At 40.5% G+C, this 135,899-nt stretch overlaps 1 protein-coding gene across 7 annotated transcripts; it reads right to left on the bottom strand.

Annotated features, from left to right (window-relative positions):
* Nucleotides 1–30,085: 30,085 nt before the first annotated feature.
* Nucleotides 30,086–123,487, bottom strand: akap11 (A kinase (PRKA) anchor protein 11). 7 transcript variants are annotated; one of them, XM_059967808.1, is made up of 13 exons: nucleotides 123,397–123,466; nucleotides 111,635–111,755; nucleotides 102,695–102,805; nucleotides 101,753–101,890; nucleotides 90,046–90,102; nucleotides 88,327–88,461; nucleotides 81,529–81,775; nucleotides 71,082–75,906; nucleotides 51,058–51,216; nucleotides 44,686–44,769; nucleotides 39,685–39,731; nucleotides 37,011–37,171; nucleotides 30,086–33,699 (listed from the first exon to the last, which is right to left on the bottom strand). In XM_059967808.1, exons 7-13 carry the CDS (start codon nucleotides 81,761–81,763, stop codon nucleotides 33,544–33,546), a joined length of 5,667 nt encoding a protein of 1,888 aa, XP_059823791.1. In that variant the 5' UTR covers nucleotides 81,764–81,775; nucleotides 88,327–88,461; nucleotides 90,046–90,102; nucleotides 101,753–101,890; nucleotides 102,695–102,805; nucleotides 111,635–111,755; nucleotides 123,397–123,466; the 3' UTR covers nucleotides 30,086–33,543. The 7 variants fall into 7 exon arrangements, with proteins under 7 accessions (XP_059823791.1, XP_059823792.1, XP_059823787.1 ...); XM_059967809.1 differs by having other exon boundaries at nucleotides 101,753–101,887; XM_059967804.1 differs by lacking the exon at nucleotides 101,753–101,890 and having other exon boundaries at nucleotides 111,635–111,758; nucleotides 123,397–123,487.
* Between the last annotated feature and the right edge of the window lie 12,412 nt (nucleotides 123,488–135,899).

Genomic DNA, 135,899 nt, shown 5'->3' with positions numbered 1-135,899 from the left:
TTCTGTTATTTTGACCAACCTTACTGATAAGGTCCGTCATTTGGAGTCTACACAGAAAGTGCAGCTGACAAAGTTAATTAACCGGCATACAGATTTATGTCCAGATGTCCCAAGGTGATGCACGGTTGCAGTACATGATGTTATTGTCACTTCAGCCCAGCCCATTAAATAACATCCATATAGAATGAATTTAGAAAAGAGCAAATTGGTGGAAAGGGAAATTGAACATATGCTAGTTGCAGGTATCATTAGGCGATCTACCTTGGACTGGGTGTCCCCGTGTGTGATTGTTCCGAAACCCGATGGTAGTGTGAGGTTTTGTACTGATTACAGGAAAGTAAATGCCATCACAAAGACTGATGCTTCCTATTCTGAGGGTAGATGATTGCATTGATAGAGTTGGAAAGGCTAGGTACATCATGAAAATTGACTTGCTGAAGGGATATCGGTGTGTTCCATTAACTGACAGGGCTAGAGAAATTTCAGCATTTGTCACACCGTCAGGGTTGTATGAGTATAATGTTTTGCCTTTTGATGAAAAGTGCTCCAGGGACATTCCAAAGGATGATCGACTCGGTAATTAGAGGTTTAGAAAACACGGGCTTATATCAATGACTTAGTGGTCTGGAGTGACACATGGGAAGAGCACATTGCGGCTGTGGAGAAGCTGTTTAAATGGCTGTCTGAAGCCAATCTAACAGTGAAACTCGCCAAAAGTGAGTTCAGCCACACTACTGTCACGTATCTGGGGTATGTGGTAGGTCAGGGGTAGCTGATAAATTTCAGGCTATTTCTGAAGTCCCCGTTCCGACTGACAAGAAAGCTCTGAGAAGGTTTCTAGGAATGGTAGGGTATTACCGGAAGTTTTGTAAAAACTTTGCAGATATCGCTCTTCCTCTTCCTCTTGAGAAAGAGTGAGAAATTTGTATGAAGTAACCCTTGCCAGGAAGTCTTTGAGAGGCTGAAAACTATATTGTGTTACCATCCTGTGCTAAAAGCACCCGACTTTTCAAAACCCTTCTCTCTCACAACGGATGCTAGTGACGAGGCTGCCAGGGCAGTATTGCTACAGAAAGATTGAACACCCAGTGGCTTATTTCTCCAGAAAATTTATTCCACTGTGGAGAAAGAATTACTCTCATTGATTCTGGCTTTACAGCATTTTGAAGTTTATGTTTGCCTGCACAGAAGCCACTAATAGTCTACACTGACCATTAGTGTTTCTGACTAATATGAAATATAAGGACAGAAGGTTGCTGAATCGGAGTCTGATATTACAGGAATATGACCTCAAAATAAAACATATAAAAGGTACTGACAATGTGATTGCGGATTGTTTATCTAGATGTTAAATTTGAAATTATATCTGTTTTACTCTGTTAATTAATGACTACCTATATATTGTGTTAGACAGACAGACAGACATACTTTATTGATCCTGAGGGAAATTGGGTTTCGTTACAGCTGCACCAACTAAGAATAGTGAAGAAATATAGCAATATAAAACCATAAATAATTAAATAATAGTAAGTTAATCATGCCAAGTGGAAATAAGTCCAGGACCAGCCTATTGGCTCAGGGTGTCTGACAGTCCGAGGGAGGAGTTGTAAAGTTTGATGGCCACAGGCAGGAATGACTTCCTATGACGCTCAGTGTTACACCTCAGTGGAATGAGTCTCTGGCTGAGTGTACTCCTGTGCCTAACCAGTACATGGAGCGGATGGGAGTCATTGTCCAAGATGGCATGCAACTTGGACAGCATCCTCTTTTCAGACACCACCGTCAGAGAGTCCAGTTCCACACCCACAACATCACTGGCCTTACGAATTAGTTTGTTGATTCTGTTGGTGTCTGCTAACCTCAGCCTGCTGCCCCAGCACACAACAGCAAACATGATAGCACTGGCCACCACAGACTCGTAGAACATCCTCAGCATCGTCCGGCAGATGTTAAAGGACCTCAGTCTCCTCAGGAAATAGAGACGGCTCTGACCCTTCTTGTAGACAGCCTCAGTGTTCTTTGACCAGTCCAGTTTATTGTCCATTCGTATCCCCAGGTATTTGTAATCCTCCACCATGTCCACACTGACCCCTTGGATGGAAACAGGGGTCACCGGTGCCTTAGCCCTCCTCAGGTCCACCACCAGCTCCTTAGTCTTTTTCACATTAACTTAGACTCTGTAATGTACATTTGCCTTTAAATTTTTACCCCCCATAAAAATTTCCTAAAAGGGAGGGAGTGTGATGAGCAAACCGAGTTTGTTATGGGGTCCAGAAATGACCCTATGAACTGTGCTGCTATTGGCGGGGGGGGGGGGGGGGGTGGCGTCCAGCGCAGATGTGAGAGAGAGAGAGAGGGAGACAAGATTTAATGTTATGGTTCCTTAGCTGATTGTTTACCTTTTCTCCAAGGACATTTTTACATGCTTGTTAAGATTCCTGCAGAGACAGCAGGAAGGAGCTGGTTGATGGACAGCTGGTGTCCAGCATGTGGAGATAAAAAGCAGGTCTACTAAGACACAGGCAGACACACCACGGGACACTAAACGAGTTTTGTGCACCCATGTGAAAATGGGAGGTTTCAAGGGTCGATTCAGGGAATCGATCAGTCACTCACAGTGTGTAAAGGTGCGACCGGTGTGGAACTGTTTGTGTGTCCACCCTCGCCTGGGTGACAGGTCCACCACTGAAGAACAGTCGTACGTGGTATGGTCATAGTTGGTGACCACAACAGGAAGACTACGGGAAGATTGACAGCAATGGCATCACCTCTCTCTCTCTCTCCAACAATACTCAAACAACCACCTCGATCTGAACTGAACTGAACTGAACTCTGCATCATATCGTAAGACTGTATCCATTTACCCCTAACTCTGAAAGAGCCTCGTTTTGGTTCCTATTTCCACACTTCTGTATATATACAAAATTGCTAACCTGTTTCATATATTTGCATTTTATAGTACTGTATTGCTTAGTTTACTAATAAAAACTATTAGTTTACAGTAATACCCGACTCCAAACTGTTTTTCATTTCTGCTGGTTGTTAACCCAGCCACGGGGTATGTGACAGTGAAAATCCCAGAAGATCGGCAGTTTTTAAGATAACCACCCGCCTGCCACCCACATTCACTTAGACCACATTTCTTCGCCAGTCTGATGTTTGGTCTGAACAACAATGGATCCTCTTGACTATATCTGCATGCTTTTATGAATTGAGTTGCTGCTCTATGATTGGCTGATTAGATACTTACATTAACAAGCAGGTGTACAGGATACATACTGTGTGTTTATGTATGTATTGGGACACATGGGACCAGCAAGTTTTGAATCAAATAAGCAGGTGACCCAATTAGCCAAAACTTTGTGGAAATAATAATAAAGTATAAAGAAAGACAAGCACCATTTAACTAAGAAACAAATTATGTATTTAAGTGAAATACAGAACAAATTAGAGCACTACCAATAATAGTACAGTACAAACTGTTGTTGCAGGAAAGCAGCAATCTTTGTCAGGGACCCCCACCACTAGGTGATGCCCTCTTCTCACTGCTGCCATCAGGAAGAAGGTACAGGAGCTTCAGGACTCACACCACCAGGTTCAGGAATAGTTATTGCCCCTCAACCATCAGGCTTTTGAACCGAAGAGGATAACTTCCCTCAATTTCACTTGCCCCATTGTTGAAATGTCCCCACAATCTATGGACTCACTTTCAAGGACTCTTCATCTCGCGTTCTCGATATTTATTGTTTGTTTATTATTATTTCTAGTGGGAGTATTAAAGGACATTTTCAACCTCTCACTGCTACAGGCGGAAGTTCCCACTTGCTTCAAAAAGGCAACAATTATACCAGTGCCTAAGAAGAATAATGTGGGCTGCTTTAATGACAACCGCCCGGTAGCACTCACATTGACAGTGATGAAATGCTTTAAGAGGTTGGTTATGACTAGACTGAACACCTCCCTCAGCAAGGACCTGGACCCATTGCAATTTGCCTATCACCACAATAGGTCAACGGCAGACAAAATCTCAATGGCTCTCCACACAACTTTAGACCACCTGGACAACACAAGCGCCAATGTCAGGATGCTGTTCATCAACTATAGCTCAACATTTAATACTATCATTCCCACCATCCTGATTGAGAAATTGAAGAACCTGGGCCTCTGTACCTCCCTCTGTAATTGGATCCTTGGCTTTCTAACCAGAAGACTACAGTCTGTGTGGATTGGTGATAACATATCCCCCTCACTGCTGATCAATACTGGCGCAATTCAGGGGTGTGTGCTTAGCCCACTGCTCTATGTACACATAACTGTGTGGCTAAGCGTAGCTCAAATGCCATCTATAAATTTGCTGATGATACAACAGTTGTTGGTAGAATCTCAGATGGTGACGAAAGGGTGTACAGGAATGAGATATGCCAACTAGTGGAGTGGTTTCACAGCAACAACTTGGCACTCAACATCAGTACGATGAAAGAGTTGATTGTGGACTTCAGGAAAAGTAAGATGAGGGAACACATACCAATCCTCATAGAGGGATCAGAAATGGAGAGAGTGAGCAGCTTCAAATTCCAGGGCATCAAGATCTCTGAGGACCTAACCTGGTCCTAACATATCGATGGAGTTATAAAGAAGGCAAGACAGCAGCTATACTTTATTAGGAGCTTGAAGAGATTTGGCATGTCAACAAATACACTCAGAAACTTACAAACCCCATTTCCAGAAAAGTTGGGATATTTTCTAAAATGCAATAAAAACAAAAATCTGTGATATGTTAATTCACGTGAACCTTTATTTAACTGACAAAAGTACAAAGAAAAGATTTTCAATAGTTTTACTGACCAACTTAATTATATTTTGTAAATATACACAAATTTAGAATTTGATGGCTGCAACACACTCAACACAAGTTGGGACAGAGGCATGTTTACCATTGTGTTACATCACCTTTCCTTTTAATAACACTTTTTAATCATTTTGGAACTGAGGATACTAATTGTAGTAGATTTGCAATTGGAAATTTTGTCCATTCTTGCTTGACGTAAGACTTCAGCTGCTCAAAAGTCTGTGGTCTCCGTTGTCTGATTCTCTTCATGATGCGCCATACATTTTCAATAGGAGATAGATCTGGACTGGCAGCAGGCCAGTCAAGCACACGCACTCTGTGTCTACAAAGCCACGCTGTTGTAGCCCGTACAGAATGTGGTCTGGTATTGTCCTGCTGAAATAAGCATGGACGTCTTGGGAAGAGACGTCGCCTTGATGGCAACATATGTCTCTCTAAAATCCTAATATACGCCTCAGAGTCAATGTTACCTTCACATACATGCAACTCACCCATGTCGTGGGCACTGATGCACCCCCATACCATTACAGATGCTGGCTTTTGCACCTTTCGCTGGTAACAATCAGGATGGTCGTTTTCATCTTTGGTTCGGAGAACTCGACGCCCATTTTTTCTGAAAACTAGCTGAAATATGGACTCATCTGACCACGGCACACGGTTCCACAGTCTTTCCATCTGAGATGAGCTCAGGCCCAGAGAACTCGCCAGCGTTTCTGCATAGAGTTGATGTATGGCTTCCTCCTTGCATAATACAGTTTCAAGTTGCATTTCTGGATGCAGCGACAGACTGTGTTAAGTGACAATGGTTTTCTGAAGTACTCCCGAGCCCAGGTGGCTATAATTGTCACAGTAACATGACAGTTTCTAGGTGGTGCCGCCTGAGGGCTCGAAGATCACGCGCATTCAACAGTGGTTTCCAACCTTGCCCTTTACGCACTGAGATGACTCTGAATTCTCTGAATCTTTTCATAATATTATGTACTGTAGATGTTGAAAGACCTAATTTCTCTGCAGTCTTGCATTGGGAAATGTTCCTTTTGAACTGACTAACAATTCTCTCACGAATTTTGGCACAAAGGAGTGACCCATGACCCATCCTTGCTTGCAAAGACTGAGCCTTTGATGGACGCTACTTTTATACCCAGTCATGATACCTCACCTGCTACCAATTAGCCTGCTTACTGTGGAGTCTTCCAAACCGGTGTTACTTGAATATTCTGTGCACTTTTCAATCTTATTTTAACTCTGTCCCAACTTTTGTTGAGTGTGTTGCAGCCATCAAATTCTAAATTTGTGTATATTTACAAAATACAATTAAGTTGGTCAGTAAAACTATTGAAAATCTTTTCTTTGTACTTTTGTCAGTTAAATAAAGGTTCACTTGAATTAACATATCACAGATTTTTGTTTTTATTGCATTTTGGAAAATATCCCAACTTTTCTGGAAATGGGGTTTGTATATAATTGTACCGTGGAGAGCATTCTGACAGATTTCATCACTGTCTGGTATGGAGGGACTACTGCACAGGACCAAAAGAAGCTGCAGAAGGTTGTAAATCTAGTCAGCTCCATCTTGGGTACTCATCTACAACATCTTTAGGGAGCAGTGTCTCAGATAGGCAGTGTCCATTATTAAGGACCTCCTGCACCCTGGGTATGCTCTTTTCTCACTGTTACCATCAGGTAGGAGGTACAGAAGCCTGAAGGCACACACTCAGTGATTCAGGAAAAGCTTCTTCCCCTCTGCCATCTAAATCCTAAATGGACTTAGAAGCTTTGGACACTATCTCACTTCATTAAAAAACATACGGCATTTCTGTTTTAGCACATTTTTTAAGTCTATTCAACATACATAATTGATTTACTTGTTTATTTATTACTATTATTTTTATCTTATTATTGTTTCTCTCTGCTAGATTATGAACTGCATTGAACTGCTGCTGCTAAGTTAACAAATTTCACATCACATGCTGGTGATAATAAACCTGATTCTACTTTTTGTACTTGCATAGTTGGTGTCTTTTGCAAACCAGTTGACTGTCCAAGTTGGTGCGGTATTTCACTGATCCTATTATGGTTATTATTCTGTTACGGTTATTACTCTATTGTGGATTTATTGAGTATGTCTGCAAGAAAATTATTCTCAGATTTGTATATGGTGACATATATGTACTTTGATAATAAATTTACCCTGAACTTCAATAGTGATTGATGAGGAATTCATCCAGTGTATGCTGCTGTGTTCTTTTGATTGACAGTAAATGAACAAAATCGGCTCAGAACCTAGTGCAGATAATGGACTGCTGTCTTACAATACTTTCAGTGATCGCATCTTCCAAATCTTCATCTTCATTCAAGATAATTGTCAATATCTTCAAACTCTTCTCAGTTCTTACCTTGTTGAAGTAATAAAATTTTTTCACTTTCACTTCTGGCCGTTTCTGGCATCCCCAAGCCTGAATGCTTGAAACCACAACAAGCAAAACAGTTCAAAATTGTCTTACTGATCACTTCTCGCCAACTATCAGTGACAAAGATCACTGCTTTTTGAACACAAGCACATAACTGACATTTTTAAAAAATATTTGCTCTAAGCATGCCATTGTGTCTAAAGGCCACACAAGTGTACATGACTAACGCTAGTTAGAAACTGCCCAGCAACAGGCTCCTGTCCTGTTAAAAGCTATCCCATATAAGCGGCTGCTCTGGTTACCCAGTGCAATGGCACAATAAACTGGAATCCAGTGTGTGTGTGTGTGTGTGTGTGTGTGTGTGTGTGTGTGTGTGTGTGTGTATATATATACACATGTATGTACACACATACAGACACAATCTCTATGACTTCCTCCAGTCACTTTAAAGTCTTCAGTGCAGTGACTCCATTCCATGTGACCACCTGGTTCCAGACTTCCCCATTTTCCACTTGAAAATTTTTCAAGTTATGATCTTACCTTGACCACATACCTTGTGATTTCCTCTCCACTTAATCAGGCCATGGCCATGTGGCATTTATTCAACAAAAAAGTATTATCTCGTACATTTTCTCTCCCTCCAAATGGAAATTTCCATAGCTACATCAAGATTTCGTCCTTTCATATAATCATTTTGCAATCTGCTTTTGTATCTCTCTGTGCTCAACTAAGTTGCTTAAACAGTTTTCCTGCTTTCAATCCTTTTCTTTGTCACAAACTTTTGATAGTACTTATTGCTTCCATAAACAGATCTACATATATACATCATAATGATGACCAGCTTCATGCTACTGCTTGCCAGCTGTTCTCTAACAGTCATCATGGGTCTTCGGTGGGAATACACCAGCGCCACGTAGAAGGCTTGGTTTCTTTGAAAATCAAGGGGAAAAGCAGCAGATTGTGGGAACCTGAAATAAAAACTGCAAATGCTGGAAACTCTTCAATCAGCTTGTGAAGAAAGAGAAGTAAACCCTTCATCAAGACATGAAAAGGGAAATAAAATTATAATCTACCTTTATCTCCGCCTTTTCCTGCTCATTCACAGTTTTCCAAGCATGTATAATTCAGATACCAATGTTCAGATATGTTCATTTCAGCAGGTTTGTCTATTTTGCACAGAGTGGACCGGGTTTCCTGAATGGTTGGTCCAATTGCCACATTCATGGGCCACCAATGATTCCAATCACTGACTCAAAATTTTTAAGAACTAATGGGAACATTGGCTTGCACTTTATATGAGTTTCTTGCTGCGTGGTTAAGTGCTATGGAAAGAGAAAGGGTTTAAATACAACACATAGGGATCAGGTTGCCTTGTAAGCAGTTCATTTACACCATACTCACCAAGTAGGTGTTTCATTATTACCAACTCATGGCTGGTTAGTAGAGGGCATTAAATTGTTAAACACAGTCCTGCCCCATGAGAGAATTTTTTAAAAAGATGTGATGAAATGAGAGGCTGACAGCTACTTGATACCAACCACGAGTGGGAGCAGCCACCGCACAATCTGTTTGTGGAGGTACTTTTACCTGACCTGGATATTGCGACCTATTTCTGCACACTAACGCTGATTGTAGCAGAACAACACCTCCTGATGTCTATCAGCTTTGGCAACATGTCTCAAACCAGTCACATCAGATGTATCTGTGCTATTGTCTCGTTGGTCCTACTCCATGGTTCACTGTTCTCATTGGTATCACTTGGTCTGTTCATCAATTATCTCACAGTTCATTTTTTCTTGGCATTTCCATGCATCCATTTTGTCAGGGCAACCCACAGTGGCTCAGAGCTGCTACTTCACAGCACCAATGGGCCCAGCTTTGATCAGGTGCTGTCAGTATGTCCTGTCTGTGGCTTTGGTTGCCTCACACATCCCAAAGCTGAGTGGGTTGGTAGGTCACTTACCTGCATCTAGAGCACAGTGAAGGTCCTCCATCTCTGGCAGTGTTCAGGACTCCCTTCATCATGTCAGTAGCTTCTTCTCCGTTTTAACTGCTGTCACTCATGCAAGTCCCAAGAGGAGACTCAGGAATACCCTCACACTCAGACATGGAATAGTTTCCATAATAGTTTTGTTTTACCAGTCAGGGTTGTTAGCCCTGAGCTGAAACCCTACTCCTGTAGGCCTGGTGGACCACTCTTACTCTGACCTCTACCCTTTCACCTGTTGGTATATGTAATCCAACCAAGAGCCAAAACATCAAGCCCTGAGTCCAGCCAACATAGCAACACGTACAACACACTGGAGGAACTCAGCAGGTCAGGCAGCATCCGTGGAAACGAGCAGTCAACACTTCGTGAGTCCTGACGAAGGGTCTCGGCCCGAAACATTGACTGCTTGTTTCCACGGATGCTGCCCGACCTGCTGAGTTCCTCCAGCTTGTTGTATGCATTGCTTTGACCCCAGCATCTGCAGTGTACTTTGTGTTTCCAGTCAACATAGCTCTCCGGGTCATTGAGGCACACCAACTTGCAAACCACCACAAGGTTGTGTTCTTCTTGGAAGGGTAGGTCACATGGCCACTGTAAATTTCCCTAGTGTGTAGGTGTGTGCTAGAATCTGGGCAGTGTAGATGACAATGTATTCGGCAAACACATTGGGATTAGTGTTGGATTGGTCAGTGGGTTGAGGGATTGTTTGTGTGCTGTATCTCCCTATGACACGATGACCTTGCGGCTGCAAATACTCTGGTTCAGGGAGATGGATGGAACTGGAGATGAAGTGATGGAGGAACTTGTGATGGTCCTGAAGATGAAGGCTTCACTCTTCCCAGCATTGGAGGAAATTTTCTCTCCTCCTGCAGTGGATATCAGGGAAGACGTGACAAGAAAATTATGAGATTGGGAAGAGTTGTGGTGGTGAGGTAGAGCTGGTGTGATCAGATCACAAGTGGAAATAGAAACCTTGTTGTCACCTTATGTTGCTATGCAGAGAACAGCACTAATGAGACCTAGGATGAGCCTGAGGACAGAAGCTGAGATCATGGAGTAAAGTAAGATTAATTGACAAGATGGCGATGCTTAGGCCATGGCTGGACAGACAGGAATGGAACCTATGAGGTCACATCCAGACAACCAACAGCGGAAAACAGTTGAAAGGAGAGAGATAGTGTGATCAACCACACCAAATCTTGGAAATGACAAAGGCCATGGTAATGAGATTTCTAACAAGGAATCTTAAAAATTCTTATCCACACATAAGCCATAAATATGAAAATCCTTAGCCGAGTTGTACAGTCAAGCACAGAAGTGGGCCCTGTGGCCCAGCACTTCCATTTTTTCACCTTTACACTTACAGGTCTTCCCTCAGCTTGTACACAACTTATGTACAGCGTGTACGTGTAAACAAGTGTTTGGACAACCGGTGGGAAGGATTTACTGGCTAATGTCTGGCTGCAGGAATCTTCTGCCGAGTGTGATTGCCAGCCTGCAAGCTGTCTGGTTTGCAAACAGTTCACAGGAAGAGAAGCCTGCTGGTAACCTGCTCTAGGTCCATGTCCTCTGTGCCTTGCCTGACCCTGTCTAAGTGTATGTCAAATTTCCTCTTAAACGTAGTGACCAAATCTGATTCTATCACCACCCCTAGTAATATTACAGGTGTCAACCACTCTCTACATGACATAAAACTTACCCCTCAGATCCTTATAAAAATCCTTCCTTTCACCTTCAACTATGCCCTCTTGTTTATGACACCCCTACCATAGGATCATGCAGGATACTTCAGGAGTCTTACAAGCCACCCTTAAAATTAAGTGATACATGAAATTTACCAGTGGTAGGGGAGGGTTGTAACACTGAGTGAGTAACAACACCAGAATTGCTGGACATAATCGGCAGGTCAGACAGCAAGTGTGGAGAGAGAAAAACAGAGTTCAAGCTTCAGGTGAACAACCCTTTGGAAAAGGGTCTGGTGAGAGTCTTTGGCTTGAAACATTATTTTTGTTTCTCTTTTCTCACCACAGATGCTGCCTGACCAGCTGAGTGTTTCTACTGTATTCCATTCTTACTCCTGACCCTCTGATTTTATTTTAGTTTTTCACAGGAGGGGAGAGTCTGGCTCAGAGGTTAACAGATCATAGCAACTGAGTGTTATTTTGGTAAATTAGATGCCTTTATGTGGAGTACAAATGCACAATTTGCACGTTTGACAATGTTGCACTTGAGTCTTCCATGCATGTGTTGTACCAGTACAGAATCAGGTGTACAATCACTGTCATTTGTTCTTTTCCAGCAGAGACACAAAATTACTATAAACTATAAATTATATATATAGTGTATTGCAAAAGTGAGGTAGAATTAACAGGTTCAAGGACTATTCAGAAATTAGTAGTGGAAAATGTATTGGAAATTATTCTAAGGTGCCAAATATATAAGTATTTGGACAGATAGGGACTAAATGGGGGTAGTCAACATTGCTTTGTGTGTGGTAGAGTTTTACAAGAAGGTACCAAAATGTTAAAAAGGGCAAAGCAGAGGATGTTGTCTACATGGATTTTAACAAGGTGTTTGAAAAGGTCTTACCTGGGAGGTTGGTCAAGAAAGTTCAGTTGCTTGGCATTCAGGATGAGGTAGTAAATTGTTTTCCACATTGGCTTCATGGGAGAAGCCAGAGAGTGGTAGTAGAGGGTTGCCTCTCTGACTGGAGGCCTGTGACTAGTGGAGTTCCACAGGGATCAGTGCTGGGTCTATTGTTGTTTGTCATCTATATCAATGATCTGGATGATCTGGATATAGTAAACTGGATCAGCAAATTTGCAGATTACACCGAGACTGGAGAGTGTAGTAGATGAGGAAGACTAACAAAGCTTTCAATGGGATCTGGACCAGCTGGGAAAGTGGGCTGAAAAACGGCAGGTGGAATTTAATGCAGACCAGTGTGATGCGCTGCAACTTGGGAAGACAAACCAGGGAATAAAGGGTTTGCACAATGAGTGCTAGGGCACAGAGGAGTGCAGTAGAAGAGAAAGATCTGGGAACACAGGTCCATAATTGCTTGAAACTGGTGTCACAGGTAGATAGGGCTGTAAAGAGAGCTTTTGTACATAGGCCTTCATAGGATTGGGCCGAGCCAGCAGGGATTTACCAAGGGCAGATCATGCTTGACTAATCAATTGGAGTTTTTCGAGGATGTAACCAGGAAGTTAGACAAGGGAGATCCAGTGGATGTAGTGTACCTCAATTTTCAGAAGGCATTTGATAAGGTCCCACATAGGAGATTGGTGGGTAAAATCAGAGCTCATGGCATTGGGGGGAAGACATTGACATGGATAGAAAACTGGTTGGCAGATAGAAAGCAAAGGGTAGCGGTGAATGGGTGTTTCTCAGAATGGCGGGTGGTGACTAGTGGGGTGCCACAGGGCTTGGTATTGGGACCACAGCTGTTCACGATTTACATCAATGATTTAGATGAAGGCATTGAAATAACATCAGCAAGTTTGCTGATGATACTAAGCTGGGTGGCAGTGTGACATGTGATGAGGATGTTAGGAGAATTCAGGGTGACTTGGATAGGCTGAGTGAGTGGGCAGATACTTGGCAGATGATGTTTAATGTGAATAAGTGTGAGGTTATCCACTTTGGGAGTAAGAACAGGAAGGCAGATTATTATCTGAACGGTGTAGAGTTAGGTAAGGGAGAAATACAAAGAGATCTAGGAGTACTTATTCATCAGTCACTGAAGGTGAATGAGCAAGTGCAGCAGGCAGTGAAGAAGGCTAATGCAATGTTGGCCTTTATTACAAAGGGAATTGAGTACAAAAGCAAGGAAATTCTTTTGCATTTGTACAGGGCCCTGGTGAGACCACACCTGGAGTATTGTGTACAGTTTTGGTCTCCAGGGTTAAGGAAGGACATCTTGGCTGTAGAGGAAGTGTAGCGTAGATTCACAAGGTTAATTCCTGGGATGTCCGTACTGTCTTAAGCAGAGAGGTTAGAGAGACTGGGCTTGTACATGTTAGAATTAAGGAGATTGAGAGGGGATTTGATTGCAATTTATAAGATTATTAAGGGATTGGACAAGATAGAGGCAGGAAATATGTTCCAGATGCTGGGAGAGTCCAGTACCAGAGGGCATGGTTTGAGAATAAGGGGTAGGTCATTTAGGACAGAGTTAAGGAAAAACTTCTTCTCCCAGAGAGTTGTGGGGGTCTGGAATGCACTGCCTCAGAAGGCAGTGGAGGCCAATTCTCTGGATGCTTTCAAGAAGGAGCTAGATAGGTATCTTATGGATAGGGGAATCAAGGGATATGGGGACAAGGCAGGAACCGGGTATTGATAGTAGATGATCAGCCATGATCTCAGAATGGCGGTGCAGGCTCGAAGGGCCGAATGGTCTACTTCTGCACCTATTGTCTGTTGTCTATCAAAGTACTAAGTACAGTAGTTGCGATATTCTGTTGAAGTTGTACAAGATGTTGGTGAGGTCTAATTTGGAGTATTGTGTGCAGTTTGAGTCACCTACCAACAGGAAAGATATCAATAAGATCGAAGCGTGCAAAGAAAAGTTACAAGATGTTGCCAAGGTTCGAGGACCAGAGTTAGAGGGAAAGGTTGGCAGGTTGGGACTTTATTCCCTGGAGCTCAGGAGAATGAGGGGAGATTTGACAGAATTATGAGGGGTATAGATAGGGTTATAGATAGGGTAATGCAAGTAGGCTTTTATCCACTGAAGTTGAATGAGACTAGAACAAGAGGTCATGGGTTAAAGGTGAAAAGGGAAGCTGTTAAGGGCAACATGAGGAGGAGCCTCTTCACTCAGAGGGTGGTGAAATCAGGGAACAAGCTGCAAGCAGAAGCAATGAATGTGGGTTTGATTTTAACTTTAAAGAGAAATTTTGAAAGACATGGATGGCAGGGGCACGGAGGGCTATGGTCCAGGTGCAGGTGATTGGGTCTAGGTGGTTTAATAGTTCAGCATGGATTAGATGGGCCAAAGGGCCTGTTTCTGTGCTGTAGTATTCTATGACTTGATTTGCAAGTGTGAGTCTTCAGGTTCCTATACCTCCTCCCTAATGGTAATAATGAGAAGAGGACATATCCTCGATGATGAATGCTGCCTTCTTGAGGCATCGCCATTTGAAGTTGTCTGGGCTTGTGGGGAGGGTTGTGCCCGTGATAGAACTGGCTGAGTCAACAACTCTCTGCCCCCTCTTGCGTTGGAGCCTCCGTACTAGCATATGATACAACCAATCCAAATACTCTCCATTGTAAATCGACAGGAATTCGCTAGTCTTTGTGACGTACCAAATCTCCCCAAGCTCCCAGTGAAGTAGAGCTGTTGCAGTGCTTTTTTCATGATGGCAGTAACATGTTTGTTTCAGGATAGATCTTCCATGTTGACTCCTAGGAATTTAACCACTGACTCCTCAATGAGGACTGGATTGTGTTCCCGACTTGCCTTTTCTGCAGTCCTCAGTCAATCCTTTGGTCTTGCTAACACTCAGTGCAAGGCTGTTGTCGTGACACCACTCAACTAGCCAATCTATCTCTGTTCTGTGCACCTCCCCATCACTACCTGAGATTCTGCCAGCAACAGTGGGCCATCTGTGAACTTATAGACTGTTTGAGATATGCCTAGCCACAGTGGAGACAGTAAAATGAGAGGGGTAAGCACACATCCGTGAAGTGAGCTGGTGTTGCTACAAGGCCGTGAGCTGAATGTACAGAGCATGTCTGCCATGTAACACACTCTTTTTGAGGCTGCTCAGCTTTATCTCTTCAGGAAACTGTGTGGCAGGGCATTTGATGAGAAGTTGCTTCTACTTGAGGTCAATGGCATTGCAGGTGATGATAGAACAGGGAAAGCAATTACTGGTGAGCACCCAGCTCATTTTACCATCAGTGTCATAGACTCATACAGCAGAGAAGCAGCCCCTTTGGTCCAACATGCTCATGACAAACAAGATGCCCATCTAAGCTTGTCCCATTTTCCTGCTTTTGGCACATATCCCTCTAAACCTTCCCTATCCATGTACCTGTCCAAATGCCGTTTCAACAACATCCTCTGGCAGCTCATTCTATATAGATACAACACCCTGCATGAGGAACTTACCCCTCAGCTTCCTCCACTTCCCTTATACCTCTGCCTTCTAGTTCTTAATTCTCTTTCCAAGGGAAAAAAACTGTTGATGATTTTATATATCTCTACAAGGTCATCAGTTGGCCTCCTACACTCCAAAGAATGAACTCCTTGTCAGGAAATGAAACTCCTAGCCTTCCTGACCTCTTCCGATAATTCAAGCCATTCTCATAAATCTTCTTTACATGCTTTCCACCTTAATGAAGAGCATCTTGAGCAGATGGTTTCCTGCTCATGGCGAAGAATAACTTCCTGTAGGTGAGTGTACTCTACTGGGTCAATTGAAGTTTCAATCATCCTGTTTGGAAATGCAAAGGACACTTGACCCAGATGCAGAGCTGTGGAGAAAACTTAGTGCCAAGCAATAACTTTAATAATCAACTGCAAAATAACAAGCCACGAGGAGCTCCAAATTCATAAGACTATAAGATATAGGAGCAGAATTAGTCCATTTGGCCCATTAAGTCTGTTCAGCCATTTCATCCTGGCTGATCCATTTACCCGCAGCTCCAATCTCCTGTATCCCTTCATGCCCTGGCAAATCAAGAATCTATCAACTTCTGCCTTAACTATATATAAAGACTTGGCCTCCCCAGCTGCCCATGGCAATGAATTCCACAGATTTGCCACTCTCTGACTAAGAAATTTCTCCATATCTCATTTCTAAGGGGACTGAAACTGCTCAAATATTCCAAGTGAGGCCTCACCAGTGCTTTATAAAGTCTCAACAATATATCCTTGCTTTTATATTCTAGTCCTCTTGAAATGAGTGCTAGCATCACATTTGTCTTCCTCACCACAAATTCAACCTGCAAATTAACCTTTAGGGAATCCTGTGCAAGGACTCCCAACTCCCCTTGCACCTCAGATTTTTGTATTTTCTTTCCATTTAAAAAATTGTCAACCCTTTCATTTCTTCTACCAAAGTGCATGACCATACACTTCCTGACACTATATTTCACCTGCAGCTTCTTTGCCCATTCGCTTAATCTATCTAGGTCCTTCCTTAGTCTCTCTACTTCCTCAAAACTACCTGTCGCTCCACCTATCTTCATATCATCTGCAAATTTTGCAACAAAGCCATCAATTCCATCATCCAGATCACTGACATATAGTGTAAAAAGAATCAGTCCCAACACCAACCCCTGTGGAAAACCAAAAGTCACCAGCAGCCAATCAGAAAAGGCTCCTTCTATTTCCACTCTTTTTCTCCTGTGCCAATCAGCCACTGCTTTCTCCCTGCTAGAATATTTCCCATAATACCATGGGCTCATAGCTTGTTAAGCAGCCTCATGTGTGGCACCTTGATAAAGGGTTTCTGAAATCCCAGTACACAACATCAGCTGATTCTCCTTTGTCTACCCTGCTTGTTATTTCCTCAAATAATTCCAATAGATTTGTCAGGTAAGATTTTCCCTTGAGGAAACCATGCCTACTAAGGCCTAATTTTTGGCATGTGCCTCAAAGTACCCTGAAACCACATCCTTAACATCAGTTGACTCTAACATTTTCCCAACCACTGAGGGCAGACTAACCAGCCTACAATTCCCCTTCTTTTGTCTCACTCCATTCTTGAAGAGTGGAGTGACACTGTGGAATGGAGTGGAAACAGAAGAGAACAGTTACTTAATACAACAAGGTAACAAAGCAACTGAGGGCTAGGAGCAACAGGTTGAGGATGGTAGGTCCAAATGGAAGAACAAGGTTTGTGGATGAGTGCTGGGTTTAAATAGGCTGCAGGAGATGAGTAGTAAGCAAGTGGGACATGGCTCCTGTTAGCTGGGCGAAGCCTGCACATGCTGGCCTGACATTCTTAGCAACACCAACCTCTTCCTAGAACTCAAGCCATTTTCATAAATGTTTGCATTCTTTCCAGCTTAATTATCTTTTCTACAACAGGGTGACCAAAAGTGTACACAATACTGTAGGTGTGACCTCACAAATGCCCTGTACAACTGCAATACATGGGGGTCCCAGTGATGGTTTTTCTAGAGGTAACTGTGAAGAGGTAGAGGCGACACAGAATGTTGGAGAACAGCAAGGAAGAAGAAAAAGAGCTTATGCCCATGGACTTTATCTCCCAAGAGGCGATACAAGCTATACCCCCACTCCCATCCCCATCTCCCAGGAGCACCGCCCTTCCAGAAGCTAAGGCTTTTAATAGTGAAAGAAATGGTTGTGCTCTCGTAGACCCTCATTGCACCCATCCCTGGACTGCCCCAGCAGCAAAGGCCAAGTTCACTGTTATCCTGAGCACCCAACCTTTGGATCGTTCCAGTTGGCAGAAATAGATCTACCCCTAAAACAGTCTGAGTTTCACAGGATCATTGTTTCATACAGCACAGAAATGGAACCATCGCGTCCTTGTTCCTAGCTGCCCACACTAGGTCCTTATCCTCTGGTTTGCCTTCTGGTGTCTGTCTAATTGCTTTTTCAATGTGTTGATTGTATTACCACGGCCCAGTGGCACAACTAGTACAACTACTGTTTCACAGAACCCGTGACCAGATTGTATCCTGACCTCTGTGCTGTGTGTGTAGAGTTTGCATGTCCTCTCTGTGGCTTCATGAGTTTCCTCCAGTTACTTCAGTTTCCTCTCACATCCCAAAATTGGGCAGGTTGGTAGGCTATCTGCCTGTTCCTATGCTGCACTGTGATCTGCTCTGTGTGGATATCAGTCCTGTTGTGGTCCTTTAGAGCAGAAGAAATCCGTGAACATGTCCTCCAAGGAGCTGGATGATGGGTCCGGAGAGCTCCTCATCTCCAGCCTTGCCTTGCCTGCTCTTCAGCAATAGGATTCTCACCCAAAGCTGAGACTTTAGCTTCCCTCTGTATCCCACACACTGTCTAGTACTGAGCTTGCACTTGTTAGAGACTGTTAGACACGGGGCACCCTTGAGGAGATATGAGAGTCCCCACAAATGAGAACTAAAACAGAGGTAACTGCATGAATACACATCTTTGACAGGCATAGTACCATCTATCAGGGCAGTGGTAAAAGAAAGCTGTTTGGATGTGGATTCCCAACAAAGGGATGTGAATCAACACTCACAAAATGTGAGAGGAACTTAGCAGGCCAGGCAGCATCTATGGAAAATGTAAACGCTGGACGTTTCAGGCTGAGACCCTTCAGCAGGACTAGACCTTCTTTCTTCTTTTTCTTTCCGGCCCTGATGAAGGGTCTCGGCCCAAAATGTCGACTGCTCACTCTTTTCCATAGATGCTACTTGACCTGTCAGTTCCTCCAGCACTTTGTGAGTGTTGCTTTGGATTTCCAGCATCTGCAGATTTTCTTGGGAAAGGGATGTGAATATACAGATGTGCTATTGTCACTTGAAAAGCACACGCATTGTGAACACATAATTCTATGGAGCTGCATGTTCACACTCAAAATGTTGAAACTGTTTTCTTTGTGCTATGTGTATAAAACCTTAACAACACACACAAAATGCTGGTAGAACACAGCAGGCTAGGCAGCAACTATAGGGAGAAGCGCTGTCAGGACGAAGGGTCTCATCCCGAAACGTCAACAGCGCTTCTCCCTATAGATGCTGCCTAGCCTGCTGTGTTCCATTAGCATTTTGTGTGTGTTGTTTGAATTTCCAGCATCTGCAGATTTCCTCCTGTTTGCTGTATAAAACCTTTATGTATTTTGTGTTCCGTGAGATTCAGAGATGAGTGACACGGTAGTATAGAGGTTAGCGTAATGCCAGTGATCTGGGCTCAATTCTGTTTGATGTTTGTATGTTGTCCCCACGACTGCATGGGTTTACTCCAGGTGCTCTGATTTCCTTCCATGTTCCAAAAACGAAGATTAAATGGTTTCGTGGGTGTATCAGGGCAGTTGTCTTGTTAGGCTTGAAGGGCCTGTTACTCTGCTGTATCTCAAAATAAAATTTTTAAAATGCCCAATTGTTGTGCTTAATATAGAGACCTTTCTCATCTAGAGCATGTGGGTTCCGTGTACCATTACATCGCCCATGACTTCAACAGTCTGTGGAGTGTGTACTTTTGAGTGTAACATAACATTATTAGATTCATTCAAGCAACAACCACAGGATTATGTCTAATGTTCTCTCCGAGGTGTGCACGTACACATCTTTTGCTACCACTGCACAAAGGAATTTAAACTGTGCACAAAAGATTGGCACCCTCTACCTTGTTTTTATTGAACAAACTATTCATTCACTATGTCAAATTCCAAAGAAGCAAAAGGTGTGAAGCACAAAGGAAGTGTTTGTTCATTTGAAGCGGAATGGCTTACCATAAGACCACAAGACATAGGAGCAGAATTAGGCCATTTGGCCCATCGAGTCTGCTCCACCATTCAATCATGGCTGATCCTTTTTTCCAATCCTCAGCCCCACTGAATAGCTCTAGGTTCACTTCTACTTAAAAATTCAGTGCGCACATGTTGCAGTCACTGGGCAAGCGCAATATGGTGGGGGAGGGGAGGAAGAAGTACGAGGTGGTGGGTAATAGGTGAAGCCGGTGGGGGGGGGGGGGGTGAAGTAAAGAGCTGGGAAATTGGTGAAAGAGATAAAGGACTGGAGAAGGAGGAATCTGACAGAGAGTAGAAGACCCTGGAAGAAAGGAAAGGGAGGTGATAGACAGGTAAGGAGGTAAGGTGAAATAGGGAAATGGGAATGAGGAATGGTGAAGGAGAGGGGGGGAATTACTGGAAGTTCAAGAAATCAATGTTCATGCCATCTGGTTGGAGGCTACCCAGAGGGAATATAAGGTGTTGCTCCTTCAACCTGAGAGTGGCTTCATCATGGCAGCAGAGGAGGCCAAGGACTGACATGTTGGAATGGGAAGTAGAATTGAAATGCATGGTCACTGGGAGATCCTGCTTTTTCTAGCGGACAGAGTGTAGGTGCTTGGTGCTGGTCTCCCAATCTACATCGGGTCTCATCAATATATAGGAAGCCACACTGGGAGCAGCGGATACTGTAGATGACCACAACAGACTCACAGGTGAAATATTGCTTCAACTGGAAGGACTGTATGGGCCCTCATTGGTAGTGAGGGAGGTGGTGTAGGGGCAGGTGTGGCATATATTCCACTTAACGTATATACGTATACTTGCTCAGGCATCTTAGAACATTTGCTGATAAGAGTGTGTTTGTCTGTGTGCACACGTACAGAAGTCTCACAGAATATATATTCCTCTGCTCGAAGTTTGTGCTGTTGCATTTTCTCCTTCCCTACCATTTTATTCTCTATTGGAATTAATATGGAAGCACCTGATGTGCAGGTTATACCCACCAGTGCCTGTGAGAATGGCAGCAACCAAGGCTCTGAACCATGATGACATAAGATAGCCAATCACACTCATCACCACCATCTACAATCTGAACTGCCCTCACTCAGAGTTGTGCCATAACAATAACTTATTGATAGAGCACTTTTCCTACAAACGATCTAGTTCAAAGTGCTTTACAATGGGATAAAGAGCAAACATGAAAATAAAAGACATTAAGTTATTAGTTAAAGGCACAGTTAAATAAATAAGCTTTGAACATTTAAAAGTTTCAACTGAGTCTGCATCCCTTATAGTTGTAGGTATTGAGTGCCACAGTTTAGGAGCGTCATTCAAAAAAGCTGACCTGCCTATTATTTTTTGAGGGAGATTGTGTAAATTTAAGAGACAAGCAAAAGAAGATTTGAAAGGTCGAGGAGGGTTATAAGATAAAAGTGATTCTGTGATGTACTCTAGTCCCAGACCATTGAGAGCTTTAAAAACAAGTAAGGGAACTTTCGAAGCACTTCTAAAAGATAAAGAATGGCATTGCAGAGTAGCTTGGATGGGAGTGATATGCTCCCTGATTTTACTTAAAATGTCTAGCAGCAACGTTCTGAATGAGTTAAGGTTTGTCAATAGACTGCTTTGGAAGGCCAATAAAAAGAATATTGCAGTAGTGTATTCGATATAAAGGCATGAATTAGTCTTTCAGCAATATTACGTGACAGAAGAGAGAGAGGGAGAGGGGATGTTATATGCTAATTAAATCTGTATTCCAGGTCAAAGTGTTAGAAATGTGGGCATCTGTTTTTGATATGAGATTTACATTCCCACATTCTAGAAAATGGTTGATTATTTGTGGTAACTGGGATTTAAAATTGTCATTCAAATTGTCGACCCAACTCATCCATGCTGACAATAATGCCAATCTAAATTAGTCCCTTTGACCATGTTTGGCCCATATCCCTCTAAATCTTTCTTACCCTTTAAGTACCTGTGTGGACTTCTGTCTTCATCTCCTTTCACCACTCTCATTCCCGATGCAGGGTCCTGACCTGAAGTGTCGGCAATCCCTCTCCTCCCCACAGAAGCAACTCGGCGCACTGATTTCTTCCAGCAGATTGTTTGTTGCTCCAGATTTCAGAATCTGTCATCTCTTATGTCTCTAAGTTGCAAGTGTTGCTTTTCTTAACAAGAATTAGTGTTTAGAGCTCTTTTGGAAAACCTGTTTTTGATGTAATTATTGTTGCTTTGTCCTGTAAAATGCAAGCAAGCAGCCAAGATTGAGGTCATTCCTGTCTCTGAGAATGAAACTGTGGAACGTGCTTGAGGTTCAGCATTGGCCTCATAGAATACCAGTAAGGTTTATCTGCCTGCAGAAGGACGTAGAGTGCCATCAGACTAGCTGAAGTGAATCCTAGGATTCCGAGGCAAGTATAGGGGAAATAGCAGGGGAATTGCCCTTAATATTCCAATGCTTTAGGATAGGAATTATGTTAAGGAACTGGAGAATGATAGATGTTACTCCTTTCCTTATTCAGATCGAATTTGGATTGCTGGATTAGATGCACAAGGATTTTAGTGGAATCCGTAAGAATGGAACTAAGTACGTTTTGTTTGCTCTGCATATGGTCACCTACAACACAGCTCACCATACAACATGGCAATGTTGACAGAAACTTGGCTCAGAAAGGGGAAGATTGGGCAATTAATTCCTGGATAGAAAGTGTTTCAGGAGGAAATAATGGAGAAGGTAGGCAGGCTCAAGTAAAGATAATAATAAAGGTAACAGAAGGAATAACACAGAGGTGTAAAACACACCTAATTAGAAATGAGAAACACTGTATTCTACAGGTCACCAACAAGTGGGGGAAATATGAAGACAGAAGTGCACAATACAGGGGTATTTATAATGGAGGGTCTTGAATTATCGTGATGTAAACTCCAACAGTAATTTTAATGGCAGAGTGTGTAAAGAGTTTCTGAAATGTCCAGATGATTTTCTAGAGCAGTATATTACTGGTTCTGGAAAGGAAAGGTGGCCTTCCAATACGGGCATGTGAATAGTAAAAAAGATAGTACCTGGAGGAACGGGGTCCATCAAAAACGGATGCCAACGGCAGTGCTGAAGTATTAACAGAATATCTGGCAGTTGCCTTCATCAGTGATGAGTGTTTCCACAGAAAATAAATTGGAGATGCATCCTAGGATTCTGAGGCAAGTATAGGGTAAATTGCAGGGCAATTGTCCTTAATATTCCAATGCTTTAGGATAGGAATGATGTTAAAGAACTGGAGAATGATAGATGGTACTCCTTTCCTTAAAAAAAGATAAACCCAACAACTGCAAGCTAGTCAGTTTGACCTCAGTGTTGGGAAATCTTTCAGAAGTTGGCATCATAGCTGGTGCAGACATTGTGGGCCACAGGCCTTTTCCTGTGTTGTCCTGTTCTATGTTAAAAAATTGATCGGGGCCAGGATTAATAGGGTAATAGGAAGCGAATGAATAAAGGCAAACCAGCATGGATAAGTTAAAGCCAAATTGAGTTTAACCAATTTGGGCACTTTTGAATGAGATGACAAAGTTGATGAGAGTGATGCAATCAATGCCACATACATTGACCTCCAGAAGCATTTGAGAGGATGTTTCATAACAACTTAACAGTTGAAACACAAGCCCATCAGATATTGTTAACATGTTACAAACGATAGAAGATTGTTGTGAATGGTTGCCTTTTTCAAAATGGAGGAAGAATATTAGTCTTCCCCAAGGTTGTTGTAGTTTCTTTTCATACTGTCAGGACATCCCAAAAGTGATGTACAAGCAAATATGTAGAATTCAGTCATACTATTGGAAGCAGTAAACCACTTGGCACAGAGCAATTCCAACGATGTGCTAACCCGCAGGTCACTATTTTTGTGCAAACTCTTCAGGTCCCCCTGAAGAATGTCAGAGGACAACTTCTGCCTTATCAGAGTGTAGATGCATGGTCTCAACTCCATGAGGAAAATGTTTCTGTAGATTACCACGGTACGGTTGGACAGACAGCAGAAAACTGACTCCTACACCAGGCTCGGTGGCTGTCTCACTTTAGCTAGTTAAAATGTAGACACTTAGATCTGACATTTTTGCAAACTTTTTGCCATAGGCTACATCTGCAGAAGAGGGCACAATGTCAAAATGAAAGGTTCATATTGTATGTGCCTATATGATAAATAATTACCTGATATTTGGAATTTAAATACAAGGGAAATAGAAATTGATGGTAATACTCATCAGACAGCTTCTGTGGAGAGAGAAAAGTCGTAAAAATTTCCTAGTGACCCTTCATCAGAGTTGGGCAAGATTTTTCAAGGGAATACCAGTGAGGACAATGGGATTCTCCTCTTGCGGGATATGGGAAGACAGGGAAACCTCCAGTGTCCTCAACTACAACTGCAGTAATTGCATCTAGCTGCAGCGCCATACAGACCACATTACGGGAATGGAGCTGGAGGTGGATGAACTACAGATCATTCAGGAGGCTGTGGGGTTGACTGACAAGAAATACAGACAGGTAGTTACACCTAAGCGCAGGACACAGGTGGCTGTTAGGAGAGGGAAAGGGCATGAGCACCACTTCAGAGTTTCCCTGTTACTTGTTTCAATAACAAGTAACCACTTTGGATATTGTTGTGGAGGGTGACCTAGCAGAGGAAAGCTGTAGCAATCAGGTCTCAGCCATTGAGTCTGGCTCTGTGGTTCAGAGAGGAAGGGGTCAAAGAGGAGAGCAGTGCTTTAAGGAATTAAATAATGAGGAAAACAGAGAAATGTGGACATGACATGTACTCCTTGATGGTATGTTGCTTCACAAGTGCCAGGGTCAGGGGTATCTCAGCATTCTTGAAGGGGAGGATGAGCAGCCACGAGTCGTGCTACATACTGGTATGCAGTATGCAGAAAGGGGATTGGCTCCTGAAGAGAGAATATAGGGCGCTAGGTAGGAAGCTGAAAAGCAGGACCTCCAGGATGGTCATCTCTGAATTGTTGTCTGGGCCACACTCCAGTGAGGGTAAGAATAGGAAGATTAAACAGATGAATGTGTAGCTGAAGAATTGGAGTAGGGGACTGAGTTTTGGATTTCTGGCTCATTTGTATCTCCTCTGGGGAATGTACAAACTGTAACAGGACGGGTTACACTTAAAAACCAATATCCTTTGGGCAGGTTTGCTAGAGCTGTTGGAGAGAGTTTGAACTAATTTGGCAGGGTGATAGGGCTGAGGATGGTGCACTTGTTATACAAGTAGATGCTGCGTGTAGTGAGACTGAGGATGGACAGGCAGATGACAGGGCAAGATTGCAGTCAGTGGAATGAGTTGGCGTGTAACATGGGGGTATAATCAAAAAAAGACTATGAATACAGGACTCAAGGTGTTATATCTGAATGCATGCAGTATACAGAATAAGGTAGACGATCTTGTGCAATTAGACATTGTCAGGTATAATGTTGTGGACATCACTGAGTTGAGAACTTAACATCTAAGGGATACAGACCATATCAAAAAGATAGGCAGGTAGGCAGAGGGGATGGGATGTCTCTGTTGTAAAAAAAAATCAAATCCTTAAAAACAGGTGACATTGGATTGGAAGATGTACAGTAGAATCCTTGTGGGTAGAGTTAATAAACTGCAAGGATAAACGGAGCTTGATGAAAGTTATATATAGGCCTCTGAACAGTGGCCAGGGTGTGGAGTACAAATTACAATGGGAGTTGGAAAACGCATGTCAAAAGAGCAATGTTACAATAATCATCGGGGTCTTTAATATGCAGGTAGATTGGGAAAATCAAGTTGATGCTGGATCCCAAGAGAAGGAAGTTGTTGAATGCCAATGAGATGGCTTGTTAGAGCAGCTTGTGGTTGAGCCCACTACTGTTAAGGCAATTCTGGATTGGGTGTTGTGTATGAATCAAAATTTTATTAAGGAGCTTAAGTTACCTTAGAAGGCAGTGATTATAATATAAAATTCACCCTGCAGTTTGAGAGTATCTGAAATCAGATGTATCAGATATTACAGTGGAGTAAAGGGAATTACAGAGACATGAGAGAGGAGGTGCCAAAGTTGGTTGGAAGGAGACACTAACAGAGATGATGGCAGAACAACAATGGCTGAAGTTTCTGGGTGCAGGATAGATACATCCTTAAGATCATGTATTCTAAAGGCAGGATCATGCAACTGTGGCTGACAAGGGAAGTCAAGGGCAAAATAAAAACAAAAGAAGGCATATGGATGTTCAGAAGGCCCTTGACAAGGTGCTACGCACATGGCTGGTAAGGCACAATAAGAGGCCATGGTATTACAGGAAAGATATTAGCATGGATAGAAGATTACTTGATTAGCAGGAGGCAAAGAGTGGGAATGAAGGGGGCCATTTCTGGTTGGCATCCAGTGACCAGTCATGTTCAGTATTGGTACCGCAGCATAAAAGCCAGGACCAACAGGCTCCAGGACAGCTTCTTCCATCAGGCCATCAGACTGATTAACTCATGCTGATTTGAGTAATGTTACATTGCCTGTTCTATTTATTATAAATTACTATGATTGCACATTTAGATGGAAATATAAAGATTCTTACTCCTCATGTATGTGAAGGGTGTAAGAAATAGTCAATTCCATTTTTTTCATGTTTTATTGTCAATGATTTGTATGATGGAATTAATGGCTTTGTAGCCAAGTTTGTGGAGGGGCAGGTAGTGTTGAGGAAGCAGGGAGTCTGCAGGACAGACAGATTAGGAGAATGGGCAAAGAGATGGCAGATTCAATATAGCATCTGGAGATGTATGCTCATGCACTTTGGTAGCAGGAACTAAGGGTTAGAGTATTAGCTAAAACGGGAGAAAATTCAGAAATCAGAGGTGCAAAGGGACTTGGGAGTCTTTATGCGGGATTCCCTTAAGGTTAACTTGCAGGTTGAATCAGTCTTTCCATCGTGGCTGATTTATTATCCCTCTCGACCCTATTCTCCTGCCTTCTCCCTATAACCTTTGCCACCTTTACTAATTAAGAACCTCCACTTTAGATTTACCAATGACTTGGCCTCCACAGATTAACCACCCTCTAGCAGGAGATATCCCTCTTCATCTCTGTTCTAAAGACACATCCTGCTATTCAGAGGCTGTGCCCTCTGGTCACTGTCTTTCCCCTAGTAGGATGACCCTCTCAACAGAATCCAAACTGGTTACTTATTATTAAGCAGAACAGCCTCTGAAGTACTCTGCACATTCCCTGTCTCCTGACTGTTACCTAGCTATCTACCTCCTGGAACTTAGGGGTGACGACCTCCACTACAGCTCCCATCACTACATCATTTTCACTTATGAGCAGTAGGTCATCCAGCTGCAGCTCTAGCTCCCGGACATGGTTCATAAGGAGCTGCAGTTATTAGTCCTGATTGAGAACTTCACTTCAGTATTCACTAATGAGAGGGACCTTGACGATTATGAGGACAACACTGAACAGATTAATATACTGAAAAACGTCAAGGTTAAGAAAGAGTGGGTTGGAACATTTGAAAAACATTCGGATAGGTAAGACTCTGGGGCTGGATGGGATATACCCCAGATTACTATTTAAAACGAGGAACGAGATTGCTGCACCTTTGGCAATGATCTTTGCTTCCTCAGGATTTAAGAAGCATTGATTGGGAACACCTTTTCTCTGGCAAATCCAGACATGTGGAGAGTTTTAAAGATAACCTGCACAGTGTACAGGAAAAATATGTTCCTGTTAGAAGGAAGGGCAGGGATAGAAAGATAAGAGAACTTTGGATGTCCAGAGAGGTGATGAATTTAGTCAAGAAGAAAAAGGAAAGTATTTAAAACTTCAGCAGTTAGGACCAGATGAAACACAAGTATAAAGAAGCCAGAAAAGAACCAAAGAAAGAATTAGTAAAGCCAGGAGAGTCCATGAAAATTCTTTCGCAAGAAGGATTAAGATGAATCCCAAGGCATCCTATACATACATCAAGAGCAAGCAGATAACTAGGGAGAGGGTGGGACCACTCAAGGATAAGGGGGAGGGAACATCTGCTTGGAGGTAGAGAATGTGAGTGAGGTTCTTAGCTTCAGTATTTACCAAGGATACAAAGGACTTGGAGATCAGTGCTGAGCGTATAAATCCATTAAGGCATATAGAGATCAAGGAGGAAGTGCTGGCCCTTCTAATGAGTATTAAGGTGGATAAGTCTCCAAAGTCAGATGGAATTACCCCAGGTTATTGAAAGAGGCAAGAGATGAGATTGCTGGCCCTTTGACCAATACCTTCATATCCCCTCTCCACTGGCAAGTGGCTATGTTGGCTATTTAAGAAGGGAACAAGGGAGAATCCTGGAACTATAGATCTGTGAGTCTCACATTGGTTGTAGGGAAATTCTTTGGGATGGAATATATGAGCATTTGGAAACCCATGGCCTATTTAGGGAGAGCCAGCATGGCTTTGTTTTTTGATGAGAGATTGATAAGGGCAGAGCAGTGGATGTTGTCTGCATGGATTTTAGCAAAGCACTTAAAAATGTCCCTCATGGGAGGCTAACCCAGAAGACTAAGATGCATGGAATCTGGGGCGTATTGACTGTTTGGATTCAGAACTGACTTGCACACAGAAGACACAGGTTGAAGGAACTTGTTTGGGTTGCAAGTCCGCAATTAGTGGAGTACTGCAGGGATCTGTGCTGGGACTTCTGCTGTTTATCATGTATATAAATGATCTGGATGAAAATGTAGATGGGTGGGTTAGTAAATTTGCAGATGATACCAAGACTGGTGGAGCTGTGGATAGTGTAGAAGACTGGCCAAGAATACTGTGCGACATAGATCAGTTGCAGGTATGGGCAGAGAAATGGCAGAGTTTAACCCAGATAAATAAGAGACGTTGGCCTAAGGTAGGCAAATGCAAGGAGACAGTCACTGTTAAGGGCAAGATCTCAACAGTGTTGCTGAGCAGAGATCTTGGAATCCAAATTCATAGCTCCTTGAAAGTGGCTACATGGATCGATAGGGTGGTTGAGAAGGCTTATGGAATGCTTGCTTTTATTAGTTGAGGCATTGAGTTCAAAAGTCAAGAGGTTATGTTGCAACTTTATCATACTCTGGTTAGGCCACATCTGGAGTATCTAGAGTATTGCATACAGTTCTGGTCGCCCCACTTAGGAAGGATGTTGAGACATTGCAGCAGGTGCAGAAGAGGTTAACCAGGATTCTGCCTGGTTTAGAGGATGTGCTATCATGAGAGGCTGGATAAACTTGGGCCATTTTCTCTGGCGAGTTGGAGACTGAGGGGAAAGCTGATATAGATTTACAAGTTTATGAGAGACACAGATTGAGTGGACAGAGAGTATGTTCCCCAGCATAGAAATGTATAATACCAGAGGTTATTCGTTGAAGGTGAGGGAGGGTTGTATTAAAAGGATGTGAAGGGTAAGTTTTTTCTCAGAGAGTGGTGGATCCTTGGAATGCACTGCCTGATATGGATGATAAAGGCAAATAAATTGGAGGCTTTTAAGAGATTGGATAGGCACATGGAAATACTGTAGGAAAATGGAGGGATATGGAGACTGTGTAGGTTGGAGCGATTTAGCTGGTTCGGCACAATATTATGGGCTGAATGTCCTGTTCTATGTTCTAACAGCCGTGGAAGTTAATAGGGTGGTTAATTCAGAAGGTGTGTGGTGTATTCTTTATTAGTTGTGATTTGAGTTCAAGAGACATGAGGTAATACTGCAGCTCTGTAAACCTCTGAAAGGATGTGGAAGCTTTAGAAAGAGTGCTTATTTACCAGGATGCTGCTTGGATTAGAAAGCATGTCTTACGAGGAAAATTTGAGTGAACTAAGGCTTTTCTCTGTGGTGAGGAGGATGAAAGGTAACTTTATAGAGGTATAGAAGATGATTAACAGCCACAGATTGAGTGGACGGTCAGAAACTTTTTAATAAGACAGAAACATCGAAGGCACAGGATTTTTACACTTAGTGTGGTAGGTGCATGGAATGCACTACCATGAGCAGTGGTAGGGACATGCAAGTGGTTCTTGGATTGGTACATGGATAAACTAAAACTGAAGGACTATTTAGGAGGGAAGGGTTAGATTGATCTTGGCATAGGTTAAAAGGGCAACACAACATCATGGGCCAAACAGCTTGTGTTTCATGTTCCAAGTGTTAAAGGGAAAATGGAGTCAAAATAAGACAGCATGTGCCCATAGGAGGTGTGATGGGAATAATAAAATCCTTTTGTGAAACTGTAGAACGTGATGTTGAGTCTGTTTCATGCATGTAAAGATGAAATGTTCTTGAAGTTTATTCAGCTTTATTGGAACTGCAGAAGGCAGAGGACAGAATGAGGGGCTTGGACAATCTTCAGCATGGAAATCCTGAAAAGCCTTGAGCAAATAAAAACATGGACACACTGTAGATGATCTACCGTTTACTTTTTTAGCCAATGCTTAAGAAATAAACAGACATCAATAATAGTGCAAGTTGCAGCTTATAATCTGATAACAAATTTTACACTTGAAAGAACACCGGACACCAAATTGCTGTAAATTAATGAACTTCAATGCTCTATTTTTTTTTGGCAAAATTCATATAAAGGATTAGGGATTACAAATATCAGACATCACACACTTGATATTTACCTTAGCATGTGAATTATGATGGAATTAACACTGCACAGTAGTAAAATAAGTACTAATAGAATAAGGTTAAATTTTAATATTTTCATTCGGTCATCAAAATGGCAACACCAATTACCACTGGGATAAAAACAGAGACTGGGGATGGAGGAACATGCACACACATAAAGTGACTGTGTAACCAAGAGCAAACCTTTTATTCAATTAGTCATTTGAATATACTAAAAGCACTGTGTTAAAGGATCCGGTGTTAAATAAAGTAGTTGTCGGGGGGTGGGGGGGTACCTATTGGTTGCGTTAGTTTCAGAACTGCATATTCAGCTACTCCATCAGCCTCCCTATCCATGGCTTGTTGAACAGCAGAGGGAAAAGCTGGTATACCCCAGCAAGTAACAGGTCACATTAGTGGGAAATCTTGGGCAGTGCCTTGTGAATTGTATACAAGTATTTAAATCTGCAATGACTATTCCTACTGCAGGTTATTAATGCAATATGCTGGGAATGCTACCAGCTTACAAAGCTGCATGCATACAATCAATGGTGTACTCTGTGAGGATAAGCTGGAAAAAATGACAGTGACATTGAAAAGCACTGGTGTAAGGTGAAATCAAAGCGGATGTGACAAATACTGGCAATACCATGTAAGGAGCAGATAAAATTTGAAAACAAATTCAAAAGTTGGAATGATTATTAATCCTACAGGGAGAAAAGTACTGCTAGGTGGCCTTCAGGATTTTCACTTGAAAAACACAGATTACTATCACAGTATGATTAAGGTGATTATGTGCATTATGTTAATAATTCTTCCAATAGCCATATTTCTGCAACTAAAGGCAGAAATTGGGTCAAGTTTCAAGATGTGTCTCACTGTACAGCTGGTAAATAATCCTGCAACCCTCGCACTGAGTCCTGTTCCTGTATAATGGTCTGGTCCTTCCCATCCCAATCAGAAGCAACCTTGGATTTTCAATTCACAACCCAATATTCAGGCCGACATGATCTCCCTGCTGTTTTGTGCAGTTCCTGGAGAAGATCAGCCTGTGAGAATTTAGTTCTTATAAGCTTATACCATACAAAATAGCAATATCCAGTGGCAAATTTTGTTTCTCTCAAAAGACTAATTTGATTTACTTGCAGGATGTTAGTTAAATGGATGTGTGGATTTATGTTAAATGGATTTTGCTACTTTTGAACAAGTCTTTGCGTTGTCACATCCCGTTCATCACCAACAGGAGGACTGTATGGTTGTTCCTTGTGAAACTGGAGTATTGTGACTATAGAGGGTGTGATTTCTGGAAAGAACTTGCTCAACTTTCCAATACCACAGTGCCCAGGTCACCCTATGCTGAACTCAGAGAGTAGTCTTAAAATTTTTAAATGTAATAAAGTACATCTTCTGCAGTTTTTGAATGTGTTGTAGAAAAATGTTTAACTGGAGAGGATTATGGAGTGATCAATGAGATTCTATATCAGCAAACAGACAAAAAAAATCTGTTCTATGTTCTAATAGACACACAAGATGATCGAAAAACCAAGAGCTATGTAGGTGGGAAGGATTAGATTGATCTTAGAGTAGGTTAAAATGTTGGCACAACTCTGAGTTCTATATTTTATGTTCAAACAAACTGAGAGAAACCAAAGGGACAATCTTTGCAAGATTCCACATTGTAAACAGGGAGTACTGTGAACTGGACTTCCGGTACTGGGATCTTTCAAAACTGGTGTGCAGAGGGCAATTCTGAAACCTTGGTTCGAGAAAGGCTGCCCATGGTTCATCAGATTAGTCAGTGAACTTCTATTAGCAGCTGAACACCACATTAATAAATAGGCCAGAATAGTCATACTTGGATAGATATTGGCAATGTTTAGTGCAAATTACACTGCACAATGTTAACAAAACTAGCTCCCTCATGAGCACAAACCTCATATTTGTAATTGACATTTGCCTTCACTGTTAAAGCACCAGGTAGTGAAGGCCAGGAACCATTTTCAAGGTGAATCTTTCCTCACCAAACAATCTTTTGGAAATACTTTCTCCTTCAATTCTTCAACTGTCAGATTATTCTGTGGCTAGATACTGATAAATAGTGATATCCGTCTTTAAGAGTGTTGCAGGTGATAAAAGCTGGTAGGAGCTTTAAGGTCAATCTAAACAAAGAGCTTAATTTAAGACTTTTTGAAGCAAAATTTCTAAAGCTTCTTTGACACTGCAGATCTTCACATCATCTCACAGTAAGCTACAGTCAGAACCCAAAATCCAACCAGTGAAATGCTACCATTTGTAAGTTAAATTTTGACTGCAACCTCAAAGTTAACATTTCAATGTCCAGAACTGAAAGAACTGATGTCAGAACTGAGACAGCAAGTGTAAAAATCCTGCAAGATTGGTCTTTAAAAAGAACAACTTTAAAAATAAAATTTAGTTGGAAGAACTCAATACTTTTGAGGAAATGACATTATTCATCCTTTAACTGTTCACACAGTAGAGCGGGGAATTTGTTTATTTAGCGATACAGTGCAGGACAGGCCTTCAGCCCACTGAGCTGCACAGTCCGCCAACCCACTGATTTAACCTTAGCCTAATTACAGGATAATTTACCATGACCAATTAACCTATCAACCAGTATGTATTTGGACTGTGGGAGGAAACCCACACTCACATGGAAGAACGTACAAACTTTCTTACTGAAGACACTGAATTGAACTCCAATGCCCCCAGGTATAATAGCGTCGCATTAACCACTGCACTACCATGGCACTCTATCCTTTATAATTGCTCTGATTCTGTAGCTATGAGGTTGCAGAATTCCTGCTTCAATTTGCCTTGACAGAGTAGGCACAGCTTTGAGGAAAGCCAGCACATTTTGTTTATAATTGTTTAGTTTGGTGATATATAGATATTATATCTATATATTATATACAATTTATATATATATATATATATATGTATGTATGTGTATGTATATATATATATATATATATATATATATACATATACATACATATACACACACACACACACACATACATATCTATATATATAGTTTTGCCCTCATGTCAAAATTCTTTCTGTGTTTACAAGAAACTTTACTAGCTGCCAAGCCAATCACCATAAAGAACACCAGCCATCGAGTTATTTCTGTTAAGCAACCTGTACAGTTGATGATACTTGGCTAGTGCAAAGCTGACAACCCTTCACACACTGACATTCATTGCTCTTTGCATATGGACAAGGTTTTATGTACTTTCCAGCAGCCAGTCAAAGAGAGGAGTGTGGTTGCAGTGAGCTCCAGCTGGGTCTTGCTCTCTCATGCTACAATATTTCAGCACGGCCTGAAGTAGGTCACAGATCTTCCAGTCCCTCATTTCCACTCTTTTCACCACTGCAAGAAACTAGAAAAATAGCCACACACCATGCAGATGAGTAAAGGGGTACAATCAAAGCCACACAAAAATGCAGAAAGCTATTAGGGTATGGGCTTCTTGGGTACTCCACCACAACTTTCAGGTCCTTGCCCAAGATGCACAACATCTTGATGTAGAAATATATTGCTACTGCTTCACTAACACTTTTAAATCCTGGAACCAACAGCCCAAGTTTGCTGTGGGAGCACTGAAGTGGTTCAAGATGGCAGCTTGCCAGCAACTTCTGAAGGACAATTAAGACTGTAAATACTGGCACTGACAGCATATCTTGTACCTCGATAAATTAATATTAATAAAACACTGGTTAACCAGTTCTGTAATGTAACATTTGCATTAATTTGACAAGAGGTTAGACACCGGGATATAGTAGGAGAGAGGGAAGACAAGATACATAATAAACCAGGAGGAAGGACAACCATCAAGTCGAATCAACTTGTATAATCCTAATCCTACCTCAGTAATGGAACATCATTGGTCCCCTCTTGCACTAGCATGGACTTGTCACTACTTCTTTTTTCTTTCGTGTCTTGTTTTGCAGTTTTCTTTTATCCATTGTCTGGTATAAATTTTGTAAACCTTTTGTGCATTAACTAAACCCATATGCTTGTGATGCTGCTGCAAGTTAGTTTTTCATCACACCTGCACCTCACTGTAGTTGTACATATGATAATAAACTTGACTTGGTAGCATCATGAGGAATTGTACAGGAAAACAGTAATGATCAGAAGGAACCAGTATGCATGGTGTGTTAGTGCAAGCTTGAGAAGCTACAGTCACCATATGGGTTGAATATAATGGCATTATAATGGAGACCTTGTTTAAACATGGTCTGATGTAGGAGCTAAAGATTCTGTATTCAGGAGTGATATGGAACAAAACAAAAGAACAATGGTTAGTAGTTCTGAAGGAGATCATAGCTCCATAAAGGAACAAATTAGTATGGTTAAACTGGTATTTTCTTTTGATGTTTAGTGTAAATTGCTGAATAGCAAGAAAATAACAGAGCACCTAATCCATGGTAAATGTAATAAAAATTGCGTAGTGATAAAGGAAGAGTTCAATTACCCAATATAAATTTGTTAATTATATTAATTATGATTACATTTAAGTAACTATTTAAACAGGAAGGAGGATGAAGAAGAAGAATTATGTCCCTCTGATTGCCACATCAGAGAAAATAATCAACCCGTGTTTACTTTAATAAATTCCTTACTCATTTTAATTACTATAGTTTGATTACCTGAACACCTCAAATGAAAGAAAATACAAATCTGTTTCATGTGATCCTTCCTGCTTAATCTACTGTTAAGCTCTGGTAATCTCTACCTACTTAAGGTTAATCTATCTTTAAGGTACAACATCCACAAAATTATAATGGTGCAGAAAGGGTCTGCCCAAGATTTTGAGTCTTTAGCTCCTCACTTTGGATTTCTAACCCCATTGGGATAAGGTACAACAATTCATTTACTTTCTGATTACTTCTCTAACTTTGAACAATTTCTGCAGTGGATGCCCTTTGCATGATATTTGTACTAGTCCCAATAGTGATGCTCTCATTCAGCGGCTGAAAAGAAACTCTTTACTCTTCCACTCAATAAAAAAAATAACGTATATTAATCTCACAATTTTTAGAATATTTATCAGTGAATAGAGATCTGTAATTCCAAGTCTGCTGTGACATTAGTCATACTTTTATGACTAAAAGTATTTTTAAATACTTTTTTAAAAATTTAAGTTTGACTAAAGTTTTTTAATTAAGTGACTGATGGAGTAAAGAGTTTCTTGAGTCACTTGTATGGATCCCTGGAAGGAATTGCTTGTCTTCTTCTGATTAGCATAGGAATCCTCATCTGTGCTCTCAGTTTCTTACCTCCAAGCTACCAGCTAATTCACAGTACAATGTTGCTCCAATTCATTTCTCATATCTTGCTGATCTGATAACCCTGATAAGCGTCCTCTGGAATTTTTTCATGGTAACTTCCATAAACACGTCCTTTTGCTACGTTGGTGGTTTTCTCAGAACATTCAAGCATGCTAGGGTGATAAACCTACTTTTCACAACATTACATTGACATTCTTTGATTAACTAATACCAGTCCAGTGCCTCTCATAACAGATTCAAACAACATTCCAATAATGGGCAATATACAAAGTTGACAGTAATCTGGTTCCTCTCTCTCTCCATGATTAAATAATGGCTTACTCTTATACATGCCAATTAGACATTTGTGCCCTATAACTACACCCTACTGTAATTCACTTAAGTTGTTAAGACAAATACTGATGTTCGATTTTAAGTGCTGATTTTCAACTTTTCCACAATAAATTTCGTGACATATACAAGTGATAATAAACCAGATTCTGATTATTTCACAGATTTCTCCATTTATTTTGCTTTCATTTTACTGATGATATTTGACCTTCTTCCTTCAGTGTGAAAATGGATAAGCATACTCATCTATTTTCTTCATGTCCATTTTGCTTTTGCCCACAGCCATTTTTAAATAGTACCATATTCTGCTTTAGGACTATCTGTTAACATACATAGAACAATACAGCATGTGAACAGGTCCTTCATACTACGTTTGCATCAACTAGGATTCCAATCCAAACGGATCCCATTTACCCGTATATTATCCACATTTTCCCATTCTCTGTATGCTCATGTGTCTGTCTAAACATTGCTATTGTGCTTTCATAACCTCTCTGACAGCATGTTCCAGACAACTACCACTCTCCATCTTGCCTTGTAAATCTCTTTTTAACCATTGCTCACCTCACCTTATGACCTCTCATATTTAATATTTCTACCATGAGGAAAAAGACTATCTATACCCTTCAATTTTATATACTTCCATCAGGTTGGCCCCCAGTCTCCAATACTCCAAAGAAAACAATCCAGATCTCTCCTTAAAGCTAATGCATTCTAATCCCCGACGAAGCTCTTCTGCACTCTCTTCAAAGCTTCCACATCTTTTGTGTGATCCAGTGACTAGAAATGCACGCAGTAATCCAAATGTAGCCTTTTATACAACTACAAAATGTTACCTTCTATTTCAAAGGACACATGTTATGACAGAGATGTAACAGCTATTAATTCTGGAGTAACTGGATAGGAACTGATGACTTTTGTCAGAGCAGGATGAATAGCCATTAGATGCTTTGCTGGGGTGAAATTGAGTGGAGATCTGTTTCACTAACAACAAAAAATTAAAATTAAAAAATAACAGTGTAGAGCAACTAAATGCCTTCTCAGTAATTTTTTTGCACATACTTACATTCAATAGTTCATCTTCAAAAGATTCTTTGAAATAAACCAAATGTATTTGAAACTGTGAAGCTGCTATCCACTGCAACAACATTCGCAGCTGAGGATCAAGGTTACTGGGTTCCAGGTCCACGTTTAGAATCAGTAATGTCTCCTTTGCCAATATCAGACCTTCCAATGGGAAAAGAGTAATCATAGTGCAGATTTGTGTTATTCATTGAGAGACTAACATTATTACTATATAGAGAAACTGCTCTTTCAAGATAGGAAAAAAATGATAATACTACAAAACCCAAAAGAGAGGATAGGGTAGATCAGTACAGCAGGCTCAACAGAACTGCTGTATATTTCCAACTGTTTCCCATTATACTTTAGATTTCTGAATCTCAAAGGCATTTTTACCTTCTGTTATAATGTTGAGCAGTGACAAGGCAGTTAACAACCTAGTAATTATCTCACTCGAAATCAAACGTCTACACTGGAAACATTCAGGTAAAATGCCTTCTAGAAGGTTGTGGATCTACAGAAGAGAAACATGGTGACATTTAAGTGCCAGGATGTGACAGTTAGTAACCTGCAGTGTTGACCCTGATGGATCTTGCAGAACCTATCAATACCCCCCTCTCAAATTCTACCATTCATGTACATGTGGATCAAGTTACAGTCACAAATTAACATACCAACCTGAGTGTCTTTGGACATGGGAGGCAATGGGAACACCTGAAGGAAACCCAGTCATAGGGAGAAGGTGCAAACTCCACACAGACAGAATTGGGGGAAGGGGATTTCAGGAATAAATTCTAGATATGAGGCAGCAGGTCTAGGTCTAACCCCCCTGCCTCACCCTCCAGTTTTGGCACAGTATATATTTCTTTGCACACTTTGAAGATTGCAGTATTTCCTTACTTAATGTTGAAGCACAATGATCCCTCTATTTCGCTGGTGGCAGCACAGCTGCAACTCCAATGAAAGAACTCAAACCACCGTCCCTTGACACTTAATGGCATTACATTTCCAAGTCCTCCAACATCATGAGGAGGGAGAGTTTATAGGTAACCAGAAACTGAACTGAGTTTTCACATAAAATCTCTAAGGCTGTGTCCACACTAGACCGGGTAACTTTGAAAACGCTGGTTTCATGTAAGAACGATAGGCATCCACACCAAGTATTTTTGAAAATAGCTCTGTCCACATTAAAAAGGGTATTTGGGCAAATCTCCTCCTACTTGGCATGCACAGGACATACCTACAGAAAATAAGCAACATGATTGGTGTCAAATCTCGCTGTGGAAGTGCATGTTTGTGCAGTTACAAACTAAAAATGCTTAAAAGGAAATTGCCAAATGATAGACAGTTGTTGGCTCTCGTACAGGAGGACTTAAAACTAAAAAAACAAATACTGAAGTGTATGGAGACAACTGACAGGGAGTTCACGGACAGCATGAACCAGCTGACGACGAATATTGAAAAACTGACTAACTCTGTTGCATTAATAAAACACCTTGTTAAATGTATAAAACATGTCTGCATCAGTGTTATCTTGCATTTCCATACAATGTTACACATCTATTGTCAGAGAAGTACTTGCATACAAGCAAGGACAGAAAACAGGCAAAGTGAGTATATTTATTTATTCAGTAAGTTATGGGTCAAAATATTTGGTGAGTACATTTTTAACTCCTCTGGCTTCAGTCTCGTTGTCTGTTCTGAAATTGTTAGGTTGTGTGGAGGGTTGCATTCAAGAAAACAATGTAATGCCGTGCTGCCGCCATTATCTGTTCCGGCACGTCATGACAGCGTTTCTAGAAATCTCCAGTTATCCTGTCCACACTGCTCTGCCCAAGCAGCGTTATCAAATTTACATACTCTGGAGGGCGTTTCAGAAAAGCTCTGTTTTTGGGGGAGGAAAACACTGTTTCAGTGTGGATAGAGGGTCAAAACGAAGAGAAAAAGCTTCGGTTACGGATTTATCCAGTCTAGAGTGGATGTAGCCGAAGATTACTTTATAGTCCTACCTCTCAGGAAATACTGCAGGAATTGCAGACAAGTTTGACTTTTATTGATGCCATGCTTCACAGAGTGGCAGGAAAAATAATTCTTGTACATATTGGTGGACCATATGTTCCAGCATCAACTCTGATCTAAATCTTTGCTTAATATCTGATGCTGAACAGTATATGAACACTCAAGGACGCACTGGCAAAACAAAGGTGATATACAGAGCAACTTTACACTGAAGGCTACACACTAAAGGGTCTCACACAAGACAAAATACAATGATCCATAGATAGTAACAAACCCTCTGCAGAAAGTTAATTAGTACATAGCTAAGTGGCAACCAAAAGTTAACTGAGTATATGGACAAAGGGTCACCAAAAAGGATAAATGCCAAAAGTGACTGGTGCTGTATTAGCTGCATTAAAAATGTTCTATGAATCTTTAGATTTGGCTTGTGCTATGTGCTTTACTTACGTGAAATAAAATAATCAGCTATACCCAAAGACTCAGGTAGAATTAACAACCTTGGAATTAGTAGTTTACATGCAAGATCAGCCTATATTCATTATTTAAATCTGGGCTTCAGAACTTGAACAGGGCCTGTCAGATCTTCAGTTTATTATCATCATCCCCAGTACTCAGTGGGTATTACTATTTAAAGATTTAAGTGTAAATTCATACTCTACCTTCAGAAACTTCTGGCACTGCCTCCTCTTTATCTTCACTATTATCGCTACAGTCATCAAAAAGAAATCATTAGGCCTTACTTTAAAACTGATTTAACACAAACTAGTTATTGCTCACTTTAAAACACAAAAAATAAAACTAATTACAAAGTTAAGGAAGTGTAAAGATGTATGCACTACAATTAAATTCTGAATACTTCTCATGTCATTTCACTGTTACCAGTTTTTTTTTAATCTACAGAATGATAACCTTAAGACCCTAAGATATAGAGACAGAAGTAGGCAATTTGGCCCATCAAGTCTGCTCCACCATTCATTCATGGGCTGATCCAGTTCTTAAAGTCATCCCTGCTACCCTGCCTTCTCCCCATACTCTTTGATGCCTTGGCTAATCAAGAACCTATCTACCTCTGCCTTAAATACGCCCACTGACTTGGCCTCCACAGCCGCTCGTGGCAGAAAATTCCACAGATTTACCACCCTCTGATTGAAGTAATTTCTCCACATCGCAGTTCTAAATGGACGTCCTTCAATCCTGAAGCCATGCTTTACTATCCTCGACTCCCCTAGCATAGGAAATAACTTTGCCATATCTCATCTGTTCAGGCCTTTTAACATTCAGAATGTTTCTATGAGATTCCCCCTCATTAACCTTAACTCCAGGGAATACAGCCCAAGAGCTGCCAGACATTCCTCATACGGTAACCCTTTCATTCCTGGAATCATTCTTGTGAATCTTCTCTGAACCCTCTCCAATGTCAGTATATCCTTTCTAAAATAAGGAGCCCAAAACTGCACACAATACTCCAAGTGTGGTCTCATGTGTGCCTTATAAAGCTTCAACATCACATCCCTGCTCTTATATTCTATACTTCTACAAATGAATACCAACACTGTATTCGCCTTCTTCACCACCGACTTAACCTAGTCCCTTTGCATCTCTGCATTTTGAATTATCTCCCCATCTAAATAATAGTCTTCCCATTTATTTCTTCCACCAAAGTGCAAGACCCTATACTTTCCAACATTGTATTTCATTTGCCACTTCTTTCCCCTAAACTATCTAAGTCTCTGTTCCCTCAACACTACCTACTCCTCCACCTACCTTTGTATCATCAGCAAACTTAGCCACAAGTCCAAATCATCGACATACATTGTAAAAAGCAGCGGTCCCAACACAGACCCTTGTGGAACTCCACTGGTAACCAGCAGCCAGCCAAAATAGGATCCCTTTATTCCCACTATCTGTTTTTGGCCGATCAGCCAATGCTCCACCCATGCTAGTAACTTTCCTGTAATCCCATGGGCTCTTATCTTGCTAAGCAGCCTCATGTGTGGCAACTTGTCAAAGGCCTTCTGAAAATCCAAATACACCACGTCTACTGCATCTCCTTTGTCTACCCTGCTTGTAATTTCCTCAAAAAATTGCAGTAGGTTAGTCAGGCAGGAAACCATGCTGGCTTTGGCCTATCTTGTCATGTGCCTCCACGTACTCTGTAATCTCATCCCTAACAATCGATTCCAACAACTTCCCAACCACTAATGTCAGGCTAACAGACCTATAGTTTCCTTTCTGCTGCCTGCCACGCTTCTTAAATAGTGGAGTTACATCTGCAATTTTCCAGTCATCCGGTATAATGCCAGGATCTACCGATTCCTGAAAGATCATTGTTAATGCCTCTGCAATCTCTCCAGCTACTTCCTTCAGAAACCGAGGGTGCATTCCATCAGGTCCAGGAGATTTATCCACCCATTAAGCTTCCTGAGCACCTTCTCAATCATAATTTTCACTGCACATACTTCACTTCTCTGATACACTTGAATGTCTGGTATACTGCTGATGTCTTCCACTGTGACGACTGATGCAAAATACACATTCAGTTCCTCTGCCATCTGTGTCCCTCATTGCAAAATCTCTAGCATCATTTTCTATTGGTCCTATATGCACCCTCAACTCTCTTTATCCTTTATATTCTTAAAAAAGCTTTTAGTATCTTCTTTGATATTAGTCACAAGCTTCATTTCATAATTCATCTTTTCCTTCCTAATGACCTTCTTAGTTTCCTTCTGCAAGTTTTTAAAAGTTCCCTAATCCTCTATCTTCCCTCTAGCTCTGGCTTTCTTGTATGCCCTCTCTTTTGCTTTTACTTTGGCTCTGATTTCACTTGTCAGCCACAGCAGTGTCCTGCTTCCATTCAAAAATATCTTCTTATTTGGAATTTGTCTGTCTTGCACTTTCCTCATTTTTCTCAGAAACTCCAGCCATTGCCGCTCTGCTGTCCTTCCTGCTAGTGTCCCTTTCCAGTCAACCTTGGCCAGTTCACTTCTCGTGCCATTGTAATTTCCTTTATTCCACTGAAATACCGACACACTGAAATTTAATCTCTCCTTCTCAAATTTCAAAGTTAACTGGATCATATTGTGATCACTGTTCCCTAAGGGTTCCTTAACCTTAAGCTCTCTTATCACCTCCAGATCATTGCACATCACCCAATCCAGCACAGCCAATCCCCTAGTGGGCTCAACAACAAGCCATTCATTAGACATTCTACAAACTCTCTCTCTTGAGGTCCTGAAATGGCCTGGTTTTCCCAATCTACTTTCATGTTAAAATCTCCAACGATTATCATGACATTGTCTTTCTGACACAACTTTTCTATTTCCTGCTGTAATTTGTAATCCACATCCTGGCTGCTGATTGGAGACCTATATACAATTTATATTAGGGTCTTTTTACACTTGCCATTTCTTAACTCAACCCATAAGAGACTCTACACCTTCCAATCCTATGTCATCCCTTTCAAATAATTTAATATTATTTCTCATACACAGGGCCAAACCACCCCCTCCGCCTACTAACTTATCTTTCCAATACATTGTATATCCTTGGATGTTCAGCTCAACCCTATAGCCAAGTTTCAGATACGGCCACAACGTCATACATGCCAATCTGTAGCTGAATTTCAAGATCATTCAATTTATTTCTTATGCTGCGTGCAATCAAATACAACACTTTCAATACATTTACTGCATTCTGTTTTAACTGCACCATGCTTCTATTGCCCTGCAACTCATCCCATCGGCTGTGATTATGCCTCATCTCCTGTCTGTCCTTTCTATCATCTCTGTTGCATGCTATCTCTGATTTATTTCTGTTTTCTCCTTCCTCAACCCTATCCCTCTGGTTCCCATTCCCCTGCTAAATTAGTTTAAGGCCTCCCTAACAGCTCTATTAAACCTGTGTGCTAGGATATTGGACCCCTTTGGGTTCAGGTGTAACCCATTCTTTCTGTACAGGTAGTACCTCCCCCAGAAGATGTCTGCATGATCCAGGAACCAAAAGCCCTGCCCCCTACACCAGTCACTCAGCTATGCAGTAATATGCCTGATCATGCTATTCTTATGTTCGTTAGCATATGGCACAGACAGCAATCCTGAGATTACTATCCTAGAGGTCCTGATTTTCAGCTTCCTACCCAACTCCCTGAATTCTCTCTTCAGGACCTCCTCCTCTTTTCTACCTATGTCATTGGTACCAACGTGTACCAAGACTTCTGGCTTTTCACCCTCTCCCTTCAGAATACTCTGCACCCGATCCGAGACATCCTGTACCCTGTAACCTTCTACACCACAACACCTCCATTCACCAATTTCCCTTGCCAGGGACAGACTCATAAAGACCATAAAGTAGCACAGCTTAATTCATTTAAGAGAAAGTTATTTGACTCTACAACCTCTCCTCTAGCTGCCACAGATTTGTGAGACTCATTAAAGCTTCTGTCCATCTCTAAATAAACATTTTGTAAAAACATTAAAATGATCACCACCTTGCAAAACTTATTTGACTTATGCTTGGCAAGGCAACATCTTGGAGATTTTCCTATTTTGCTGTTCCTATCAATGCAGGCACAGACTACCACAGATCACATTGCCCAAGGAAGTATCCAATAAATGTACTCAACATTTTCAGCACTCTGAGCCCTGAAAGGTGAGTGACATTGGGCCAGATTTCATAACAACACTAGAGAGGCTTTTAGCATTCACTGTAATTATGAAGTAAATCAGATAAAACCGGAAGAGCTGAGGTTTCCTGTTCCTCCACAGGGTGCTGTTGTATTCCCCAGGAATCACTTCAATACTGAAAGAGCAAATGAGCTCAGGCAGACAATTGGTTGGGATGGACAAGTTGAGCCAGAGGGCCTACTTCCATTCTGTACAACTCTATAAATAACTGCAATGTCGTAAAGTTGTTGTAAACATTAACTGGAAAATTCACAGTGAGGACTGGAACCAATGGAAAACAAGTAAGGTTTAATGCACTGAATAAACTAAAAGCGGCAGTGATTAAGCCTACAGGTTAACCCAAGGCACTATTACAACTTAGGATCCTTTAATAGAATTGAAACATCAAGGATTGCACCTGAGGAAAACATTCTCCAGTAAGCCACATAGGGTACGCATTATATACAACTGCTATTTTGTGTTGAAATTCATCTTCCCTGGGTTGCTTATGGTGTTGAAATGGGATTACGACCACGGTTCAATACTTTCACTTGGTTCCCCTTGGTTACCCAAACTAGCTGTAAAAAACCCCAACTTAGTATAACAATTAAAACTATATTCCTTATTTAGCTCTTTCACATTTCACATCATTATAATTAAACCCTGAGCCAGAAGATATGAAATACCATGAGAAGTACTACAGGAGGAATTGAATGGAGTACACAGTATGTCTCTTCAAACAATCAAGCAGAAATGCACTAAGAAATAAAGCAACCAGATTAAGACAATTTCGTTGGAGGATATTAAGATCAAAAAATAATCTTTAGAAGTTGTACCACATTTTGAATTTACATGCATTTAAATCAAAGACATATCTGCAGATCTTTCATTGTTTGCACATGCAAAAAAAGTGTGTTACTTCCAAAGCCATGCTCACATGCAGCCAGTGAAGTTTCCTAACTCAAACTAGGTTTCTTGATTTTTAAGGTCGTGACCAACCTCTCGGATGGTGGAAAGGATATATTCTCCTCATATATATCTCCTTCTAACCCCAGACTGCTCCAGCTACTGCTGTTGCCATTACTGCCAGAGAGGAAAAGAAATGCTGTGGATATTAATGACTTAATATAGTTTCACATTCACACCCTTATCATCATCATCATCATCATATAGTCAAAATATACATTATCTAGAACACAAAGAGATGATGCAATTTCCATAGTTCTGTACCCATATTCAATACAGGAGGTTTCACATGCTTCAAGAATTCAAGTTGCAAGTTCCTACAGCATCATTACTTTTTTACAGAAAGCAGCTTTGGCTATCTTTGACACAAAGGGGCAAACTCAAGAGGTCTAGCTGCCAGCATGAATCTTCATTTGCAGGGAGAGTGGAGTGGTCTGAAATCATACTGGCTCATCTACCCCTTTCACTGGGTCCCCTCTTCACCTCCCTCATTTGATTCCATGCTCCATCTCCCTCTCCTATCAGATACCATCATCTGCAGCCCTTTGTCATCTCCAGCTGCCAATTCCCAGCTTCTGTCACCATTTCCACTCCCCCTGATCACCTCTCCTCCACCTATCAGCTACTAGCTCTTGCTCCTTTCACCTCTTACAGTGACCATCTCCCTTCTACCTTTCACTCCATATGAAGCTCTCAACTTGAAACATCAACTGTCATTTTCCTCCATAGATGCAGCCTGACCTGCTGAGTTCTTCCAGCTTTTATTGTGTGGTTCACTTGCTCCTGAATCTTGATGTTCCAATATCTGGCCAGTAAAGTTAGTACATTTGATACCATTGTCCAGGCTTTCTTTCACAGAAAATGGTCAACCTTTGACTAACGTTATGCACCAGTCCTGGAGTTCCAAAAGCAAGACCACAAATAACAGATGCTTATGGAGTTACATCATTCAAAAGAAAAGCTACAGAGTTATAACTCTCCATAAATATTAAAGATATAGACTAAATGTGCTAAACTTTAAATTCTAACTATTAACTTTATAGATCTTACAGGGAGGATAAAAGAGATTAAACAACTTTTGTTTACATTATCTAATAAAAGGCAATGTTGCAGATGATGGAAATGAGAAATGAAAACAAAATGCTAGAATTACACAACAGATTAGGCAGCATCTGTGGAGTAAAGAAACTGTGCTGGTTGTGCTGAGATCTCAAACTTGTAAGTGTCTTTCACAATCCCTATGTACAATGGTGCTAGAAAGTTTGTGAACCCTTTAGAATTTTCTCTATTTCTGTATAAATATGACCTAAAATATGATCAGATCCTCTTGCGTCCTAAAACTAGATAAAGAGAACCCAATAAAAATAAACAAAAACATTATACTTATTAATTTATTTATTGAGAAAATGATCCATTATTACACGTATTTGTTGGAATGAGTATGTGAACCTTTAAGATTATCAGTTCATTTAAAGGGGTAATTACAGTCATGTGTTCAATCAATGGGATGACATTCAGGTGTGAATGTGGGAGGCCCAGCCCTGTTTAAAAAACTTAAACCTGGCTATTCACTTTCAAAGTCTATTCTTCACCATACAGGTGTGTGTCATGCCTCCATCAAAGGAGATTTCTAAAGACCTCAGGATAAAAAAGTCATTGATGCTCACCAGGCTGGAAAAGGAAACAAAACCATTTCTAAAGAGTTTGGGCTCTACCAATCCATTGTCAGGCAGATGGTGTATAAATGTAGGAAATCCAACACCGTTTTTACTGGCCTCAGTATTAAGGAACTACTAAGTTCCTTACTCCTCATGAGTAAGGAACATCTAAGGAACTACAGGCCTCCCTTGCATCAGCTAACATCAGTGAACAACAATGGTTTACATGGCAAGATTGCAAGAAGAAAGGCACTACTCTCCAAGAACATTGCTGCCTGTCTAATATTTGCTAAAGACCATATGGATAAGCCAGAAGGCCATTGGAAGAATGTTCTGTGAATAGACGAGTCCAAAATAGGACTTCCTAACCTTAAATGAGAAATGTTATGTTGGCTAAAAGCAAGCACTGCATTCCAGCATAAGAACTCATCCCTTCTGTGAAACAGACAGACAGACATACTTTATTGATCCCAAGGGAAATTGGGTTTTGTTACAGCTGCACCAACCAAGAATAGTGTAGAAATATAGCAATATAAAACCATAAATAATTAAATAATAATAAGTTAATCATGCCAAGTGAAAATAAGTCCAGGACCAGCCTATTGGCTCAGGGTGTCTGACACTCCAAGGGAGGAGTTGTAAAGTTGTAAACGTGGTGGTGGCAGTGTCATAGTCTGGGCCTGCTTTGCTGCCTTAATCAGGACAACTTGCATCTTTGATGGAACTAAGAATTCTGAATCGTACCAGCAAATTCTACAGGAAAATGTCAGGGTATCTAGCTGTGAACTGAAGCTCAAAGAGAAAGTGGGTCATGCAGCAAAACAATGACCCTAAACACACAAGTCAGTCTACCAAAGAATGGTTAAAGCAGAAGAAATTTCATGTTTAGGAATAGTCAAGTCAAAGTCCTCACCTTAAACCTATAGAAATGTTGTTGTATACCCTGGAACAAGCTGATCATGCATGAAAGCCCACCAACATTCCAGAGTTAAAGCAGTTTTGTAAAGAGGAATAGCCTAAAATTCCTCCAACCCGACATGTAGGACTGACCAGAAATGCTTGGTTGAAGTTATTGCTGTAAAACGGGGTCACACTAGTTACAGAAAGCAAAAGTTCACACACTTTTCCAACAAAAGCATGTAATATTTGATCATTTTTATCAATAAAAATAAATGAAAAAATACAATTTTATGTTATTTGTTTAATTGGGTTCTCTTTACCAAGTTTTAGGAATTACGTTAAGATCTGATCACATTTAGGTCATATTTATGTAGAAATAGAGAAAAGTCTAAAGGGTTCACAAACTTTCTAGCACTATTGTACCTGTATTTATCTGAACTAGATGCAGAGCACTTTAACTCCACTGACCCTATGTACCCTGAGATCCAGTGGCATTGTCTGGACGGTGTCTGGTCCACAGAGGAGAATTGTATTATGGAGGGCCTTCCAAGAAATGCTCCCAACACCTTTAACAGCCAGAAGAACTGGGGTCTTCTTTCATTGGTGTTAATGGGTTATATATGTTTCTGAAGTTTGGTGGTAATTCAAAACTACTAAAAGTTTGGCAAATAATTTTTAGAAAGTTAAACTCATTGATAAATACAAAACATGAATTATAAAATACAAAACCACTTAGAAATAACCAATAGAAAACAAAATACATAGCTTAAGTAACTTGCCTCTTACAATTCTCACAGAAAACTATGGGGTTTTGATCATGGCCTGGGATCTAGGTGGCCATTTCTCTGTTTGATGCAGGAGGATTCCAGCTGGAATGGACAGGACTCCATTCAATGTCCAAGAGCAGAGACACCTGACACATCAGGACATTGAATCTGTTAATATTTCCTGGAATTGTGTTTTTCCAGGATTTAAAATGTAAGAACCAGAGGCATCTATCCTCTGACATCCTGAACTAGTAACAATTTTATTTTTTACCCCAAAGTTATAAGACTATTGAATGTACTTCTTGTATAATAATGGATTGTATACAATAATAATGCATTGTATACAATGGATTTTGACCTCACAAAACAGGACCTTGCACCTTAATGACTGCCTGCATTGCTCTTCCTCTGAAACGGTAACATTATACACGCCATTATTGTTTTCTCTTCTACTAACTTGTTATACTGATGTGGTGAAATCCTCTGTATGGATGGCATGCAAAACAATGTTTTCATTGCATCACAGAACATGTTACCTTTCACCCTTTAACTCCCCAATAAACAAGCTTCCACTCAAACACTGTCCTGTACAATTAAACACACTCAAAGAAGGGTGACTGATTAGTTTGTTCGCATATATAATGGCCGGGATGGAAATGATCTTTTGCTTTTAAGGACAAATTGACCACCTTACTTCTCAGAACCGAATCAAAAATATGTTATGTCTGTGTTCTGAGGCTAAACAGTTACCTGTACTTCAGAGAATTTGGGTCAATGACAAACAGTAGTTTGTATATAAGTACTAATACACAGACTTTGATAGGACTCACATATACTAAAGGGCTTGAAAAGATGACACGTTCACTTTCAATGGTTGAAAGCCAGCCGCTCTCTGGACACAGCCAGCAACATTCGGCCCATTGTTCCTGTTTCTCTTCCATAAATGCTTGGTGGCTGCTAGGTATTTCCACTATTTTATACTTATATATTGCATAATCACACATAAGTTTTGTTTTGCTCTTTCTGGAAGGCAAAGTTTATAACTCTAACATTCCTAAATTCTACCATAATACCACAAAATTAGATCTCCAATAATAACTAATAGTTACCTTGCACAGAGTGCTACTGCTATGTTAACTGGGTATAGATTTCCACATGACTGCTGATACATAATTTTCAATGTACTACAGCTAGGCTTGCTGACAGAAGTCAGCACTTACTATCTACTTGGCAAACAAAAACTGGACCTAAATCAACTACTCTCTGGTTAGTTCAGGATCCAAAACGTTGGACTAAAGCTAGAAATCACTATTACTTACAGGCATACAAAACATCTCATTAGTTTTATGTAACATCCAATTTACATTTCAGAATTTCTGAAATAACTATGGGTGAGTTTTAAGGAGTGACAAACAGGATGATTAGGGTATGTAACAAGATGGATTTAAAGAAACTACCTTACCTGCAGGGGAGTCCAAACTTGGGAGGATGCCCATAAAATTAGACTGAACCTGTTTTGTGAGTGTAATCAGGAAAAGTGCTTGGAAATCTGGCACTGCCACTTCCAAAAAGCTGTTAGCAAATTGAAAGTGTAAAGACTAAGACACCAATCATGGTAGTTGAGTTCAGGTACTAAGACACCAATCATGGTAGTTGAGTTCAGGTACAAATCAGTTGTAATTTAACTGAATAGTTACCCGCTGTTCCTATGCTGCCCAAGGAGACCTAAAAATACAATGGTATATAACCTCAGATGGTACAGTGGTGCTGAAGGATCAATCCAGTCCTTGCAGGCAATTTGTAACCTTGTAATCTAAATTTTCTGTTTCCCTTCACATCCCAATGATATGTTGGCAGATTAACTGGTAACTTCAAATAGCCCCTAATATTGATGGGCATCAAGAGAAGCAGGTTGCAAACGATGAGTTTAACAAAGAGATCAGATTACCAAGATATAAGTAGGGAGATGTGTTTGCTTCAGTTTGGTGGGTTAAATAGCCTGAGCCATGTCTCAAGAAAATATGCGAATAAATAACTCATTACTTGCTCTCCATCCCTCCCAGGAAGCACCCAAATTACAAAATAATAAAATGGAAGTGAAATTCTTGGATGTCTCTCACAGCCTGTCAAGACAGATTTGTTTTTTTTTAATGTAATGCCATCTTTTCAAAGGTACTCTATATTAATTACAGAAAGCAGTGTCGAGACTCCTCAGGGTGCTTCTAAAGCAGCTCAGAAATACAGTTAAAAATGATTACATCTACCTGTGTTTATGACAGGAATAAGCTCTAGCTCGTCTAAGAATGTAAACCAAGTGGCTTCTATCCAATTTTCTATCTCCATTCATTGCAAATGGAACAGAACAAAAGATGTTTACGATATACATGGTAGAAACCAAAATGCTCTTGAAAGTAAAAGTCCATTAATATCACAAAGTGCTAAGTATTTCATTTTCATTGCTCAGCTCCTTTCAACTCCCCATTAAGTCTGTATTCTTATACTGAACCGTATCAGTTAACATGCCAAATGAGACAGATTAGATTGCTCATTTATATGTAACAGTGGGGCAAGAACAGAGAGCAATTTAAGGGTGCACCAACCTAGCAGGGTAAATTGCAAATAAACAAATGAAAAATGCAGGTGCTGGAAATCTGAAATTAAAACAGAAAATGCTGGAAACACTCAGCAAGTCAGGCAGCATCTGTGGAAAGAGAATCAAAGCTAACATCTCAGGTTCAAATCTCTGTAACTCAATGGGCTACAAACAATTGTGCGTTCTTTCTGTGTGTATTCAGTCACTTATGACATTTGTTTCTGGCAAATTGAGCTAATGGAAAATAATATCAGCTTGAATAATACTTCAACCAAACGATCTTTATCAATCAATTCTATTTGAAAAGGCAGCACTTATGTTAGGGCACATGTTATATAGTAACTTGTTAAATTCATGTTTTCTGTTCTTTAGAACAACTTATTAACTACAGCGAAAGCAAAGGATCCTATTTCAAAATGATATAATGACAGTTAAACCATGAGCTCCTACATGCATAACTGGTATTTATTCATGTGGTATTAGTTACCTGTCACTGAGATGCAGAAAGCTACTTGTTTCATCTGGGTGTTCATCTTCAAAGCTCAGATTTGACCAACTGCCAGTACTATCATCACCAGCACTGAGGCTAAGCTGCTGGCTGGTTGTTGCAGAATCAGTTGACCTCAATCCATCCTTGAAACTGCTGCTGCACACAGAAATTACAAAGTCCTTATTATCTTGTTTGCACAAAAACAATTTCATTCACTTTTAAAATAATCAACAATTCAAATATTGTGTCTTGCAATAAATGCTGCACTCAATAATATAAAGAACAAATGCATACACTAAAAGCAAATGTATATACCATTTTCTGTTTATGCACAACTTGTTATATCTTTAATTGAAGGAGTGTCAGAGAGCAATTCCATTAAGTTGGTACGGACACATTTTAAGTTAACAGAGTTAACAGGTAGATTTTTGAAAATTCAGTGGAAAAATTGGATTTACTGGCATAAAAGTTCACCTGCCCTATTGCTTGGACATTATAGCATCCTTGTGTGGCTCCTAATGTTGTAAAAACATTGAAAAGATCATGAAAATTATCAGCACTAGTTAACAAATAAGATCACAGGCTCCCCAACATACCACCACTTTTTTAGTATCATGTTACTGGTCAATTGTCTCACTGACTTCATCAGGCAGCCCTTAAATGCACAAGCAAACAAAACTTATAACTGAAGACTACTGTTGAAGTTCAGGTTGCCCTTGTTATTCTGAAAGCAGGTAACATGCTCCTAGGTTTCTTGGTGGGGTCTTCAAGAAACTGGTAGGTTTCCTGCACCCAATATGTTATCAAAATAAAGATATTGAGTTAGTGGGAGAAAGCTATTACCACGTGAAAATATTGCGTCTCTTATAATGCAGGCCCATTATCTATCTTGTAGGAAGTGTTTCCGGCAGGTTTGCAAGTGAGGTCTTCACAAGGACATGAGTGTATTCAAGAGTCCAGGACTTACACATCCCTGTTAGGGTGAAGGGCAAGGCTGGCAAATTTTGGTAACCCTGCTTTGACAAGAAATATCAAGGCTCCAGTTTAAAAAAAAGAGGGAGGCCTACTCTGAACATAAGCAATTGGGAACTAGTGAATCTCCTGACAGGTACAAGAAGAGAAAAAGGGTGGCTAAGGAGCAATTATGTCTCTTAAAGATAAACAAGGCCATTTGAGTGATGAACCAAATAAAATGGGTGAGATTTTTAATGAATTTTTCTCTTCAGTTTTTATTGTGGAGAAAACAGTAGGCACGGAGGAAACTGGGGAAATGAGCTGTGGCCCTTGCAGTAATCTGGCCATATATGAGATTCTGGAGAGTGGCTAATGTGGTATCATTCTTTAAAAAGAACAAACCAGGAAACTACAGGCCAGTGTTCTGACAGTGATAGTGAGTAAATTGCTGGAGGAGATACTGAAGGACTGTATTTACCAACATTTGGAAAGACGGTGTCTGATTCAGGACAATCGACACAGCTCTGTGCATGGGAAGTAGTGTCTGACAAATCTTTTGGAGTTGAGTTACAAAATATAGCTAGTAAGTTTGAGGATACTAAAATAAGCATTGTAGATACTGCAGAAATATATTAAAAATTACAAGGGACCTCAATCGGCTACATATATGGGCTGAAAATTAGTAAGCAATGTTCAATCTAGAATAATGTGAGGTACTACATTTTGGGAGCTCCAACCAGGGTAGGAGTTATACAGTGAACGGTAGGGTTTTGGGGAATGTTATGGAACAAAAGGATTTGGAATGCAAATACATAGTTCCCTGAAAGTGGTGTCACAGGCTGACATGTTTGGCAGGTGTTTGGCATGTTGGATTTCATCAGTTAGGACATTTGAGTATAGGAGTTGGAAAGTTAGGTTGCAGTTACATGAAATGTTGATGAGGCCCCACTAAGAGTATTGTGTACAGTTCTGGCTGCTCTTTCATAGGAAATATGTTATTAAACTAGAAAGGGTATAGAAAAAACTTACCAGGATGTTCCCTGGTCTTGGAGGCCTGAGTTATAAGTGTAATTAAGATAGTGCTGGTGAAGCACACTGATGACTTGCTGGCAGCAAACTCAACTATTATCTACTTTATACTATTGGGTTTCTTTGTTTTGAGGTCGCCTGTAAGTAGACAAAGCTCAAGGTTGTATATAATATACATACTTTGATAAGAAATGCATTTTGAACTTTTGAGATTTCATAGATTGACTTTACTCTCTGGAATGTAAGAAATTGGTAGTGACCTGATAGGTATACAAGATTGTGAGGGGCATTGAGAAGGTGAAAACCCATAGCCTTTTTTCCAGGGAGGGGTTTAAAAAGAAGGCATAGGTTTAAGATTAGAGACATGAGATGTAATAGGGACTTCAGGGGCAGCTTCTTTATGCACAGGATGGTGTGCATTTGGAACAAGCAGCCAGAAATAATGGCAGGCACATTAGCAACAACTGAAGAGAATTCACTCTATATACCATAATAATGCCATATTTAAGTCTGCTGATGACACTACTGTTATTGGTTAAGGTGGTGATGAATTGGCATATTGGAGGGAGATTGAAAATGGCACAACAACGACAACCTCTCACTCAACATCAGCAAAACCAAAGAGCTGACTACTGACTACAAGAGGAAGAAACCATGGGTACATGATCAGAGGTGGAGAGGGTCAGTAACTTTAAATTCCTGGGCATTATCATATCAGAGGATCTGTCCTGAGACCACCATGTAAGTGCCATTTCAAAGAAAGCATGGCAGCACGTCTACTTCCTTAGAAGTTTGTGCAGATTCGGCATGCCATGTAAAATTTTCAAAGTTTAAGGTAAATTTACTATCAGTGTACATATATGTCACCATATATAACTGTGAGATTTATTTTCTTGTGGGCATACTCAAGAACCATAACAGAATCAGTAAAAGAACACACCAAACAGGGCAGACAAACAACCAAGGTACAAAATACAAACTGTGCAAATACAAAAGCAAAAAGAAATAATAAATAAATCAATCAATCAATAAATAAATAAGCAAACAAGCAATAAATATCAAGAACATGAGATGAAGAGTCCTTGAAAGTGAGTCCATAGGTTGCGGCAACAGTTCAGTTATGAGGCAAGTAAAGTTGAGTGAAGTTATCCCCACTGGTTTAAGAGCCTGATGGTTAGGGGTAATAACTGTTTCTGAAACTGGTGGTGTGGGCCCTGAGGCTCCTGTACCTTCTTCCTCATGGTAGCAGCGAGTAGAGAGCATGGCCTGGCTGGTGGGGGCCCTTGATGATGAATGCTGTTTCCTGCAACAGCACTCCATGTACGTGTCCTCAATGGTGGGGAGGACTTTACCCATGATGGACTGGCCATATCCACTATTTTTTGTAGGAGTTTCCATTTAAGGACATTGGTGTTTCCATACCAGGCAATGATGCAACCAGTAAATATACTCTCAACCACATATCTATAGATTATCAAAATTTTAGGTGTCATACCGAATCTCTGCAAATCCTAAGGAACGAATGCGCTGCCAGGCGTTCTTCATAATTGCATTAACGTGCTGGTCTCAGAACAGGTCCTTTGAAACAGTAACACCAGGAATTCAAAGTTGCTGACCCTCTCCACCTCTGATCTCTTGATGAGGACTGGCTCTTTGTCCTCTGGTTTCCTCTTCCTGAAGTCAATAATCAGGTCCTTGGTCTTGCTGACATTGAGTGAAAGGTAGTTGTTGTGACACCACTCAATCAGATTTTCAATTCCCCTCCTACATACTGATTCTTTAATTTCTCACCTTTAATTTGGCCAAGAACAGTGGTGTCATCAGCAAATTTAAAATGGTATTAGAGCTGTCCTTAGCCAAACAGTCATAAGTGTAAAGCTAGCAGAAAAGGGGACTAAGCACAAAGCCTTGTAGTCTACCTATGCTGATGGAAACTGTGGAGATAGTGTTGCCAATCCAAACTGACTGGAGTCTGCAAGTGAGGAAATCGAGGATCTAATTGTACAAGGAATTGAAGCTTATTGATTTTGACAAACCTCTATACATGCACAGTGAAGAATATTCTGTCTGGTAGCACCATGGCCTAGTATCGAAACAGCAATGCCCAAGAATGGAAAGGCCTACGAAAAGTGGTGCATAGAACCCAGTCCATCACAGGCAAAGCCTTCACCTTACAGACCATGCTCTCTTCTTGCTGCTGCCATTGAGAAGGTAGTACAGAGACTCACAGCATCAGGTTCAGGAAAAGTTATAACCCGTCAACCATCATGCTCCTGAACCACCCTGGATAATTTTATTCACTTCAACACTGAACTGATTCCACAATCTAAGGACTTACTTTTAAAGACTCCACAACTCGTGTCCTCAATATTATTAATTTCTTCTTTGTATTTGCGCAGTTTGTATTATTTTCGACATCTGGTTGTTTATCAGTCATTATTTCTATGTAGTTTTTCACTTATTTTTCGTACAGTTGCAAGAAAAAGTTAGTGAACCCTTTGCAATTAGCTGGTTTTCTGAATTAATTACTCATAAGATGTGATACGCTCTTCGACCAAGTCACAATAATAGACAAACACCATCTGCCTAAACTAACAACACACAATTGTACTGTTCATGTCTTTACTGAACACATATTGTTTCATCCTTCACAATCCAGGCCGGAAAAGTACGTGAACTTATGTGTTTAAGAACTGGTAGAACCTCCTTTAGCAGCAATAACCTCCACCAAATATTTCCTGTAGCTGCTGATCAGACTTGCTCACAGCGAGGAGGAATTTTAGACCATTCTTCCATACAAAACAGTTTCAGTTCATCAAAATTTCTGGAATACCTGGCACGAGCAGCCCTCTTCAGTTCATGCACAAAATCTCAATTGGGTTAAGTTCTGCACTCTGACCTGGCCATTCCAAAGCACACATTTTCTTCTTTCTGTTGTTGAATTACTCTTGTTTTGGATCATTGTATAGTTGCATCATCCAACTTCTGCTAAGCTTCGGGTGACGGACCACTACCTTGATACTCCCCTTTAAGATGGCTTGATCAATTTTTAATTCATTGTTCCCTCAACAATTGCAAGCTGTCCAGACCCTGAGGCAGAAAAGCAGCCCCGTGATGCAGCTTCCAACATGCTTCATAATAGAGATGAGGTTTCAATGTTGATGTGCAGTGCCCTTTTTCCTAGAAACATAGCCAAAAAGTTCAACTTCTGTCTTATCTGTTCACAGAACATTGTCCCAGAACCATTGTGGAACATCCAGGTGATCTTTTGCAAACTTGAGACAAGTATCGATTTTTTTGGGAGAGCAGTATGAGGTGCCCTTCCATGAATTTAATCTTGTTCATTGTTTTTCTTATTGTGGACACATGAACAGAGACTTTGGCTAGTTCTAGAGATTTTTGCAGGTCTTTTGATGTTACCCTTGGGTTCTTTTTCACCTTCAACACTGCATGTTTTGCTTTTGGTGCGATCTTTGCAGAATGCCAACTCCTAGGAAGAGTAGCAATGGTACTGAATTTCTTTCATTTGTAGACAATTTCTCTTACAGTGGACTGATAAACACTCAGGCCTTTTCCAACTTCATGAACCTCCATAATTCTTCTTGTAATATCCTCTGAAAATAGTTTTGATCAAGGTATGGTGCACATAAACCAATCTTTCTTGTGAAAAGCAGACTCTGTCATTAAGTTGATTTTGTGTGTGTTTTTTATACAATCCACACCTCCAATCTCATCTCATTGATTGGAACATCTGACTCCAAACAGCTTTTGTAGAAAGCATTACCCCAGAGATTCACATCAAGTCAAGTCAACTTTTATTGTCATTTCGACCATAACTGCTGGTACAATACATGGTAAAAATGAGACGACGTTTTTCAGGACCATGGTTTACATGACAGTACAAAAACTAGACTGAACTACATAATAAAAAAAAACACAGAGAAAGCTATACTAGACTACAGACCTACACTGGACTGCATAAAGTGCACAAAAACCGTACCGGCATTACAATAAATAATAAACAGGACAGTAGGGCAAGGATTCAGTCCAGGCTTCGGGTATTGAGGAGTCTAATAACTTGGGGGAAGAAACTGTTCTATAGTCTGGTTGTAAGAGCCCGACTGCTTTGGAGCCTTTTCCTAGACAGCAGGAGGGAGAAGAGATTGTACGACGTGTGCATGGGGTCCTTCATAATGCTGTTGCCTTTGCGGATGCAGTTTGTAGTGTAAATGTCCATGATGGCGGGAAGAGAGACCGCGATGATCTTCTCAGCTGACCTCACTATCCGCTGCAGGGTCTTGCAATCCAAGATGGTGCAATTTCCGAACCAGACAGTGATGCAGTTGCTCAGGACGCTCTCAATACAACCCCTGTAGAATGTGATGAGGATGTGGGGTGGGAGATGGACTTTCCTCAGCCTTCGCAAAAAGTAGAGACGCTGCTGGGCTTTCTTTGCTATGGAGCTGGTGTTGAGGGACCAGGTGAGATTCTCCGTCAGGTGAACACCAAGAAATTTGGTGCTCTTTACGATCTCTACCGAGGAGCCGTCGATGTTTAGCGGGGAGTGGTCGCTCCGTGCCCTCCTGAAGTCAACAACCATCTCTTTTGTTTTGTTCACATTAAGAGACAGGTTGTTGGCTCTGCACCAGTCCGTTAGCTGCTGCACCTCCCCTCTGTAAGCTGACTCGTCGTTCTTGCTGATGAGACCCACCACGGTTGTGTCATCGGCGAACTTGATGATATGGTTCAAGCTGTGTGTTGCAGCACAGTCGTGGGTCAGCAAAGTGAACAGCAGTGGACTGAGCACGCAACCCTGGGGAGCCCCCGTGCTCAGTGTGATGCTGTTGGAGATGCTGCTCCTGATCCGGACTGACTGAGGTCTCCGTCAGGAAGTCTAGGATCCAGTTGCAGAGGGAGGTGTTCAGGCCCAATAGGCTCAGCTTTCCAGTTTCTGAGGGATGATTGTGTTGAATGCTGAACTAAAATCTATGAACAGCATCCAAACATATGTGTCTTTTTTGTTCAGGTGGGTTAGGGCCAGGTGGAGGGTGGTGGCAATGGCGTCATCTGTTGAGCGGTTGGGACGGTACGCAAACTGCAGGGGATCCAGTGAGGGGGGCAGCAGGGTCTTGATATGCCTCATGACAATCCTCTCGAAACACTTCATGATGATGGATGTAAGTTCAACAGGACAGTAGCCATTTAGGCAGGACACTGAAGACTTCTTTGGCACGGGGACGATGGTGGCAGCCTTGAAGCACATTGGAACGGTGGCACTGCTCAGGGAGATGTTGAAGATGTCAGTGAGAACATCTGCTAGCTGGTCTGCACATCCTCTGAGCACTCTACCAGGAATGTTGTCTGGTCCAGCAGCCTTCCGTGGGTTGACCCCACACAGGGTTCTTCTCACATTGGCCACGGATGTCAGCACCTAGTCATTCGCAGGAGGGGTGGACTGCCGCGCCGCCTCGTCATTTTTCGCCTCAAACCGGGCATAGAAGTTATTCAGCGCATTTGGGAGGGAGGCATCACCTGCAGAGTCAAGTGATGTTGTCTTGTAATTGGTGATGTCCTGGATGCCCTTCCACATGCGCTGCGTGTCACCGCTGTCCTGAAAGTAACCGTGGATTAGCTGGGCATGTGCACGCTTTGCCCCTCTGATGGCTCGGTACAGTTTGGCCCTTGCTGTTGTTAAAGCTGCCTTGCCGCCTGCTCTGAAGGCGGAGTCGCAGGACCTCAGCAGCGCATGCACCTCTGCGGTCATCCATGGCTTCTGGTTAGCGCGTGCAGTGAAGGTCTTGGACAGAGTAACATCATCAATGCACTTGCTGATGTCACTGGTCACTGATCCTGTGTACTCCTCTCAGTTGGTAGAGTCGCCATCGGTTGCAGCCTCCATGAACATGTGCCAGTCAGTGTGCTCAAAGCAGTCTTGAAGAGCAGAGATGGCTCCTGCTGGCCAGGTTTTCAGCTGCTTCTGAACTGGTCTGGAGCGCCTGACGAGCAGTCTGTATGCTGGGATTAGCATAACAGAGATATGGTCTGAGTATCTGAGGTGGGGGCGGGGCTCTGCCTGGTACGCATTTTAATATACTTGTTTAAACCTAGACTTGTGATTGTTTAAATGGCGTACTTGGTACTGACGAGAAGTAGTACAATTGTTAGTATGGTATTAGCTTAGGCAGATTGTATTTGTCTATTAACGTGACTTAGATGAAGATCAGACCAAATTTTACTGCAGAAAACCAGGAAATCACAAATGGTTCATAAACTTTTTCTTTCAACTTTTAAGTTTGCTCCACTGTGAATGTTTGCAAGAAATTAATCTCAGGATAGTATATGGTGACATATATGTATTTTGATAATAAATTTACTTTGAACTTTGACCTAGGTTAATCTCATAGTTAGGTGAGGTTTAGCAGGTCGTGGGCCAAACACAAGCACATTGGGCAGACTGCAATGTAGGTAATGCACATCCCTTGCCAACCTGCTTCTCTGTGTTCATGGAGACGTGCAATAACCACTGTGTAATGTAAACAATGATCAGTAAACTGTTTACTGATCCAGCAGATGTATGAAATGATGTGTGGCAGTATGTGTGCACAGTGACACATGACTGTCTGATCATGAACATTTCAAGTGACCAGCCCTTCAACTGCATTATTAGCAAAGCTAGCTCTTCTAAGTGTTATTATCGAGACCAATGAGGCTGAAAATCTTTCATGCGGCTAATTTTGAGAGTCTACTCATCCAAATAAAACTCCAAATGATGAATGTCAATGAATGAATTTGCAGTTTGAAGAAGAGATACAAATTAGTAAATTTCCCATGGAAATTAACACATACTATTAAATGACTGGCATGAAGGTGCTCAGAAATTGTTTTATTGTTTCGATAATTTAAAGTTCAATTTGAAACGCTGTTGTACAATGTCTTTATGACCAACCCCAGCCTGATCAAAATGCATTATAAGAGTAATAAATATTACTGCCAACCACTACTTAGAATCTGAGTAGTCTTCAACTGCAAAATCGTTCTGCTCAAATCTGAAAGATGCAGAATGTTGAGAACCCCAAAATAACCTGCATCTCTATATTAAAGTATTCAGAAACTACCAACAACACAACAATATCAATAATTTCCAGTATCCAGTTAAGTACAATAAATCAGGGTAACAAGGAGTCACAATAGACTGTAGACGCTGGAAGCTGGAGAACAAAATTAAACTGCTGGAAGTACTCAGTGAGTCATGCAGCACTTCTGGAGGCATCTGAACAATGTAGGGGCCTGATACTCGACCACCCCTTTGCCTTCATAGATGTTACTTGGCCATTTTTCCAGCAGTTTATTATCAGGAATAAGCTTAAAATAATCCACTACACCCCCAACCTTTGTGTCATCAGCAAATTTACTAACCCATCCCTCCACTTGCTCATTCAGATCATTTACAAAAATCACAAAGTGTAGGGGTCCCAGAACAGATCCCTGAGGCACACCATTGGTCACCGACCTCCATGCAGAATATGACCCATCTACAACCACTCTTTGCCTTCTGTGGGCAAGCCAGTTCTAGATCCACAAAGCAATGTCCCCTTGGATCCCATGCCTCCTTACTTTCTCAATAAGCCTTGCATGGGGTACCTTATCAAATGTCTTGCGGAAATCCATATACACTACATCTATGGCTCTACCTTTATCAATGTGTTTAGTCACATCCTTTAAAAGTTCAGTCAGGCTTGTAAGGCACGACCTGCCTTGACAAAGACATGCTGACTATTCCTAATCATATTATGCCTCTCCAAATGTTCATAAATCCTGCCTCTCTGGATCTTCTCGAACAACTTACCAACCACTGAAGTAAGACTCACTGGTCTAAATTTCCTGGGCTATCCCTACTCCCTTTCTTGAATAAGGTAACAACATCCGCAACCCTCCAATCCTCCGGAACCTCTCCCGTCCTCATTGATAATGCAAAGATCATCACCAGAGGCTCAGCAATCTCTTCCCACAGTAGCCTGGGGTACATCCCATCAGGTACCAGTGACTTATCCAACTTAATGCTTTCCAAAAACTCCAGCACGTCCTCTTCCTTAATATCTACATGCTCAAGTTTTTCAGTCCACTGCAAGTCATCCCGACAATTGCCACAATCCTTTTCCATAGTGAATACTGAAGCAAAGTATTCATTAAGTACCTTTGCTATCTCCTCCGGTTCCATACAAACTGTCACACTTGATTGGTCCTATTCTCTCACACCTTATCCTCTTGCTCTTCACATACTTGTAGAATGCCTTGGGGTTTTCCTTAATGCTGCTCGCCAAGGCCTTCTCATGGCCCCTTCTAGCTCTTCTACTTAAATTTTTAAGCTCCTTCCTGCCAGCCTTATAATCTTCTAGATCTCTATCATGACCTAGTTTTTTGAATCTTTCATAAGCTTTTTTTCTTCTTCTTGACTAGATTTTCAACAGCTTTTGTACATCATGGTTCCTGTACCCTATCACCCTTTCCCTCACTCATTGGAACATACCCATGCAGAACCCCAGGCAAATATCCCCTGAACATTTGTCACATTTCTTCCGTTCCCTTCCCTGAGAACATCTGTTTCCAATTTACACTTCCAGATTCCTGCCTAATAGCCTCATATTTCCCCTCATTCCAATTAAATGTTTCCCTAATTTGTCTGTTCCTATCCCTCTCCAATGCTATGGTAAAGGAAATACAATTGTTATCACTATCTCCAAAATGCTCTCCCACTGAGAGACCTGACACCTGACCAGGTTCATTTCCCAATACCAGATCAAGTACAGCCTCTCCTCTTGTAGGCTTATCTACATACTGTGTAAGGAAACCTTCCTGAACACACCCAGCAAACTCCACCCCACCTAAACCCTTCAGTCTAGGGAGATGCCAATCAACATTTGGGAAATTAAAATCCCCCACCACAACAACCCAGTTATTATTACACCTTTGCAGAATCAGTCTCCCTATCTGCTCCTCGATGTCCCTGTTACTATAAAAAAAACCCAGTAGAGTTATTGATCCCTTCCTATTCCTTACTTCCACCCACAGAGACTCCGTAGACAAGCCCTCTATGACTTCTTTCTTTTCTGAAGCCATGACACTATCTCTGATCAACATTGCCTCCACCTCTTTTGCCTCTCTTCCTGTCCTTTCTGAAACATTTAAAGCCTGGCACTTGAAGTACCATTCCTGTCCCTGCACATCCAAGTCTCTGTAATGGCAACACCACCATATCTCCAAGTGCTGATCCACACACTAAGCTCATCCGCTTTGTTCATAATACTCCTCGCATTAAAGGAGACACACCTAAAACCATTGGCCTGAGCATGTCCCTTCTCTCTCACCTGCCTATCCTCCCTCTTGCACTTTCTCCCAGCTTTCTCTATTTGTGAGCCAACCTCCCTTTCCTCTGTCACTTCAATTCGGTTCTCACCCCGCCTGCAATCCTAGTTTATTTCCCCAGTAGCCTTAGCAAACCTCTCCGCCAGGATATTGTTCCCCCGGGATTCAAGTGCAACCCGTTCTTTTTGTACAGGTCCCAAATACCCCGAAAGAGGTCCCAATAATCCAGAAATCTGAATCCCTGCCCCCTGCTCCAATCCCTCAGCCACGCATTTATCTTCCATCTCATTCTGCTCCTATACTCATTGTCATGTGGCATAAGCAATAATTCTGAGACTACTACCTCTGAGGTCCTACTTCTCACTTCCTTCCTAACTCCCTGTAATCTGTTTTCAGGTCCTCCTCTCTTGTTCTACCTATGTTGTTGTACTACGACCTCTGGTTGTTCTCCATCCCACTTCAAGATGTCGTGGACGCAATCAGAAACATCCCAGACCCTGGCACCTGGGGGAGGCAAAATACCATTTGCATTTCTTTCCTGATTCCACAGAATCACCTATCTGACCCCCCAACTATAGTGTTCACTATCACTGATGCCATCCTCTTCCTTTCCCTACCCTTCTGAACCACAGGGCCAAACTCTGTGCCAGAGGTGTGATCACTGTTGTTTCCCCCAGGTAGGCCGTCCTCCCCCAACAGTACTCAAGCAGGAGTACTTATTGTTAAGGGGGACAGCCACTGGGGTACTCGCTAGCATCTGCCTCTTGCCCTTCCCTCTCCTGACTGTTACCCACTTAAGTGTCTCCCCAGGCCCCGGAGTGACTACCTGCCTATAGCTCCTCTCTATCACCTCCTCACTCTTCCTGACCAGACAAAGGTCTTCGAGTTGCATCTCCAGTTCTCTAATGCAGTCCCTAAGGAGCTGCAGCTTGATGCACCGGGTGCAGACGTGGCCATCCGGGAGGTTGGGAGTCTCCAGGACCTCCCACATCTAACTCTGAGCACAGAAAACCAGCCTTACACACACAATTCCTGTCTGTATTCTACACAGATAACCTACCTTGCCTCGACCCATTATCACCGAAGCCCTGTTGAGCCAAAGCCTTCCTACCTGGTCTCCCACTACTCTGACACCCACTTCATAAATCTGTCTTCTTTTTAAACTCTTCTCACTGGCTGACCTCCACGCCCCTGCGCATTCATGGCCCGTTCAAACCGCTGAAGAAATAACCGTCACCTTTTGAACTCTTCAATAATGTAACAATATGCAGAAAGTCTAATGAATTGAATTCTGAGGCACTGTAAAAGTGAAACTGTTCCTGATGAGCGACGTCTGAAGCAGATAGCAGGCATCCAACCATCAGAGCCTCACACTATAAATGACATTCCTTTTCTCAGATGAGCTACCATTCTCCCCAATTAACATTCAATTTCTTCCAATGGGTTTACTGATCCAAGTGCTTTTACCAGATGAGCACATCTGGTTTTAAGAGTAAGACTGTAAGACACAGGAGCAGAATTAGGCTATTCAGCCCACCAAGTCTGCTCCACCATTCCATCACAGCTGATCCCAGATCCCACTCAAAGGTTATGGCCTCCTTGCCATAATCTTTGATGGCCTAATCAGGAAAATACCAATTTTCACTTTAAATATCTCCACGGTCTTAGCCTCTACAGCTGTCTGTGGCAGAGCAATCTGCAAGTTCACTACTCTCTGGCTTAATAATTTCCCCCTTAGCCCTGTTCTGGATATGTTGCTCATCAATTTTGATGTTGTGCCCTCCAGCTCTGGACACCCCCACCACAGGCAACATCCTCTTTACATTCACCTTATCTAGTCCTTTCAATGTTCAGTAGTTTTTAGTGAGATCCCCACGCCACCCCCACCGCATTCTACTAAATTCCAGTGAGTACACGCCCAAAGCTGCCAAATGCTCATGTTAACCCGTTCATTCCCCAAGTACTCTTTGATGTGATATTTTAAGAGAGATGTTGTTTATGCAAGGATGTGGTGGTGATGTAAAAGATCAGCCAAGTTTTTATTGAATTGTAGAGGGGATTTAAATCTGCTTTTAATGTCAAGGCAGAACCACACCATCAACAGCTTCTATCCTACTCCTTCTATCAGACTCTTGAAAAGACCTCTTAAGCAATAAGATGGACTTTGTCCAGGCCCCATGGTGTATCGAAGTGATTGAACCCGATGTCTGGATGATTTGGATACCAGGCCAGATTGAAACGGTCAGGGTGTCGGGGCCTGAGGTGAAGGATGGGCTGGTTCAGCTCACGGCTCTGCTCTGCACTAAGGGTCTATGGATGGACTCCTTTTGTGGACTTCAGTTCAGAACACTATTTGCATGCATTTATTGTTTGCATGGTTTGTTTCTGCACATTGGGTGTTTGTCAAGTCTTTTTTTTAAATGGGTTCTTTTGGGTCTCTTTGTTTTGTGGCTGCCTATAAGGAGACAAATCAAGGTTGTATAATGTACACAGTGGGCCCTTATTTCTGGGACCCCCCCCCCCCCCATGGATACCAAAAAAACATAGATGCTCAAGTCCCTTATTTAACCTGTCTTAGTACGGTGGACTTTAGTATCCAGCGGAGCTCTGGACCTTATTTAACCTGTGTCAGTATGGTGGACTTTAGGACCTCGTGGAGCTCTGGACCTTATTTAACTTGTCTCAGTATGTTGGACTTTAAGACCCGGCAGAGCCCTGAATCTTCAGTGTTTCTGTTCCTTTGACGGAAAACGATCATGCTTGAAAATAAAGTAGAAATAATAAAACAATCCGAAAGAGGTGAAGCACCATCAGTCATTGGAAAAGCGTTAGGCTACAGTCAGTCAACGATCAGAACAACTTTAACGGATAAAGTGAGAATAATGGAGCATGTGAAAGGCCCTGCCCCAATAAAAGCTACAATTATTACTAAGCAACACAGTGGTTTGATTATTGAAATACATATGTTTCTTAAGTGTTTTATATGCATAGAAAGGTAAAATATATACTATATACTAAGACAAACATTTGACTAACTGACGCTAAATAATACCGGATGTACCTGTTCCAGCTTACTTAGAGTATTTCCATTTTTTTTTAATCCCGATCCGTGGTAACCAATGCACATCCTCCCACATAATTTAAATCATCTCTAATTACTTATAATACCTGTTACAATGTAAATGCTATGTAAATAGTTGTTATACTGTATTATTTAGGAAATAATGACAAGGAAAAAAAAGTCTATACATGCTCAAAACGCAAGTGCTAGAGAGAAAACTTCCAGGTTTTCCCGATTCACAGTTGGTTGAATCCGCACACGCGGAACCCGTGGATAAGGAGGGCCAACTGTACATTCTTTGATAATAAATGCATTTTGAACTTTAAGCAATCTACCACATTATGATCTTGCATTTTATTGGTTACTTTCACTGCACTTCATCTGCTTTTACACTTTATTCTATAATCTGTCATTACTTAACCTTGTTCTACACTGTGCAATGACTTAATTTAGATGAAAAGAATGCAAGTTAAGTTTTTCACAGTATCTTGGCACATGTGACAATAATACAATACCAATCTCATACAAAAATCCTTGTAAGTTCTTTGAACAGTTTGCATTCTTAATTATTTACCAATCTCGTAACAACAAGCAATTCTCAAAGGTGACCTGCTGCACAAGAATTATGATGCTTACAGTGAAATTTTAACTGTACATCATTCTTATAACTATCAAAACTCATAAAACAAACGTAGTCAGCAACACTAGTGTTCCAAGCTAACTGGAATGCTAACTGGAAGTTTTCAGTTAAAGGGAAAATGCATTAGATATATCAGATAATAAAGTGTCATAGCGCATAAAAAGCATTCACCCCCCCCCCCCCAGAAGTTTTCATGTTTTATTGTTTCACAACACTGATTCATAGAAGATTTAATTTGGCTTTTTTTGACACTGATCAACAGAAAAAAATTCTTTCATATCAAAGTGAAAACAGATCTCTACAAAGTGAACTAATTAACTACAAATATAAAACACAAAATAATTGACTGTATTAAGTATTCACACCCTTTAATGTGACACACCAAATCATCACTGGTGCAGCCATTTAGTTTTAGAAGACATAGAATTAGTTAAATGGAGATCACCTGTGAACCATCAAGGTGTTTCAATTGATTGTAGTAAAAATACACCTGTATCTGGAAGGTCCAACTGCTGGAGAGTCAGTATCCTGGCAAAAACTACACCATGAAGACAAAAGAACACTCCAAGCAACTCTGCAAAAAGGTTATTGAAAAGCACAAATCAGGAGATGGGTACAAGAAAACTTCCAAGTCACTGAATATCCCTTGGAGTAGTTAAGTCAATCATCAGGAAATGGAAAGAATATGACACAGTTGTAAATCTGCCCTGAGCAGGCCATCCTCAAAAACTGAGTGACCATGCAAGAAAGGGACTAATGACAGAGGCCACCAAGAGACCTATGACACACTGGAGGAGTTAAGAGGCTTCAGTGGCTGAAATGGGAGAGACTGCACATACAACAACCGTTGCCCAGGTGCTTCACCAGTCACAGCTTCATAGGAGAGTGGCAAAGAGAAAGCCACTGTTGGAAAAAAAAACTCACGTGAAATCTTGGCTAGAATTTGCCAGAAGGCATGTGGGAGACTCTGAAGTCAGCCGGAAGAAGGTTCTGTGGTCTGATGAAACCAAAACTGAGCTTTTTGAACATCAGACTAAATGCTATGTTTGGCGTAAGCCGAACACTGCACATCATCAAAAACACACCATCTCTCCTGTGAAGCACGGTGGTGGCTGCATCATGCTGTGGGGATGCTTCACTGGAGCAGGCCCTGGAAGGCGTGTGGAGGTAGAGGGTAAAATGAATGCAGCAAATTGCAGGGAAATCCTGGAGGAAAACCTGATGCAGTCAGCAAGAGAACTGTGACTTGGGAGATCTGCTTTCCAGCATGACAATGACCTCAAGCATAAAGCCAAAGCTATAAAGGATGGTTTAAAAACAATAAAGTTCATGTCAGAGGCCAGACCTCAAACTAATTGAAAATTTATGGCTGGACTTGAAAAGGGCTGTTGCCTCACAATCCCCATGGAATCTGACAGAGTTTGAGCAGTTCTGTAAAAGGAATGGGGGGAAATAGTTGTGTCCAGATGTGCAAAGCTGATAGACACCTATCCACACAAACTCAAGTATGTAATTGCTGCCAAAGGTGCATCTATAAATACTAACTTGAAGGGGGTGAATACTTACATAATCAATTCAGTTTTATATTTGTAATTAATGTAGATCACTTGATAGAGATCTGTTTTCACTTTTGCACAAGAGAGTCTTTTTCTGTTAATCAGTGCCAAAAAATCCACTGTGATTCAATGTTCTAAAACAATAAAACATGAAAACTTATGGGGGGGGGGGGGGGTTGAGTACCTTTTATAGGCCCTGTATGCTGGTTTTATTTCACCATTACATTGTTCAGTATTAATGTTCCTCTCCATTATGCTAAGATCAATGGACTGAAAGAATGGCGAAGTGAGATCCAGTTACTATGTCAACTCCCACAGTTGAATTAGTTAAATAAACATGAAAATGTTGGAAACACTCATTACATCAGGCAAAATCTGTGGAAGGTGAAACATTCACATCAACTGTGATGAAATACTTTGAGGGGTTGGTCATGACTAGAATGAACTCCTGCCTCAGCAAGGCCCTCGACCCACTACAATTTGCCAATTACTGCAATAGGTCTATGGCAGTTGCAATCTCAATGGATCTTCACATGGCCTTAGATCATCTGGACAATACAAACACCTATTTCACAATGTTGTTCATCTAACACCATCATTCCACAGTCCTGATCGATAAGCTACAGAACCTGGCCCTTTGTACCTCCCTCTGCAACTGGATCGACTTCCCAACCAGAAGAGCACAATTTGTACAGATTAGTGGTCCATCTCAGATGGAGATGAGATACATCAGCTAGTTGAGTGGTGTTGCAGCAAAAACTTTGCACTCAATGTCAGTAAGAGCTGATTGAGGACTTGTAGAAGGGCAAGACAAGGGAACACAAACCAATCCCCATAGAGGGATCAGAAGTGGAAAGGGTGAGCAATTTCAAGTTCCTGGGTGTCAAGATCTCTGAGGATCTAATGTGATCCAAACATATCGATGTAGCTATAAAGGTGGCAAGACAGTGGCTTTATTTCATTAGGAGTTTGAAGAGATTTGGTTTGTCAACTAAAACACTCAAAAATGTCTATAAATGTATCGTGGAGAGCATTCTGCATCAGTCTGATATGAGAGGGGGGTTGGTGGGCAGAAGACCGAAAGGTCACAGAAAGTTGTAAAATTAGTCAGTTCCATCTTGGGTACTAGCCTCCACAGTATCCATGACATCTTCAAGGAGCGGTGCCTCAGAAAGGCAACATCCATTATTAAGGACCCCCTTCACCCAGGACATGCCCTCTTCTCATTGTTACCATCAGGAAGGAGGTACAGAAGCCTGAAGGCACACACTCAGTGATTCAGTTTTTTTCCCCTCTGCCATACGATTCCTAAATGGAAATTGAACCCGTGAACACTACCTCACTTTTTTTTATTTCTGTTTTTGCACAATTTTTAATCCATTAATATACGTATATATTTACTGTAACTGATTTACTTACTTTTTTTTCTTTCTATATTATCATGTATTGCATTGTACTGCTGCTGCTAAGTTCACAAATTTCATGACACATCATAAAACTGATTCTGATTGATGTTCAGGTTTGGGATCCTTCATCAGCCTGACCTGCTTAGTATTTCCAGCAATTTCTCATTGCACTTCAGGTGGTATTTAATGCAGACAAGTATAAGAGGGTTGCACTTCAGTGGGCAACCCAGAGTAGGACACCAAGGAATATGGCAGATCAAAGGGATAAAGAAATATAAAATTCCTTGAAACTGGCGTCATGAGTGGATAGGGCCACAAAAAGAGTTTCTGGCACAATGGCCTTCAAAGATCAGAGCACTGAGTATAGGAATTGGGAATTGTTGATGAGGCTTAGTCTGGAGTATTGTGTTCAGTTCTGGTCACCTACCTACAGGTAAGATAATCAATAAAATTGAAAGATCACAGAGAAAGTTTACAAGGATGTTTGTTAATAGGATTTGAGGGCCTGAGTTATATGGAAAGGTTGAACAGATTAGGACTTCTTTTTCTTGGAGTGTAGGAGAATACCTGGGATGTGATAGATGCATAGAAATTTATGAGGGGTATAGACAAGGAAAATGAAAGCATGCTTTTGCCACTAAGATCGGGTGAGACTAGAACTGAATTCTAGGTGAAAGCTTTCTGAACCAATTTGATAGTGCAGAATATAAAGACAGTTGCATTTCTACACCATGTATTTTTTAAAATCAATGAATCAAGTATCCACCAATTCCTACTCTTCAGTAACAAAACACCAACAACAATGGACAACAATGACTGGCCATAGCTTCATTCATCTCTTTCCCTCACTTCTTTACCTATCTCCCCTCTTTTAGTTCAGATGGCCATGATCTAAAATGTCATCTGGCCATTCCCCTTGGATGTTGTCTGACTTGTTAATTTCCTCCAATTTGTTCTTGCTCTAGATCCCAGTATCTGCAGATTCGTGTCTCCAAGTTGATATTAAACAGATGACTAAAACCTCGGTTAAACAGTCCATTTAATATGAATTTTAAAGGAGAGGTAGAGTGCTGTAGGGAAATTTGAGTAGGCAATTCCAGGTTTTGGAGCCCATGAAGCTGCAGGCACTGTCATTGGTGAAGTGAAGGAAATTGGGGAGGCACCTGAGGTCACAACTCAAGGGCCAGAGAGATCTAAGAAGCCAAGTGAGGTTAGAGACAGACATGATGATAAAAGCATAAAAAGTTATGAAAACAAAGGTATAAATTTTGAAGTGATAATTTTTGAAACCAAGGAACCATTGTAAATCAACAGCATAGAAATGAGAGGTTAAGAAATATGTGGTGAAATTTAGATCATGAATAGATTTTGGTGACCTCAGGATTTTGCGTAGTTTGATGCTATAGTTGAAGAGGTAATAGTACAGGAGGTAGAAAGATAAGGATTTTAGAAGTAAATGAATTCAGAGTGCACAGACAGCAATGAACAGACAGAATCTGAAGTAACTGTTGACTGATGGAAAAGACACTTGGCTACACCTGGGCTTGTGTGTTGAAGTCAAACAACACAGGCTGAGAAGCAATGTGTTTATGGTTTCCCATCCAAAGTGTTAATTCTTGGGTAATGATGTTCAGTGATAAAACAGGGCTGGTGGGAGCAAGGTTTCTCTGTTTGTCTGATGACCTTCAATCGTCTTTAAATGTACAGACCTAGAAGGGTTACAACGTAAATGACAAGATAGATGGATTTCCGGAATTGGTTCATTATCAGTGAAAAATGAATTGTTTTTAACAGAGCCGATGAATGTCGACCATAAATTATCATTGAGGAGATGGATGGGAAATCAGCTGACTGCTTGCGAATCTCTTTTAGTGTCTATGTGTTTGAGTGAATTCCACCCAAAATATACCCCAAGGATGATAACAACATCCTACTTGAAACTGACTTTCGGGAGGACAAGAAATAACTATCAAAATTCTACTTAAAATAACAGAAGGACAATCTTTATTTACCTGGTGATTGACTGACTGGCATTGATCATGGCTGAAGTCATTATCTCTGCAGCAAGACTTTCAGTGAAACTTGCACCATCCTGTCCAATTCCACTGTCTGCTGCCAGGCTTGTATTACTCTTAGCTTTCTCAATGGCTACGGACATCAAATCCTCTGGAAAAATTCCCCTCTGATCCAAGTCAATATGGATCCTTGGTACATCAAGTTGACAGGCTCCATTGACGTAGCACTCTGGCCTTGTAAGTGGTTTATTGGCATGCCCCGTGGCATGTTTGGGGCAGAATCCACCAGTCTGTGAACTTAACCTGTTATTGTAACTTCTCGATTCCTTTTCTGCAGAGGAGCACTGTAAAACAACCCCTCTCAACTTTTCAGCATACATTAAACATTCTTTTTGTTTGCTGACATCCAAAACATCCCCATCATCCCCGGCTGCTTTGAAATGGAGAGTTTCACCAGCATTTTTTCCAACATAATGTTCAAAGGTTCGATTGGTGCTGGCAATGCAGTATCCATAATCACTTAAACTTCCCATGCTGTGATAGTGTTTATTTCTCTGGACAATGGGTTGTATCGAGCAGGTCCAGGTCTTCTTAATAAGGTCTTCAGCCATCTGTTCCAGCTGTGACCTTTCATAGAGACAAGAGTCTGTCAGAGACTTGGATAGGCCTTGCATACCAGAAGCTGAGTTCATTTTCTGTGTGACTTCATATGTGATATTTTGGGCAACTGATTCTGCAAACTTTTCCAGATCTCTGGAATCTCTTCTGCTCATTCTTTGATCATGGCCTCTCCTGTAGGGACCGGTGTCTTGTGTCTCCTCCCTTGTCAGAAATTTGAAAAGTTCTTTGCACCCATTGTCACTCCTCAATTGTTGTGAGGACAGAAGTCTTCTCTTATACTTCTGCTTTATTCTCCTGGCTGCTTGTTCCAGACCTACTTTCACAGTCCTAAAGGCGAGCTTACTAGCATAATGATCTACTATTACTTCACCATTTCCTGCTTCTCTGCTGATCATTCTCATGATGTATTCTGCATACTCATCAGTCACGCTCTCAAAGCTTGAATGTTTGGACACAAGTCCACCTTGGGGAGAGTGAAGCACAGAATCCACAAGCTCTCGGGACCACTGATCTGCCATGGTGTTTAACCCTTCAATCCCTACACTATCCTGCTCTCCACAGCTGGATTCATTGCTTTCTGCCAGGCAGTCGTCCCTCTTGAATTTTCTAACTCTATGTTTCTTGGAACTAAGGACTTTCTTGGCATCCCGAATTACCTCTCCCGCCACCCTACCTGCATAACTCAACAAAGAACGTGCAGTCTCTTCTGGTGCATTCCTTTCAGCAACTGCATGTCTGTTGTGCAGGTCACTCCGAACAGCTACCTTCCGTAGGTGGCTGGGTGACACCCCAAAGCACACAAGGTCCTTGCCATCACATTTCCTGGCATCCTCCACACAAATTGCTGCAATTTCAGTGGCCATGGAAACAATGCCAGAGGCCAGCTGATTGGAATACTGCAGAGCCTGCCTCTTGATGTCCAACTTCAGCTCTTCCTTTTCCAAAACCTTTGTGCCCTGCCTGGGGCTTGGGCTTACCTGCTCCCTCACCTCTGCATGCCCCTCTATGAAGTCAAAGTTTTCATCCTCGTCATTATCCAGCACCTCTTCAGACAGTGACCTCATGAGCTTCAGCACAAACTCAGCCTTTTCCTCAGTGTCTTGGCTCAACCCTGCCATGTTTGGAATGGAATGGTTATGTGGGGTGGACGGTGGGGTTACAGGCATGAATTCTTTAGCCAGCTCCCCTTTAAGCTTCCGAGTGAAACTCTTCAGACCTTTTTCACGGGTCGATTGCTGTGGGGTTGGTGGTGGTGTTCCTGGAGACCCACTTGAGCTGCCTTCTATACTGGCAAGACCTTCCTCTGGAAATAGCCCATCCTTATTAAGCCCAACCTGCTGCTTTCCCAGCAGACCTGTGCTTATCTCTTTGCTTGGTTCACTGATCTCGGCCAAAGAAGTCTGGAAAGTTGGTGCTGAGATGTGACCTTGAAGCTGTGCAGTCAATGACTTTAGAGTAAGAGCAAGTTCTGGGCCACCCAAACCATCTACACTTTCTACCTCTGAGTTCTTGAATACCACAGTGGGACTGGGTGGTGGAGTACATGGAGGAAACTCTTCTGCTAAGTGACCCTTAAGCTCCTGTGCAAAATGCTGTGGAATGGTCAAGCCTTTACTGGGAATAAATTCAGTGGGCGACACAGGAGGTGTTCGCAACATGTCTGGAGACTGAGAATATGCATACTGAGTTGGACCACATAAAACTATTTTCTCAACCGATAACTGATCTTGTAGCTGGCCCTCTGGTATCTCTCCAAGTCTCATAAATACTTCCTTACTGCCAGTTACAAACCGACCTGAACAAAATACCCCTTGAGAGCTTGAGACTTTCGTTTTTACTTCATCTACTAAATTCATTACATTCCCTTCGGTCAACTCTGTTGTAAATTGCAAATCAGTAATATGCTCAATTAGTGTTTTTTCACCTAACTCAGAAGTAACATCCTTTGCCACACATTCAACTTTAGGTGGGGTCACCAAGTCAAAAGGATTATTTACCACTATATCAATCATTGCTCCTGTTTGCCCATTGTTCTGCACTGTGACAGCAGCATCAGTAGTGGCCAAGCCGCCATTCTGCTGCAATGTTCCTTGGCCAGTGTTAGCTGCCTCAGTGCAATGAAAGGCGTTGTCACCAGAAGCATGCTCACTAGAAGTAACATGGCTTGTAGAATCCCTTCGCTGAGGCATACAGTTCACAGATTGCACCTCATCCATTTTATTGTTCCCTGAACAGGATCTCTCAGGAGCTGCGTTTGTAGTTTGTGCTGAATTCAGCTTCGATGACACAAGATGAATGCCTGACTTCAGAGGGGAGTCCAAAGAATTGCCAGAAAATGCCTTGGCAGCGCGAGGAACAGATACACCACCTGCAACACTGGAAACACAAATCAAAGCTTTCTGTATGGTATACTCTTCTCCCGTCAAATTCGAATCATCAACAGAATTGCTTGCCGTAGCATTAGGATAACACCCTGCAAGATCTCGGAGTAACATTCTTTCTTGGATATCACTTGGGCCATAAGCAGTCTTCATTGCCTGGACTACATCTTTTCCACCAACATTTTTAATATTGTCCACAGAAATGCTAATTGCAGCTTGTGCTGTGAAGCTCACATCCACTTGAGACAATTCAATGAAGGCCTCTTGTAGGACTGACTCCGACAGATCTCTGGCATAGGAGCTCACAATCTTTTCCTCATCATCGAGTGACCAGCTTGTTATTGATGTAGGCGTTGTTGGGTGGGAGAACTGACAGACCTCCATGATTCCCTCAAAAATAAGTTCCTCAGCAAGATCAGTTGCAAATCGAGCAACAGCATTGTTAAAGATTTGTTTCTTGACGAACTCCAGTTCCCGCAGTGCTCCAGCTATTGCACTGCCCACCAAATAATCTGCTAAGTCATTAATAGCACTCTTCTTCTGTAAGAACGCTCGTCTTGCTCCTATCTCCTGCAAAGCCATGTGAATGACAGAGGACGTCAACCTTGCAGCCAGGTGGCATAGGGCACTGGTGCAAGAAGAAACACCATTCTGCAGGTCCTTAAAGGCACTGCTAAAACTTCTCTCCACTAGCTCTGTAGCAATTAGCTGAATGCCATCTCTGAACTTGTTCGAATAAGTCTGCTGGGCAGAAGGATGAGCTGTGGGTAGTTTCATGTCAGAATTTTCATTGGAAGCAGTTGTGTTTTGTTCTTCAACTCTTTCTGACCAACATCTATCCTGAGGGCAAGCTGTCATCCTCTTATGCTCAAAGCCAACAGCATGAGGATACCTGAAAACAGAGCTGATGATGTTGTGCGAAACATCACCTGCATATTGAGAGTAACTGTCAGAAAGTGCTCTGTTGTTTTGTGCTTTAACAATTTCAGTACCGATGGCCTGCATCTTCCCTGAACACTCAGACCCACTCAGAGCTGCAAGGGGACTGAATGCTGATGAATGGATGGGGCTGAAGAGGGGGCTATTCTCTTCTCCTGAACTATGTTGTAGGCGAGGTGAATCCGGGACATCCGACAGGTTGTTGTAGGGAGACTCTGCCTTTCGAGCAGTGGGTTTTTTCACATCAGCGGGAAGGACTGGGTGGTCAAACTTCTGTGGGTTCATAGCAGCAACTGCATTAGTGCATTGTTTCAGTAAGGAGTCAGAACATAGCTTTACAGCAGGCTTGTTTTTCTGAGATGGATTTTGAGGGCTAGACCCTACCTTCAGGGTGGTATACGTACTGACTATTTGGTCTAGTTCATCAAACTGATCAAAGCTGTCGAAGAATTCACTTACTTCGGAGTCGGAATCCTCAATGTCATCCTTGAGTATTGGGATCTGGGGCAATTTTAGTTCAGCCTTCAGACTCCTCTGGTAGCCTTCTTCATCCAGAAAGATGACTGGACTTGGACTTGAGCCTTCTGAATCTTCAGACTCTGATAGGGATACAGAGGACCCAGATTTAAGTCCATTGTTGGATCTTGGTTCAGGAGCATTACAAGATTTGTAAAAACTCCTTTGCCTCCCAGGACCTGAGTTTAATGTTACGACAGAACTTTTAGCAGATGTTGGCAGTTCCAAAAATGCTGAATTATCAAGCAATGGAGGAAAAATGGGGCTTGGGGAAGAGCCGGCATGAACTGGCAACTCTGCGAAGTCCAGTGCAAAGGTCTGAAGAGCAACTTCTCGCTGGAGTTTTGGTGTACTTGGATCAAAGCCTACAGTTCACAAATAAAAGAACAATAAATTTTATATCATTACCAAAATTGTCCTTTTAAAATTAACCGCAGCTTCCAATATCACCTTTTTCTATGAAAAGATGTGTGTTATGTGAGAATAGTTTGTCCATCAAGGAATCAACAATGCATATTGTATTGGAATTAAATTTACTTACACTCCTCAACTGATATAACATAAGGACTATGATAGGGCAGAAATGTTCCCATGAAAGACAGCTGTTGGAACATCAGAACATGGCAGAGAGAGAGAGCTTTCACGCCACTCTCTATTATCGATGCAAATATAAAATATAAGAATACTCCATACAGGACTGGTTAAACTAGTCCACTTTGACGATCTAAACTGGGAAATTCATTTGGCTCTGCTTTGTGACTTGCGTCACGTAGCACCAAGCTCATATACCAGAGAGGAAGAAAGTTGATTGAATTATAATATAAACACTTAATGTGTTGGTTTTAGTATAGTCCTTACAACTTGACACATTTGAAAAAGGCAAAGGCAAAATGGTCCCAGATGTTGGAAAGTGAAAAGATAAAAATCACTCCAGCAAATTTCAGCAAATAGGTGCTGCTGCATCTGTGGAAAAAGACAGAATGAACATTTCAGGTCAAGATCTTTCATCGAATGTAGCAGCCAAAATTTAATCATGCCCTTTTCAAATTGCAGTTATTTCATTTTTAGTTTGTTTTAGTCAGAAACAGCTGTCCTGTTAGTTCCCACTCGGGTACTGAAAATACTTAAGGCCCTTTTGATTGTGGGCTACAAAGTATAAATTGATTGTGATTTAAATAAACCTGCTGGTCAGAGTGGAATATGCCTGTAATTTAACTGAAAAGGACACTATTTGACAAGTAATACAATAGCACAACCCATTATACCAACCATCTTATACAGTAGGCATATTACATTCCCAGAAGCAACACCACAACATACAATGGAGTCTGTACCAGTTAGATTGGACCAGTTAGATCCGGTCTGCTATGAAAATATGCAAGCTTTAGACATAACTCCCACTTGGAAGATTATAATTGTAGGTCTAAAATTTAATACATCTTTTATCAAAATTACATTAGTCAATATTAATTTGTATTTATAAAACACAGCAACTCTAAACCAAAAATGAAATTTCCATAACCTTCATAGAAAGCACTGCTCATAAGAAAAACTGATATTGACAGCAAAACTGGAATGGAAAACTATCCTTATGACAAATTACCTTCAGCCAAATACTAAACTGAAGTTAAATTATAGGAACATAGAAAACCTACAGCACAATACAGGCCCTTCGGCCCACAAAGTTGTGCAGAACATGTCCCTACCTTAGAAATTACTAGGCTTACCCATAGTCCTCTATTTTACTAAACTCCATGCACCTATCCAAAAGTCTCTTAAAAGACCCTATTGTATCTGCCACCACCATTGCCGGCAGCCCATTCCACGCACTCACCACTCTCTGCATAAAACTTACCCCTGACATCTCCTCTGTACCTACTCCCCAGCACCTTAAACCTGTGTCCTCTTGTGGCAACCATTTCAGCCCTGGGAAAAAGCCTCTGACTATCCACATGACCAATGCCTCTCATTATCTTGTACACCTCTATCAGATCACCTCTCATCTTCTGTCGCTCCAAGGAGAAAAGGCCGAGTTCACTCAACCTGTTTTCATAAGGCATGCTTCCCAATCCAGGCAACATCCTTGTAAATCTCCTCTGCACCCTTTCTATGGCTTCACATCCTTCCTGTAGTGAGGTGACCGGAACTGAGCACAGTACTCCAAGTGGGGTCTGACCAGTGTCCTATATAGCTGCAACATTACCTCTCGGCTCTTAAACTCAATCCCACGAATGATGAAGGCCAATGCACCGTATGCCTTCTTAACCACAGAGTCAACTTGCGCAGCTGCTTTGAATGTCCCGGAGAAGAGGTCCCAGAACAGATCCCTGATGCACACCACTGGTCACCGACCTCCATGCAGAATATGACCCATCTACAACCACTCTTTGCCTTCTGCGGGCAAGCCAGTTCTAGATCTACAAAGCAATGCCCCTTAGATCCTATGCCTCCTTACTTTCTCAATAAGCCTTGCATTGGGTACCTTATCAAATGCCTTGCTAAAATCCATATACACTACATCTACAGCTCTACTTTTATCAATGTGTTTAGTCACATACTCAAAAAATTCAATCAGGCTTGTAAGGCATGACCTGCCTTTGACAAAGCCAAGCTGACTATTCCTAATCATATTATACCTCTCCAAATGTTCATAAACCCTGCTTCTCAGGATCTTCTCCACCAACTTACCAACCACTGAAGTAAGAGTCACTGGTCTATAATTTCCTGGGCTATCCCTACTCCCTTTCTTGAATAAGGGAACAACATCTGCAACCCTCCAATCCTCTGGAACATCTCCCATCCTCATTGATGATGCAAAGATCATCGACAGAGGCTCAGCCTCACCTCCCTGGGGTACATCTCATCCGGACCCGGTGACTTATCCAACTTGATGCTTTCCAAAAGCTCCAGCACATCCTCTTCCTTAATATCAACATGTTTAAACTTTTCAGTCTGCTGCAAGTCATCACTACAATCATCAAGATCCTTTTCCGTAGTGAATACTGAAGTATTCATTAAGTCCCTCTACTATCGCCTCTGGTTCCATACACACTTCCCCACTGTCACACTTGATAGGTCCTATTCTTTCACATCTTATCCTCTTGCTCTTCACATACTTGTAGAATGCCTTGGGGTTTTCCTTAATCCTGCCTGCCAAGGCCTTCTCATGGCCCCTTCTGGCTCTCCTAATTTTCTTCTTAAACTCCTTCCTTCTAGCCTTATAATCTTCTAGATATCTAACATTACCTAGCTGAACCTTTTGTAGGCTTTTTTCTTCTTGACTAGATTTATTACATTCTTTGTACACCACGGTTCCTGTACCCTACCATAACTTCCCTGTCTCATTGGAATGTACCTATGCAGAACTCCACACAAGTATCCCCTGAACATTTGCCACATTTTTTTCATACCTTTCCCTTAGAACATCTGTTCCCAATTTAAGCTTCCAAGTTCCTGCCTGATAGCCTCATAACTCCTCTTACACCAATTAAACGCTTTTCTAACTTGTCTGTTCCTGTCTCTCTCCAATGTTATTATAAATGAGATAGAATTATGATCACTACCTCCAAAATGCTCTCCCACTGAGAGATCTGACACCTGACCAGGGTCATTTCTCAATACCAGTTCAAGTACAGTCTCTCCTCTTGTAGGCTTATCTATATATTGTGTCAAGAAACCTTCCTGAACACACCAAACAAAATTCCACCCCATCTAAATCCCTTGCTCTAGGGAGATGCCAATTGATATTTGGGAAATTAAAATCTCCCATCACGACAACTCTGTTATTATTATACCGTTCCAGGATCTGTTTCCCTATCTGCTCCTCGATATCCCTGCTACTACTGGGTGGCCTATAAAAAACACCCAGTGAAGTTATTGACCCCTTCCTGTTCCTTACCTCCACCCACAGAGACTCCGTAGACAATCCCTCCATGATGTCCACCTTTTCTGCAGCCATGACACTATCTCTGATCAACAGTGCCACAATCCCACCTCTTTTTGCCCCCCCTGTCTTTTCTGAAACATCTAAAACCCGGTACTTGAAGTAACCATTCCTGTCCCTGAGCCATCCAAGTCTCTGTAATGGCCACAACGTCATATCTTCAAGTACTGATCCACGCTCTAAGCTCATCTGCTTTGCTCACAACACTCCTTGCATTAAAATATATACATCTCAAACCTTCATTCTGAGCATGTCCCTTCTCTATCACCTGCCTATCTTCCCTCACACACTGTCTCCAAGCTTTCTCTATTTGTGAGCCAACTGCCTCTTTCCCAGTCTCTTCAGTTTGGTTCCCACCCTCCAACAATTCTAGCTTAAACTCTCCCCAGTAGCCTTGGCAAACTTCCCTGCCAGGATATTGGTCCCCCTGGGATTCAAGTGCAACCCGTCCTTTTTGTACAGGTCACACCTGCCCCAAAAGGTCCCAATGATGCAGAAATCTGAATCTCTGCCCCCTGCTCCAATCCCTCAGCCTGGACCTTGGCTCCTGGGAAGCAAACTACCATCTGATTTTCTTTCTTGCATCCACACATTTGCCTGTCTGACCCCCTAACTATAGTGTCCCCTATCACTATTGCCTTCCTCTTCCTTTCTCTACCCTTCTGAGCCACAGGGCCAGACTCTATGCCAGAGGCACAGCCACTGTTGCGTCCCCCAGGTAGGCTGTCCACCCCAACAGTACTCAAACAGAAGTACTTGTTGTCAAGGGGACAGCCACAGGGGTACTATCTAGTACCTGACTCTTCCTCTTCCCTTTCCTGACTGTTACCCACTTGTCTGTCTCTCATGGGCCCCAGTGTAACCACCTGCCTATAACTCCTTTCTATCACCTCCTCGCTCTCCCTGAGCAGACGAAGGTCATTAAGCTGCATTTGCAGTTCCCTAACTTGGCCCCTCAGGAGCTGCAGCTCAACAGACCGTGTGCAGATATGGCTGTCCAGGAGGCTGGGAGACTCCAGTACCTCCCACATCTGACACCGAGCACAGAAAACCGGTCTCACACAAATACTTCCTTTCCGGAATTTACACAGGTAAACCTAGCTCGCCTCGTTACCGCCTAAGCCCGCTGAGCCAAAGCCCTATCACTCTGCTACCTCTCACTCTGCTACCCGCTGGATATGGCGGTCTTCATTTAAAGCTTTTCCCGTTCTTCTGGCTGACATCACGCGCCTGCGCAGTCTTGCCTCTCTTTTACCCCAGTAGTAAAATGCCTTCGCTCCGGAAATCCTCAGCCATTCCACTCGCAGCCTTCTTGCTCCGAGTTTTTCTATTACAATTATTGAAGTAATTGGAAGCCTGCACTGAATTGACATAGCACACCCCAACCTCCTAAAATAGTTTGACACAATTTACAGCAATATCTTCATAATGAGGTTATCTTTTGTTCTCAGGATGTAGGGAGGCTGGTACTTCCACTTCACCTGCCTATGCCCTAGTTTCCCTAACTATCTATTTCACTGCTAGACCACTTCAAAGAACATTAAGAGGAAAGCATACAGTTATAGGCAATTCACATACAGACCAGAGCGAGTAAGGGTTGAATTTCCCTTTGTGTGGTCTCAGGGCAACAGGGCATCAAATGGTGTAGAGAGGTGACCCTATTCCAAGCATAACCCTGACAGCCTTTACAAATAGCAGAATAGGGATGCAGTTTCACCAGTTGATTTTAATAACATTTAAATACTAAAATTGAAATTAAAAATAAAAAATACACTAAAGCAAATATTAGGAACACTGAAGCAAAGCAAAATATAGTTTAGAAACTTACTTTCCCCTTGGCTTCCTAAGCCTCATTTAAGTTATCAGGGTCTTAGAACCTTTGCCAACTCAAGAGGCATAGGATCTGACCGTGCAATGCTTGGGAATCACTGCGAGACTGAACTCTGCTGTGGGACTGCTGCCCAAATTACGTACTTAACAATAAAAGGACAATTTCAACAATTTTGGAGGATTAATCTCAAAATTGGCAGTGGATTACATTTACCTGCTGATCCAAATGCAGTTACTGCTTCTTCATCCAAGTGTTCAAAAGCAGTCACAAAGTCATCCTCAATGGATGATACTGACTGATTGGTGTCATCCTCCTCCACAAGGTATGAGTCAGTCTGATGTTTTGATGTTGAGTGGGACTCCAAAGAAAACTGAATTCCTGTTGTATATTTGCTAAGTAGGGAGAATACAGAATCATTGCAGTACAGGGATGATGGAGGATGCACCATTACGCAAACCACCTGGGAAACAAAAAAAATTCAAATAGCATTTCTTTATGATGTAAAAAGCCAAGTATCAATGGGGAGATTATAAATACAACTTATTTTTCAGTTATATTTTCAAATGGCGATTTGAATTAAGAATATATCATTCAGTGCAAAGCATCACAGTTAATGTGACCCAGACTCAATCCTGAATTTGGGAGTGGTCTATGTGGAGTTTTTACATTCTCTCTGTAACCATGTTTCCTCTGGGTGCTCCAGCTTCTTCCTGCATCCAAAAGAAGTGTGGGTTAGTAGGTCAATTGGCCACTGTAAATTGTCCCTAGTGTGTAGGTGAATAGTAGAATCTGCATGAGTTGCTGGAATAAGAGGCAAGAATAATGTACAATGAGTGTAAATGGGTGGTCAATGTTGGTACAGGTTTGCCTGGCTAGAAGACTTTCTTTTGTGCTGTATAACTCTATGACTTTAAAGGAGCAAATTTTTCAACTCCAATTATCCTTTACACTTTCTGTCTGCATAAAATAAAGAACTACTATTAAGAATCAAAGAAACTTCTGATGTAATCTATGTTTCAACTTACAGTTTAAGAGGGGTGAGAGCTTACTGGCGGTTTTCAAAGCAAGAAATTCAACTAAACACTCTATTAATAACATTTCATATGGAAAATTGTGGTAAATGATCACCACAAACAATGAAGGGGCGAGCAAAGGCAAGGCTAATCCGAGAGCTGAGGCACGTGGGTGCGAGATGGGAGTCGGATCAAGGTTGAGGCATGTTTCAGAAGTTGGAACCTCGTAGACAAAGTTGGAGCGAGTGGAGAAAAGTTGAAGCAGAGTTGTTTCAAAGCCTGTCCACCTAAGCCAGAAACAAGGTACGACCCATCTAAGTGTCATGCAGATTTGGAAAGATAGACCATATGGACCATAAGTGGCCCAGTGTGTCGCTGTAGTGGGGCCCAGATACAAGTATGGGGGAACGATTCAGCGCTTGGACAATTTAAACACTGGGCCAGATGGACTGAAAAGGCAAGGTGTCAGGATCAGAGGCAGGGGTTGAGCTGGCTCTGCTCAGTGATGCTTTACTCCGCTCTCCTCGGTGCTGAGACTGTGAGACTGCTCTGGCTGCTACCTGCTTCGTGACTGCAAGCTTTGCAGTAATTTTCCCTGCTATATGATGAACGGAGGCTAAGGCCTACTCCACTGCACCGAGGTTCGGGACTATGGACACAATTTGGTTCGGAATGCTGTTTTTTCCTTTTATTGTTTGCATGATCTGTTTTTCTTCTTTCTCTGTGCTTTGGTGTTGGTCATTTTTTTAAAATTGGGTTCTTTTGGGTTTCTTGCTTTGTGCTGCCTGCAGACAAATCTTTGAACTTTGACCATTGAAAACATTAAAACAGCATTCACAAGATTGAAAATGACTCACCAAAATTTTCTGGGTCAAGAAAAATACCCGAGTTATCATATAAACAAGTAGTAGGTCTGACCAAACAAGGCCTCTTCTAGTGAATGTATTACTAAATAAGACTGAAGACCATGTTCTACCCTTCTTACAATAAAAAACTGTAATGACCACAGCATTTTAGCTAAGATTTGCCCTGAAGACTTGAGCGACTATGGCTAGGCTGCTCCAAAAGGTGATCAAGGATCACCTTTTCAAACCAGGGCAGTGTTTATGGCGACAATTGAACAATTACTGTTCAAGTCACCAATTCACAAAGCCCCTGGAAAGTTTCAGGAAGATAGCCCTTTCTGACACTGGTGATAAGATAGCATAGAACTAGTCCTCAGATAATAACAAAACCTAGCTTCCCCTTTCCTGACTTATTCCTGTTTCATAGCAAGCTGTAGAGGGCGACCTGGGCTAAATAAACAATTTCCAGATATTTAGATTGTTCCTGCAGCAAAATTCAATCTCACACAACAAACAATCTGCTGAAGGAACTCAGCAGGTCAAGCAGCACTTGTCAGAGGAAAAGAACTATTCAATGATTTTTCGACCTCTAGCAGATTGATTGTTGCTCCAAATTCTAGAATCTGCAGTCGCTTATACCCCAGTCTTACAGAATTGACATGAATTGAGATGATCAGTTGGTGGGTTGGGGGTTGGGTCAGACACACGATCATGCTTGTGTCCAAGACTGTGTGGTCAGACATGCAAACAAGATTCCAAAAGATGTAGGCAACAAGTTGTGGCACAGGAGGACTGGAAATGGTGGATACAGCAAATATAATTGTAATTATTTGGAAGAATTGTGATGTTTCACATTGCTTTACAGAAACAAGTCAGCTTCATTCTCTTTAAATAACATTGAACCAGGTTAAGGACTGCTTCAGTGTGAGTAGCTTGCACTGCTAATCGACTTCCAATATTTAAAGGAATTCTGAGCAAGTGCTGCTTTCTCTCACTGTGTATGTATCAAATCTCTAAAAATGTGCAAGGCACATGTAAAAAAACAAAAATGATTTTCATAGAGCACATTATTGTAATCTTAGGATAGAAAACAAATAGTAACATCAATCTTCTTCACGGCTTCTCCAAAACTTTTCCTTAATGTCATTTCTCTAAATGAGAATGACGTTTTTTTTAAAAAAGAGTAACATTTCAGGATTTTAAGTCAGAAAGAATCAAGCCTTCTAAAATAGTGAAGTAAAATGTCAAACAGCTATTTGTTGGATACACAGAAGTAACAGTCCATGTAGTAACTGTACACGATGGAGGGAGTTAAGTTAAATACAAGATTAAGGTAGGAAAATATATTGTTTGTAGAAAAAATATGACAAGCATAGCTGAGGGAGTGAGATAGAGTAGACAAGCATCCAGAGAGAAGTAAAAGTGCCCAATATTGCAATACACTCAAATATGAGATTATGTTTACATCAGAAATACAGTGACGTTCAAAAATTTGGGCACCCTTGGTCAAAATTTCTGTTACTGTGAATAGCTAAGCAAGTAAAAGATGACCTGATTTCCAAAAGGCATAAGGTTAAAGATGACACATTTCTTTAATATTTTAAGCAAGATTATTTTTTTATTTCCATCTTTTACAGTTTCAAAACAATAAAAAAGGAAAAGGGCCTGAAGCAAAAGTTTGGGCACCCTGCATGGTCAGTACTTAGTAACACCTCCTTTGGCAAGTATCACAGCTTGTAAACACTTTCTGTAGCCAGCTAACAGTCTTTCAATTCTTGCTTGGGGATTTTCACCCATTCTTCCTTGCAAAAGGCTTCTAGCTCTGTGAGATTCTTGGGCCGTCTTGCATACACTGCTCTTTGGAGATCTATCCACAGATTTTCAATGACATTTAGGTCAGAGGACTGTGAGGGCCATGGCAAAACCTTCAGCTTGCGCCTCTTGAGGTTGTCCATTGTGGATTTTGAGGTGTGTTTAGGATCATTATCCTGTAGAAGCCATCCTTTTTTCATCTTCAGCTTTTTTACAGACGCTGTGAGTCTGCTTCCAGAATTTGCTGGTATTTAATTGAATTAATTCTTCCCTCTACCAGTGAAATGTTCCCCATGCCACTGGCTGCAACACAAGCCCAAAACATGATCGATCCACCCCCGTGCTTAACAATTGGAGAGGTGTTCTTTTCATGAAATTCTGCACCCTTTTCTCTCCAAACATACCTTTGCTCATTGCAGCCAAAAAAGTTCCATTTTAACTTCTTCAATCCACAGGACTTATTTCCAAAATGCATTAGGCTTGTTTAGATGTTCCTTTGCAAACTCCTGACACTGAATTTTGTGGTGAGGATGCAGTTTTCTTCTGATGACCCTTCCATGAAGGTCATATTTGTGTAGGTGTCGCTGCACAGTAGAACAGTGCACCACCACTCCAGAGTCTGCTAAATCTTCCTGAAGGTCTTTTGCAGTCAAACAGGGGTTTTGATTTGCCTTTCTAGCCATCCTACGAGCAGTTCTCTTGGAAAGTTTTCTTGGGTCTTCCAGACCTCAACTTCACCTCCACCGTTCTGTTAACTGCCATTTCTTAATTACATTACGAACTGAGGAAACAGTTACGTGAAAACACTTTGCTATCTTCTTATAGCCTCCTCCTGCTTTGTGGGCATCATTTATTTTAATTTTCAGAGTGCTAGGCAGATGCTTAGAGGAGCCCATGGCTGCTGATTAATGAGACAAGGTTTGAGGAGTCAGGGTATTTATAAAGCTTTGAAATTTGCATCACCTGGTCTTTCCTAACAATGAGTGTGAACAAGCCATAGTTCTAACAAGCTAATTAAGGTCTGAGACCTTGGTAAAAGTTATCTGAGAGCTCGAATGTCTTGGGGTGCCCAAACTTTTGCGTGGTGCTCCGTTCTTTTTTTTCCACTCTAAAATTGTACAAAACAAAAATAATATACTAATCTTGCCTAAAATGTTGAAAGGAATGTTTCATCTTTAACTTTATGACTTTTGGAGATCAGTTCATCTTCTACTCACTTAACTATTCACAGTAACAGAAATTTTGACCAGGGGTGCCCAGAAGTATGTAAGCATGTAACAAAAGAATCAAGTGCCTACCCCACTGAGGAACATAGGGGCCATGCTACTACACTGTGGTTACATGATACAGAATCTGTGGTTGGGAGTCTCAAATGTGATAGAACTCATCACATCTGGAGCCAAGTTTGAAACTGCACACATTTTTCCAAATTGATGACAGCTTCTGTGATCTTAAATACTGGAAACAAACTGATCCAGTAGTCAGAACTTTTTCCAGTGTAGTAAAGAGCCCCAATATCACTATTTCTAAAGCAGCACCAAATTAAGAAAGCATCAGTTATGATATCACATCATCATAACACCTTAAGGTACCTATACCAATTCTCTTCTCCAGCAACATTACTACTGTATGCATGAGACAGGATTTTCTGATATGAGAATAATGAATATGGGTTCAGCTCAATACACTGAAAATGCTGAACCATGGGAGATTATAGTTGAAATAGTTTGCCTTCCATCACAGAGTAGTTGGTTTATTCATAATTTAGATTAAACCTCTGCACTATTTATTCTCAAGAGTCTCCACTGATTTTCTACATTATTGGATGATTTATTTAAGTGGCACATTTAACTCAAACACCCTTCACAGCAATGCAATTAAAGAAAACCCCAAGGCAAGCTACAACAGCAGACACTAGAGTACATGATGAAAAGTTTGAGGATGCAGATTTTTATGGTACCTCTTTCTGCAAGCTTTTAATCAAGGGTGCGAGGTCAGCATGTGAACAAGATTCCAAAAGGCAGCAAGTTGTTGCAGAAGGATTGGAGGTGGCTCGTGGTTTATTATTATTGTTTTCCACCGAGTACAGTGGAAAAACTTGTCTTGCATACCATTCTTTCAGATCAATTCAAGTCATAACAAGGTATAGACTGTGAGGTCAAAAATTCATCTTATCCCACTGGGGAACAGTTCAATCGTCAATATATATTAACAATGGAACAGAAGCTGCCTCTGAGCCTGGTGTCACATGCTTTCAGGTATTTCTATCTTCTTTTCAATAGGAGAAGGGAGAAGAGAGAACATCCAGGATGGATGGAGTCTTTGATAATACTGGCTGCTTTATTGAGCCAGCAAGAAGTATACACAGACTCTATGGAAGGGAGGCTGGTTTCCATAATGTGCTGAGCTGTTTCCAAAATATCTGCAGTTTCTTGCAGTCATGTGCAGAGCAGCTGCCATGCCAAGCTGTAATGCCTCTGCATAGGATGCTTTAAATGACCCATCGATAAAAATTGGCGAGGGTCAATGAGCTTTCTTTGTCATAGTGTCCATGTGATTGTATCAGGATAGTTTATTGGCGATGTCGGTCTCTAGCCACTCGAAGGGCTCAACCAGTGTGTCATCAGCACCACTGATGTACACAGGAGCATATGCACCAATCACCTTGCTGAAGTCAATGACCTGCTCTTGTTTTCCTGACAGAGAGGGAATGGTCGTTGTCATGTCATCATGTTACCATCTCTTTATTTCCCTCCTGTACCCTGACTCATTGTTTTTTGAGATAAAGCCCACTACAGTGGTGTCATCTGTAAACTTCTGGGTAACCACAGAGTTGTGAGTGCACAGTTAAAGAGACAGCAAGAAATTAGATCTTAAAGTGTGGAAAGCTGAAAAGGCATGCTTACCAATTGCACAGTGATTAAATCTGGGCATTATCATGACAGCAAAAACTTGATTGTCAGGTACAGAGGACTGTTACAGAAACTGAAGAGACAACAGACATATGTAAGGGTGTGAGATAGGATGAACCTATTTGCAGTCATCCACATATATACATTGGGGTGCATGCTAAATGTGTAATAACCATTTCTTTGCATTTAGAATTATTAAAGGGAAAATAAATGAATTTCTAATTGAGATAGCATTAATTTTGCTCCTTCTGTTGAGGATAATAAATTAAACATATCTCAGCACAGTTTCCTCCTGCTTGCTTTCCCTATGTAGCTGTGCAACAGCTTAATGCAGCAATCGTAAGAATCTTGTCTGCATGTAAAATAGACACTTCAGCTTTTGCACTGGTCTCACATGTATCCCAAGCCTCTGACCACTTGTTTTATTACCTGGCTGACAGTTTTCTCTTTTGTCCTGGAGTGTTTCTTCAAATCATTCAAAAGAGCAATTTCAGTATTCTTTAAATTGAAAAGCTGTAGTGAACTCAGCCAATCAGAAAGCTCCAGGTCATTAGCAGCAAGTGCCTGCTCAAGAGAAATAACAGATTAACTGAGTGAGTCACATTACTGAATATGGATTTCAAATGGGTCAAGACAGTCAAAAGCAAACTGACTACATAGTCTTACAAAATCTTACCAAATTGCCTATTCCTATACAGTTACTTTTTATTCTTTAACCTTTGCTGCAAGTGCTGAATAGAGGGCAGAGCATAAACACAAATGAATCAGAAGCAGGTGTAGACCACTGCACTGATATTATACCTCACTACAATTTCCTTAATTGTACATACCATCGGCCTTTCTTATCTGGGACCCCCCCCCCCCCCCCCACGGATACCAAAAAGCCTGGATGCTCAAGTCTGTGGACTGTAAGACCCGGCAGAGCTCTGGAGCTTATTTAACCTGTCTCAGTGTGGTGGACTTAAGAACCCAGTGGAGCTCAGGACTGCCACCCGCAGTGTTTCTGTTCCAGAAAACGATCATAATTGAAAATAAAGTGGAAATAATAAAGCGATCGGAAAGAGGTGAAACGTCATTGGAAAAGCGTTAGGCTACAGTCGGTCAATGATTGGAACAATTTTAAAGGATAAAGTGAGAATAATGGAGCATGAGAAGGCCCTGCCCTGATAAAAGATACAATTATTAGTAAGCAATGCAGTGGTTTAAATATTGAAATACATACGTTTCTGAAGTGTTTTATATGCATAAAAAGGTAAAATATACACTAGATACTAAGACAAACATTTGACTAACTGATGCTAAATAATACCAGATGTACCTGTTCCGACTTAGAGAACTTCCGTCTTTTTTTCCCATTCCCAATCCATGGTAACCTATGTACATCCTCCTGTATACTTTAAATCATCTCTAGATTACTTATAATACCTAATACAATGTAAATGCTATGTAAATAGTTGTTATACTGTATTGCTTAGGGAATAATGACAAGAAAAAAAGAGTCTGAACATGCTCAAACAACAAGTGCTGGAGAGAGAACCTCCAGATTTTCCCGATCCGCGGTTGGTTGAATCAGCGCATGCAGAACCCGTGGATAAGGAGGGCCAACTGTACATCCCTTGATTCCCTTAACATCTAACTGTCTTGAATAGACTCAGGGACTGAGCCTCCGTAGCCCTCTAGGGTAGAGAATTCCAAAGATTCACAATCTCCAGGGTTGGGAAAAATATTCTAATCTGCCTTCAAAGGATGACTTGTTATTTTGAATGTGGACCCTGTTCCTAGATCATGCAGCTTGGAAAAGCAGCAACCCTGCCTCTATTCCATCAAGCCCTATGGGAATTTAGTATGCTTCAATGAGATCACCTCTCATTGATCAAAGAACACCAGCTTTATAATGTTTTTTTTTGTTGACTTTCCCCTACGGATCTTAGTCCCAAAGTTGACTTTCAAAGGTAATAAAACATAGATTGAGATAATAACTTACGGCAGTAGAATTACAACTATTGGCACTCCCTAAGTTGGTATGTTTTCCACCAATAAAAAAGCTAGCAAAGCAGTCCAGCTCATTAATAGCACTTACTACATTGCACACAGAGGAGCTGGTTACAGTATGTACTAGATTATGTTCTTTAAGATTGGTGACATTACCTGCTTTCCAGCAGAAGTGGCATCTTCAGCTGAACTAGAAAATCCCACAAAAGTGACCTGCAAACCACACAAAAAGTTATCTAGCACTAAGTAATGAGCATGGAGTATCTAAAGAGTTGCAAGTCAGTTTTCAGTTGATGAAACAAATTATTTAGCATGATGAAACCATAATCATCCATACCTCCCACACACTAAAAGATAAACTCTTGATCTCCTAATCTTTCTTGTCACGAGCCTTACATTTCTTTCTTTTCTTTTTAAATCTTTTTATTAGTATTAATAAAAGGACAAAATACAAATGATATATTAATAAAAAAAATTACAAACATACAAATTCCATTACAGATGAAAAAAGACACACAATAGTTACAGTATAAATGAGTTTACCAAGACATAAACCATACAGTATATGCATGAACATGGTAAGTCTAAATATTTCATAATATATGATATAAAAAAACAGAAAAAAGAAAAAAAAATATATAATGCAAAATTAGCTAATCTACTAATCTAATAACTAATAAAGAGAAAAAAGAAGCAAAAAAAAGAAGAAAAAAAGAAACATTGGGAAAAGAAAGAAGAAAAAAAAAGGGCTGTTTATAATATCTCACAAGAATAAATATTCATCAATGCCGTCACTTCCGGTCCTCTCAACATACATAAGCCAAAAGCTGAGAAATCAAATGAACTTGGAACAGGCTCATATTACATCATATGAAAATGTTGAATAAATGGTCTCCATAACTTTTCAAATTTAATAGAAGTATCAAAAACACCACTTCTAATTTTTTCTAAATTTAAACATAACATAGTTTGAGAGAACCAATAAAATACAGTGGGAGGGTTAATTTCCTTCCAATTCAACAATATAGATCTTCTAGCCATCAGAGTTAGAAATGCAATCATTCGACGGGCTGAAGAAGATAAATGCAGTGAGTCTAACATTGGTAAACCAAAAATTGCGGTAATAGGGTGAGGTTGTAAATCAATATTCAAAACCGCAGAAATAATATCAAAAATATCTTTCCAATAGTTTTTCAAAAATGAACATGACCAAAACTTATGAGTTAAAGACGCGACTTCAGATTGACATCTATCACAGATAGGATTAATATAAGAGTAAAAATGAGCTAATTTATCCTTGGACATATGGGCCCTATGTAGGACCTTAAGTTGTATTAATAAATGCTTGGCACATATCGATGATGTATTAACTAATTGAAGAATTCTATCCCAATTCTCACTAGGAATAATAAGGTTAAGCTCTCTTTCCCAATCCTTTTTGGTCTTATAAAGGGGCTCTGAACGTATCTTCATAATAAGTTTTGAAATAAGCCCTTTTTGAAAAGGGTCTAATTCAAACAAACTCTCCAAAATATCTGAAGGCACAAAATTTGGAAACGTAGGGAGTACAGTACTTAAAAAATGTCTAATCTGTAAATATCTAAAAAAATGAAATCCAGGCAAGTTATATTTGTTGCATAATTGCTCAAAAGACTTAAAACAATTGTCCAAAAATAAATCAGAAAATCTTAGTAATCCCTTAGTTTTCCAAGCCGAATAAGCTTGATCTATAGTGGAAGGGTGGAAAAAACAATTAGATACAATAGGACTATTTAAAACGAATTGAGTCAACCCGAAAAACTGCCGAAATTGAAACCATATACGTAAAGTATGTTTAACTATCGGGTTGTCAATTCGTTTTGGCAATTTAGAGAGAGCAAAAGGGAGAGAAGTCCCTAAAATAGAACCCAGAACATAAGTTGATACAGATTTAATTTCTAAACTCACCCAATGAGGGCCAAAAGATCCACCCCAATCTTTCAACCAACAGAACAAGTATCTAATATTAACTGCCCAATAATAAAATCTGAAATTAGGTAAAGCTAATCCGCCTTCCTTCTTTGTCTTCTGTAAATATATTTTACCTAACCTGGGATTTTTATTCTGCCATACATATGAAGAAATTTTTGAATCAACATTAGTAAAAAAAAGATTTCGGAATAAAAATTAGTACCGCTTGAAAAATATATAAGAACTTAGGTAAAATAACCATCTTAATAGCATTAATCCTACCTATTAGAGATAAAGATAATGGTGACCACTTAGTAAACAAGCCTTTAATCTGATCAATTAAGGGTAAAAAATTAAATCTAAATAAATCTTTATGGTTTTTTTGTGATTTTGATCCCTAAATAAATAAAAGAATCATTAACTAATTTAAAAGGTAAATTTCCATATATTGGGACCTGTCTATTCAAAGGAAATAATTCACTTTTATTAAGATTTAACATACCCAGAAAACTCACTAAATTGAGCCAATAATGATAAAGCTGCTGGGATAGATTTCTCAGGGTTAGAAATGAATAGTAATAAATCATCTGCATACAAAGATAACTTATGAATGTCTGTCCCACGATTAATACCCAAAATATCCTGTGATTGTCTGATGGCAATAGCCAAAGGTTCTAAGGCAATGTTAAATAGTAATGGGCTAAGAGGACATCCTTGTCTCGTGCCCCGAAATAGGCGAAAAAAGGGAGATCTTTGATTATTGGTAAACACTGAGGCTACTGGAGTGTGATAGATCAATTTAATCCAAGATATGAATATCGGACTAAAATTAAACTTCTCCAACACATTAAATAAGTAAGGCCATTCAACTCTATCAAATGCTTTCTCCACATCTAATGAAATCACGCATTCTGAAATGTCATGTGAGGGAGTATAAGCAATATTCAATAATTTCCTAATGTTGAAAAAAGAATAGCAATTTTTAATAAAACCAGTTTGATCTTTTGAAATAATTTTGGGTAATACCTTCTCCAATCTGGATGCCAGTAACTTGGAAAAAATCTTGGAGTCTACATTCAATAAAGATATTGGTCTATAGGATGCGCAGTCAGTAGGGTCTTTATCTTACTTCAATATTAGAGAAATGGAAGCTCTATAAAAAGATTGTGGCAAATTCCCCAATCTAATTGCTTCCTCAAAAACCTTACATAACCAAGGGGAAAGAGTAGCAGAAAAATGTTTTAAAAATTCTACTGTATAACCATCTGGACCCGGTGCTTTCCCAGAATTCATTGAGGAAATAACCCCTTTAATTTCTACATCCGTAATAGGAGTATCCAATATTGAAAGATCATCAGATGATAATCTTGGGAAATTTAATTTCCCAAGAAAATCACACATGGTATTACGATCCTGAGGAAATTCAGATTGATACAGGGAGGTATAGAAGTCTTGAAATGCCTTATTTATCTCATCATGATTAACTGTCAAATTCCCATTCTGCTGACAAATCTTAGTGATTTGACGTTTAACCAAAGCATTCTTCAATTGACTAGCTAACAGTTTACCAGATTTATCACTATGTATATAAAAATCAGATCTGGTTTTCATTAATTGATTTTCAATCAAGGATGTAAGTAATAAACTATGTTCCATTTGAAGTTCAACCCTTTGTTTGTAAAGCTCCTTACTAGGAGTAATCGAATATTTCTTATCAATCTCTTTAATTTTATCGACCAATAAAAGAGTTTCCGTCTTAGTACGTTTTCTCAAACCAACAGAGTAAGAGATAATCTGTCCACGTATATATGCTTTAAAAGTGTCCCAAAGTGTTCCGCAGGAGATACCATCTGTGGAATTATTTGAAAAGAAGAAGTCGATCTGCTCCTTCATAAATTTATAAAGTCCGAGTCTTGCAATAAGGTAGAGTCAAATCGCCATTGTCTGGCATTAGAAACTGTATCCGTAAATTTCATAGAAAGTAATAATGGAGCATGGTCAGAGATATCTATAATATCATAGTTACAACCGATTACCAATGGAATAAAACAAGAGTCAACAAAAAAATAATCAATTCTCGAATAAGAGTGATAAACATGTGAGAAAAAAGAAAACTCTTTGTCGTTAGGATGCCGAAATCTCCAGACATCAAAAACTCCATTGTCAGTCAAAAAAGAGTTAATACAAGTGGCCAACTTATTAGGTAAAGTCTGAATAGATAAAGATTTATCCATCAAAGGATTTAAACAACAATTAAAGTCACCACCCATTATTAACTTATATTCATTTAGATTGGGTAAAGAAGTAAATAAAGACTTAAAAAAAGTCAGGACAATCCACATTTGGAGCATAAACATTAACCAAAGCAACCTTTTTATTACAAAGTAAACCCGTAATTAACAAAAATCTACCATTAGGATCCGAAAAAATATCATGTTGAACAAATGGAATAGAGGAGTCAATAAAAATTGAAACTCCTTTTACTTTAGCGTTCGAATTTGCATGATACTGTTGACCCTGCCAAAATCTAAAAAAACGAGATTTGTCCTCCTTCCTCACATGAGTTTCTTGTACAAAAATGATATGAGCATTAAGTCTTGGGAATACTCTGAAAATCTTCTTTCGTTTAATTGGATGATTTAAACCATTAGTATTCCAAGACACAAAATTAATGGTCTGAGCCATAATTCTAAAATCAACCCTTTGGTATAGAAAGGGTTAACCAACTTGTAAACTCATGCACCCGGAAGAGGAACAAAAGTAAAGAGAGGACCCGGAAGTGACGACTACGCAGACATATTTGAAGTTCAAAAACAGCCCAAATGAAAAAACACAAACTGATGCAAAAAAAAAATAAAATTAGGAAACAGACCATCCCCCCACCCCCCCCCCCAAGAAAAAGAGAAAAAGTCAAAATATGGCTTAAAAAAGAATGAGACTAATTCTACCCCTATGTCAGCGGAAGAGCACTCCATATATAAAGGATATACAAAAAAATCACCCCAACTTTAAAAATTAAAATTGCTATAATAAAAACCATATTTCTAAGTATAGTTAGTTGAAAAAAATAAGAATATAGTCACTAAAAAAAAACTTATAAATCGGGCTCTAGCCCAGACAAAACAAAAAATATTTAAGCTATGATAAGCGATGCATTGTAGGAAGAAGACGAAAGAAAGAAAAAAATAACGCTATCTTAAGCAAAACCAAAAATCTTTTTCAAAAAACCACCATCTTAATCAAAAAAAAATTCACCTTCAAAGGGTTGAAAATATACCTTCGAAGGAACAAAGTTAATAGACAAGAATGTAGTATAATGGTTAAAGTGTATAAGACAAAGCAATTAATATGACAAAAACACACTTTAACTTAAGTATAAAGTATAGGATAAACCTACACCAATAACCAGAGGTTAATTCTGGTTTAAGAAATCGAGAACCATCTTACACAATCAGAATCGTTCATTTATTAAAGACTGGTATCTATAGCAGTAGGGAAGTTCTTCTCCAGATAATTTCTCGCTTCTGAAGTTGAAAGGAAAACCTGGCGTGGAGCATTCAACGGAGAGATTCCAAGCTTCGCAGGGTATAGGAGCGTAGGTTTCAGATTTTTCTCATAACATTCAGCCATCAACGGTTTAAAAAGAAGCCTTTTTTTTAAAAGATCAGGACTAAAGTCTTCAACCAGACGGAAGCAGTATTCTTGAAATTTAACCATTCCTGCCCGACGAGCTGCACGAATAAGTTGTTCTTTGTCGTGTACATAGTGAAACTGGACAATTACAACCGGAGGTTTGTCTGTAGCACTCGGTGATCGACGCCGAATTCTATGTGCCCAATCCAATAAAGGAGGGTTATTTGGGAAAATCGTCGGAAACGCTTCTTTTAATAGTTGAGCAAAATATTTCGAAGGGTCATCTTTTTCTATGCCGTCTGGAAGACCAAGTATACGTAGATTCTGTCTTCTGGACCGATTCTCAAAATCGTCACTCTTGGCTTTAAGTGCTTCCATCAGTTTAACGGTCGAAATTAAATCCTGTTGCAGTTTTTCAATAGACAAATCTCGCTTCCGACCATCTTCTTGCAGAGATGCGATAAGAGCTTGTTGCTGGTTAATTACTGAATCCGTCTTAACCATGTAATCTTGAAAAGCCTTCATATCTTGTTTAAAAAATTGTTGTAGTTCATCAAATTTTTTGTCCAAAACCTCCATAAACAATTCATAAGTTAATTGAGTGTGTTGTGGCGGAGCCTGCTTCTTTCCGTTACCGTTCGGATTGCGTCCGGGTTCTCGTCCTTTAGACCTGAGAGACATTTCTGTTTGCATATCTTCAAAAGTTCACGACAAACTCTTAACAGTAAGTTCAAAAAAAATTAACAAAGAAACTTTCGGTATAGGTAAAAATAAGCTGAATAAGGGTGATCAAAGGTTAAAAAAAAAGTAAAGGTTGTGGAGCGAATCCAAAACAGTACTCACTCCATGAGCATCTCCCGCTGACTCCAGCCTTACATTTCATTTGTTACCTACACTGGACTTTCTCTGTAACTGTAACAATACACTGTGCTGTTTTCTTTTTATTACCGCAGTATAATTAAGTATGGAATAATCTGTCTGGATGGCACACGAATCAAAGGTCCTCAGTATACCTCAGTACATTTGACAGTATTAAACCAATATCCCCATAAGAAGCAATGTAAATTGTGCCTCAGTAGCATTACTGCCACTCAAGTTAGAGGGTCATAAATTCAAATCCTTGAATTCTAAGGTCTACGCAAAGACCAATGACATACTGTGGAACTCTTAAATCATGGCTCCATCATCCTGCACATAAACAAATACAAGATATATCAGGACACTACCTTTATTTCCGCCCAACGATAAAGAGTGGTTATATTGTTTTCACATTTCCTTACAACATTGTTGGCCAACTGAGACTTTGTCAGTGCTCAGAGTAAACCCGTCCTCTTCTATTTCCCTGCAACCTGTTCTGTCTCAGGAACCTATCACCCTGATTTCCCCACCACCTACATTCAGCAGGGGTAACCAATCAACTTCCCACCCAGCATATCTTAAGAAGTGTGACAGGAGTTGTGGAAAATGCACATGGTAACAGAGGGAACATGCAAACTCCAAGTCAGCACTCAACAGTCACAGAAGAGCCAGCTACCGCACCGTGATGCCACCCCATAAATAAAGGAACGGACAACTTGTGATCTGGTTATACTTATCTCTCAAACCACACGACTAAAAACTAAACATTTTGTCAGTTATCTTGATACTTCATCGTTCATAAGTTAGTTACCACATATACTCATATCACATTAGTGATTATATAACTACATCCAAAAGATAGTACATAAACCACAAACAGTCTTTTTTGTTCATGTGCTTGGGTGTATGGGGTGCACTTTTTCAGGGCAGCTCATCCACCTTTGGTCCCAACATGGCGCTCAGCTCTTCACCTGTGGCTCCAAGTAGCTGTAGCATATGCAGCGGCCACTCCCCGGTAAACCATCTCAGAAGACAAACCAAACCAGGTGAGGGAAGCCGACGGGTCTTCGACCCTCGGTGAAGTAGGGGATTTGTCTGGCCCAGCGTGTGAAGTCTGGCCCTGGCAGATTGAGTACAGGAGACCGATGGTCAAATGGTCAACAAGGCAAGCTAGAAGGCGTTTGTGGAGCACTAAGAGCATAACAAGACACTTACATGTCGTGGTCATCCACTGCAAGAGGAGGTGATCTCTTTAAACTCACCCAGCAGAAGGCAATGGCAAACTACTGCTGTAACCTGCCAAGTACATGATTTCTCAATACGTCAGAGCGGCGTGGCGAGAAATCGTCCACCAACTAGAATTTCCAGATGCAACCTAATGATGGCTTGGCAATGGCTTATATATAACCACACATATATATCTGTGAGACTGTGAGACTGGTAGTCTCTACTAGTGAAATTACAATTGTGATCTTCTCAGTTACATCAATAGCCAAAGAAGGTGCACTTTCTGCTTGCTGCTTTTTTACTAGTAACATTTTAAAAAGATAAAATATTAACAGTAAAATTTCCATTATATGATGTACTATTTTAAGAAAGCTAATTCTTCCATTAAGTTACATGGTTCATAATTGCTCAATTGTCACAAAACTACCATTTTCTTCACTGCCAAATTAAACAAAGGCTGTGCTAAATCTGGTCAAAAGTCTTTACTTTTCACAATTAAACTGTAAACAAGGGGAATAAAGGGTCAATGGTGAGATACTTCAGCTCTTTGAATTAAAATGGAGTGCAAGCAGGAACTTTCAAACTCATGAATTTAATCTTTAAACTTTGACATCATTTTGTGAATTTTAACATACTGCTTCCAAAGTCAATGCATCCTTCTTAGGGTTGCACTGTCCCATACTGAATGCCACACTCCATTTGGGGTATGATGCAAACTTTCTGCAAACAGAACCTTGCCCTTTTTTCATTCATTGACATCTGCCATTACCGCAATCCTCAAAAAAATCTGGAAATGATCGATATCCAAAGCTTGATCCCTAGTTTTTCCCCTTGGCAAAGCTGCTGAAATTTAATCTCCATGCAGTGGCTGAATCCTGATGCCTGTCAACAGCTGTGGTTTGCTAGTTGCCTAAGAATTGATTTAGTAAATATTATGTTTCCTTTATGAACTTAATATTCATATTTGCTTGTTAAAGGATGACTGAATTAGCCAAAAAGATCCAAAAGTCCCAGGGCATGATAATGAAACTGCAATAAAGTGACAATCCCACTCCAAATTGGCTGAACTTCTGGAAAGGAAAAAAAGCAGAGAAACCTCTCACAGCTAGGTAGAAGACACTTGGAGTTAGGTACATTTTAAATATCTAAGCAGCTAATGGTTGCCTATGATTTTGTATAGGTATTGTGATCCACAATAGGATTTCTTAAGGAAACTCTGAACTCCTTGATTAAGTTCCAAGCTCTGGTTAAAACCTGCTCCTAACCCTAGTCAATTGGCTAACATCAGACAAAGAGAGGGTTGAAAGAACCATAAGATCTCATGACTGGCCCAAATGCACTTAAGCCAGGAAAACACAACTGAGCTGAAGGCATAAACTTTCAAAAGATTCACTGTTTAAATGACCAGAATCCACTTTGCAATAACAGGGCAGCCTGGAGAATAAAGAGTAAGGATATAATGCATTGTCAGTTTCCAGAAGGAATTCCATCATGAAGGCCATGGAGTTCAGCTACTGAGGCTCAAGATTTAAAATATCTACAGCTCTGCTGTAAGGAAACATGCTGAACTAGGAATTATACCATAACTTACTTCTGAAATGATTACAATTACATCATGCTAATAACGTTCACTTTGGAACACGTAGGCTCCCTTCTTTGAATCTGCAGACTGCCTCTTGGTTCACTGAAGACACTCATTCATAGCCCACCACCACTTTTTTTGATCCTTTTGTTACTTGATTTTTCACACTGCATTTCTAAAAATTCCTTGAATTTTTAGGAAATTGAGGAAAACTAGGAAAATTGAGGATCATGCCATTGGCTGCCACCACAAACATTCCTGAGTCACTGGGTTGCTCTCTCTCATTGGGTTGAGGCATAGTGCTCATAGCTTTGAGGCCTTATTTGACCAAGGTCATTTTCTGCCACTATTTTTGTCCCTTTACCCATCTATTCAGTTACCTCTGATGGCATACTGAAAAAACACTCAACAATGCCTTAAATTGCCTGGAGACTTGCAATGAGTCTAATGAGTCATCCAAAACTCAGCTGGCTCTATCTCAATCTGGACCCACTATCCACTGTAGGCTCATTAACCTACAGAAGCCATAGTCCTCATTTTAAAAATATCCATTATCATATTCCAATCCTCTCTTTATTGCCACAATCTTATCCAAATTCTGCAACCTCTTGAGATAAATGCACTCTTACAAAACCGACTTATTTCTAAACCTACTCAACATGACTACATCATAATGAGCACCACTTAGCTGTGAGAAATTTGCATCAGGAAGGCAGCTAGGTTACTAGATTTGAACAACACTGATGGTCTTGTTGGAATTACATTCATTCTGTGACCACAATTCTGTTGCCTCAACAGAGGTTACTGCACTACCCATTTGAAAAGTGAGCCGTGGGGAAAGAACATGATGTGATTAGTTTTGAAATGCTCTACCATATAGCTAGCACAACCCTGACAAACTCAGTAAGAAGTTTAATGATTCAGAGATTTAGTTTTTAGTTCAATTTTTGTTTTCAGCAGTATATACGCAATTTTTGGTTCTAATTCAACACAGAAATTCTTAATTACTTTTTCATCTAATTTAAAACTGGCATGGTTCAATTAATTACAGCAACAGTTGGTAATAATTACAGTGAGTGATTTTCCCGAGCACAGGATGGCAAAAGCAGGAAACTTATTGCCTGTAAATTGAGCCTCAAGTAAGCCAGAGACACAGCTTATGTCCTTAAAAAGATACAGTCCAGAGCCAAGGGTCACTCACCAAAATTCGCTGCTTACAAAGCATCAAATTGAATTTATTTCAGTAAAAGCAAACAGAATGAACTGTCATTTATGAAGAGCCATTTAGGGCTTAGGGACAATGTTTTGTTGCAACCACTGAAATGTAGTCACTGTTGGAATACAAAGAACCATGAAGCCAAGTGGTGTAGTCAGCTCTCTTAGCTCTCTCTGGGATAAATTTCCATCATTTACATTGACCTTGGCAAGGGAGAGATTATAAAGCACTATTTACGGTATATTATAAGCAAATAGTCACACAAGTTCTTTTACATCCAGCTCTGTGGACACACAAGGGCTCAATTCAACATCTAATCAAGAGGACAGAAGAGAATGGTGAGATGCATTACCTGAGAGTGTGGGTGAAGCTAGGCTCCTGACGGTGGTTAAGAAGAGTCTACAGGTGAATTTGGATCCCTGAAGCATAAAGGCCATGACAAGTGCTGAATGATGAGATTAATATAGAAGGATACCCATTGATTGATCTGAATGTGGAGTGCCAAACGCCGCATGATTCCAGGGCTCTAAGTTTAATGCTATGGAGGTTATGAGGCAAAAGGATTGGCATTGATAAGCAAGCAGAGATATGATGCATACTGGATCTTTTCAATCAAATTAAATTAGGAGACAATTTGAAATTATGATGGTGAAAGACAAACTTAGGTCAGTTATAGAACTGCTGTCTCACAACCTCAGCAACCTGCCTTATCCCCTGGTCCTGCTTCTATGGATTTTTTATATGTTCCCTGTGACAATATGGATTTCCTCTAGGTACACCTGCTGCATCTTCAAACATCCCAAAGATACATATGGTGGTAAGTTAACTGCACACTGTAAATTGTCCTGAACACATACTGTAAGTGCATGTGGAATCCAGGGAAGTAGATGGGAAAGTGGAGAAAAATAAAATGGAATTAGTGTAGGATTAGAGACAATGGATACTCAATTGTCTGCATGGACTACCTGAGCCAAAAGGCCTATTTCCATGTTCTCCTGCTCTATGACTGTTAGCAAGAGGAAAACTGCTTCCATGGTTGAGGCATCCTCAGAAGAGATTAAAAAGATATTGCTGGATGCTTGCAGCATTAATTCCATATTCCTCTATGCCTTGCCCTGCTCATTCAAGTACCAGTCGAGCTGCCTCTTAAATGTTCATATTCTGATTTATCACATGTACATCGAACCATACAGTGAAATGCAACTGTAAACGTTACTGCTTTTGAGCCACCACCTCCTCATTCCAGATACAAATCTTTGTGAAAGGTTTACCCCTCAGATGTCATTTAAACCTCCTCTCTCTCACCTTAAACATATGACCTTTAGTTTTAGACACCCGTATCATGAGAAAGAGTCTGGCTATCTATGTTATTATTTTACATACCTCTAATTAGTTACCTTTCATCCTGCTTTGCTCGAGCAAAAACAGACTCAGCCTTTCCAATCTCTCCTTAAATCTCAAGCTCATCAATCCAGGCAACATCATTGTGAATCTTTTCTGCACACTTTCTGGCCTTAATTACACTTTATGTCCTGCTTTATAGGGAGCAGAAAGAAAAATATCTAATGAAGTGTTCAAACTGGTAAGAGCTGCTTAGTTGTGAATTCAAGTTGATAACTTTTCATCATAACCAGGAAAAACTAAGAGGTAAAAACAAGTTCTACTTTGGGGTGGCTGAAGAGAAAATGGGGAAGGTGAAGCACAGTGCAGAATGAAGTAGTGATGGAGACAGCTGAAAGAAGACAGTGGAGAATGAGAGACAGTTGAATGAGAGGTGAAGGTGATAAATAAGAGGAGACAAACTATATCTAAATTTACCAGTTGAGACAAAAAAAACAATATAAATGCTGGAAGCACACTATACTATGGATGAATTAGCAGACCAGCTTCTAATGGGAAGAAAGAACACTAACACCACCATCTTGTAGCAATGGTCTATCAGTGTTATCACCCTTATACTACACACTCATGCACAATGGAGAATTTCATTCACACTCTTTCCCTTTCTAATACACTATGTTATCATATGCTCCCTATTAGATTTTGTAGATTTTTCCTATTCTTAAATTTTCTAATTCAGTGCACCTTCACATGTATATTCAGTTCATTCCACTGGTATGGATGTTATTTCTACAGCTGCATATATTACTTCTAATAAATAATTCTGATTATTTCAAAACCTAGCACAAGAAGTGATTATTTCTCTGCATATTGCAGAAGAATATAACATGCCACAGACCATGTTACTATGTGTCAATATTAAAGAAAGATATTCTGCAATAAAAAGCTCAATGTACAATGAAAAAAAATGTAAAAGAGAAGAGATTTCAGTTGCATACCTCAGTTAAATTGTTGCCTCCTTTCCAATGTTGGTCAAGTGTTACATTGCACAGTGGCCTTGTGCTCTGCAGTAAGGTCATCATTGAAAGTTGCTGCTGGCCACTGAGCATCTAGACAAACAAAAAAAAATAACAATTTTTAGTTTTTCTGGAAAATATAGGAGGTGTCACTTTAAGGAAAAGTATTGTAAGACCACACATATGGAGGCAAGGAACTACAAACAGGGAACAATTAAATTTAAAGTCCTGTGCTGGTTCCAATTTTTCCACTATCTGTGGGTGAGGCAAGCTCCAGATTACATCACCATTGGGTGGACATCACAATAAACTAGAGGCATTTGGAATCACAATTGAGGTACGGGGAGTGCATGGGATCATGATTTGAAAGACAAGTAAAAAGTTAAAAGGGACTTGGTGTATGAAGTGCCACGTGTAAGGTTAGTAACGAGTGCCATGGCCTCCGATCTGGTTAGATAGCTCCTCTATGGCAGGACTCACATGCTTTGTAAAGGCCTACTTCTGCATGGCTGATCTGTGCTGTTCATAGCCCAAGGGTGAATTTAACAGAAAATTGCGCACAACTTAAAGCTTGACAGAATTTGACAACAAAATTCCCTTTGCACACTATTTAAATCATTGCACACACTCAGATGTCTGTGTCTGCCACAGCACCAAATGCATGCAGATCCCAAAACAAGTCTGAGATTGCATGCAAACCACAAATTGCGCAATTCTAGATAGTGTTAAGGACTTTGATAAAGTTCCTTTTGTTGGCCTATAGAAAAAGTTTTCTAGGCAATTTCATTTAGTATTACTGCAGCAGGGACCTTTATTTACCTAATTTATAAGAGAACACTCAGAATGTCAGTGATAAAGCAACTGCGAGTAAGGAAGTGTGCCTGTAAAAATTACCACTGACACTCCTGATATTTGCCAAGTGATCCTTACCATAATTAAGAAAAGTTTTCACTGGGATTTTATTATCAAAAGATAAAGCAGAGAAATGGAAAATGGGTCCAACTGTGTAAATACTCATAATCATAGTTGGCTGTATAAATCTGCTGGAGGAACTCATCGGATTAGCAGTATCTGAGAAAGAAAAGGAAGTCTCAATGTTTCTTTCTTTCTTTTTCAATCTTTTTATTAAATTTTTCAAAGACAAATACACAACGGTCATAATAGTACAAAGGAAGTGGGATTACATTGTTGGCAATTAACATGTGAGTAAAAACTATAGGTAACACCAATACAATTGACCTCCCAACCCTTAATATAAACAAGATACAAGGAAATAAAAAGATGGAAAAAAAAACGCAAATTGAAAAATCAAGAACAAAGTAAACTAAACAAAACTAAAACTAAATTAAACAAAGCTGGGCTGTTGTATTATATCAAATAAAATCATTAGTGTCGACAACTCCGCTCCTCTACTCAAATTAATGAATAATATAAAGGAATCGAAAATATCAAATTACATTCTATTAAAGTATTGAATAAAAGGCCGCCAAGTTTCTTCAAATTTAACCAAGGGATCAAAGGTACCACTTCTAATTTTTTCTAAGTTTAAACGGGATATGGTTTGGGAAAACCACTGAGATGTAGTTGGAGGATTCATCTCTTTCCAATTCAATAAAATAGATCTTCTAGCCATTAAAGTAGCAAATGCAATCATCCGCCAAGCTGCAGAGGGCAGATTAATCATTAGTAAGCCAAAAATTGCAGTGATAGGGTGAGGTTGTAAGTCAATGTGCAAAACTGTAGAGAATGTATCAACAATATCTTTCCAAAATTTTTCCAAAAAAGGACAAGACCAAAACATATGAGTCAGAGAGGCTACCTCAGAATGACATCTATCACAGATCGGATTTATATGAGTAAAAACAAGCTCATTTATCTTTGGACATATGAGCCCTATGCACAACTTTAAATTGAATCAACGTATGTTTAGCAAAAATAGAAGAAAAATTAACTAATTGAAAAATTTTCTCCCATTTCTCTATAGGTAAAGAAAGTTGAAGTTCCTTCTCCCATTCATTTTTAATTTTATTTGATATATCTGACTGTATTTTCATAATGATATCATAAATGATTGCTATTAACCCTTTTGATAAGGGCTTAAGCTTAATTTTTTTTCCATGATATCAGTTGGATATGAAATCGGAAAAGTAGGTAACATTGTATTCAAAAAATCTCTGATCTGTAAGTATCTAAAAATTGGGATCTGAGCAAATTATATTTATTAGACAACTGTTCAAAAGACATGAAACAGTTATCCAAAAATAAATCACAAAAACATATTATACCCTTCGTTTTCCATACCAAAAGGGTTTGATCCATGACAGAGGGTTGAAAGAAAAAACTAGATATAATAGGATTTGATAAAATAAATTTACTCAAGCCAAAAAATTTATGAAACTGAAACCACCCCCACAACATCACTGGCCTTACGAATGAGTTTGTTGATTCTGTTGGTATCTGCAACCCTCAGCCTGCTGCCCCAGCACACAACAGCAAACATGATATAGCACTGGCCACCTCAGACTCGTAGAACATCCTCAGCATCATTCGGCAGATGTTAAAGGACCTCAGTCTCCTCAGGAAGTAGAGATGTACCCTTCTTGTAGACAGCCTCAGTGTTCTTTGACCAGTCCAGTTTATTGTCAATTCGTATCCCCAGGTATTTGTAATCCTCCACCATGTCCACACTGACCCCTTGGATGGAAACAGGGGTCACCGGTGCCTTAGCCCTCCTCAGGTCCACCACCAGCTCCTTAGTCTTTTTCACATTAAGCTGCAGATGATTCTGCTCACACCATGTGACAAAGTTTCCCACCGTAGCCCTGTACTCAGCATCATCTCCCTTGCTGATGCATCCAACTATGGCTGAGTCATCAGAAAACTTTTGAAGATGGCAAGACTCTGTGCAGTAGTTGAAGTCCGAGATGTAGATGGTGAAGAGAAAGGGAGACAGGACAGTTCCTTGTGGAGCCCCAGTGCTGCTGACCACTTTGTCTGACACACAGAACAGCAATAGCTAAAGGTTCCAGGGTAATATCAAATAACAATGGGCTAAGAGGACAACTTGTCTAGTGCCACGAAACAACTGAAAAAAAGATCTTGAATTCATCAAAGAAATAGCATCTTTTATTTCTTGTTCTGTAATAGGAGCATCTAATACTAAATGTTCATTGTGATAATTTTGGAACATTCAATTTCCTTAAGAATTCGTGCATTATAGTGGGATCATCAGGAGATTCTATTTGATATAAGGTGTAAAATTCTTGAAGAGATTTGTTTATTTCATCATGATCAATGGTCATAGTTCCATCTCGTTTACTAATTTTAATAATCTGACATTTAGCCGAAGCAGATTTCAATTGACTAGCCAATAGTTTACCAGCTTTATCACCATGTATATAAAATTGACTCCTAGACTTAATTAATTGGTTTTCAATCGAGGATGTTAAAAGTAAACTATGCTCCAATTGAAGTTCGACCTTTTTTTTTATATAAAGCTCCTGACTAGGTGCAATAGAGTATACCTTGTCAATTGCTTTAATTTTATCAACCAACATACAAATCTCTTTATTAATTCGTTTTTTCAGTCCAGCAGAATATGAGATAATCTGTCCATGGATATATGCTTTAGAAGTATCCCATAAACCCCACTGGAAATTTTTTCCATAGAGTTTGTTGAAAAGAAGAAATCAATCTGTTCCTTAATGAAATTCACAGCATCCGAGTTTTGTAGTAATACAGAATTGAATCGCCATTGTCCAAAACTAGAAGGTGTATCCATTAATTTAACAGAGATTTTCAGGGGTGCATGGTCAGAGATGGCAATGGAATAGTAATTGCAGTCAGTAACAGAGGGAATTAAACGAGAGTCAATGAAAAAGTAGTCAATTCTAGAATAACTGTGATAAACATGGGAAAAGAATGAAAATTCTTTCTTTTGGATGTAAAAACCTCCAAATTTCTGAAATTCCAAAATCAAGCATAAAGGAATTAATAGAGGTAGCCGATTTATTCAGAAGTGCCTGATTATACTTAGATCTATCCATTGAAGGATTTAAACAGCAATTAAAATCTCCTCCCATTATCAACATACAGTCATTTAAATTGGGAAGGGATGTAAATAAGTGTTTAAAAAATTCAGGATAGTCAATAATCGGAGCATAAACATTAACAATAACCACTTGTTTTACTACAGAGTAGGCCAGTGATTAACAAAAATCTATCATTTGGATCTGAAATTGTTTCATAGTGAACAATTGAAACTGAAGAATCTATAATAATAGAAACTCCTTTCATTTTGGCCTGGGAATTCGAATGGTATTGTTGAACTTTCCAAAACCTAAAAAAAACACTGATTATCCTTTTTCCTCACAAGTTCTTGTGCAAAGATAATATGGGCATTCATTCTGTGGAATACTTTGAAAATTTTTTCCGTTTAGTCGGATGGTTTAAACCGTTTGTATTCCACGAAACAAAATTAATAATCTTATCCATTATAGTAAAACCAGTAATATGGTACGTAAAGGGTTAACCAGAATACAAACTCATGAACTCGGAAGAGGAAAAAAGGTTCAAAATGGAACTGGAAGTTACGACATATCGGACATTTGAGTAGTTTTGAATTAGCCCAGGTGAAAAAATATAATCTAAAAAGAGAAATACCCCCTCCCCCCACCCACAAAGACCCGGAAATAGGCTAGAGATTGGCCAAGAGATAAGCTAAAGCTAATTCTACCCCTATCTCTCCTGATGGCAGCCCAAAAGATAAAAGATTTTAAAGAAAAGCCACCCATAATCCAAAAAATATGACGAAAATTACCAAAAAAAAGCAAGAAAAAAAACTAACGGGATTTTTTTAAAAAAAGGTTTAAATTATAAAACAATGTACTGAGATACTAGTATTTCAGAAAAAAGAGAAAACAAGCGCCAGTTCATGTTGTTGATTATTTTCACGCATTAACAATTGAAAATGATGCAGCAAGAAAATAAGGTCTTATGGGAAGAAGAAAGCAGGACGATATCTTGAAAGGTAAAAAAAAAAGAGTGAATGTACCTCCGTTCAGAAAAAAAAGAAATCAAACACCAAAACATCTACTAAACAGTTTCAAACAATTTTAAAAAAGCAGAATCCCAAAAGGGAACAAAAAAGTTAATCTAGAAATACTAAAAATACCTACAGTGCAAACCAAAAAAGAGAACCCTCACATTCTAACTGACCTGATCAGTAAGCTGGTAAATAGTTTAAAAATTTAAGTAAAACTCAAAAAAAAACGGAACCTTAATTAGGCCGTAGCAGAGGAAGGTTGCTGGTCGAAAAATTTTTGAGCTTCATTTAATGACTTAAAGAGACAACGGGAATTATCAGAGAGGACGATTCTCAATCTGGCAGGAAACAGCAGGGCTGGCTTGAGACCCATTTGAAAAAATTCCAACATCAGTGGCTTATACGCCATTCGTTCCTTCAGAACCTCAGGGCTGAAATTTTCAACAAAGCAGAATTTGAAATCTTTACATTCGAACATGCCTTTCCGCCAAGCAAAACAAATCAAACGTTCCTTGAAATGAACATAATGGAGACGAATAATTACTGGCTGTGGTTTATTAGATTTTGGATGTAATGAGCAATGAATGTGGTCGATTAATGGAGGGTCATCCAGAACTTCTGTGCCAAACACATCGAATAAAAATTGAGAAAAGAACTTGATAGGATCACCCTCCTTAACATCTTCAGGGAGACCAATTATCCGTAGATTCTGTCTTCAAGATCGATATTCAAGTTTGGTAACAAATTTATAATGATCCAGCTGTTGAGACTTCGAAACTAAATTTTGTTCCAGAGTTGTAATCTTCCAGTCTCTTTGCTGAGTACCTTCGTCAAGTTCTGAAATTGTTGCTTGCTGCAGTTCAAATTCATGTTTAAGCGATCTAAAATTACCCTCATCTTTAAAACTCCTTCAAACACGGCAAATTTTTTAGTAAGTTTATCATCTATAAGTTTCCACATTGTCTCAAAAGTTAACGGAGACTGCTTAGATTGTTTCGGATCACCATCTTTTTTTCCTTTAGGATCTGAATCTTTCCCGTTTTTTGCTTCTCGTGATCTGGTATTCATTTCCAGTGAATTAAAGTCAAAGTCCAGGTCCAAAAATATGTCTATAACATAAGCCTTTTAGTGTAGGTACAAAAGACAGTAAATAAGGGTGGCTACAGGTAATAGAAGTAAACAGAATAGAGTGAAGCCAAATTGAACATCACTCCATGAGCGCCACCAGGAGAAGTCCTCTCAATGTTTGTCACTGTGACCTTGCACCAGAATTAAGCATGGAGAGGCGAGATAGATGCATCGCTTACCAAATTCTAACAAACCTTTAAATTATGCCAACTCCAGACTAAATGGAGTATATCTACGATGCATTACTTTTTTTTTAATTGCTAGATAATTGCCAGCTCATTAAGTACTATAGAGCACTGCATTTCACTTCTCTGATTCTATTGTGAGATTTGTAGACCAAGACAATGGTATAGTATACAAAGCTGAAGTCTTAGGACGAGTAGGCAAAGCCACTGAGAGAAACAAAAGTTGGTACAACTTGAATTGTCTAGAACCAGCCACGGTTGCTGACACTGCAATTGATTATATGAAACAATTCTTGAAACTTAACGAACTGGCTTGTTAGACTAATCAGCAACTCCATTCACCAAGAGATGCCAGTTAGTAAAGCTTTACTGAATGTTAATTTCTATTCTGTCATTTCAGTTATTAATAAATGTGGTGAATAGTTACAGCCCAATATAGACACTTGCAGTTTATCAACAACCTATCATAAAGAATATCTATCCATTATCCTACTGAACCTAGCTGCTCAGAAAAGATTACTGAAAGGATATCTGCTGTCTATCTCTCCTCTAAAGTGCTAGGGCAGAAACCAACTGGTTCTGTGATTTTGTCACTCTTTAAGCTACTATTTTCTTTAATACCATTATTTTGCTCAGATGACAAAGTTCTATTCATGGGTTTGCTGAAAGCAGTGTCTCAGATAGATAGGGTGCTGAAGGAGATGGTTAGCATTCTGGCCTTTAATCAGGGTATTGAGTATAGGAATTAGGACATTATGTTTTGTTGAACAAGATACTGGTGAGGCCACACTTAGAATATAATGCATAGCTTTGGTTGCATTGTCGTAGGAAAGTCATCATTAAACTGTAAAGAGTGCAGAAAAGATGTACGAGGACAGTGCTGGAACCTTGGAGTCACAAGGTTAGGTTGGACAAGTTAGGACTTTATTCCTTGGAATGTAGGAGACCGGAGAGGGAACCATAAGGAGATGTACATAATCATAAGGGACGTGGACAGAATGCACACACATAGTCTTTTTCCCCAAGGAAGGGGAACTAAAAACTAGACGAATTAGGCTGAAAATGAGAGGTGACAGATTTACTAAGAACCTGAGGGACAATTTCTAATCAGGGTAGTGCATATCTGCCAGAAAGTGGTTAAGACAGATACAACAACAGCATATAAAAGACATTTAGGTAAGTACATGGATAAAGTAGTTCAGAGGAATCTAGGTCAAATGTGGGAAAACGCAACTAGCCTGGTGGACACTCTCCAATCCAGGCAACATCCTTGTAAATCTCCTCTGCACTCTTTCTATAGTATCCACATCCTTTCTGTAGTGAGGTGACCAGAACTGAACACAGTACTCCAAGTGGGGTCTAACCCAGGTCTAGACTCTCACATCTGAACATTACCTCAAGGCTCTTGAACTCAATCCCATGGCTGATGAATGCTAAGACACCATACACCTTCTTAACATTGTCTATCTGCACAGCAGCTTTAAGTGTCCTATGGACACAAACCCCAAGATCTCTCTGATCCTCCAGACTGCCAAGAGTCTTACCATTAATATAATAACAGCAATACATCAAAGTCTATACAGTGCAGAAAAATTAAGAGTCATGCCAGCAGTTCCATAGCAAAATATTTCAAGAGGTTCTCAGACACAAACTGAATAATACCTGTATTTTATCATTAACTTTAAAATTTTCACTAGTTATTACCTAGTCAGTTCATATTTTCATTGTGTTTGTTCCTTCCTGTGTCCAGAGGTTTGAAGAATATTCTAAATCATTTCTTTTTGCACATGCTCCACAGAGTTGCTATTGAAATCTTACACTGTTCTACTGTTTTAAGAACTTCGAAAGAAGGGATAGGCTGAGGTTTCCCCAAGCTTGCCTCACAGTTCTGTATCGTCATAGCTGATCTGGCCCATCTCTGTGTCAATTCCCACATAATCGTCAAATTCAAAACCTTTGAAAAATGTATCTTCCGCCTCTTTAAAATAATTCCAAAGATCAAGCCAAGACAAACTGCTGCAGTAGAAAATCCCAATGATTCACTACCATCTGAGAGGAGATCCTTAGCACTTCAGCTTCAAACGACTGCTCCTCGATCTTGTAACTATGGCTCATCAGTCTAGATCAGGGGTTCTTAACCTGGGCTCCATGAACCACATCCCCCCCCCCGCTTAATGATACTGGTCCTGGCATTAAACACAGGTTGGGAATGCATGCTCTAGAATCACCCACTAGTGGAAACGTTTCAACATTTGCCCTGTCATGACCCATAAGGATCTTGAATGTTTCAACAAATTCACTTCTGGTAAACTCTAAAATCTAATCTGCTCACTAAAGGATAACCGTCTCATTCTAGGAATCTCTTTCAGATTGATTTTAATGTCAGTATACACTTTCTTAAATAGGAGCTAAAATTATGTTTTCGGTAAGCAAATATGACAGCCAGTCTTAAAAGAGGTTTGAAAAGCTCATCAATATCCTGCAGTGAAAATTTTTACAGGTTATAGCTAAGTGACAACCAACAATTATTTGAAACATGCAACTAGAAGAGACACATTCCATTACCTCTTTTTTCAGAGATACTCTGGACTTGCAGCAGCCACTTCTTAGCCTGTGTTTTTCCATTTTTTCCATTGTAGCTTGATTTTTGTATTGCAGCATCTGATGCTGGTAATTCAACTAGAGGCTACTACGAATAAACAAAAACACAATGAAAGAGTTACGGAAGGATGGATGGTGACATGGAATAGATAAACAAAAAAAACAGAAGATTATGTGTCTTTTGAATTGCTTTGAAGCTGTAAAGGAAACTAAATGCAAATCTTTAGTCTTATTGCTTTGAATTACATATTTTATCTCCATACATCTCACTGTGTGAGATGAAACTGCAGTTTGCTTGGTAGGCACCACAGCTAACATGGACGAGTTAGGCCAAAGGGCCTGTCTGCATGCTGTATTACTTCATAACTCTCTATCAAGGGCGCAAACGAGTGTGTATAGAAAATTAAGCACTTACCCCAAATGCGGTTCACTTTTAATTTTGACGAGTTTTAAAAGATAAATATTTCAAGAAACTACCATATAAACAGGAACAATATGAAATACACAAGAACAGGAAATGAGATCCTTCCTCTTCTATAAGCATGGCATGAGTCAACCAAGAACGTTCAGAACTGAGACTGGAATATGCTGAATTACACTAAGCAAATTCAAGCACAGAGGCATACCACAGGTCCATCTTTTTTAGTTATATTCATTCTTATTGTGGTACGTGATAACATTTATAAACCATGATGCAACTAGTAAGCAAGAACTTCCCTCAAACACATGAATATTCCAAAAGAAAACTACTAACATCTAAAATATTTGGCATCTACACATCCAAGAACAAGAACCCTCTGTGCTTCATTTTCTGTCATCCCAAAAGTCATATGACAAACTGACGCTGGAGGTGCTGATGACTGCAATTATTAGCCTCCATAAAATTGTGCACAACAGACAGGAAAGGAGTTAAGCAAAGCCTTGCTGAAGAGAATCACGAAGTAAAGATACATGTAGTCAATATTGATATGACGAGCTACAGGGCCAGCTCCTATCCTGTTTGATTATGACAAGAGATCAGAATTGTAGGAACACGTGGGATATTGAAGATGGAGAGCTAGGAGAGGTTTATGTCAGGATTAGAGATAGGTGAAGCCAAAGAAGGTTTTGAAAATGAGAATGGCTGTTAAAATATGAACAGCTGACAAAACAGGGAGCAATAGGAAAATCATGACAATGAAGGTGAATGGAAATTATGTGATAGGAATTATTTAAATGGTCAATCCACACTGGCTATGTTTTAGATGACAGAACCTATTAAATAAGCTTCATACAACTCAACTCATACATTTCAAAAAATATTTTTTAGTATTTACAAAACACAGAAAAGTGCTTCATCACTGTGGAATACACGTTTCCCCTGCAATCCGAAGGTACAGCGTTCCTATGAGACCGTTTGTAAACCGAAATGTCACAAAGCGAAGAAGCAATTACCATTAATTTATATGGGAAAAATTTTTGAGCATTCCCAGACCCAAAAAATAACCTACCAAATCAAACCAAAGAACACTAACATATAGTAAAAGCAGGAATGATATGATAAATATACACCCTATATAAAGTAGAAATATTGTAAGTATGATGTAGTTTCACTTATCAAAATCAGGAAGACAGCAAGCCAAAATCGATTTGGAGAAAAAAAATCGGCACGTACATGCATACGCACGTACACTCATACGCAAACAACTGCCCACACAAGGCTTCACAGTCATTGTAGTCTTTCTCGGGGTAAACACACATATAAAACGGGTTTTTTTTCTCGTAAAAGCAAAAATCCTCTTTGGTTAACAAAAACAGGTACTAATGTAGGTCTTTTGTAACAGTGAGTTGTCGTAAAGTGAACGCTCGAAAAACAGGGGACACCTGAATGACATCAATTTGGAATGATAATCCAAACTTGCTCTTATTAAATCTTATATACTTGTTATTAAAATGTACATGGGTCAGGAATCAGAGGCAAAAGTCTGGATTTTTGACATAATCAGCTCAGTTTTAGATTTATCTTAGAACTTGAATAGCTCATTACATCACATTACTGATGGATTTTGTCTCCACTGTTCACATAGTGGAAAAATGTTAATCTATGAATTTCTGCAGTGTTTGCATGAGTAAATTCATGGCTGGACTTCTACGAAAGAGTGGAGTGTGCGAATACTATTTAGGGATCATGTCATTACAAAGAACCACGTGCATTAACAACCATTCTGCTTATACAAGAACCAGTAAGCTATAAAACATGGACAATCAAAATCACCAACAATTTACACATTACTGTGATTTAGTTACTATGAACAAATACTAAGTAACAGAACCTAGGATTCACTGATATTAGAACTGCTCACAAGACTTGTCCCTATAATCTTAAATCAGGCTGCCAGCTGTGGCTGTCACTCGCCTAAGGCTTCAGCATACATCTGTACACACCAATGCAGTAATGGAAGTATTCTACATTGTCAGAGGTGCCACCTTTCTAACGAACCATTAAACTAAGAACCCATCTGCCAAGTCTGTGCCATTGATCAACCAAAAGGTGGGGAGTTCAACCCGATTTAATATCCCTCAAACAACACGTTGGTAGATTATTTGTTCATTATCATTTTAATGTTTGTGGGATATTTTGTGCAAAATGCAAACTCTTCTGTTATGACACTTCTGAAGTAAACTGACCTCAAATAAGTGCTTCTTTTAAAACAACATTATGACGGAAAAGAACATCTCAAAACTATCTAACTGAAGCATTGCAAAATTAAATGGCATAGTGGCATTGTAAAAGTGTTCCAACATTGCTTACCACAATAGCAAATCATTAATATTTGCTTAGAAAAAAAGATGATTATTGAGAAATGATACTTTAAAATTGTAAGTACAGCTGTAAAAGTTTAGATATTTATCTACATTACTACAAATGATTAAGAGCTATCAGATGTTATAGTGTCCATGACATGATTCAATTCCGATAAAGAAACATTCAGTTCCTGATTGCCTTTGGAAATATCAGCAATTCCAACTCAACCAGGTCTGGATGCAATTCCATATCTCTGGCAGTGCTCTGTGCAAGGGCAGTGACGATCAGCAATAAACAGTGAATGAATAAAAATATTCTTGCGAGTGTGTGTAAAACAAAATTATCCAAGTAAATATTTAATGTGAATTACACTAGTACTCTATATTCACAAAGCAAACACAAGCAGTATCATGTGAAATCTACAGAGCTGCCTAACACAAACTTAGTGATACGATGCACAGCAATTAAAACAGTACTAACATACTGCAGCTATCCATCAGTGGTTTAAGAGGTTGTCCATTTGCCACCAAATATCATGATACCACTGTACTTTATGTACAAACTAACAACTACTTGGAGAACTACCAACCAGTTTCCTGGCTTGAGAACAGCAAATGCTAGAATCCATTCTAAGTAAAAGTAGTTACAGGCCACTTAGAAAATCCTCATTTGATTAGTCAAAGGTAATATTGCAAATATTGAGTTAATATGATGAGCATGGTAGATAACAATTTTTAACTCTGAAGTAGGCCATCCTGTATTTTGAAACAATGTCTCAGTTCTAGACTCCCTGATGAGAGAACAAATACAGCCTTAGTACATCCACCCTATCAAGCCTTCCTCTTCTAAACTCCATCAAACACAGGAGAGGAAATCGTGTTTGAAAAAGCTAATAATTGTTTTCCCTGAGGATGTAACCACTAGAGTCGAATATGGTGACAGGAAAACTAGTAAATGTAGATGGTATACAAGGAATTTCAAAACATTTGATAAAATGCAACAAAAGAGAAAGGAATAGATTTGCAGGGATAGATGCTTATAGAGTCATAGAGTAATACAGCACAGATCAGGCTCTTTGGACCAACTTGTCTATGCCAAGCAAGGTGCTCACCTAAGCTTGTAACATGAGGTGGGGTGTAGAGGTTTTGCTGGCTACTCACTGTGCAGAACCTACTCTCTCCTTGGCATTACAGGGAGTTGCAAAGAAGAGCCATCAGGACCGTCACAGAGGTTGCTGAGTGAGCCTTCAGTTGGCTGTGGATTAAGGGGTGTGACCCGTGGGCCAATACTGCTGAGTCATAAGCCAGGGCTTGATCAAGCCGGCTGGGTCACCTGGGTGACAGTGTCTGACATTGAAAGACCTAAAACACCCGATGAACCTAGATCTCAACTGGCAGTCACTGCAGTGCTACCACTTCTATTAATAGTCAACAATTCAGTATTGCAGAGCTAGAAAATATTCACACCCTGAAATAAGCAGATAAACAATATAAATAGGACAAGGATAATATGAAGCAGAAACACTGCTGGGAACTTACTTGTCTACTGGGCTTGCTATATAATATAAATCTATATAAAGTACACAATACAAAAAACTCCAAGACTTTGTTTTAAGTAGTTTCATTGGTATTAACATCTTTAATTTCCAATCTTATCAAAATTAGGTTTAATTTACATGGGTCCAGTTACCATTCTGGAGTTGTTTTACCCCCATTACTCTTCAGGAGATGCTTTGAAAATTTAACGTTCATGTAGCCATCAAAGCTTAAGAACATCTGTAATCTGTTGTAAAGTATGAAAGGACCGCGTAGCTTAAGTGTTCTTTCTCTCACCTTGCCTAAAGTAACAGCATCTTAGCATGCTTTGACATTTGCCAGTCAGCATCCAAACCGAATAACAATCACTCTGCTCTGATTTCCTAACGTCTACAGTGGGTTATTCAATTTTCATTATTTGCACACTGTTTTACTCCACTAGCTTTTCTTCTTTATATATTCCTCCTCAGAATAAAGCCACTGTTTTAAATCAGACAAGGTAACAAAAAAGTTCCTACAAACCCAGCTTCCTTGGTAACATATGGATGACCACCAACTCATTCACTCCCTATGGGGACACTTGCTAAATTAAGGTGAAAGGTCAACAGATGCAGCATGACCTTCTGAATATTTCTACTATTCTCCAACTTTTGTTTCAGATTTCCACCAACAGTATTTCACTGTAGCAGGATAATTTTGCATTCATTCCTACTACTGATGTATATATGTACATCAGTAGGCATATACTGACAAACAATTTGCAATCATTTCCTTTGCCAAAGATTGATCCACAAAGGGAAGTATTTCTCATTCTGTTCTCACGATTCTTTCAAAAAGTAATTTATTGAGTTTGTAGCAGCCTCTACAACCCACATTTCAGATGCTTAAATGCATTAAATGCTAGGTGCAGGCCCACAATTTATACTGGGAAATAAAATGGAAGCACAGAGAAGGAGAGATAGTCTGTCAGCAGACAAGCCCATCTTAGCGTGAGAATATTCGGTTCAATGCAAAAAAAAAATTGACCAATGCATTTTTCAGAAGTGATATAGTTACAAATAACATTTACAACTGATGTTGTTACATTGAAGTTGTACAAGGCTTTGCCGAGACCAAATTTGAAGCATTGTATGCAGTTCTGGTCACCTACCTACAGGAAAGCTATCAACAAGATTGACAGAGTACAGAGAAAGATTGCAAGGACTTTGGCAGAAATTAAGGACCTAAGTTACACAGGATGGGTGAATTATTCCCTTGAATTCAGGAGAATGAGAGGAGAATTGATAGAGGTATACAGTATTATGAGAGGTATAGATAGGATAAATACAAACAAGCTTGCGTAAGACCAGAACTAGAGGTTATAGGTTAAGTCTGAAATGTGAAATAGTTAAAAGAAATCTGAGGGGGAACTTCTTCACTTAAATAGTGCTGCGAGTTTGGAACAAGCTGCTAGTGGAAGTGGTTGATGCAGGTTAAAATGCAATATTTAAAAGGAGTTTGGTAAGTATATGGAGAGGAAGGGTATAGAGGGTGATGGTCCAGCTGTAGGTTGAATGGACTAGGCAGAATAACAGCTCAACACAGAGGAGATGGGCAGAATTAACTGTTTCTCATCTGTCACGCTCTTTAGCCCTGGTGTGGTCATGAGTGCTTCCTTTGTAAACCACAGAAATCTGCAAGGTCAAGATTGCAGTGCTTTGCTAAATATATTGTGCAATGTATCTGCACGATTCTTGATATTTCCCAAACTGGATCCAACACTGAGTAAAAATGTCTAAATCCTCTTAACTTGATCAGTAATAACCTTTAAGTAACATGGAGCATTTATACAGGACCCAGATACAGGGTATTCTGTATATGAAGCACCAAAATAAAGATCACATTAACCTTCATATCTAGGAGCATATTTATATTTCTCAAGGTTGAAAATTACTTTTGTGAATCAGGTTTTCATCTGAGATTGAAATAATGGAAAAATAGTCTTCTGGATCATTTATTTTCTGTGTATCAGTTTTTAGACAGATGAAAAACTTTTTCCAACTTTCAGCACTAAAAACGCAGCACTGAAGGTCAAGCCTCTTCAAGATCATACTAAAGTACTGGTGAAATTTGTTTAGGGTCGCTTCCTTTACCATTCTTTCAGGCAGCAAGCTTCACTCTCTGGGTGAAAACATACTTTTCTCTCCCCCTCTACTTCCTACAATACTGGTTTGACCCTCTGTTAAGGAAAATAGTTTTTCCTATAGGTTTCTTTGTCTCCATAGATGCTGCTTGACCTGCTGAGTTCCTTCAGCATCTTGCATATATTACTTCTTACTCAGGCTTCTTCCCCTTCACCCCTTCCTTTCCAGTCCTGATGAGGTGTCTTAGCTCAAATGGTCAATTCTTTATTCCTTTCCAAAGATGCTGCCTGACCTACTGAATTCCTCCAGCATTTTATATGTTACCTCCTCCTTCTCTTTCTCCTTTAGTCCACTCCTTTCCTATCAGATTCCTCCTTCAGTCCTTTCTCTTTTCCATCTACCATCTCCCAGTTTTTCACTTCCTTCCCTACCCCTCCACCCAGCTACCATCTCCCTCACCTGGCTTCACATCACCTTCCAGCTTTTACTCCTTCCCCCACCTTCTCATTCTGGCTTCTCTCCCATTCCTTTCCAGTACTGAAAAAGGGTCTCAGCCCGAAAAGTTGACTACTTATTCTTTTCTACAGATGCTACCAGAGTGCTAGGGTGCCTAAGGATTTTGCACAGTACTGTACTTGTCAACGTGCTGCAGAAAGCGAGTTTGTAAATCAAAGTTTGTAGGGAATGGCAAGGGTGGAGCAATGCGGGGGGTGGGGGTGGAATAGGTGACGGAGGAGTGCCAGGCTGGGGGGGTGGGGGGGGGGGGTGGTGCTGCAGGTACAGACACAGCTAGCCCTGAGACACCAGGCATGGTCATTTGATTCTAAGTAATTGGCTTATTGATCATAACAAAATGTTTCTCTGGTGCTTCCCACTCCCTCCACTTCCCCTTTTCCCTAACCAAGATTCCCCTCTCCTACTCCTCACATTCTCAGTCCACAATAGAGACCCAGATCAGTATCAAGTTTATCATAAGACATATGAGCAGAATTAGGCCATTTGGCCCATCAAGTCTGTTCTGCCACATCATGGCCGATCCATTTTCCCTCTCAACCACATTCTCCTGCCCACTCCTCATAACATTTCACGCGCTGACTAGTCAAGAACCTATCAAACTCTGCCTTAAATACACCCAGCAAGCTAGCTACACGGCTGCATAAGGCAATGAATTCCACAGATTCACCACCGACTAACTAAAGAAATTCCTCCTCAGCTTTGTTCTAAATGGATGACTCTCTATTTTGAGGCTGTGCCCCCACTTCAGGAAGCAACTTCTTAATATCCACTCTATCTAGGCCATTGAACATTTGATAGGTTTCAATGAGGTCTCCCCCTCATGCTTATAAATTCCAGCGAGTATAAGTCCAGAACATTCAATAACACTTTCATTCCCAGAATCATTCTTGTGAAACTCCTCTGAACCCGCTCCAAAATCAGTGCATCCTTTCTTAAATAAGGGGCCCAAAACTGCTCACGATACTCCAAATGGGGTCTTGCCTCAGCATTACATCCTTGCTTTTATATTCTAGTCCTCTTTAAATGAGACATTCCCCTTCCTCATCACCGATTTAACCTGAAAATTAACCTTTAAGGAATCCTGCACAAGGACTCCCAAATCCCTTTGCACCTTGTTTATTTTTAATTTTCCCCTCGTTTAGAAAATGGTCTGTGCTTTTATTCCTTCTATCAAAGTGTATGACTATGCACTTCCCAACATTGTATTCGATCTGCCATCTCTTTCCCCTTTCTCCTAGTCTGTCCTTCTGCAGCCTTCCTGCTTCAGCAACACAACCAATCTTTGCATCATTAGCAAACTTGGTCACATAGCCATCAATTTCATCATCCAAATTGTTGACATACAAAAAGAAGCAGTCCCAACACCCACTCGCACCCCCCCCCCCCCCATGGAACAACACTAGTCACTGGCAGCCAATCCTAAAAGGATCCCTTTATTTCCACTCTTTGCCTCTTGCCAATCAGCCATTGCTCTATTCATGTTAGCATCTTTCCTGTAATACCCTGGGTTCTTATTCTGTTTAGCAGTCTAATATACAGCACCCTGTCAAAGGCTTTCTGAAAATCAAACTACACAACATCCACCAATTCTCCCGTCTATCCTGCTTGCTATTTCTTCAAAGAATTCAAAACAGATTTATTAGGCAAGATTTTCCCTGGAGGAAACCACTCTGACTTGTGCCTCTTTTGTCCTGCGCCTCTCAGTCCCCAGAAACCACATCCTTAGCAACTGACCCAAACATCTCCCAAACACTGAGGTCAGGCTAACTGGCCGATAATTTCCTTTCTTCTTTCTCCATTTGTAATTTCTAGTCCTCCAGAACCATTCTAGAATCTACTGATCATCACTCACGTCATGAAAAGTGTTTTTTTTTTGTGGCTATACAATGACTGTGCAAAACTCTTAGGCTATATACATGTGCCTAGGGCTCTTGCACAGGACTGTATGTGTTACTCTAGATTTCCAGCATCTGCAGAATCTCCTGTGTTTTTTTTTCTATTCACTGAGTCTCAATCTCCCCTCGGTCTTTTCTGTTCCACAATAAATAATCTAAACTTTTCCAATCTTTCCTCCTAGACAGAAATTTAAAGTTCTGATTATACCTTTATAAAATTCTTCTGCACATTCACCAAAGCAATCACAATTTTCTTGTAATCTTGTGATGAGAATTGTAAAAGTATTCAAACTGTGGCTGAACCAGTGCTGTATAGTTTAGCATCATATCTCTGGACTTGTATGTAACGCCCAAGTTAATAAAATACAGTATCTGTTAAGACTGTTTAACCATTTTATTGTCTTGACATGAAAATTCAAAGATCTATAGACATACACATTCTGTTCCTCATCACTCAATATCCTTCCATTTATTCTTTGACTTGCTGCATTTTTCCAAACTTCTCTCACACTTCCCTGATTTATATCCAATTTACTACTTTCCTGGCCCACTAACAGGAATAAATACACCTTCCATCATGTTACAACTTTTCTCCTGACTGCAAACCACAGAGTCGATTTTTCTAATAATTTTTAAGCAAAATAACCCGAATTCTCATACATCATTCTGAAATAAAGTGAACAATTTAAAATATTGTGTTAATATTGTATTGTTACGCAGTAATAGGCAGTGAACAAATATATCAGCAGTATATCATTAAAGAAATGGAAGGAATAGGAAGCTTCTCAGGGAAATGTACAGATAGATTCACTCAAACAGATTGCCGCATTAAAGAGCTGTTTTAAGTCAGGGAAAATAGTGTAACTGTTCCTAATAAAATTTTTAAAAGTGCTTTTCCATATTGGAGGTGCAGCAATATACTCAGTCAGAACTTCTACATGGAAGAAACTTGATTCTTGAGGAATCACAAGTTATCGCCACTTACTCCAGACTGAAACTGTTTCCTACTCCTTTGCTTCTATATCTGCACACACTCCCTATCATTGGCTCAATTTCTCCATTTCTTCCTCCCACCCATGCCATGTCCCTTTTATTTCTTTTTTTTTGCCACTTCCAATCTCTCATCCACCCTCAAATCTATCCATTGCATTCACCGTTTCCCCCTTCACTGTATCGCTGTTGATTTGATTGCCTGAATCTGCCTCACTGGCTTTTTCACACTTCTGAACTGCTTTTTTTAAACTGCTCTTCTCCTTACCTTTGGTACATGGTCCAACCTTTCTGGCTTCTTGTTTTTGGGTGTTATACCCATCATCTGTTTCAACTCTGTAATCCTCTAGCTCACTGTTTCTGTGCATCCATCTCTCTTAAATTCTTTCTCTCACACATATCTCCCCTAAACTCTTTCTTTGGTCTTTCCCATGTCTTCTGCCTGTCACCTTACTTCTGTCTCACTCTCACTTTGACATCTCTAACGTTCTCCTTACTTAACTCAATCTAGTTTCTCTGTCTACCCTTACCCTGTCTTCAATCTATTCCACAGCTTCCTGACTCACTCCAGCCACTCCCCATCCCTACAACTTAAATGTGTTCATTCCATCTATCCTGTCTACTTCACCATCACTATCACACTCTGTTCCTCTTTCTGATTTTCTCTCCAATGCCTCTCCCTTTCCCTCGTTCTTTGTTGTGTTTCACTATAAGCCTGTCTGGTGAGTGACTGCCAAGACACCTCCTTCATGTCCTAGCATCAGGATCCCACAACCCCATTAGGAACGGAACCAGAATTCCCTACCTTCTAGATCAATGGAATTAGATCTATATTCTCTAAAGTTTAGAATGACTGATCTTATTGAAACATACAAATTCCTAAGGTGACATGTCAAGGAAAAGCTTAAAGGTTTCCACCAGTGCAAAACTTCAAGTCAAGCAACATAGTTACAAGATTAAAGACAGAGAACAAGGAATGTCTTCTCACAGAGGGTGGTCAATCTCTTGAATTCTCTAACCAGAAGGTTGTGAAGGCTAGATCACTAAGAGGTAGAAACATGCTTGGGAGAATTCAGAGATATGAGGGAAATGACATACAGGAAAGTTGAGACCTAGGGCAGATATGCCATGATCACATTGAATAGCAGATCTGAAGGACCAGGCAATCTACAGCTGCTTCTAATGTCTTCTGTTTCTGAAAGTTGTTAATAGCGAAGTAGTTTGAAAGGATTAAAGGACCAAGGTTAGTTTACCTTTGAGGAGAACAATGATAACAGATTACAGAATAAGGGGCAACATTTGAACAACACAAAGTTAATAATACCAAAGACCAGGTGGTCAGCTTTCCGTGAAAATAGAACTGCAAGTGAAAGAGATGGGTTTCCAGCAAAAGTTCAGCTGAGAGAGGGCACCAGAGAAAAACATAAGGAAAATCAAGACCTGATTCTGAATCAGGCCGACTATTTCACCCAAATTTCGAATCTGAGCCCACCCCCCCGCAACCAGCTATCATTCTTCCTATCGCACCTCCCCATCCCACCGCAACCAAACCACCCGACCTCTTCTCAAATCCCACATCACAAATCTAAATGCCGCAAGCCCCGACCTACCTCCCGCACCCAATTTTCTCAACCCCTCGGGCTCCCCTTCATATTCCACTACCCCCTCCCCCAAGCCGCAGGCTTCTTCCCTCGGAACCCTGATCCCCTCCTCCGAGGCCCTGGAGCCTTTCCCAACGCCTTCCCTCATCGCCCCGGCTCTCTCCACCATCACACAGGCCTCGGGCCCTTCCCATCCCATTCTCCCACGCCAAGTCCCCGCTACCCTGGTCCCCATCATCCCAGGCCTCCGCTCCCCTTCCAACACACCCCCAAGCCCTCACCGTTGCGCTCCGGAGCCGCTTCATGCCGGGTTGGGGGGGGGGGAGGCGGGGGCGGAGAGGGGGTAACAACAGGCCCCGCAATCCAGCGCCGACTCACCATCAACTGGGATCGGGAGAACAGCCCGCATCAATCGAGCGAAGAGCGTCGCAGTAACGCGACGCAGCCAGAGGGGGCGCGGCTCTGACTGGCCGGTGAGAGCGAAGGGGCGAGGGGAGCTCAGGCTGGCCATGGTGGCGCTCTGAGTCTCGTCACTGAGGGATTGCCCTTGAGCCGCTGAGGTCGTGAGGTGACTCTGTCTTGAAGGAATGGCAGCTTCAGTTCCCTGGAAGGGTCATCCACACAGAGAGCAGCCCCATCCCATCTCCGGGTCTGAGGAGTTTAAGTTCAGTCAATCAGATAACCTGAATTTAAAATCCCATATTAGTTTAGGTAATGATGGATTGACATGAGGATTATCCTGGTTTCTGCAAGAGGTTGTTTGTTCTTTGTAATGACCTGCTTCCTGAAGTGGCAAGTTGTAAATACGAAAGGAATGGGGATGCCATGTGGAGACTGTTTGGTCCCTAAAGCTTCCACTTTCAAGTAATACCCCTTCTGCCCAAGGTGGAGAGTTGTGAATACAGCCCAGTCCATCAGTTTTGTCTTCATCTACTCTGGCTACACTCAACGCTACCAAGGATCCCTCCCACCTCAGTCATTCTCTCTCTTTCTCCTCTTCTCTTGGACAAAAGCCTGAGTGTACGGACCACCAGATCCAAGGACAGCTTCCATCAGACCTTTCATGGGCTATAGAATGAACTCTTGGATGTCCAGTCTACCTTGTTGTGGCCCTTTTTATTTGTCGACCTACACTGCACTTTCTCTAACACAACCTACAGTATTCTGTTCTTTATACAACCTTAATATAATTGTATATGGCACCATTGGTATCTTGGTACACGTGACAATAATAAATCAATACCAACACCAATATCTTGATTCTTGTAATATCCAAGAAATGTATCAATCTCTTGGAGCACACAATTCCAAAGTTTCATGACCTTTGCCATTTTCTCAGTCCTAAATGGCTTTCCCCCTTACTTTGAGACCGTACCCCCAAGCTTTAGACTCTGCAGTCATGGAAAACATCCCCATTGTGAGAATTTCAAAAGTTTCAATGAGATTGCCTTTCATTCTTCTAACCTGAAAAATCCTAGCCAAGTATACTCAATCACTCCTCGAGCAGCAAACATGTCCCTAAGGAATGAGACTAATGAATCTTTGTGGCACTTCCTTTTTGGAGAGTTTTTTTGGTAACCAAAAACTAGACTGTGAGTATGGTGGGTGAGATCTCAACAGGCTATAATTATAAAAGTCATCATTATTCTTGTATTCATTCTCTTGTAATGAAGGCCAATGTTCCACTTGCCTTCATAATTGTATGCCGCACCTGTGTTTTAGCTTTCACTGACTTGTGCACATAATGGCCCTTTGAACAGCGACAGTTAACAACTTTTCACTATTTAAGAAAGACTGCTTTTCTGTTTCACCGAAGTCAAGGACATCACAATTTTCCACATCATTATTCCCATGAAGCTTTTTTACGCCTTCTCCCTACTCTCACTCTCACCCATTTTAGCATTTGCAGCAAAGAGAAATACAACATTTAGTCTTCAAAGCCAAATTGTTGATATAGATTATTGAAAGATGGGACCCAAGGAACAAACCTTACCATACCCCATTAGTCACAGCCTGACAACCTAAGCAAGATCAGTTTATTTCTGCTCTTTGCTTTCTGCCTCATAACCAATTCTCTTTTCACCTCAGTACATTGTTACAAATGTTCCACAGCTCTGGGTAGCCCCCTCCTTTTTGAGAATTGCAAGATCACTATTGAGTTAGTTCAGGAGACCCAGGAAATGAGAGAAAGACATGCAGAATCCATAAAGAGTTTGGAATGTGTCCTGACCTCCGAAAGGCAGAACCATTGATACCGGCTACTGTCTCTTGGAGACGGTATTGTGTATTGAATCCTGTACGATGCATCGAAGCCCCAGGCAATGAACCAAGGGGGAGGTTGGTGCATTATCCCAACCTGATTGACATCTGAGACCCTGTGAGTCAGGATAAAAAGAGGGTCTGTGGGAACAGCCCCTGAGATGCACCAGAAGAAACGCTAGCGATCCCATAATAGAGAAAGCCGGTGGGAAGGCCACGTGCGTCCATTTCCATTTGCCCCGGAATCGGTGGCCTTTACCACGGAAGAACGGATTTTAGCTAACAACGGGGAAATCAACTCCCAAAGACTCTCGAAGGATTGACATCATAAAAGGAATGGGCAAGTTTTAACCCGTCTTTCTCTCGAACCAAAAAGCAGCAGCTTGAATGAACTAAAGTGACTTTTATATTTCCATCGGACAATACATTATCCCCCTAGACAACGATAGAGCTATTCCTTATCGATTATTATTACACCCGCGCTTTTAGATTTAGTATTGATGACGTATAGTATCTGTATGTTTGCATTGATATTATTTTTGTTTATTTTTGTCAATAAATACTGTTAAAAATAGTACCATCAGACTTCAATGGACCTCTCTATCTTTGCTGGTAAGTGACCCAGTTACAGGGTACGTAACAACATCATCAAAAAGTAGATGCCAGAGATTCTGAGGATGCTGGAAATCGTGAGCAATGCACATAAAATGCTGAAGGATCTCGGCAGATCAGGCAGCAACTATGGAGGGAAATGAACAGGCAACATTCAGGTCAAGACCCTTCATCAGCACTGGAAAGGAAGAAGGGAGCCGTCATGGGGAGAGGGGCAGGAGAGTGAGCTAGCAGGTGATAAGTGAGTCCATGTGAGGGGGAAGGCAGGTGGATAGGGATGCAAATGAAAGGGAATGATGTGAGAAGCTAGAAGGTGATAGGTGGAAGAGGTAAAGGGCTGAAGAAGAAGGAATCTGATAGGAGAGGAAAGTAGACAATGGAATAAAGAAAGGGGAGTGGATGCTGTTTAGAGAAATCTATGATCATGCTGTCAAATTGAAAACTACCAAGATGGAATGTGAGATACTGCTTCTCAGTCCTGAGTCTGACCTCATCGTCGCAACAGAGGAAGCCTTGGATAGATTTGTCAGTGCAGGAATGGAGAGTAGAATTGAAATGGGTGGCCAATGGGTTTAGTCCAAAACATATTTTAGAATATATAAATCCATGATTGCTTTGCTCATTCATGTTATTCTTTAGGTGTTCTGTTATTACATCTTGAATTTTAAATTCTGGTGTTCTCCCTACTCCATATTTTAAGCTAACAGGTTGATGGTTCCCTGCTTTTTGTCTCTCCTCTTTCTCAAATCAAGGAGCCATGTTTGTTACCCTCCAATCTTTCAGGTGCTCAAGAAGAGAAAGGTTAACTACCTCAGTGACTTTCGCCCAGTTGCACTCACATCTACTATAATAAAGTGCTTTGAGAGGTTGATGATGGCAAGAATTAACTCCTGCTTAAGTAAGGACCTGGATCAACTGCAATTTGCCCATTGCCACACTAGGTCTACAGCAGATGTAATTTCACTTATTCTCCATTTGGCTTGGACCATCTATACAACAACAACACTTTTGTATTACTGTTGTATATGTACCTGTTATGTTTTGTAACTCTAAACATAGAACTAATTGAATGAAAAGCAAGGGAGCCCAAGAACATGTGTAAACCTTGCTTTTACTTTGTAGTGAGGTACGCACGCATGATGTAGTGGCGTGATGACATATGACATTCATGTACTTTTACATATAACATACAGAATTATGTAAACAACAAAGAAAGTTTAATCAAACAATATATTTACAAAATTTACAATATTACTGAAATATTAATTATGCAATAGTCCTCCCTGCCTATCTATAAACTATAATTCAATGTAGAATGCATCTCAAATTAAACACACACACACACACATTTCCCCCCCCCCTTCACAAAGGTAGAGCGTTCTTAAGCTGAAATGGCGTAAAGCAAAGAACCATTAATTTATACAGGAAAAATTTTCGTAAAAGCAAAAATCCTCTTTGTAATGTGAAAACAGGTTGCTAATGTAGGTCTTTTATAAAAGCGAAGTGGCGTAAAGTGAATATTCATAAAGCGGGGGACACGTGTGTGTGTGTGTGTGCGTGTGTATATATATACAGTATACTATGCAATACAGCTATATACTATATAATACAACAGTATACTACATAATGGACATCACCAGCATAGTCAATTTTAAATTGTCCCATTCAGGTTTAAAGATTTAATTGCTGTGGAGGATTTCTTTACTATTGTGGTATAAAGTCTTTCCTGACAAGACAGCAGGGGGGGAATCACTCTGCCTGGCAGGTAAGGCTTGTGGCTTTGGACTCCTCCATGGGGCCTGTAGGAGTTGACTGTGGGATTGCAGGAAGTAGTTCTGACACCTCTGGTCTCCTTTCTTCTCTAACAAGTAGCTCTGTTCTCCTCAGCTGATCCAATGTGTCGTCTCCAGGTTCTATCAGACATAATCTCCACTGTGTAGGAGAGTGGTCCAGTGGATGTACAATAGGTGCTACCAGACGGTAGTCATTGAGGCAGGGCACCATGTCCTTCTTAAGCTCCGGTGTAATTGAAGCATGTGGGAACTTCAGGTTGCCAAAGTGAGATGTTAAAAATCTCAGTGCAGACTCTAGTCAGTTGATCAGCACAGGTCTTTAGTGTGACAAGAGTCTTTGAGAAGGATGGTTTAGACCCATATGCTGGGGTATCTGAAGTAAGGTTTCTGGGGTGTCAAACTGGATCAGAGCACTATCCAAACACAAGACAATATCACCAGTAGGCTTACAACTAAGCACCAAACCACAGTTCGGGTGTTCCTTAAATACTCGATTCTTGGCACCCAAAACATGATTATCAATTAGTAGGACCATCCTGAACCCTTAAAGGGGCTGCGACAGCAATCTGTACTCCAGGAAGTTAGAGTGTCTAAATCTCGGAAGCCGGCACAGTTGGGAGTGTCTTGTAATGGGACCCTCTCCCCTAGGGCCGACTCCTGATGGTCATAGCTGCGTGGAGAGGCAGTGTTGGTCCTCGGGGATGACAGCTGGATCCGAGATGTCTCTTTCAGGAGCCCAGCACCTCACTTTGGGTTCGATTCCATCCCAGTCCAAGAGGTTTTGCTGAACACCCCAAACAGTGCATGAGTCCAAAGTCCTGTTTCCCCATTGACAAGCCTGGGAGACAGCAGGGTGGATGGTGGTGGGGCGAAGGGGCTGGTGAAGACAGGTTTTAGACGTAGAAGGTGGGATTGATTTTTAAGGTCTTGGAGAACAAGGTTACTAACAAGAGAACTTAACCAAGGTTACTAACAACATAGTAATAAAATGAAAAGGCACTAAATTAGAACTAAATAAATAAAATTGGGACATGGGACCAGGTGATGTGTTGTGTGAGCTCATGGGCCCCATTAGGGTTCCGGGTGGCCACATCTGCTGTACTTGTTGGTGGCTTGAGAAATTTAGGATCAAAGTCGATGACCTGGAAGCTGAGCTCCAGACACTGATGCATCAGAAAGAGGAGAGTCGTCTGGTCACTATGACCCCATGTCTCCCTGCTGAGAATTTGATTTTCTTTTGTAAACCAACAGAGCTTGGTGAGGCAGTTACATCCATTACATTAACCACCTCAAGTCTGGTCTGTAGTCAGGGACAAGAGGGTGTGAAATATGACTGAGGCAGGTAGGGGGAACAAGAAGGTAGAGGTGGAGGAAGCTTGGCCCTTGAGCTCGTCCATCAGGTCTGAGGTTCCTGCTTACTGCGTGGGGTAATGTGGGGGCTGTAGGAAAGATGAGCAGCAGCATGATGCTGGTAGCCATTCAGGACGGGGGAGAGAAGAGGAATAGAGTTGGGGATGTACCATCAGTGGGATAAACACAATTCTCTGTCTCAAGGATCAAAAGTCCTAAAGGCTGTATTGTCCATCTGGTGCCCAAATTCAGGACCTCTCATCTGACCTGCCGAGGGATTTGGAGTGAGAGGGGAAAAATCCAGTTGTGGTCTATGTGGGTACCAATGATGTACGTAGAACAAGGAAAGAGGATCTGCTGATGGAATTTGAGCAGGTAGGGACTAAATTAAAAAGCAGAACCAAATAGGAAATAATCTCTAGATTGCTATCTGAGCTATGTGTGAATTAGAGTCAATAAGAATAGAAAATTAAGTGCATAGCTCGAAGGCTGGTATGGGAGAAATGAATTTGAATTTATGGGTATTGGGAAAGAGGGGAGTTGTTCCAAAGGGATAGGCTCCACCTGAACATGTTGGGACCAGAGTCCTGGCAAATCACATAACTACATGGATAGGGCATAAAAACAAATAGTAGGGGATGGGTTCAACAGATTGGAAATGTATGGATAAAACAAGTGAGAGGAGAGTCTATGGAATAAAGAGAAAGTTTAGAAAGGGAATTCAGAAAGTTTGAGAAGATGGGTGGTGAATACAGGACTGAAGGTGTTACATTTGAATTCATGCAGAATATGAAGCAATGTCTGAAATACATCTTATGGAAGTGTTTGTTTGATGATGAACTTCAATAAAAAAATAAATTACAAAAAAAAAAGAAATTGGTAGATTTGATGTTTTGTGTATGACAGAGTCATGGTTGAAAGAAGGTCACAGCTGGGACCTAATCACCATGGATACACATCCTATTAAAAGGAAGTGGGTGGGCAGAATGGGTTGTGAGGCTCTGTTGGTTTACAAAAGAAAATCAAGTTCTTAGCAAGGTGACATGGGATCATTGTGGGTAAAGTTAAGAAAATGCAAGAGTAGATGGGAGTTACCTACAGGCCTCTGAATAGCAGTCAGAATATAAATTCAACTTCAAGTTTAGTTTATTGTCATTCACCCATACATGTGTATATCAGCAAACAAAACACTGTTCTTCCAGACTGAGGTGCACAGTACAGTATGTCTAACTCACACACACAACACATAAAGTAAAATTACCACAATTAATTTAACAACTGATATTTACAACACAAGTTAAAAAGTAAACAGTATAGCATTACTGGAGTATAAATGATAGTGGCAGGGAGTTCAGTTGTCTTACGACTTGGGGTTAGAAGCTGTTTCCTAACTTAATAATTCTTGTCCAAATGCCTCCTGCCTAATGGTTGAGGGCCAAGGAGATTGTCGAATGAGTGGGAGGGATCATACACAATGCTAGGGTCCCTGAATACACAGTGCTCACAATAGATGTCTCTAATGGGCGGAAGAGAGACCCCAGTGATCCTATCAGAAGTCCTTGTGATCTTTTGGAGGGATTTGTGGTCAGATGCCTTGCAATTCCCATACCAGACTGTGATGCAGCTGGTCTCGATAAGGCTTCTGGAAAGATTGTTAGAATGGGGGGGGGGGGGGGAGCTTGCTTACCTCAATCTCCTCAGGAAGTAGAGACACTGCTCCAAATATAAAGATATATTACAACAGGAGATTAAAAAAAAGACATACAAGAAAGACAATGTGGTCATGGGAGACTTCAATATGCAGGTAGACTGGGAAAATCAGGTCGATACTGGATCCTAAAAGAAAATTTGCAAAATGCCTAAGAGATGGCTTTTTGGAGCACCTTGTGATCATGCCCAGCTGAGAAAAGGCAATTCTGGATTTGGTGTTGTGTAAGGGACAAGATTTGATCAGTGAGGTAAAGGAAGCTTTAGGAGGAAGTGATCATAGTATAATGGAATTCACCCTGCCATTTGAGAAGTTAAAAGCAAATAGACATGTATTACAGTGGAGTAAAGGTAACTACAGAGGCATGAGAGAAGAGCTGGTCGAAGACGATTGGAAGGGGACCCTAGGAGTGGTGACAGTAGAGCAGCAATGACAGGAGTTTCTGAGGGCAATTCAGAAGATCTAGGATTATTTCACCCCAAAGAAGAAGAGAGGCTGAAGCAACCATGGCTGACAAAATAAGTCAGTAACAGCATTAAAGCAAAAGAAGGCATACAATATTACAAAACTTAGAAGGAAGCTAGAGGATTGGGAAGCCTTTAAACTCCAACAGAAGACAACTAAAAGGCCACAAGGAGAGAAAAACAAAATATGAAGGAAAGCTAACCAATAAAATAAAAGAAGATAGCAGAAGTTTATTTTCAGATATATAAAGAGTAAAAGAGTACAAGAATAGATATTGGATCACTAGAAAGTGATACTGGAGAGTTAGTAATGGGGGACAAAGAAATGGTGGATGAACTAAATAAGTACTTTGTGTCAGACTTCACTGTATAGCAGTATACCAGAAATTTGAGAGTGTCAGGGGCAGAAGTGAGTGTTGTTGTTATTACTAAGAAAAAGGTGCTTGGGAAGCTGAAAGGTCTAAAGGTAGATAAGTCACCTGGACCAGATGGACTACTCCCCAGGGTTCTGAAAGAGGTAGCTGAAGAGATTGTGGAGGCATTAGTAGTGCTCTAGAGTCAGGAATAGTTCTAGAGGACTGGGAAATCACAAATGTCACTGCACTCTTTAAGAAGGCAGGGAGGATAAAGAAAGGAAATTATAGGCCAGTTAGCATGACTTCAGTGGTTGGTAAGATTTTGAAGTCCACTATTAGGATGTAATTTCAGGGTATTTGGAAGCACATGACAAAATAGGCCAAAGTCAGGTTGGTTTCCTTAAGGGGAGACCTTTGTTTAACAAACCTATTGGATTTTTTGAGGCAGTAACAAGTAGGATAGATTAAAGGGAATCCATAGACATTGTTTACTTCGATTTTCACAGGTCTTTGACAAAAAGCTGCACATGAGGCTGCTAAACAAGGTAGGGTCCCATGCTATTAAATAAAGGTACTATCATATGCAAAAGACTGGCTGACTTTCAGAAGGCAAAGAGTGGAAATAAATGAGGCTTTTTCCAGTTGGATGCCAGTGACTAGTGGCGTTCTGTAGGGGTCAGTGTTGGATCTGCCACTGTTTATGTTATGTGTTAATTACCCTTATGACAGAATTGAAGGCTTTATGACCAAGTCTGCATATGACACAAAGTTGGGTGGAGGATCAAGTGGTGCTGAGGAAAAAGGGAGTTTATAGTAGGATTTGAACAGGTTGGGAGAATGGGCAAAGAATTCGCAGATAGAATACAGCAGAGGTCATGCATTGTGGTAGAAGAAAGGTGTAGACTATTTTCTAAATGGGGACAAAATTCAGAAATTGGAACTACAAAGGTATTGGAGAGACCTAGTGCAGGATTCCCTGAAGGTTAACTTGCAGGTTGCGCTGGTGGTAAGGAAGGCAAAACAACATCAACATTCATTTTGAAGAGACTAGAAAATAAAAAAAAAACAAGGACGTAAAGCTGAGGCTTTATAAGGGTTTGGCCAGACTACTTTTGAAGTGTTGTGAGCAGTTTTAGGCCTCATATGGAAGTAAGGATTTGCAGGAATCAGAGCGGGTCAAGGGGAAGTTTATGAAAATAATTCTGGAGATGAAAGGTTTAACGTATGAGGAGCTTTTTAGATAGCTGTAGGCCTGTACTTTCTGCAGTTTAGAAGGGTGATGGGAGATCTCATTGAAATATACTGAATACTGAAAGAGTGGATGTGGTACAGTCCATAACAGATGAGGAGGAATTTCTTTAGCCTGGGGGTGGTGAATCTATGAAATTCATTGCCACAGATGGCTGTGGAGACAAAGTCATTGGGTATAAAGCAGAGATTGATAGATTCTTTATTGTAAGGGTATCAAAAGTTATGGGGAGAAGGCTGGAGAATCAGGTTGAAAGGTATAATGAATCAATTATGATCAAATGGTAGAGCAAACTCAATGGGCCATTAGCCTAATTCTGCTCCTGTATCTCATGGCTTTTTTGTTTCCTTGTTAAAATTATCTCTTTGTTTTCTTTTTCTAAAGAACGCTGTTTACATGATGCTTTGTGCCTGTGATGCTGCTGCAAGTAAAATTTTCATTTCACCTGTGCATATGACAATAAACTCACTTTGGCTTTAAGGGTTCTGAGCATGTGTCCCCACTGCTCCCCAGTATATTTGTGTGCAGTACTCACTAATACACCTCATTCACTTGTGCACAACTAGGTGTTGTGACAGTTGTGGCAAACCAATACAGGAAGGGAAGTGTAAGTGCTGCCATATCAGTTCACTCCATTGGAGGAGAGAGTGCTTCCCTTAATTAGAGCAGGTATGACAGGGACAGAGTGAGCTCTTTGAAAATACCCATTCATAATTGTCCAGCTTTCCCTTGGGTTGCACATCAATGATCCAATCGCCTCTTTTACAATCCCTTCCTGGTAGTCCAAGAACCCTAATTCTAACTCTTGGTTATTGGTTATTTAATTTTTGTCACTAGGTATTTCTAGTTGGCTGGTGGTGTAGTGGCATGCACACTGGACTTTGAGTTGAGTGGTCCCAGGTTCAAATCCAGCTGGCCCCTTGCATGTTTTCATCTCAATTTCATTTCATTGCCTGCTGCGTTCCATCAGCATTTTGTGTGTGTTGTTATGTTTTCATCTGTGCTGGGTTGAGCGTGGTTGAGCTGGGTTGAGCGTGGTTGAGCTGGGTTGAGCATGGTTGAGCTGGGTTGAGCGTGGTTGAGCTGGGTTGAGCGTGGTTGAGCTGGGTTGAGTGTGGTTGAGCTGGGTTGAGCGTGGTTGAGCTGGGTTGAGCGTGGTTGAGCTGGGTTGAGCGTGGTTGAGCTGGGTTGAGTGTGGTTGAGCTGGGTTGAGCGTGGTTGAGTGTGGTTGAGCTGGGTTGAGTGTGGTTGAGCTGGGTTGAGCGTGGTTGAGCTGGGTTGAGTGTGGGTGAGCTGGGTTGAGCGTGGTTGAGTGTGGTTGAGCTGGGTTGAGTGTGGGTGAGCTGGGTTGAGCATGGGTGAGCTGGGTTGAGCATGGTTGAGCTGGGTTGAGCGTGGTTGAGCTGGGTTGAGTGTGGGTGAGCTGGGTTGAGCGTGGTTGAGTGTGGTTGAGCTGGGTTGAGCTGGGTTGAGTGTGGGTGAGCTGGGTTGAGCGTGGTTGAGTGTGGTTGAGCTGGGTTGAGCTGGGTTGAGCGTGGTTGAGCTGGGTTGAGCATGGTTGAGCTGGGTTGAGCGTGGTTGAGCTGGGTTGAGTGTGGTTGAGCTGGGTTGAGCCTCATAAAAAACAGACAGAAACGCTAAAGAAAGAGCAAGGTTGTCATCCAACACAAGGTATGGAAAGTATTTCTACATGACTTTTGACTGCACTACAATCTTTGGACCATTCTACAGTTTAACCTTTTTACCGTATTGTATTTTTATTGCAATGGTATATGAGAACAACCTAATTTGAATTCAAATCTAAATCTGAACTATGTATAATTGGGGTGAGTTGTATCAACCATCACTCGGGCGACCAATTCTGTATCTAAAAAGCCACTTCATCATGGATTCCATGCCTCTCAAACCCCTGGATGAACCTCCCATGAGAGACTTTGTCGAATGTCTTACTAAAATCCATGGAGACAACATACGCAGCTCTACCTTCATAACCTCCTTAAAACTTAATCATTAGTAAAACATATCTTGCCCCACACAACGTCATGTGGATTATCTCTAATTAGGCCATACAATTACAATGCTCATAAATCCTATCCCTAAGAATCCTCTTCAGTAACTTATCTACCGCTAAAGTTAGACTTACTGGTCTGAAGTTTCCAGGGTTGTCCCTATTTCCCTTATGAATATTAGCTGCTCACCAGTCCTCTGGGACCTTGGCTGTGATGAGAGGAAACTCGAGGATATTTGCTGAGGCCCCAGCAATCTTATCTTTTGCCTCTTATTTGCCCCCATGATATTCTACCAATGCCTTGAGTGTTTTCTACCATAAAGACAGATATGAAATGTTTGTTTGAAGGGGCTGCCATTTCCTCACTCCCCATTACTAACTCTCCGATACTTTTCTCTAAGTCACCATTTAGTAACTTTTCTTGCGTCTGCTCTTATATTTTTAATTTAATATTTCTTACTGGTCTACTCTCATTGTCTGTATATTTGCTTATTTTTTTCCTTCATCCTTTTCTGGGTTCTAACATGTTCCAGATCTCCTGGCTAGTGACTAATCATTGTAACCCTAAGCCTTTTTCTTTCAACTTCATTCCAATCTTAAATAGTCACAGATTATGCAAATTTATTACACAATTCAATGTAGCTTTGTTGACAATTCTGAATTATTTCCTTAAATGCTTGCTACTGATTATTTAATATCGTATCATTTAGGTTATTTTCCCAATCTCTGTCGTCATTCTGACGTGTTGCTTTTATATGCTTAAGACAATAGTTTGAGTCACTTTACTCTTCCTTAAACTATATGTGAACCTTACCATGTTATGATCCCTCTTTATTATTAAGATTCTGTCCCCTGAGACAAAACCAGATTTGAAATAGTTGTCTGCATGGATTAGCAAGGCCAAAGACCCTGCTTCTGTGATGTAGTGCTCGGACTCTGTGACCTTCCAAAGAACTGTCACAATACTCTCTGTGGACATTGTTCT

This window comes from Hypanus sabinus, chromosome 4, assembly GCF_030144855.1.
Source record: "Hypanus sabinus isolate sHypSab1 chromosome 4, sHypSab1.hap1, whole genome shotgun sequence".
Taxonomy (NCBI): domain Eukaryota; kingdom Metazoa; phylum Chordata; class Chondrichthyes; order Myliobatiformes; family Dasyatidae; genus Hypanus; species Hypanus sabinus.
This window is presented reverse-complemented; position numbering and strand designations above follow the sequence as displayed.

Coding starts and splice junctions, on each gene's coding strand:
- akap11 (XM_059967804.1), bottom strand. CDS start 111,730: ATGCTGCAATACAAAAATCAAGCTACAATGGAAAAAATGGAAAAACAC. Junction 88,462..90,045: donor CCACTTCTGCTGGAAAGCAG/GTAATGTCACCA, acceptor TCTCTTGAGCAG/GCACTTGCTGCTAATGACCT. Junction 39,732..44,685: donor TCCTTTCCACCATCCGAGAG/GTTGGTCACGAC, acceptor TGATGACTGTAG/CGATAATAGTGAAGATAAAG.